Source organism: Panthera pardus, unplaced genomic scaffold (genome assembly GCF_024362965.1).
Source record: "Panthera pardus isolate Hobbes unplaced genomic scaffold, ASM2436296v1 HiC_scaffold_6, whole genome shotgun sequence".
Lineage (NCBI taxonomy): Eukaryota > Metazoa > Chordata > Mammalia > Carnivora > Felidae > Panthera > Panthera pardus.
In genome coordinates this window covers 34,294,834-34,439,012 of record NW_026526991.1, presented here as the reverse complement: position 1 = coordinate 34,439,012, position 144,179 = coordinate 34,294,834, and the positions used below count along the sequence as shown (strand labels likewise).

The 144,179-nt window shown below is 35.8% G+C and overlaps 1 protein-coding gene, 1 long non-coding RNA gene and 1 other non-coding gene across 5 annotated transcripts; all 3 read right to left on the bottom strand.

Annotated features, from left to right (window-relative positions):
* Positions 1-41,129: 41,129 nt before the first annotated feature.
* SLC6A15 (solute carrier family 6 member 15) lies at positions 41,130-80,310 on the bottom strand. Of its 3 annotated transcripts, none has more exons than XM_019434717.2 (12): positions 79,806-80,310; positions 62,536-63,003; positions 58,385-58,542; positions 57,912-58,038; positions 57,223-57,404; positions 55,743-55,853; positions 52,472-52,713; positions 52,176-52,368; positions 50,982-51,174; positions 47,316-47,475; positions 43,798-43,960; positions 41,130-42,488 (listed from the first exon to the last, which is right to left on the bottom strand). In XM_019434717.2, exons 2-12 carry the CDS (start codon positions 62,822-62,824, stop codon positions 42,117-42,119), a joined length of 2,190 nt encoding a protein of 729 aa, XP_019290262.2. In that variant the 5' UTR covers positions 62,825-63,003; positions 79,806-80,310; the 3' UTR covers positions 41,130-42,116. The 3 variants fall into 3 exon arrangements, with proteins under 3 accessions (XP_019290262.2, XP_019290263.2, XP_019290264.2); XM_019434718.2 differs by lacking the exon at positions 79,806-80,310 and adding an exon at positions 79,088-79,188; XM_019434719.2 differs by lacking the exon at positions 79,806-80,310 and adding an exon at positions 78,280-78,526.
* On the bottom strand, positions 45,055-45,215 carry LOC128775216 (U1 spliceosomal RNA). Its single transcript, XR_008419857.1, has one exon. It is a non-coding gene; the product is annotated as a U1 spliceosomal RNA (small nuclear RNA).
* An 18,482-nt stretch (positions 80,311-98,792) lies between the features above and the next one.
* Positions 98,793-109,088, bottom strand: LOC109258123 (uncharacterized). Its single transcript, XR_002076195.2, has 3 exons — positions 108,969-109,088; positions 107,479-107,533; positions 98,793-98,970 (listed from the first exon to the last, which is right to left on the bottom strand). It is a non-coding gene; the product is annotated as an uncharacterized LOC109258123 (long non-coding RNA).
* Positions 109,089-144,179: the final 35,091 nt, after the last annotated feature.

The window sequence follows — 144,179 nt, the reverse complement described above, 5'->3', positions numbered from 1 at the left end:
GTTATAAAACCATCCTGAACCCATCAATGTGACTAGCACAATGTGATGTTCTGCTTGACCGGTCTGATTTGCATGCCTTCTGGACCTAGAATTTAAGCCAAATCAGCTAAATCCTCACAAACTGAACTTGGACGTGTTTTATTTCCTAGAGAAAACTTAGGATCTAATACCTAGAGTGCAAACATTAGTCAATAAAAAGGAGATGTCCAATAGACAGATGGATGCGATCTTGCTTTAATCTGTAGGAATGACAACTCTCTACTTGTATGTATACTGGTGTCCTGGAAAATGCAAAGTGTTGACAACAATCAAAAGGTAGCCTTATATATAGAAGAATATTGGATTTTTGTTCTCAGAATCTCTAGCAGCATTGTAATTTCTATGTATGAAAACGATGAGAGTAACTCTCAAGCACTAGACTGATTACTTCTAAAAGATTATTGCTTGTACCTAAAAATAAAGGGCAATGGGATAATTTCTCATTTGACTCTAAGCACGAAATAAGAGAAGAGTCTTATTTTTATCAGTTCTTCACCATGATCTAGACACTCCAGCTCCGCAGTTGGGAACATTTGGCCTGTACTAGTAACGTACTTACCATGACATAGGACATGTTACAAGAGTTAATCTAACCTCCCTTTTTGGTACACTACTTCCCAAAAGCACTCAGACTCTCAAACACTTCATCACTTTTAAAAAACTCTTCCTTCATGCCTTTATGTTTTTATACTTTCTGCTTATTTGGTTAGACAGTTCTTTTCTGTCTCCCTGTCTTCTCAACCAAGTGAATTGATAATCACTCTTCCTCACTAAGTATAGGCCACTTCTTCCTGGAAACTTTCCCAGACCAGACCAGGTAAGTTTAGATTCCTACAGAGGGGCCTCACGAGGCATGATTATATTACTGATTATACCTATGTACCTGGCATATTTCCTTCCCCAAATTTGCACTTTCCAATGGCAGGGACTGTGTTTAATTCATAGCAGGGTGTTGAGAGCATAGTAGGAAATAATAAATACCATATTTCATAAAATCTAAAGTGTCATCAGCATAAGATGAATCATTACATTATATACCATCAAAAAGGGAAATAATAACTTTAGCGATTAGAATTATTACTTTATACTTTCTTATGGTATTTATTATATATTCCTGAAACATCTTCAGATCAAGTTTGGCTTTTCAGAATTTTTTCAACTCAGATAGATGTCTATTTTTTTCCATGCAATATCAGCCTCTATGCCACTACCAACACTGATGATGAAACATTTTTAAAAAGGGTTCTCAACAATTATTCAGAATTTTCTTTCAAGTTACTGACATGCATTCTGCATGTTTTTGTACTGATCTTAATAGATCAAGGATTCTCATGCCACCTTCAAATAGTACTTAAATGTTTACTGATGAAAATAACAAGAGTTTACAATTGTCCTATTGTATTATCAAGAAGAATAACCAAGATAGTGCATTCATTAGGCTGAAGTATGTTCAAAATGAATAAATGACTAAAATAAAATTTATATTCTACATCCATTTCTTTTTTCTGACATAGTAAAAAACTTTTTAACATACAAGAAAGTTGAAAGATTTTTACACTATGTACCCATATACCTAGTACCGGGTGATATAATTAATATTTTATTATACTTGCTTCATCACATATCTGTTCATCTGTTCATCTCTTTATCCACCAACCTGTTATTTTTGATGCACTAAAAGTGAGTAGCAAACATCAGTAGACTTCCTTTTAAGACTTCAAAATTGATGTAATTATCTAGATTTTAAGCTGTTTCTTTTGAGATAAAACTTATAAGCAACAAAATGAATAAATATTTAGTTCACTTACCTATGCAATTCAACCAATGAAATATTACTACCTATTCATTTCAACCAATGAAATATTACTATCACCCCAGAAAGCTCCCTCATGTCTCTTCACAGTAAAGCAATAGGGTGACAACTCCTCAAAGACAAATACTATTTTGCATGTTTTTCCTATTCTAGAATCTCTTACAAATGTAATCATGCAGTATTTGTTCTGTACAATTTCTCTTTTGCTCAATGTTTTTGAAATTCATCCATGTTGTTACATGTATCAATAGTTCATCCTTTTTATTGCCGAGTAACGTTCAATTTATAAATATATCACAGTTTGTTTATTTATTCTCTTATTGATGGATACCTGAAATGTTTTCAGAAAGTTTAGGCTATTATAAATTTAACTGGTTTACATATTATTGTAGGTGTTTTGTTGTTGTTGTTATCAACATGCTTTTAATTCTATTAGATAAATACCTGGGACTGGAATTTCTGGATCATGGGTAAATAATGTGTTTGGTTTTCCAATAAACACATATTTTCCAAAGCAATTGTTTCATTTTAAAGTAACTATAACATTTTAAGGGTTCCACGTTCTCCACAATCTTGCCAATAGTCAGAGTGGTCAGTCTTTTTCATTTTAACCATTCGGGTCATATGTAGTGATTTCTCTTTGTGGTTGTAGCCTGATTTTTTATGATTACTAGTGATATTGCACACTTTTTAATGTGTTTATTGCTTATTCTTATATGTTTTATTTGTGAAACATCTATTATTTTTTTGATAATTTATATTGTGTTTATATAATATTTACTTTTTATTTTTGAGTTGTTGAAGATCTTCATATTTTCTGGATACCCATCCTTTATAAGACACACATTTTGCAAATACTTTAAATATTTTTTCCATGTCTGTGTCTTTTATATGCATTTCTTTAGTGACATCTTCTAATAAACAAAAGTTTTATTTGATGGAGTCTAATTTGTCATCTTATTCTTTTACAGTATGTTTTTAATATGCTAATAAAGCTTAGCCTACTTACCCACAGTTGTGAAGAATGTATCCCTTCTCTCTCTCTCTTTTTTTTTTTTTTTTTTTGAGATTTATTGTCTGGTAAATATTTTGAGATTGTGTCTTGGACATATGAATGAATGATACATTGTAGAAGTTTTGCTTTATATTCGTCCAAAGTTTTGTTTTGTTTTTTAACCAGGGACTTGATTTGACCATTAAAATTGCAAATTCTTGTTTCCCTTTTAGTGGAAGATAGACTAAATCTCAGATCAGTTCGTTTGGTCCTTTCTGGGCTGCTTGGAGTCTTTCCCATACAGACATACTAAAGGGTCATTTGAGATACTGGCACAGTTTGCACACAGAACTTCAGTTCCTCCTTCTGACTTTGCGCTTCCTAGGATTTCACCTCTAGCTTTCCAGCAAGTTTGGGCTGATCCCTGTCCTGTTCTTCAAGATAGCAAGACAAAGGATTTTCCATTAAAGTTCTAACTGACCACAGGTATAGTCTGGGACATGTCTTCAGGTGAAAGCTATAAAAATAAAAAATTTACTCAATTCCATTCTCTTTTTTCCAAGTGTCACTTCTTTTTCAGAATCGACTTACTTTTGTCCACTCTCCAACCACAGGTAGTTGTTTTATACTGGATTTGTGGTTATTATCTGTTTGGTCCAACTGGAACTACATCATCATAGCTGACATGGAACTCATGAATTCAGTTTTTACATACATTTATATGTAATTAGCTTTTTCCACCAATAAAACACATTGTGATACAGTGTGATTTTTTAAAATAAGATTGGTAATAATTTTATTCTGTTTCCATAAACCTAATAGGAAACACTAAATTAACAGAATATGAATGAGTAGTAGAAAGATGAGTTATTTAGAAAAAAAAGAGATAATAAACACTTTTTTGTTTTATTTTCTTTGATAAGTTTTGCCAATTGTGTGAAAACTCCCAAAACAAGAATATTCTTTGTTTTTTCTTCTCTTGGAACTGGAGATATTTCATATGCCTAATAGATAACTTTATGTTACTTTAAAAATTTCTCAGTTGTATGAAAGATTGTTTAAAGCCAATGCCTTAAGACAAGATACCAATTTATCAAAATTTTTGAAATGTCTTCTTGTTTCTCTAATACTTCCTAATTTTTTCAAGTTTATTTGTTTATTTTGAGAGAGAGAGAGAGAGAGACAGAGGCAGAGAGGGGAAGAGAGAGAGGGAGAAAGAGAATCCCAAGCAGGTTCCACACTGTCAGTGCATAGCCCGATGCAGGGCTCGACTTCACGAACCATGAGATCATGACCTGAGCCAAAATCAAGAGCTGGCTACTTAACTGACTGAACCACCCAGGTGCCCCTGTTACTCTAATACTTTTGAATACTGAAGGATATCTTTAAGCCCTTCGTATACAAATGAATAACTTTTTGTAAATTTAACAGGGAAATAATAGAGTATTATAACAATAAAATCAATAAGTAATACAAAAGCCAGCTAATCTGCCATTATTAGTTACTTTTTATTGAATTACCGACACACAATATTATATTAGTTTCAGGTGTACAACACAGTGATTTGATATTTATATACATTATGAAATTATTGATCTTTTCTCTTAGCAATTTTGAAGTTTATAATATAGTATTGTGACTATAATCATTCTCCCGTTTATTGGATCTCAGAACTTACTCATTCTCTACTTGCAAGTGAGTGCTCTTTAACATCTGCCAATTACCTCACTGTTATCAATTTCATGGAGCCGGTGCCAAAACATTGGAATAAGTGTGAACCTATCAATCACATCTGTATAAATTTTACCAAAAATTGGCCAAATGTAGCTAAATAAGCATCTGAATGTTTTAACATATTATGTAATAGTTGTCTTGGATTAGTTTTTGCGGTAATCCCATCAAGCAGCCAGTATTTTTTGAGTACTCAGCTGTGCAGGCAAGAATATATACAAAGGAAGGGTTACTAAAAATTTTTAAAAGCTAAAATATGATAAATTAAAAAAAAACAGCAAGAAAGGACAACCATAAGAAACAAAATCACAAATCGCTTTTTTTTTTTTTTTAAGATTAAGACTGGCATTTGGAAAGAATTAGAAAACAGGAAAGGAAGTTATCAGCTTAAAAGTTTAAAATGTAAAAATAATGAAATACAAATAAATGAAATCCAAATAAGAACCAGCTTTGCCAGAATGAAATCAAATACCAATTACAAGGGGGAATTTGCGTATAACAAACCAACGGTCCATTGCAGGCCATGTGAATGTGAAGTCCAGTTGATACAAATACTTAATAAACAGATAACTATAGTGAAAATTGGAAAAAATAATTAAGACTAAATTGGTTAGAATATAGGTTTAAGAGATATCCACCAAATGAAATCAAGAGTAAATGGTCTATCACAAGTTGAAATAAATGGTGCTTGAAATATACCACTTCCAAAAAATACAAGCTGGAAGTTGACAGTGTAAAGATATACTCTCACTAGAGAGAGGAAAGAATACAATTTGACATTCATTTCTTTCCAAACTGCATCCTTATTATAACATATTTATTTTTCTGTCTCGTGTATATAACTTAAATAAAAAACAGACACTTGTTTGTTCTTTTTTTCTATAAGAACTTGTTTTTCACATATATTTGGCATGAAGTTATATTATACTATAATTTTTCTTAAGCTGATGATGTTAAAGAAGGCTTCATTCCCAATCCTAAGAGAATTGAATGAAATTTTCTTTCTTGAACTCGTAAAAATGAATAACCCTAACCAAATAATGAAAACAATAAAACAAAAAGTGTTCCATTTTGAAAGACCTATAGAGAGATTTGGTCTCTCTCTCTCTCTCTCTCTCTCTCTCTCTCTCTCTCTCACATACACACACACACACACACATACACACACAAATCTTGGCATTTATATGCTCCTAAAATTTCCATCTAACTACTGTCTACATTTGATTTATGGACCTGCCTTAGATTTCATTACCTAAAGTAGATAAACTATGTAATAAATGATTTAGTTTCATTCTTCAGTATGATTTTTAGATAAGAACAATATAGCAAAGAAAAACAATGCAGTAAAAATGTTCAAAAACAAAAATGAAAGTAATTGTATTTTCTCTAAATATTTATTTTCTTTCCTTCATAGTAACTGAAATATTATCACTATTATTGAAAATTAGAAAAAGTGTTGGGGTGCCTGGGTGGCGCAGTCGGTTAAGCGTCCGACTTCAGCCAGGTCACGCGTCCGACTTCAGCCAGGTCACGATCTCGCGGTCTGTGAGTTCGAGCCCCGCGTCAGGCTCTGGGCTGATGGCTCGGAGCCTGGAGCCTGTTTCCGATTCTGTGTCTCCCTCTCTCTCTGCCCCTCCCCCGTTCATGCTCTGTCTCTCTCTGTCCCAAAAATAAATAAAAAACGTTGAAAAAAAAAATAAAAAAAGAAAAAGTGTTTGCATTTAAATTAGTAACTAGACTAATTTATATTATTGCATATGCAGTAAATATACCTATCTATATCTATCTATCTATATCTATATTTATAGCTATAGCTATATCTGTATCTATATACACACATACATATAGCATCTTATGCTGCTAGAGGGTGAGTTCTGAGGTCAGACATTTTGAGTTCAAATCCTGTCTCCAAATCCTTCTGCAAATTATTTAACTTTCTTATGTCACAGCTTTTTACTTATATTGTAAGGATAATAATGTTATCTCATAGGCTTATTGTAAAGTTAGTGTGTGTAAAGGGATTACAGCAATGCTTCCTGTATTATTACTATTATAATAATTATTATAATTATTTGTATATAATACACAAGAAAATGGAATTGAAATTAAGAATTATGAACATTATAAATTATTGAGTATTTACTTATCAACTTTTTCTGATTTTCCTATCAGCATGTGATCTTTGAAACCAAGAGTGAGAAGGATAAGACATGTGGAGGAATATCAGAATCAATGGAGGGTTTTTTGGTTTTTTTTGAGATACATTTTCCTGGAAGTCATATAAAGCCTACTGTATTAAAATTCAGAGTGGAGATGAAGAAGAGAGGAGAGGTAAGTTGGGTGTGTCCCCTTGTGTCCCCAAACTTTGAGCGCCATTTTTCAACTCTATAGATTCCAAAATGACTCACTCAGACACTGCCTGACTTTAGTCATTGCAACCTTACCTTCCTGTTTCTCCACAGGTAATCCAGAAGAACAAGGTGTGGCATATTTTCTGTTATTCTCTCCTCTATAAAGGCAAAGAGAAGAGGAATTTAATAGCTTATTCCTCTCTGTGTCTTTTGCTTCATCAAAGTCTCACCTGAATTATAATATTTCAAAACCCTGTGACTCTTCATCTTTGATAATAACACTAAGCACATTTCCTTTACGTTACATTTCCTAGATCAAATGAATCACAGAAGTAGGCATTTGGGTTGCTAGCTTTAGATTTTAAAAAACAATTTTAAAAGATCAGTCAATCCGTAATGACTATTGGTATGATCTTTTGTGCTTGCTCTGAGAAAGGGAAAGCAAAACATTTTAACAGCAAAAAAGTGGAAAACTTGAAAATCTATGACTAAAGATATGATTAAGAGTGGCACATAGGCTGTCTTCTCAAAAATGTTATAAATAATATTCAAACATGATTTTCTGTTTTAAAAATAATTCACAATAAATTTGGGTTATCCTGCTTGTAAGCAACTTGTGTAACTAACTGTAACTCTATATTGAATTTTATAGCAGGTTGCCTTTTCTATGCATTTAGAAGCCTTGTTAAATGGAATCTTTAACCTTAACCAGGAATTCAGAAATTAAATTTAATATCTACTCCGTGTACTGATAGACATGACTAAACAAAAACCCCCATATTTAGATGCAATTTATGATTTTCCTAACCTGTAGCAAATATATTATTGCCTCGAACTGACCATAAATAAAGTAGTGTTGGGCTCCTCTAATGCATATAAAGATCACTAATATGTTAGTTCCATTTGGTTCTCTGTTTATTTGGTGACTGTTTGGGTTCTGTTTATATGGTTATGTATGGATCCTTCACCCATGTATTCAAGAAAATAATTTGTAAGCCTATTATGTACCTGGCAAAACAAGGAAGAACAAAGTACAGTTTCTTGTACTCTGAATCACTGAGGGGAAAGCCTAAAAATCACTGGGAAGAAAGTCTAAACTTTTTTTTTTAATTTTTTTAACATTTATTTATTTTTTGAGACAGAGAGAGACAGAGCATGAATGGGGGAGGGCAGAGAGAGAGGGAGACACAGAATCCGAAACAAGGTCCAGGCTCCGAGCCATCAGCCCAGAGCCCAGATTCGGGGCTCGAACCCATGGACCGTGAGATCGTGACCTGAGCTGAAGTCAGACGCCTAACTGACTGAGCCACCCAGGCGCCCCAAGTCTGAACTTTTAAAAAAGGCTAGAAGGCAATTCTCAAAGTAGACTTACTTGAGGGTATGGTTTAGTTAGGAACCGGGAATTTCATGTTAAGATCTAATATGAGGAGAAGCTCTCTAAGTCCAACGTTGTGAGGGAATTTTCTCCCCTGCTTTCTAAGGGTCTTTAGAAACAAGAGCATAGGAATCTCAACAGAATGAAGAGGGACAGAAGTAAATGTTTGTTTTGAATAGATTGAGGAGGTACATGGAACAAATTTTAGTGTTAATAAGGTACATTTACTGAGGAAAATCCATACATTTCATTTAGCCAGGCATTTTTTTTTTAAATTTTTTTTTAACATTTATTTATTTTTGAGACAGAGAGAGACAGAGCATGAACAGGGGAGGGGCAGAGAGAGAGGGAGACACAGAATCTGAAACAGGTTCCAGGCTCTGAGCTGTCAGCACAGAGCCCTACGCGGGGCTCGAACTCACGGACCGCGAGATCATGACCTGAGCTGAAGTCGGGCGCTTAACCGACCAAGCCACCCAGGCGCCCCTAGCCAGGCATTTAACAAATGGTTTTGAGTGCCTGTAATGTTTGTAGAACATTCCTTCAAAGCTGAGGAAAAGATACCAATCAAGTAAACACACAAATACACACACCGGCACAAGCTACAAAAGGAAAGTATAGTGGGTCATGTGAGAGTACATTAGGGGTTAATTGACTGAGGTTGGGGATTTAGGGAAGATATTCCCGAATAAACGATGACCAAGCTGAAAAACAAACCATCATCAAGAATTAACTAGTAAGGAAAGATGGAAACTGAGAGTGGGAGAAGCAGGCTCAGCCCAAGAAAAGACTTTTAGCTCCAATGAAGATAAGCTCCAATGGCCTGATCTAACACCTGCCAGAGCCTGAGTTCTAATCTACCATGTTGGGCCCAAAGTTTACGGTCATTCCCCTTCACCTTGAAAAGTGAAAGGCTGGAAGAGACTATAGAAAACTAATATCTGGGGAGAAGCCATTCCTTGCAGAATTCTATATGGAGTCTTATTTTTTCCCCACTCAAAGCTATTAATGTGAGGTAAAAAGTCCCTTTGGGGTGGTATCAATAATGCAGGTAGCATACACTATGGAAATCTGGAAAAACAAGTGGATGTCCTGGTGTATGTAAGGGTAAGTACTGCCCAATCCCAAGGTACTGCCCGGTGGTTAATGTTTAGCTGCTGAATCTCGTATACCTGCTGGCAAAAATAAAAGGGAAAGCATGAAGCCTGACAGATTTTAGGATACCAGGTGACCAAAAAGTAAAGCATAGCTTATTAAATAGCAGAAGTAGAGTGCAGTGTGAGGCAATTAAAATAAAGCAAAAGCAATGCCATGTTCAAAGTAAAGAGGCCAAGCGAGCATATAGCAGCAGCAGGAGTAACACAAGAATCTGTGATGGAAAGGGAGGGATTTTATGGATTAATTTAGCAAGCCCTTGGACTATGGCAATTAGATGCTAAAGAAATTGTGTTGAAATTTGAAAACAAGCTCCAGCCTTAACTGTAATAGATTAATGTATTAATTAATCAGTTTACAAATACTGGTTGAGTTCCCACTCTCTTCTAGGTACTATTTAGATATTAGGGATTCAATGGTGACCAAAAATAGTCCTTGCCTTCTTTCTATTAGAGAAGATCAATAGAAACAAATAAATCATTGGTATGGCAGATAAATGATAAGTGGAATGGGGAAAAACGGGAGGGGTGGGGGCCAGAAAATTCTGGGAGTGGGTAGTTAAGCATGCTCTATTGGCAATGTGGCATTTAAACAGGGGGGTTGAAAGAGGGGAGGGGAAAGGTGACAAGGATTCTTAGAGAAGCACCTTCTAAGAAGAGGAGAAGAAACAGTCAAGATCTTGACTCCAGAGCTTTTCTAGTGAGTCCAGAGATTACGTAGGTGGACAACACTAGAAAATAATCCTAATTATTTATGTAGCGTTTACTAAATGGTAGGTACTGTTCTTTGTGATTTATAGAAATATACTCTGGTGACTCACTGCAACTTCACGACAATCTCATAAGGTATGTGTGTTATCATCACCTCTATTTTATAGATGAGAAATGGAAGAAAAGAGAAGTTTAGCAGTTTGTCCAAAGTCCCACAGTAACTGGGACATTTCTGGGATGTGAATCCAAACATCCTGGGTCCATACTCATCTCCAGTCTTTCTCATATAACATCTCAACTGTTCTGTACCCTAAACACATCTTTTGATTCTGTCTTCTCTGCCTTCTTTTCCCAATTTGAAGGGCCTTTGTGATTATACTGGGCCCGCCTAGAAAATCCAGGAAAATCTCCCTATTTGAAAGTCAGCTGATTGGAAACCTTAATTCCACCTGCAACCTTATTTCCCCTTTGCCATGTAGCATCACTTCTTCATAAGTTCTTGGTGTTAGGAAATCAAAGTTTTTGTAGGGGGCATTATTCTGCCTACCACAGGCTCCAAATCTGTATTCTCACCACTAATGACTCAACACTTACAAACATGGACAGAAGGTAAATGGTTTCTGTTTGGGTCAGTCAGACTGTCTCATAGCCTGTACATAGTCCAGGATACTAGGATGATTGAAGCCAGACAAATCTGGGTATCTGAAATGCTTTGAGTCTAGTCATAAATTCAATAGGTACTGAGCTGAAATATAGGGGTGGGTTGCTACTCACAATGGGTCTGGAATTTGAACCATAATGCAATTGTTTAAAACATAATTTTATTCTTTCTATATTTCAAAAAAATGCAAATATTCTTAATTTTTTAAAAAATCTGGTAGTATGCTCATTTTCCACTTCTTTTAGTCCTATTGGCATTGGTGTAAGTCGTTTCTTGTAGCCTTTTCTCAGTCTTTTTCTCTGCATTCATTCATTTCTTTTCTACCTGAGAAGCTCCTAATGTTATTCCTGCCCATGATCTATGTTCTTCAAGAAATTTAACAGTAGAAAAATTAAGAGTCTTTATCTACAAACATCATTTCCCTCCTAAATTGAGACCATTTACCTTTTCCTAAATACATCCTATACTTTGTCTTATGTGTGACCTTTGCTCATAGTTCCCTCATCCTCTCCCCAGTTCTCCTGGTTCTACCCATCTTTCGGGGCTGCTTCTCCTCTGACCAGCTCTTACCAGCCCTTTGTTTTCCTTTATGATGCCACATACTGTATTTTGTCATAATTTGTTGTTGCTATGTGTATCCATTTTTATGTATTCCTTACCATATTTTATATGTAGCAGGATATGGACTTCCAAATAATTTTAATTCAAAATTAATGTACCTTTAAAAAATATTTTTGTTGACTCTGTACTGTGGTTTTTGTTTTTCAGATATGTAAAAATTTCTCTTTATGATTTTCTAATACCCCATTACATCCCTGAAATTAAGTTCATAGAAAAAATAATGATTTACCTGTAAACAATTTAATGCATGAGTTTTGGCATTTGTGAAATAAAAACAAAAGAATTTTATAATAAAAATAAAAATGTATAATAAAGCACTGCTTTCTTTCCCTCTGTCAGTGATATTTAGGATGGCAGGTCTACCGGAAGTGATATGAAGTGGTCAAAGAGTTGAGCCTTAGGCAGACTCATAACTACAGATGTTGACCTCTACTGTGCCTATTGTCTTAAATAGTATCATTGGAGTTATTATTATTTAGTTTATCTCCCACAGTATGAAATACTCTTGGGAAATTCCAAAACGGAATAGTGTATAATTTTCCCTTCATTTTTACAATAGTTCCATTTCCATAAAATTCAGTGTAAATTAAAATTATGCAAAAAAAAAATGCTTCGTGTTTCTATGTAACACACAAGGAAGTTCTAGTCTCAAGTAATAATAAGTAAGTTTTTCATCTGAAAATTTGACTACGTACATGTTTAAAAGGCATTATGACACAGTAAAAATCGGTTTTGTGTGACACTCTCCCCATGCCCTTCCCGGATGTCTAGCACTCTGGCGGAAGGCCTGGAAGGCCAGCAGTGCCAAATAACAGTGACAACAAGAAACCTACTCCACAAAACTTCAACTCCTGTTTGGCTCTCAGGAGTGAATATGACTTTTTGAAGACCTTATGTTAAAATTAACTTTACTTTGGGAGAGGTGCCCCAACAGCACCATCACCATCCAGAATTTGGTAAAAATATTCCTTAGTAATGGGAAGGTCTTTGAAGACTGATCCCTTCCTGTTCTCTAGGAACTAAATACTTAGACGGTAGTTTCATGGACCAGCAAGTCTATTTTGAAAGAGAAAGGGAGTATGCTTGTGGAGGGATAAAAAGAGTGTGAGACAGAACCCCAGCACAGCTTTCCAAATTGTGTTTCAGTAAAGAAGGAAAAGACATGGAGTCGAAGTGCTGACTGAATGGAGCATTCATTCATTCATTCATTCACTCATTAATAATTAAGAGGCCAGGTTTACTCTGACCTGCTATCCAAGTGGTCCAAGGTAAAAGACATTCGATCTGCCTCACCCAGGCTGACCACGGAAGCTAACTAGTCTCCTAAACCACTCTCTCACTTGTTAGCTGCACAAGTGAGGCAGGCAAGCCAGGAGATTTTACTCTGATCTCTGGCTGGCTACCCTTGAGTACATTATTTCCATAATGTATCAGAATGCATGTCCACCTAAAAAGGGCTCCTGGATATCTAACAGTGCAATTCTACTGGGGGGCAATTACCATATCTGCCTTTTTTTTAAAGTTTATTTTCATTTATTTTGAGAAAGGGAGCTTGTGTGGGAGGGGCAGAGAGAGAGGGGGAGAGAGAGAATCCAAAGCAGGCTCTGCACTGTTAGCACAGAGACCCATGAGAGCCTTGACCTCAGTATCGGTCAGATCATGACCTGAACCAAAGCCGCTTAACCGACTGAGCTACCCAGGCAACCCCCTCACCCCGTATCTGCCTCTAAGAAGACACTGCAAAATTGAGTACATTGAGACCCTGGAGGTGGGATGTAACCTCAGTCCTCTTTTCATAAGGATTGTAAACTCTTTGAAAACCAGATGATAATTTATCTTCATAATCCCATACCACCACAACCACCACAAAATCCTAACACACTGTGGCAAAGAGCAGATTCCAAATATATTTGTTTCTTATTTTATCATTTTAATTTTTTTACATTTATTTTTTAAATTGATCCTTTCCTGTCTCTTTTTGAATCGTTTATTCTCCCTTTGCCAAGAAAGGGTGCTATAGACTGTGATTTTACATCATTGTCTCTTCATAACATTCTAGGATCTTTCTCCATCCAAACTATTGATAGATTTTAAATTCATGTGTATGCAATATGTAGCTCATAATTAGTCAAACCAGCCAACACCAATTTGTGTGTGTGTGTGTGTGTGTGTGTGTGTGCGTGTGTGTGTGTGTGCATGTGCTACATTTTGAGCACAAAATAGGTACCTTAATAAATATTTGTTGAACTGGATTTAAATTCATTATAATCATTGCCTCCATGTTTTTTTTATTCTAAGTTTTTTCTTCATATTTTGTATACCTAGGATTGTTGAAAATTTGTCCCTAAATGCCTTGTACACATTGTGTACATTGCAGGATTCAGTAAAAATTCTTGAGTGAATTAATAAATGAATGGCTGAATAAATGACTACCAAATTTAGACAAGAAGCTTAGCAAAGAAACTTGCATTTAGCTCTTGTCTTGTCAATTCTGAAATGATCATTTTGATTTTAACTATTACTGTAATTTTAGAACGTGATACGATGGGGTTTTGAAGTTGAAATTTAAGCCTCTTTTTTTCTTATACATACTTGTTTTTGTAGTTGAATCAACAGAAACAATACATGCACATCTATCTTTGGATCTTTTGAACATAGTCTCCTGTGCCACAAATTGTGTAAATAAAACAACACAACTGGATGATCTAGGTCAGGAAACAACACACAGACACCAGTTTTAAATCTGGTTAGCAAATCTGTGCATCAATGTCTCATGTATGCCATGTTAGTGTGGGCAATTTTTCCAGTTACCGGGTTGCTAAAGTGAAAACATATATCTCGTTGGATCAAAAGTAAACAACTATGAAATAGTGACTTCTTGATATACCACAAGTGTATTTAAATACAAAAACATGTGATTACTTTAGCCAGCTGTGTGAATTTGCCTTGAGCAAAGCCAGACTCTTTGCAATGCCTATTCCTCACAAGAAGAACTGTGGGTATACATCTTAGGGTCAAGAAATGGGATGGCAGAAGTGGAGGACTCTGAACACGTGGGTGTTTTTGGACAAGCAAACCAATTGGACACAATCAGACTCTAAACTTTGCTTGGGAAAAAGATGAGAGCATAAATGTTGGGAATGAATGTCTAACGGATTTGTTCACCCCTGCTCACTTGAATAAAAGAGCCCTATATCAGACATCAGCGCTGGACAATGTTTTTCTATCCAGAGAAATGTAAAACAGAAATTATTCATTACATTAAAGTAATGCAGACAAGTTAAAATAATATTTTTAAACTCCCCCTACCTATGTTTTTTAGAGTCAAGCAATATTTATTACCCATCTACTCTGTGCTAGGAGGTGTTATGCTTGTTTAGTACATAACTCTGAAAAATTGCCACTATCCTTAAAGAATTTATGTTCTAATAATAAACTTAAAAACAAAGAAAAATTAAATATGTGTATGTGGGGGAGGAGAGGGAGAGAGAAGGGATAAGGAATATAAAATAAAGAAATGTAACAGGTTACTACGGTAAAGAGTGATGAAGATAGAAGTTTGAAGGGGAATGCTTCTTTTACTGGAACAGATAGAGAAGGACGGTTTGAAGTGACAGCTAAATTTATATGCATTCATTCATTTATGAAACAACGTAGCATGGAATAGGCAGTTTTCCAGAAGCTGGACAATATCTGTGATCCCTGCCATCACTATCTTCTAGTGATGGTAGAGAAGAGGGGTGAGAACCAGGAAACGACCAGTAAACATAATCAATAAGTAATATGATAGAATGTGATATGTGCTATAGAAACATCATGTAAGTAAGGGGATTCAGAAGAGCTAGTAGAAAGTTGTCTTTTGAATAGGGTGGTCGGGGAGGCTTCTTGAGGAGACAATATTTGGTCAAGTACTTGAAAGAGGTAAGAGATCTGCTGTGTTCAGGCTGAGGAAACAGCTAGTGCAAAATTTTGGGGTGGTATTGATTAGGGAAAAAATACTATGGAAGCCAGTACGACCAGATTTGGAGAAGGGCAGAGAATTGGGAGATGACTTCAGAGGTCTTTGCACTGTCTTCTTAATAATGAGGCTGTGACCATGTGTCAAATTGATTTTGCCTGCAAGTGCCTCTCTGGGAGGACAGAAGCTCCGAGAGTGGGAGGTGTCCCTGCTCAGAATAAAATTCCCCTTCCCTCTCGTGACCTCCCCAAAATTTTCACCCCAAATCCTCATCCATGCACCTCCCAACACACATATGTGCCTATGCTCACTCTTGGTAGAGAAACTCATTCATCTAAATCAGTGGTAGCTACCCTGGCTGAGACTCAGAATCGCTGGTCTTATTAACTGCACACATGTCAACTGCTCAACTGGGTGACCCAGATTCAGATCTAGGTTATGGCCCTGACCTTGCCTGGATGAAAACCTCTCTAAGGCAACTTCTCCAGGCAGTCAGGTACAGGATCCACAGTTCTGAATCCTAGGTACTCTGAGAGTGTTTTGAGCGATATGAGCATGCTCTGCAAGCGTGTTAGAAATGCAGAATCTCAGACCTCATCAGATAAACCATGGAAGCTCCATTTTAACAAAATCTTCAGGTGATTTGTATGCACATTCCATCTCAAGATACACTTCTCTAAGTAATTGCCTCAATTCTTGATTTTTTCACACTTAGTCTGTGTAGATTTGCCCAAGTACTGTAAATCCATTTCTTGGAAGTAAAGATAAACCAGTAGAATTAAAAAAAAAAAAAAATCTTCCCATAGAAACTCTTCATAGGACTTCTTATGTAAATCTGTTCTGCTTTCTCACAGTATTTTTATAATCTGGAAACAATTTGCTAAATAGTTTAGGTGAAAAAAAAAATAGTTTCTGTGGCCAGAAATCTATCATACTAATTTTGTGTAATATGATATCATAATTATATAATTATTTGTTAATTCATGGGTGAAACATTTTTTGTAAGTTTCTCTGAAGCATTCTTGAAATTGAATTTTTCTCTTCTAGCTTGGAAATATGAGTAGGCTCTTTTGCATGTTGGAAATTAGAAAATGATCAAATTAATATAGGAAAAAATTAAGGAGTATATTTCTCAGGGTCTGGCAAACAATGTAACTTCTTTGCATTTTGTTCTTTTTCTTTGTATGTAATCAGTAGACATGAGTATTGTAATTATGGGTTCAGAATTCTTCTCCACCTAAGTTTTTAGGAATAAATAGCAGCCTATAATTGAAATAAAATATTTTAAATTAAACAAATACATTGAAGAAAAGTAGGGTTTCTTCATTATATATGTATATATTCTTATGTATGTATTTCATATACATACTGTGTTAAATGAAATGACATAGTCAGCAAAAATAAACTTCAAAACATATATAATTATACCCACTAATTTCCACAGCTGTCAGAGTGATATCTAACAAATCCCAAAACCACCACCAAGGGACAAAAAAATATATCAGAGAATATCTTTCATTTTAGCTTCATGGCAAAGAGGACTTATAATTATTATTTAAATACCACATCTGAAAGTAAAAATATTGCAGAAATAGCAACCTGCAATATTGGCCAAGGTTGAAAATAAGTTGGAGCCATTCTTGGTGACTCACATTAGTTTCTTCACCGACAGCCAGTTGAAAAACTGGTGGGTCTACTTCATATCTAATTTTGAAGCTGAAGGTGTTTCTTCAAATAGAGCATAGAGTCTATGCTCTATGACATGGGAGAAATTTCAGTTGAAAAACGGACAAGGCTGATTTGTTAAATGATACCTAGCCCAATTCTGTAGGGTGTACTAAAGACTATCACTTGTTGGTAGGGTAATCTCTAATGATAAAGATAGTTAATTGAGCCACAAATCAGCAAAATAAGTAATTGATTCAGGAGAGCAAAGTACATAAATTATTTTGCAAGAGACATAAAAATTCAGTCACAAATGTTTAAAACTGGCCTGTACCTAAATGCAAACTTGACTTAAAACTTTGGTAAAATATATTGCATGTAAAAAGTATTACTTAAAAACAATTAATAATTTTTTCTGTCTTTTTTAGGGAGCTTTTATGTACAATATTTAATTTCAGCCACACTATAACTCTATGAATTTAGGAGGACTAAACTTTAGGATTTCCTTGGAAAACACATACTCTTGAACCATTTGTTAACCCGTCCTCCATCTGAATGTACACATTCCTGAAATAACTTCCTTGTCCAGCCCCTTCCACATCTTCCAAAGACTCAGTGCTATAAGGGGCATAGAAAGATAAAAAGAATGAATATTATCTGTAACTTGATCTACTGGCATAGATTCAAAAGGAATCCTTCCATTTTTAAAACTACAGAAATTGTTTACTATAGTTAAATTTAAGTGTCCTCGATTTAACTAAAACCACCAGAAAGCCTAATGTACAATCATAATACCAGAAATTAGAACAAAACGAGCAGTTTCCAATATGGTATTAAAGTAGTTTTAGTAATTCAGGCAAGAAACTTTTTACTGAATTATCTTGGTAAAAGAAAAGCATGGACTGGGGTGGCTCAGTTGGTTAAGCCCTCACTCCTGATTTCAGCTTAGGTCATGATCTCATGAGCCCTGCATCAGGCTCTCTACTGACAGTGCTGAGCTTGTTTGGGGTTCTCTCTCTCCTTCTCTCTGCCCCTGCCCTGCTCACACGCAGGCACACATACTCTCTCTCTCAAAATGAATAAATACAACTTAAAAAAAAAGAGAGAGAAAACTAGTTTGTTTTCTTCAGTTGCATGGAAATTGAAAAGATAAGAAACTAATTAATGACTACCTATTTTTAGCAATTCTAAACAATATTATCAAATCTTTCTCCAAATGAAACCTTTGCAAAACCATACATTTGATTGAGTCCCTTACAATCAGGAGGGTGTCATCTGGGGAAAAAGATTCAGGAAGGAAGTTCAGATATGTTGAAGACTATTCTTAAAGGAAAACAACTTCTTAGTAACACCGACATCTTTTGCCCTACCTTAGTAGTTCTCAAACTTGACCACACACAGGAGTTACTCATGTTATTTAATAAAAATGCAGAATTCAAAAGTTAATTTCTGGAGATTCTGATTCAGTGGAATTCTAGAAATGAAAAAATTTTAAAACTTTTCAACAGATTTGGATGGGGCTAGTCTAGATATAAGGATATAGGATCTATGTCAAAAATACAAATGTATAGGGGCGCCTGGGTGGCGCAGTCGGTTAAGCGTCCGACTTCAGCCAGGTCACAATCTCGCGGTCCGTGAGTTCGAGCCCCGCGTCAGGCTCTGGGCTGATGGCTCGGAGCCTGGAGCCTGTTTCCGATTCTGTGTCTCCCTCTCTCTCTGCCCCTCCCCGTTCATGCTCTGTCTCTCTCTGTCCCAAAAATAAATAAAAAACGTTGAAAAAAAAAATTTAAAAAAAAAAAAAAAATACAAATGTATAGGATCAATGTTATAGAGAAAACAAACCACCACCACCAAAAAAAACAACAAAATAGGTAATACATAACGGTTGCCTAAAAATCTACCATATTGTATCTGAGTGCCATTGATACTTGAAAATTCAGACAAATTATACTGTTTTTTCCCCATATAAACTATTTAACTTGCTTTAGACCATTTATTATCTCAGAGATCAACCGTATTGACCACTAAGTGCAAATGGGGGCTCGTGCCAGTGTCCTGTGGTAAAATGAATGATTTCAGGCAAGAAGAAAACCTCAAGTAAATATCTTTGAAATTATTATTTTCCACACTCCATTATGTCATATTTATTTTTACCAGTTTTTCCTATGAAATTGATTCATCTATGGTTATTTCAGGATTCTGCTTAGGAAACAAAGAAAGTGTTTGGTGTAGACATTTTAGGACTGTTTACAAAAAGCTTATTAAAATTTTTTCCAGGTTATTTTCTGGTTACTGGGAGTATGGATGATTTACTTTTATTATTTTTTGGTATTTTCCAAATTTCTATAATGTACATGAATTACTTCAATGATTAGAACAAAAATTAAATACATCAAATGGGAATTGTGAATGGTATGACCACTCTTATAATCATCAAAAATATCAATACCAGTAGATTTACTCAGGTGACATGATACTTTATTGATTCCATAGTTTGTGCATTTTTATTCTTGCTAGTTCTCTTTTATCAAGTCATAACTGTGGGCTCCTGTGCCTCAGAAGCAATGCAAAAGTTGCTTGTAGTCTGCCTACCCTACTTTTCTCTCATGCAGAAAGTTTAGTTTATTGGAAGTGTAAAGATTTAATGTTTGAGGGTAGAAAGGAAGTGAGGGAGAGAATTAACCAAAGGCTGAACAGTGGATCTGAGGAAGCAAGATTCTTTGGACCCATCAGGGTTTTCTTGCAGTATGCTAGAACTAAGAGCATTAGGTAAAGTGAAGTAATTTGCGTATCTGAGTTAGTGGAACATGATATATACTCACTACACTGTTTGCTTCACTCAATTACTGAAGTTCATTTTATGTTTACACTCTCTGACAAAATGAAAGTAAATGAAGTCAATGAAGATCATTTGCATCCAGATCCCCAGAGATATTGGTTAAAAATCATGCTGATCTTGGGATGAGCACTGAGTGTTATATGTAAGTGATGAATCACTAAATTCTATTCCTGAAATCATTATTACTCTATATGTTAACTAACTTGGATTTAATTTAAGAAAAAAATCATGCTGATCACTGAGTTCCTCTCAGACTTCTTCAATCAGAACTTCTGAGGACCAGAAATCTATAATTTAAAAATAAGCTTCCTAAGTAATTTTACTCACATTAAAGTGTGAAAATTATTATTATAAAGACATAAACTAATATTTATTAAGACCTTTGTTTTCATTAATTAACATCATATCATCACACATGTAATTTTTAATACTAGGAGCAAATCTTTCCTACTTCTGTCAGTCTAGGAGGAAATCTTCTCTGGTCCACTGTAAGATGGGAAAATGAGGATAATGCAGTGAGTATGTGTGTAACTGAGTGATCACCTTCTCCTTTCCCTTATTCTCGACCCATTGGGGAATGATTGTTGTGGACAGAAGGATAGTAAATCCTTATACTATCCCATTCACTTACATCAATTTGTTTTCCTCTAAGGGAAGTATCTCTTTTCTTTCTAAAGGAGTTTTGTAGAAGAACGTATCCACAGGTGACAGAGGCTTGCAAAGTGCATAGCAATTGTCCATAGTCATTGACTATTGACTATGTCTCATTGACCCATAGTCCTCTGTAATTGGGAGAAAGTGAATAGGCATGCGTGATAACATGTTAGCATCGACATGATAGGTGAGGTACCCTATAAAGAATATAGTATATTTAATATGAATCTGGACCATCCTGATTGCAAATTATTTCTTGTCAGGTGTGGGTTTATGATCATATAAACATTTTACATGAATTATCCACTAACAACTACACATCAGATTGTGCTAATGGAGGGGAAGAACTGATTTTAGAATGAGGTTTGACTCTACAATTATGGATGGAGTTTTCTAAGGGGAAGGAAATGAGACTATGGTAGCTTAAAAGGAAGTGTCTTTCAGGATATGGAGAAAGGAACAGTCTTTGAAATAGCAGAGCATGGCTAGGTTCTGAGAGTCAGTCCACGGTGGACTGGATTATTCTGAAAGGCCCTTGGTTAAATAGTTTATAATAGCATAGAGGTTTTCCTAACATTCATCATACAAGAAAATATATTTTTTCCTATTCTCACAGGTTCAGGCTGGGATTTGACTTTTGATTATCAACAATTGACCTTAATATCTGCATAAACTTTTGCAGATGAAGGTAAATTAACCATAGTGCAAGCAACATGTATTGATTCCTTGCTGTGTTAATGTCTTTGGAGAAAAAAAAAAAAGGAACCACCTGTTCACTAACCCTGTCTCAAATGAGGTGATGGAATTATGGTTGCCTTTTATCATGACCCATTGTTTTTACCCAAGAGAAGTAATAAAAGTGGCCAAAATGCCTCCCTACTTTGTAACCGACTGTCACCTGGTTGTAAGCAAAAACACTACGGGAAACCTAGAACTGCTTAGGGTTTTAGAAAAGGAGAAGCAAGAGAAGGAGTTGTTTTTATTAAGGCTCAGGGCTGAAACATGGCAATAGAACCTGAATGTGTTTATAAACCGTGTGTGGGGTGGTAGAAGGGTAAATAATAAAGAAACACAGTGGATCGGTTTTTGCCTCTGTGTAAATTTTCTTCTTTAGAAATTTTCTTATAGAAATAAAATTACAATTGTATGACTTGTGAGGTTTACTTTAAAATACTCCAGAAAAAAAGTTGTAGAAGGGAATAAACAAGATAAGCCAATCCTTTAAAATTATTCAATTATGGTGAATGAAATCCATGAGCATTTATTGTATCCTACATCTTCCTTGCATATACTTCATATTATATAATAAAAAATTCAATGTGTTTTCTACCATAAAATGGTACCATCTCTGGTTTTAGTCAGCTTTAAAACAATGATCCTATTAAAGTTCTTTTTTCCACATTGAACTATAGAAGAAATCATATTCACTGTGAAGTTTCATATTTTTTCTTTTATGCTTAAATTTCCTAGTTACTCCCAATTTCTCAGTAAAGTCTTATAAACCTATAGCCTTTAATAGGGAACACAAAGATAAAGCACAATAAAGTTTGACCTTTTGCATATCAATATGTCTTATAGGCAATTGTAGCAGCATTCTGGGGAGGCCAACGATCCAGAAATTTTTGACCATTATCAGCAAAAAAGTTGCAATGAGAGGTAGTCACTTTAGAAGTGGGAGAATTGAGAAGGAACACTAAAGAAATCTGCTCTCAACTAATCTATAGCCAAACATATAACTACTTTTGTTCCCAAATAATGGAGGAGAATGATCTTTGAGGAATGTCTGTGGTATGTCTGCCTGTGTCGATGTTGAGTAGTAAGTTACTGCCATTTCTATAGAAGGAATGACTTCGATTTTGACAGTATTTTATTCCACCATTTATATTAAAATGACTTTCTTTATGAAGTGATGATGCTAACATATGGTAACATGGCAAATATTTTTAAGGTTTATTTTATATTAGCCTCCATAATAGTTTCAGATTGCCCCCCCCAAAATCAAAACCTAGGAATCATTGTCTTTTTTTTTTCAATCTCCATTTAATCTATTTCCATCTCTTCATCTCCTTTCTTTAGTCATCTGTTTTTCCAATGTCTTCACTTCTATGATCATTTTCTTTCTCTAGTCCATAAAGCTTAATTATGTTGACCTATTTATCATATCACAGATACCTCTCGCTCTTTTTGATGACTAGTGTCTGCAGTGCTTGTCAAAGACTCCTTGGGGCACACAATACACATGTGCAACAGAAAGATGCATACTACATAGAATAACTTGATCTTCCATTTTGCAACAGTGAAGAATGGTGGACAATAAGCAAACATGTTCAACTCTGTACTTCTAACATTTTCCCAGATGCACTGGTTGATAGTATTATTAATAAAAGTATGTTTAAGAAAACAGAAACCACACTCATTATTTTATTAGAGGGAATTTAATATAGAGAATTGGTTGAAGAGATTTGAGAGGTTCAAAAGATATTTTCTAAAAAATATCACAAAGATAGTACATGGAGACAGCAGTTATCATTATTAACTTGGGGGAAGGGGAAGAGGCTGAAAAGATTAGAACCCAGTTAGCTTGGAGAAGAATTTATGCAGATGTCTCAGTCCTCTTAAAAAGGGAGTCGTCCATCTGGCCTGTAGGAGGGTCTCAGCAGACCCAGAACCCACACCTTGGAATAGAAAATGCTGCCTGGCTGATGCTGGTACCTCATGACCTCAGAGCCATTGCTTTGCAAAGGTGAAGCCCAGACTTATAAGGAAAGAACTCTACTAAGCTGTAACTGGTATTTCTGAGGGGATATAATGAGGCTATTTTGGGAAATGTATATATAAAAAAAAAAGCTAGAAACTTGAATGAAGTGCTGTTCCCAAACTGAGAAGCTGGCATTACAGAACACAGAATGCAAGGATCGGTTTGGAGATGAGAGAAAACAGATTAATTACCAGCGTGGTGAATTCCCTCTGCTACTCATCACCTCTGTATACTCTTACAATACACTAGAATATCATATAACAACTTTAACAATGTTATGCTGTCACCTAGAAGTACTCAGTTGTCCTTTATACAATGAAGATGTTCTCATCTACTCCTCCAAAAGTGTGACACAAAATCCAACTGGTCATAGAATCTTCCGCTAGATTTTGTAATTACTTTCTATTTCCAATCATGTTCCTACTTGTATATTCCGTTACCTAAAGACTATATTATAAAGTTAACCACACACAACAATCCTTAATAAATTCATAAAGATAGGAATAGAAATGGGACACAAAGTAATTAGCATACACAGACACAGCATACTGAAGAAGACAGGCATAGCTGCTACGATACTTGCCTTGTAATAAGTCATAAAATAATAAGTCGTACAGGCTCTACCTTGCAGCATTTGCTGATTTCTGTGGTGTAAATACTTCCAAAGGCTTATTTGAAGCTCACAAGGCTGTGTCACTAAATATGGAGTGAGGAATGATGCACATAGTCAGCTTTTGGGAGTCCATATGCACCTGCTCCACAGCACCACTGCTTTCATAGTCCTGGAAGTTGAAACCTGGCCATTTTGCACTCCTCATGTCACTCAAGCAAGAGGCAAAGAAGATAGTATACTGGCCAGGTAGGAGTCCCTAATGAACAAGGAGAAGTTGTGGCTGCTGCTATACAATGGGGGAAAGAAAACCTTCTCTGGAATCTCTGGGCTTCTCCAGGGTTACTTCTTATTGCTTCCATTCCAATCAGTAAAGGTAATTGAAAATTAGAACAAAACGAAGAAACAATCAACCAAGCAAACAAACAAACCACAAAACAAACTAATGAGGCAGGTCCACTCATGACTCAGACGCTTCAGAAACAAACATGTATATCACTATCAGGTAGAGAGTTTCAACCAGCTGAGATCCTGACATTACATAAAGGGTATGGGGAATGTGTAACAGATAAAGATCATTGCCTATTAAATTTTGTGTCCCCAAAACCTAATGGAGTTTCCGATACATTTAAGTACTTAATAAATATTTGGCAACTAAATAAAATTCACCTACCAAGTCAATTATCTAAATTGTCATTAGACCAAGTTTTCTTTTCAGAACTAAATTATCAGATACATTAATGACTTGGGGTTTGAAATTCCATTATTTGTTCCCCATAAATGTGTGCCAAGGTGTAACAGAATAGTGACTAGATTAACTTTGCCATTATGATAAAAATCTGAGTAATCCTTATTATATATTCCCTAGTTCCTCACTTTGCTTTTTCATTATAATGATATAAGGGATTCTGGAGAACTACAGACAAAACATTCACTTTCAACTGACTTTAATAGCAGGTGCAGAGAAATAACAAGCCATTAATTTGAGTATTGAGCGCAAAGAATAGCATCAATCTACCTGTGATAGATATCATTTGCTGATCCTCAGCACCGTCCTCACCCTTCAAAGATCTCCCAAAGAAAGCCAAGAGCCACATTTCCCAGACCTCTTCATCAACCGGGAGGTGGAGAAGGCGAGAAAAAGGAGTATTTACCACTGCAGATGGGTGTATGGGCATCAGTAGGCAAGTAGCAGATGAAGACTACTTTCAGCAGTCATTGGATTTTTTCCTATTACCAAATTCAGTGTTCTATACCTTTAGGATCATTAATGGAAGCCCCCAGAGGCTTCCTGGAGTCCTCCTGAAAATAACCCACACTCATACTGCAGGCAACTGAGGTCACTGGTGATGATTTCCCTGTTCTACCATTATTTTTCCATTTCCTGAAAGTTCTTTTCCTGACGCTCACATCCTCAGGGGCTTGGAAAGCCTCTAGTTATCCATTTAAATGTATTTTCTGTATCACATTAATCTAGAATGACCGCTGAATGATACTGTTCTATCCCACACTTTTTCCTTATAAACCATGTGATCAAGATGGATGAAGCACAAAGAGGCAAAAAAGAAGGCAGCAGAGATCAATATTTGTTGATTAGTCTTTGAAATTCATGCGTATTTCCTGGTACCAGGATCCTTAGAGAAGGATCAGATGAACATTTGTCAGAAAACACTGAAATAAAGTATTGTTTTAGTGGTCACTTGTAAAATCACTTTTAATGCTACCATATTGTAATTCAATGAAGCATCAGCCAGCAACTAAGGAGTGGGTGTTCTTAACCATCCTGGAATTATTATTAAATTATATAAATGTCATACTATGATGGTGGCAATCATACTGATAGCTTGCATTAGTACTTAAAATTTTTTCCAGGTAAAAAGTCCACATAATCTCTTCATAAAACATTCACCATAGAGGCATTATTCTATAATTTTGTCTGCCCTTCCAATTATTTTCAAATGAGATAAAATTATCAGTTAGCAGGGGCACCTGGGTGACTCAGTCAGTTGAGCCTCCAACTCTTGATTTCAGCTCAGGTCCTAACCTCCGGGTGGTAAAAATTGAGTCCCACATCAGGCTCTGTGCTGGGCCTGGGGCCTGCTTGAGACTCTTTTTCTTCCTCTCCCTCTGCCCCACTCCTGCTCACATGCACACAAGCTCTCTGCCTCTTAAAAAAAAATATCAGTAAATAGATATAAAACACACAAGAATATTTCCTATATGCAAGGTCCTACACTATGCATGTAGCTTGGGACATACCAAAGAGCATAATTTACATGCTCCCTATTTCACAGAAAACCTCAGAGTCATTATTAATCCCTTCATTCAATAGATCAGCCTGTAGCTGCAGGTTCTAACTCCAAAATACACCTAAAATCGACTCCTTTCCATCTACCTTACAGCCACACTGGGTAAGCTAGCATCATCTCTCACAGACTTGCCTCCTTACCACAGCTTCTATACTCCTCACTCCAGCATCAACAACCCAGTTCACACTCAGCACACACAGTATGGTTTCAAAATGGAGATTGGGGCGCCTGGGTGGCTCAGTCGGTTAAGCGTACGACTTCAACTCAGGTCACGATCTCAGGGTCCGTGAGTTCGAGCCCCGCGTCGGGTTCTGGGCTGATGGCTCAGAGCCCGGAGCCTGTTTCCGATTCTGTGACTCCCTCTCTCTCTGCCCCTCCCCCGTTCATGCTCTGTCTCTCTCTGTCTCAAAAATAAAATAAACGTTAAAAATTTTTTTTTTATATAAAAAAAATAAAATGGAGATCAGGTCATGTCAACTGCCTGTTATACAACTTTCAGGGCTTCTTCTTTCTTTTATGATGAAACCCAAATGCCTCTGTCCAGCCTAGTCTTGCACAATAAAGCTTCTGCATAATTCCCAAGCTTCATCTGGTACTCACCACACACCTTTCCTCGCCATGCTCAGCTACCCTGCCCTTCCGTCTTTACCTTCCTTCTCTGCTCTAGCATCTTGCATTTGATGTTCTCTCACCCTGGTAAACTCTTCCCTAGTGCTTTTTTTTTTTTTTTTACTTTTTATTTTGAAGAAATTTCAAATTTATATAAAAGAATCCGGATAGTATTAAGAGCTCCCATGTACCTTTTTTTTTTCTTTTTTTTTTTCAGATTAGGACACTTGCTTTCATAAGCACGGTAAAATCATTACAATCAGGAAATTACCATTGATTAAAACTGATTAGATATTCCCATCTAATTCACAAACCGCATTTGAATTTTACTGATTGTCCTAATAATATGCTATAAAGGCCTAAGATCCAATCTAGAATTTTATGATATGCTTAATGGACATGTCTCATTAACCTTTTAAAATCTGGAACAGTTCCTGGGGCTCCCTCATATTTCATGTCTTTGACAGGTCTAATGAATACAGGCCAGTTACTTTGTAGAATGTTTCATATTGATTTGTGTTCTCCTTAATACATTGTATTAGAAAGTACACCAAGGCTAATTGTATTCCTGGTGATGCTGACTTTTACTGTTTAAGATAGTCCCAGATTTCTTCACTATAGAGTTCATTACTTAATATATCTATTAAAAATAACTTCAAAGTATTTTGTTGAAAAATACTTTGAGATTCTGAAAATATTCTGTTCTTTGTTAATGTTTGCATCTATTTATGATTTTATATGAATTACTTGCATGATGGTTGCCAAATGCTGATGTTTCAATTCCAGCATTCCTTTTGCACATATTGGTTGGAATTCTACTGAAAGAACTTGCTGTCTCTTCAATTTAACATATAATTATATACTTCTGTATGTAAGCATTTTGAATTTCTGTTTTACCCAAAATGTTGACAATTGTTACTGTTGTTATTTAGATGCTCAAATTCTCCCCTAGTTGGTCACTGGAAGCCTCTTCAAAGTTGTTGCTCTATCCTTTTGACCCATTGATATCATTCTCAGAGCACTTCCTTTCTCCTAGCCCAATGAGTTTTCCTGAGCTCATCTTGCTTTTTCCCTGTCCAATCCCTGGAGTCAGCCACTTCTTCAAGAACCTCTGGTTCCTTTTAGTGGGGAATAGTATTTATAAACCAAGGTCTGGGTGCTAGTTGTGCTCATTTCAATTGGGACATCATTACCCATTGGCTGGCCAGTGGATAGAATTGGGAAATACATATGCACACACACACACACACACACACACACACACACACACCCCTAAAGCTATTTCTACACCTCCTTATCTACCATTTATTGTTAAAAGTCATTTCACACTGTTACCTACAATTCTACCCTCCCCTTTCTATGTTGGTAACTCCATTTTTAACATCTTGGAATTTTATTCCCATTATCCTCAATTTATTTGCTTATTTTCTCCACCCCCCCCCCCCCCCGCCCCGTATTGTATCTACGAATCTTTCAGCACTCTTGGCAAAAGCTCACTACCGATGGAGGGGGAAAAGGGAGGGGGAATGGGAAAGGAAGAAAGGAGGAGGAAACCTTACTATGTCTTTTAACCATTTCAGTCTCATTCTTAGGTCTTAGCTCAAATGTAACCACCCTTTACACTGGATTCTTTTCACACAGGGACACACAGGTCATAAGTAAAAATATAAAAAGATTGCCTATCTAGTTTTTATAATCTCCTATTTTTAAAAAAAAAGTGTCAAATGTTTAGTGCTTTATTCTTGCAAACTGGTTGAAGTCTCGGGCTCCTTGAGACCTGATTCTACAAATTACTAGCATTGTGATTTGGGCAACAGGTTTTAATCCTTATAAAAAGACGATCATAGTATTAAGATGGCTAACTGAAAGAGAAGTTGTGAAGAATAAATGAGATCAGAACCACAAAATTCTGCCATGAGCTTTACCTGGCATGTAATAAGCACTTAGCTAAAAAGTGTTGCCTGTTGCTGTTGAAATATATTTTGGGTAGTATTATTGATATCAAGTTCAATTCATGTTAATATTAACATTAATACTCCTCAGATTTATGTTCTTCAAGAATGTGTGTATCCCCCAAATCATACCTTAAACAACTACCATTAAACTGTCCGTACATTTTTAAAGAAACATTACAAATCTACATCAATGGAAAATATTATGTACTTGTCAGCATATTATACAAAATAATGTGAATACATTTATTTTGGTAAACTATCTATTACAAAGAGGTACTATTTATTTTCAAAGATGATTCTGGCATTCTACACACTAATACACACATACGCACAATAAATATCTAAACAATGATGGAAACTTATGTAATATTATTTAACTACTTATATTTTAATTTAAAGTGTTTTTAAAATATTTTATTAATGTCCAGAAATGTTATTGGAATATCAATATATTATGTCAATTTTCTTGATGGTTGCCTTCATTTAAGAAGACAAGATTTTTAATGATTATTTGTATTTTGTTTTTAAGAATCAATTATGTTGATCTTGTAATTTTTTAAAGGTTTATTTCAGCATAGAAATAAAAGCATTTTTCTTTAAATTTATAAGTAATAGAGATGTAAAACATAAAACTTCAAGCCTTAGAAAACAAGATTTTTTACATAAACATACACTTTCTAAAGCCCTGTCAATTTACTTGGACATAATGGGAATGAAAATATTTGAAAACCTTCTATTGATATGGAAATGTGCTACTGCCCTCTTATGGAACATACTTGAATGACAGTCAGTGATTTTACACCTCTCTTGAAATAGAGAGAAATAAAAAAATATTTTTAAAATATGATTCAATTCATTATACTCAGTTCTGTTCATTTAGTATTTTCTTTTGTTAATTTCCTGACCACAACACAACACTTTTAAAAAACTTATTTGTATATACTTTTTTCCCTTGAGCTAATCAGTATAGAATTTCTACAGATTTCCTTCTCACATGGTATCCTTTGAATTTGTATCAAAATTATAATAGTATATTTAATGGAAAATGGAAATATAATATTTGACCATTAAGTTTTGAGGGTGGCTGAAAATACTCATTTTAATGTTTAAATACTGGCTGGTTAAGATGTCTAGTTAATCCAGATGGAAAAGCTAGATAAAATAAGAAAATTATGAAAATATTAATTATCATTATATAATGTACTGTTTGATATGCATTGATCTAGGTGCATAGCATTCTACATATATTAACTCACTGTATTCTCACATCAACTTATGAGTTAGGTGCTGTTATCATCCATAACCCACAGGTGAAGAAAAGGAGGCAAGGAGATGTGAATTATTCAAGGTCACTTGGATACTAAGTAGCAGATCTGGCATTTAAACCCGGGCAACTTGATTCCCTGTGTTGAATTCCAAAACTCTCCTGGTTCTCTATGATCAAGGTATTTTTTTTTTATTTTATTGTATATAATTTATTGTCAAATTGGCTTACATGCAACACCCAGTGTTCATCCCAAGTGCCTTCCTCAATGCCCATCACCCATGGGTTTCCATCCCAAGTGCCTTCCTCTCTCCCCCATCCCCCATCAACCCTTAGTTTATTGTCTGTATTTAAGAGTCTCTTATGGTTTGCCTCTCTCCCTCTCTGTTTGTAACTATTTTTTTCCCATTCCTTTCCCCCATGTTCTTCCATTAATTTTCTCAAATTCCACATATGAGTGAAAACATATGACATCTGTCTTTGACTGACTTATTTCACTTAGCATATTACCCTCCAGTTCCATCCACATTGCTGCAAATGGCATGATTTTATTCTTTCTCATTGCCATGTAGTATTCCATTGTGTATATAAACCACAATTTCTTTATCCATTCATCAGTTGATGGACATTTAGGCTCTTTCCATAATTTGGCTATTGTTATAAGCGCTGCTATAAACACAAGGGTACAAATGCCCTTATGCATCAGCACTCCTGTATCCCTTGGGTAAATTCCTAGCAGTGCTATTTTTTTAATGTTTATTTACTTTTGAGACAGAGAGAGAGACAGAGTATGAACGGGGGAGGGTCAGAGAGAAAGGGAGACACAGAATCTGAAACAGGCTCCAGGCTCTGAGCTGTCAGCACAGAGCCCGACGCGGGGCTTGAACTCATGGACCACGAGATCATGACTGAGCCTAAGTCGGACACTCAACCGACTGAGCCACCCAGGCACCCCGGGTAGTTCTCTTTTCAATTTTTTGAGGAACCTCCACACTGTTTCCCAGAGCGGCTGCACCAGTTTGCATTCCTACCAACAGTTCAAGAGGGTTCCTATTTCTCTACCTCCTCTCCAGCATCTATAGTGTCCTGATTTGTTCACTTTAGCCCCTCTGACCCATGTGAGATGGGTCTTTGACCCATCAGAGTGGCTTTGACTTGTATTTCCATGATGATGAGTGACATTGATCATTGTTTCATGTGTCTGTTGGCCACCTGGATGTCTTCTTTGGAAAAGTGTCTATTCATGTCTTCTGCCCATTTCTTCACTGCATTATTTGTCTTTCAGGTGTGGAGTTTGATGAGTTCTTTATAGATTTTTGGGTACTAGCCCTTTGTCTGATATGTCATTTGCAAATATCTTTTCCCATTCTGTAGGTTGCCTTTTAGTTTTGTTGATTGTTTCCATTGCAGTGCAGAAGCTTTTTATCTAGATGAGGTCCCAATAGTTCATTTTTGCTTTTAATTCCCTTGCCTTTTGATACTATCAAGGTAATTTATATAAAGATCTAATATATTTATCAATGGTCCTGAAAAGAACCTAGAAATTGTCAGCTCATCTCTATATAATTTGCATAAGTTTAAAAAAATTGAATAGGTAGACTAGTTGATTCTATTTAATAAGAGTGTGGGCATTCAGATATATGTTTATTCTCTTCTGATGCTTCTTCCTCCTTCAATACCTCCTCCTCTCCTATTCCTCTTTCATTAAAAAAAAAAGTTGCATGTCTATTCTGTGCCAAGAATACATAACTCAGGAAATATAATTCTGAATAATATAAAACATCTAACCTTTGGGAATTTATAAACTAATGTGGGAAACAGAGGACTTGAATGTAATGTGATGAGTGTTGTTCCAAAGGGAAGTAGAACATATAAATAGGGCAAACAAATCCACAAAGGAAAATACCTTCTAAACTGAGAACTGAAAGATGTGTTGATTCTATCCAAAGACAAAAGGAGGAATGGGGAAGAATGGAGAACAGTCTGAATCCGTAAAACAATATGTACAAAGAAATGGGTTAGAAGGAATTTATAACATTCAAAGAAGCATAAATATAGCAATAATATATGGCTGGGATGTAAAATGTGCTAGGAAAAATATGAGCCAGAGGTAAGGCAGAAACTTATGAAGAACCAGGTCTACCATTTTAAGTAGTTTGTAATTTATCCAAAGGAAATGCAGAGCCTTAGAAGGATTTTTAAGAGAAGGATCAGATCAGGATTACACTTTTACATGCTCTTGTTATCTGCATTTTTTCCAGAAATATGAAGGAAAATAGTGAAGTCTATTCTTTTATTATTACTCATAGCAGTATCAGATTTATATTTCATCAGGGAAACTGGACATAAATGAACACAGCCTCAACCTTCTCTGTTGTCAGTTGAATTGTGTCTCGCAAAAAGATATGTTGAAGTACTAACCCTTGCTCCTGATGAATGTGACCTTATTTGGCAATAGGGTTGTTGAAGATCAAATCAAGATGAAGTCTTACTGAATCAGGATGGGCCCTAATCTAAAAGCGCTGGTGTCCTTATAAGAATAGAAGATATACAGACACATGAAGGGAGAACATCATGTGATAAAGAAAGTAGAGATTGCACTGATACATCTTCAAGTTAGGGAGCACCAAGCATTGCTCAAAAGCACCACAACTAAGAAAAAGGCATGGAGTAGATTATCCTCTAGAACTTTCAGAGTTGAAGTTTCCACAACTTCAAGAGAATACGTTTCTGTTTTTTAAGCCACCCAATGTGGTACTTTGTTTTGGCAGCCATAGAAAATGAATGCATTCTCTCTCCTAGTTCTGCCTTTATACTGACTTCATATACAGAATTTGCCAAGGGATAGTCAGTTAATTGACTTATGTGAAAAGGCCATCATTATATTTTGCAAGGCATTTTTATATAGTATTTTCCCCTCTCTGAATTTTCAATGTGGCTATCTATTTAGGTGAATGCAATTATCTAATCACTCAAAAGTTTTTATAAGTTAAGTCTAGTGTCTTCTCATTTGCCTGCCAAGACAATAGCGTATGAAGAAATATTCCCTGGCCATGTGATTCCCAAGACTTTATACGGACACAGATGAGATATTGTGCATGGATGTAGTTATAAGCCGGCAGCCTGTTAGCACAGTCTGGCCTTCAGATATGTGTTATTCCTTTAGCACATGTGAATCTTAGTTGCTTTCCTTTTTAAAAATCATTTTGAATGATTTAGACATGTAATCCAGTCCCTAACATTCCCTCCTGCTCTGTAGATTATCAAATATGTTTAACTTGAAGTGTCTGAGTTTATCACTATCCAGCATCCACCTTGCTTTCCGTAGATGTACCTGTCATCCAGCTATATTATGCCAATAGAAGGCAAGGAGGGTTGGCACTGATCTGGTTTTTAAGCCAATGCAACAAACCATTGCTATTCCCATAGGAAGGGGACCTTGGTATCTCCATTCACAAAGCTCTGATCCCTCAGACCTTATTTTTTCTTCTGACTTTTAGCTCTCATTTCTTCCCTGGGGCTCTGATTCTTGACTTTTAGGCCACATCTTTAATCTTCAGCCCTGCATTCATTGGTTGGATATTATAACTTATTCTGTATCTCTAATTTGACTATAATTTACATGTGGCATGGGCTTGGGAAATGTATTTGTAATGTAACAGAATAGAAGTATGTAATGCCTTGGCCATTTCCAAATAAAGAAGCCTAATGTGTCTTGGCATCTCAAGACTAGTATTACACATAGGAAAAATAGGAAAATTTAATATATGGTTTGATTTTTAGGGATTCTGAAAAGCCTCAAGCTTGCAAAGGATAATCTTCAGCCTTTGATGAATGCCTAAATATAATGATCATTTCATATGGGCCAGCAACTGTGCTGAATATTGTATCTCATTATCTTCTTTAATTTTCAAAATAGCTATCTGTGGTAGACACTATTATCAATCCCACTTTACAGATAAGGAAACTGAGGTGTAGATTGGCTTGGTAAGTTGTCCAGAGTTACATCATAGTAAGCGGTAGAGCTTGTAATAAGAAAAAGAAAAATCCGACTCCAGAACCATAGTGTTATTGTATATGTGTGTAGTTTGCATATAGCCTCTTGTAAACTTGGAATTCATTTCTTTAATGAAATGTTGTCCAACTTAAAAACAAAACAAAACAAAAAAAAGTGAAGCTGCTTTAGTTGAATAAAAGAGGGGAGGTAGAGTTGAGTAGAAGCCCTATCCATTGCCTCCCTAGGCACTAGGGGCTCTACGGATTAAAGGTGGAACTGATTTGGGGCACCTGGGTGGCTCAGTTGATTAAGTGTCCAACTTCGGCTCAGGTCATGATCTTGCAATTTGTGGGTTCCAGCCTTGTGTCGGGCTCTGTGCCGACAGTTCAGAGCCTGGAACCTGCTTCAGACTCTGTGCCTCCCTCTCTCTCTACCCCTCCCCCACTCGCGTTCTGTCTCTCTCTCAAAGATAAATAAAATGTTAAAAAAATAAAATAAAAATAAAGGTGGAACTGATTTAAGACTGTACTTGCTAGCAAACAGTAGGTGCCTATCAGAGTAGAGCTAAAACCTAAAATTTTTCTAGTTATTTATTCCCTGACTGATGGATAAGAGTTAAGGAAAAGAGGAGAGGAAAGAGCAGAGAACACTACCCTGGAAGTGGGCAAAGTAGGAGGAAAAAGCTGAGGGAAATTTGGTTAGCTTTGAGTTTAGGACTACCCAGCTAAACTATACAGATTGTCCGCTACCCAACGATGGTTTGACTTATGAGGGTTCAACTTTATGATGGTGCAAAACCATATGTATTCAGTAGAAACCATACTTCTCCTTTTGAGTTTTTTCCAAGCTGGCAATATGTAGTATGATACTCTCTCTTGAGATGCTGGGCAGTGGCCATGTGCCACAGCTCCCCATCAGCCATGTGATCACGAGGGTAAACTAATCGACACATGACCACTCTGTGCCCCTACAACCATGCTCTTTTTCCCGTTCAGTACAGTATTCAATAAACCACATGAGATATTCCACAGTTTATTATAAAATGGATTTTGTTAGGTGATTTTGCCCAACTGTAGGCTAATGGAAGTGTTCTGAACAGCTTAAGATGGGCTAGGCTGAGTTATGATGTTCAGTAGGTTAGATGTATTGGATGTATTTTCGACATATTTTCAACTTACAATGGGTTTATCAGGATGTAACCCCTTCAAAAGTCAGTGAATATCTGTAAATACCCATTTGAAGTGGTGTTCATAAAGACTAGGGATGCGATAGGTAAGTTCTCTATACTTAGTTGCCCAGGTCTCGATATTAGAGGTCTTACCTGGAATGTTTACACTTCACTGTTTCAAAAGTTTGGACGGTAATTTTCAGTAGCTGAGTCTCTAGCCTTTCAAATCCCTATTACCTAAAACATATTGTGCTTCTTAAAATGTGAGTAACTTGTGGGAGCTACTTTTCCAGAATTTCCATAGGTTATGCTAAGCAATGACCCTGATCTCAATTAGTTCCTATGTGCTTTTTAAGATGCGGCTGCTGTTAGGACTACATTCCTAGTATTCCCTTTGTGTGAAACCAGCTGGACAAATCTGAAACCTGGACAGCAGAAGCCTCTGAGTTAGCCCTGAGAGTTAATCAATAAAAGCAGACAAAGCTGCCATGCCTGGCTGATCAGTGAAAGGTATCACGGCATGGGAAAGGAAAGCCAAGTCCCACAGTCTGTTCATCCATCTAGTGCGCACCAGGAAGCTCTTCAGCCGGAAATATCTCCCTATTTTCTCTGAACGGACCAGAGCCAATGTCTTTCTTTAATGATATCACATCGGCAATCCTTTTTTTTTTTCCCCCTATTAAAAGACAAAGACTCATTCACAGATAAATTGCTTTCCCCTCTGATGACTGGAACAATGATGTAAAGACAGAGATTCAGAATTCATTTCAGACTATTGTCAAATAATAATCAGCATTATTTTTATTCGGAAATGGGACTGTTTAATGCCAAAAAAATTTTCTCCCTATTATAAGAACTTCCTTTATGCCCTTGACATTACCTGAAATTATTTGATTATAGTAAAGAAATACTTGTGTCTTAATCATAAACAGCTATTAAATTCCAATGAGACAAGCTACTTATGAAATTCTGGGTACTTTTTCATTTAATCATCGCAAAATCAAGACAAATTCTCTGGACTAGTGCTTGTCAACACTGTATGCATTATGAAGTTTACTTTTGTAATAAGAATACCAAAAAAAAAAAAAAATGATGCTTCTATCTGTCACTCCTATTCTAGAGGTATTTTGCTTACTCTGCCTAAAATAGAGAACCAGTTTTAAAAGCCTTATTTGAAAAACTCTGAAATGCAAAAGCTTAAAACTTTGAAAAATTCAAGTTTAGGAGACGGACCTAAAATAAAAAGAAGGTAAAAATGTGTGTGCTGTTTTGCTATTGTAATTCATCTGTAAAATTCAAGAGGAAGGCAGCTTAATCTATTGTTTGGGTTGGGATTTGTTTGAATATCAATATTTTATGAAGAGGTGGGAAAAAACCAAAAGTGAAAGAGTTTTGGATGAGAAAATGCTCTCTATTTTTAATGGATATGAGTCATAACTACAAGTTAAAAAGTGAAAATAAAATAGATAAGAAATTCCATATCATGATAAAGGGTGCATTATATCAATAATTAGATTTATTCTATTGAATCTAAGTCTCAGAATGAGTTTATCAGTGACCTCACTTGGACAAGGAAATGGAGAGAAGACATACTTATTTAGAACGGCTGGTTGGATAGTTGTTTGGTTGTCTACACTGATACTGCGTTACTTCATACGGTAACCCAGAAGAAAAGGATTGAGATGATTAAATCTCATATGATTGTTTATAAAAGGCGGAATTGAATGATTCTACCCAACATTGTATTTAAAAAGTACATAATGAAGAAACTTTTATTTGATTAGCTAAGCAGAGAGATTGGGCCATCCGGTTCCCTCTTCCTCGGAGGGGATATCTTCCTGGTTTAATTCTGCCAGATATTGACTTAACTGACCCTGAATATTCTCGCATTGATCCTTTTAATAATTATTCAAATTACAGCAAAGCTTTAAAATGAAGGGGGAGGGGAAACATAATCTTGATAAGAGAGATACTACGCTAGGGAAAATGAATATAAGCCAGGCACCTGCATCTATGAATTCTGTTGACCTGGTCAACAATGTGGGTGAGTGCCAGTGATGAGCAGATCAAATGAATGCCACCTTGCTACCATGCTTGAAAATTTTAAGCTTTACTCAATCTTTTCAGATTGGTCCTGCTTTTTTGCTTTTTATAAGCATCCCTTTAAATAACAGTAAAATTGGGGCGCCTATGTGGCTCGGTCGGTAAAGCACCTGACTTGGGCTCAGGTCATGGTATCTTGGTTTGGTTCATGAGTTTGAGTCCCACTTTGGGCTCTGCACTGACAGCACACAGATACTGCTTCAGACCTCTGTCTCCCTCTCTCTCTGCCTGTCCCCTACTTGCTCTCTCACTCTCTCTCAAAATAATAAACATTAAAAAAAAGAAAGAACAGTAAAATGATGTTTTTGCCACACTTTTAATGGATTTTTCTTAAGAAAATTGTATTTTCAGAAACATTAATGCCACTCTTCTCTAAAAACCTTTATCTTCCTTACTATGCAACTGAATATAGCCTGAAAAGGCAAATAGGGGGAAAGAAAAGCAGCAGGGATACCACCATTAATTCATCTATGAGGCATGGTTCTTTATACGTACATGGTACCTCACGTGGCACTGCCTGGGTACCACAGGGCATGTTTTTGCCCAGTCATATAAATCAGGTGTTTTGATTGTGTTATTTATTATTGGTGGTTGCGGTGGTGGTGGTGTGTGTGTGTATTCTTTTTAAACGTTTATTTATTTTTGAGACAGAGAGAGGCAGAGCATGAACAGGGGAGGGGCAGAGAGAGAGGGAGACACAGAATCCGAAACAGGCTCCAGGCTCTGAGCTGTCAGCACAGAGCCCGACGCGGGGCTCAAACTCATGGACCGTGAGATCATGACCTGAGCCGAAGTCGGACGCTTAACCGACCAAGCCACCCAGGCGCCCCTGTGTGTGTGTATTCTAGTGGGAGTGCTAGGAGTGACTGGTGTGTTAAAGCAATAGCAGAGCCCAAAGGGCACTGAATTTAGGACAAGACAATGTCCCAGGCTTTTTTCTCTTTTAAAGAAAACCTCCACATGATAGACATCCTTTAGGCAATGTTTCAGATGGGGACATATGTCCAGTAACTAGACACAATGAGCCAATTTGGGAGTCAGTCATTTGAGGCAAAACAACATATGAAACCTTTTACTTCAGTGGTAATTATAAAGGTAAAGTATGCTATACTCAGTAATGACTAGCTTATGGAAAGTTTTATCTTTAATATTTCCAAAGTTTTCTAGAGTTTTACATTTTTTTTCTTTTTATTAAAACTTTATGGCCCCCAAAATTTATAAGTAAAATTTAGGGGAAAAATCCATATAATTGATATAATCAGTATTGATTTTATTCATATTCAATCGACATAGATATAGATCATTTCTGGGGAGTGTTCAGGCAACAGTGACTGGAATAAACTCAAAAGGAGAAAGATATTTTACTTTTCAAATTATTTTTCAAATTATGAATTCCAACTTCTATCCACCTAAATTATTTTTCTCCCCAGTTATCACGGCTATAGCATCTTCATTTTTATTCTGTTTGAGTGAAGACAATTAGAATTCACATTTACTTGTCCTTCTTCTCATTTTCTTCATATCCACGGTTCCTAACCAAGAATGCACACTGGAATAAGTTTAAAAACAAAAACCAAAAAAACAGTCATTGTCCTGCATCCAATCCCGAAAGAATTCACATTCAATAGGTTGGAAATAGTGTCTTCAGTAACTGTAAGGCATAATTACAGTTAAGAAGCACTACATCTTACTCTTAAACTTTCTGGGATCACTTGCCCATTTGAAGATTCTATAATGTATCTTCCTCCTTTAAAAAATGCACATAGACATAACCACATGGAAATGCAAATATACTTTCAGAAAATTACATCCCAAGACTTTGTCGCATCAAACTATTAGACTCCCTCCTTATGATTCCAACACCTAACGGTGAGTACATCTTCTCCCCTTCTTTTTGTCCCACGTTGAACGTTCTATTAGCCTTACTGTTCCACTCCCCAGCCTCCTTTCCATTTAAAAATAGACAACCTTGACTATGTTACATCTGAGCACAATTCAGGCCAGAGCTTACAGACATAGTGAAAATAATACGAAAACAAGTAAACCTCAAATTTTAGGGCACAGAGAAGGATAACTCATACACACTACTGCTTATTGATTAAATACTGTGCTGTCCGGGAAAGCGTGGGAAAGGGGTCTCCCAGACAAACAGGAGAAAATAGGATCAAGATAAACAGTTCACGCTGATTACAGTAGTGCCTTGGCTTAGTACTAAGAACAAATTAGATGCTTGAAGAGATGCTCAAGAAAAAGTGGGCAAATGAGTAAATGAACGAACAGCTGAAGAACTGACGGAATAAAAGCAGCAGAAATGAGAGAAGACCTTGCTCTCTTTACTGTCTAGTTGCCTCATTTGCTAAGTGGGGGCATTAGAAACAGTTCAGATTCTCTTCTGTTCTACAGGATTCCTGCATTCTTCACATTACTGGGTGAATAGAAGAGAGGAGATCTATTCGCCAGTGGAAGGCAGGAATCCAAACTGTAGATAAATGGCTTATGGCAAGAGGGTGAGGAGCAAAGGGGGATGGTGCTATTTGACAATCTATAGTCACGACAAAGTAAAGGCCAGCAGGTAAAATAAGTATTTGGTACAAATTCTTTAATATTGGGGAAGCTTATAAAAACTATTGCTTCAACATAAAAATAAACAAAATTTATTACTTCAGCTTCTGAAATAATCAGGCAGATCTATGTGCTTTCACATGAAACACTGTCCAGAGTAAATTATTCACTGAAATAAGATCCAGAAAACAGAACACAGAATGCTGTTATTTACCTCTACATAGAGCATCTCCAAAAGGACACATAAGAAACTGGTAATGGTGGTGCCTTGAACAATGGAATCGGGTGACTAGGAGAACTGTTGGAAGGGAAATTTACACTGAACTGGTATCAATTTTGAGGTCTTTATAATGTGCATACATTGCCTATCTATAAATATTCCTAAGTTTTAAAGTGATACAAAATATAATATTTACGAAAATGTAAAAACAAAACCAAAGTTTTGGTCACCGGCGGAATTATATTTTAAATGCTACGACGTGGTGTGATAACATAGTCTATAGCAGACCAAAAATATTTGGCCATAAATAATAGATATGGTAATGTGCCCTACCTCTCCTATTTTGCTGTTGTATTCATTGTTATTTTATAAATGCACTAATCTAGTGGTAGGACAGCTATAAATAAAAGCCTTTTAGTGAGATGGTACTCAGTGGAGCTCTGCTTCATCGAAATTCATATATGTAACAGTTTCATTAAAAAAAAGTCACAATTAGGGGCGCCTGGGTGGCTCAGTCTGTTGAGTGTCTGACTTCGGATCAGGTCACGATCTCGCGGTCCGTGAGTTCGAGCCCTGCGTCGGGTTCTGTGCTGACAGCTCAGAGCCTGGAGCCTGTTTCAGATTCTGTGTCTCCCTCTCTCTGCCCCTTCCCCACTCATGCTCTGTCTCTGTCTGTCTCTCAAAGATGAATAAACGTTAAAAAAAATGTTTTTTTAAAGTCACAATTTCTTACATTTCAGAGACAATACTGACCCTGCAAGCGGTCAAGTGTACACATGGTTTCCTAGGAGACTACTTTTTCAAGAATTGTGAGACTGCATCAGAACACCGTTTAACCATAGCATTCTATTTCTCCCTAGTCTCTAAAGTGGTGGTAGCTGTATTAATCAATTTATTAATCCCTCTTGGAATGTGATGATTACTTATTATGAAATGCCTAAATCCTGACTGAAATGCAAGATAATCCAGTATAGGTGATACAAGAAAAATCAATGTGGAAAACAAACATCATTTTTAACTTCATTTATTTGTAGCTTAAAATGTAATGCCATACAATCTTAACAATCACTTAAAAAAGGATTTATATTTGCATAAAACAGAAGCAAAACAGAAAGATATGAAATAAAATGCCATCTTGCTTCAAGTTTTCAAATCAGTACTTAGAGTACTAATATACATATATACATTGCAAGTATATATAAATATACTATGAGTAATCTTGAAACCACAATAAATATCAAGTAGGTTTTTAGGCACACGGCATAGGAAAATGCAGAATCTGCATAATTCTTGAGAGCGCTGAGTGACTCATTCTTAGATCACTTTCACACATATATTTTACACAAAATATACAGCCATCGAGCACATGATCCCCAGTCACCTCTGAATCTAAACTGTCATCCAGCATTAGTGCCTTCTTATTCTTTGATACTATTGCTCTATACAGCTATTACATAAGAAAATATTTGCAGTCTTCTTCAGTTAATTGTCTAAGAAGGTATCAATGCTACCAAAATAAGTACAGCCTATCTACACAATATGTTCATGGAAATGTGCTTAGAGGCACCAACTTACAGAAATGTTTTTGTAATACTGGGATTTACCCTGAAGGCAAACTTATACATTTTAAATTATACCATTTTTGAATTGCCAATACTATTAAACCAGAAATCATTAAAAACTGAGGTAACACCTGTTTTTTTTTTTTTTTGAGATAGAAATGCTTGAAAAAACACCAAAAGTATTTTTAAAAATTCTGACACACATGGACCTCAGTCACTATAAGCTTTATCTGTAACTCTTTCTGCGCAAATGTAAACCAAAGAATCTGAAGGAATGCTCTATTTGAATTTACATGTACTTAGGATTAAAGATCACAGCCAAGGAACACCTGAGATCACCCTCTGATAAGTGAAGCCCAATGCTTCTCTTAGTAGAGCCCATGTTCATTCATACAAATGAACCAAATAGAACCCGCTGACATTTTCCCCCTGGCTACAAGTCGGATTCTGGCATATCCGGCATATCTGCCATTAAGTACCCTATTCCATATCGTCCATTGGGAGCAGTATCCAGAGTTGGTGATCCACTCTGTTTTCGATAAATATTTTTACCAAAATTTGGAGATGACATCTCGCTGGGTATCTTTCCATGAATGAGGCTTGCATCATCTCCCTCTAAGTTTACAGGCTCTTTCAGGACCCTTCCTCTCTTATAGGTCACAGATGCTAAACTGCCAGAGCTATTGTCTATCAGGTTGCAGCGACGAATGACGAAGACAGCTGGGACAGGGAGTATTGCCAGGACCATCAGCAAGATACAGACAACCATTCCCCAGGTTGGATAGCTCAGAAATTCTTCAGATGCCTGTTAAAGTCAAAAAACCCATTATTGGTTATCTTGCTCTAAAAGTATGTGGAAAAAAAAAAAAACACCTGTATTTATCTTGGGTTTGTAAGCAGAGTCTTCGGATGTGCTTTGACCAACAAAAGTGACATCAATCAACTTTCAAGGCTAGGCATTACAAGCCTTGCAGTTTCTGCCTCTGTTTCTTAGAATGCTGTCCTCAGTCAATAATGCTAGGAAGAAGCCAAGAATGAAAGATTACATGGACAGAGACCAACCCTCCAAGTTTAATCAACTGTATGAGTTAGCTCAGGAAAAACCTAAAGAAGAATTGCCCGGCTCAACTGCAGAACCCTGAGAAATAATAAATCAGCATTGCTGTTGGTCATTAAGTTTGGGGATAGTTACATGTTACATGTGCCACCTGTCTTTCTAAAAACTGAAAATCTAAATTTTGTGGGTTTTTTTTTCTTTTTAAAAGTTTATTTATTTATTTTGAGAGAGGGAAAGCACGAGCAGAGGAGGGGCAGAGAGAGAAGCCCAATCAGGCTCCACGCTCACCGTGGAACCCAACACGGGGCTGGATCTCACAACCGTGAGACTATGACATAAGCTGAAATCAAGAGTCAGACACTTAACCGACCAAGCCACCCAGGCACCCCTAAAAATCTATATTTTGGCCCCAAGATTTTTGTAAGAGTTAACAGACTTGTTTATGCCCCAGTCATGAATTTAATTGTTGTTATATAATTACTGACAATAGAAGAGTTAAAGGTCAGAAATATCTCTGAAAAATAAGGATTTTGGTTTTATAACAGCTAATATGTACCTTTATTATTATGTGGCTAATTTGCACCTTGAAAACAGAAATTGAAATAGTCTGCTAATATAAAGCAATTATAACAAAACTTTCCTTCAGTATTTACTTAAATTATGTGTACACGGCCACTGCATATTCTCTTATTATATAGTATCTGGGATATGATTTAATAAATTTATGTAGGAAAAAATATTCCTGGTGGTTTAGGCAATATGTTTTCTAGAGTCAAAGGCCCCATAATTATTGGTTCATCTGTGGTGACATAAATACAGTTACTTTAATGAGGACCAAATCAGTGTTTCTTATGTATTAAAAAAAAACAAAAAACAAACTACAATGTACAGCAAAATCATACATGTTTGGGGTCAAACAAAATATAAATCTCAAGATCCCTGCATAAAAACAACACCATTTATTAAACAGCAAAATATACTGTGAAGAAAGCAAAAGACAAAAACCCCTAAAATATTTTATGTATATTTTTCATAGCTTCCTTATTTTGTATTTTACCTTATCTTCAATCCATGCATTATAGCCAGGAGGACTTAATCCCATATTCACAACACTAGCTATTAGCAGTGATAATAGCATTAGAGGAGAAATATATTTCCACATATAGTAGTAATATCTGTTGGGAGCAAAGCCCAGCATATCTTTCAGGTCTTCCATAAACCTAAATAAAAAGAAAGTATTTAATTATGCCTCAGGTAATTATTTCTATGCCTTAAAAATGTGCATTATCAATAGTTTGACAGAGGTTTCATCGATGATACCCTATGACATTTTATACTGAATCAAAAAATCATATTGGAAGATTACTTACAAATTAAGAACATTTATAAAGTAAAATGGAACCAGTTAAGTACTGTGATTTTCATTTAGCAAAAGCCTTCTTAAACCAATTACTGAAAAGTCTCCTACTGGTGACTTTCTACTCTATAAACACAATATTTGCAATACATTAAAAATTCCTAGTCTCTTTTTTTACTTAGCAATAATAAATTAGTATCATTCAATATTCAGTCAGTCTTTATATAATCTAAACTTTCACTTCTTTTCATAGTCTGTTTATTTGAATTGAAAGAAGGTCCACACACTGTGACTGACTGATGTATTTCTCAAGTCCATTTTTCATCTCTAGGTTCCTCCTACTTCTCTTTTTTGTTTCTTCCAATTATTTGTTAAATCAGCTAGGCACTTTATCTCATAGTACTCCTACAGTCTGGATTTTTCTGATCACATCCCCAAGTGTTGCTTCACAACTACACTTGATCCTCCTGTTTCCTGTAAATTAGCACTTAGACCTAGTAATGATCAGGCTTATGTTGTTTTAAGTAAGGTTGTTGTGGTATCACTTACATGAAATAAAGTTCACCCTTTTAGGTAAATGATGTTACCATTGTCAAAGCATATAATCATTACATACTAGTCCATATCCCCTAGTATTTATCTAGAGATATTTACTGCCCACCCACCAGTCCTTGTAGCAATGTTTCTGCAGACTTTTTGATTTTGTAAAGATAGTTCTCTATTAGATTCTTCAAGGAGAGATCATAGTAGCTATATTCCCCAATTTCTTGTTAAGTTCACAACTGTCTGTGGTCACTACACTTGAATGTGAGTTTTGCAGGATTTAAAATCTTTGGCTTATGTTTTCTTTCCTTGAGAACTGTAAATATTTCTTAACTATATAATATTGTTACAAAAAAGTTTGTTGATTTTTCTCTTATACATAATTTTGATTGTTTTGTTTATTTGTTTGTTTTAAATGAGAAAGTGTGAACACAGTCCCCTGCTACTACAAATTATGCAGTTGAGTTTCCCACGTTTGGGGAAATCACAGCGGTCAGTGCATCCAGAGTGCGCTAAGCCTCTCCCTGGGAAAACAACCTTCATGATCATGGTATCTCCCCAGCCAGGTTAAGTATGATCGTTTTGTTTCTTTATTGTTTTTGCCTGGATAGCCCTTTTTTTTTCCCTTCTTTCTATCTTTGTGGGTTTTTTTTGTTTTTTCTTTTGTCTTGAAGTAATAGCCTAGACTACGTCCTAGTGTTGGCTATTATGGGCATTTTTCCAAGTATATCATGTGCCTTTTCAACATTCAAGTTGTCACTAATTTCAGGCAAGTTTCTTGAATTACAGAGTTTGATAAGTTCCAGCCACTGCATTTAGAGGACTTCATTGTACACATGTTGAGTCATCTTTGTATAACTCCTGTCTCTATTCCTTCCCTTTGCTCCTTTGTTATTTCTTGTTGCTTAAAAAAAATAAACATTTACTCCTTTCTGGCTTCTAATTCTTGTGGAACTAGTCACTGTGCTTATTGTTCTTGTGTTCATTTTAATTTGATCATCACTTTGGAAGTGTTTTTTTATTGTTATTATTCGCAATTATTTCCTGAGTTCTAGCACCTTGTTTTCAAATCTCCCTTTTCTCTAATTGTCATATTCTTTATTTTTAAAATATTTTGTAGCTTCTATCACTTAAAACAATTTATTTCAACTCATTTTGAAATATGGTTAGTTTTCCATCTATTTTGCTTGTGTATTTTTGTTGTCTGCAGGGATTTATTCTCCTCCTTACCTCTTTAAAAAAAAAAAAAATTTTTTTTTCCTAACATTTTACACCACAATCAAGTGAAGTGAATTTTCCTGCGTTTTCATACACTAAGATACACACTAAAAGATGGCAGAGCATTTTTTTTTCGGCATTTAAAAAAAACAGAATTTCTATCGTGAAGTTATTGTTAGCCTCATAGGCAATGCGTGCAGAGCACACTGCCTCACATACAGTAGGAATTTTGTAGACACAAGTTTAATAACTACTATTACTAGGAGTATCATTTCTCCTTCTGTTGTTAACCATTATTATTTAGGGACACTACTAAAATGAGATATTTTGTACTATGCCTATTGTAAATGACATACTGTGTAAATGGAAATCTACATTATGATCTTAATTGATCCACAGATCAGTGCAATAATAATATCAAATGCCAACCCAATGCAAGTTAGGAGTTGAGGGTAGCTTGGTAGAGATACCTAGTTTTAAAATTAAGGTCTAAATTAAAGTCCTGGCTCTATAACCAACATACTGTGTTCTCCTGTATAAATAAGGCCAATTTTCCATTTGTAATATGGATATTAGTTACTACAGGGTATTTTTATGAGGATTCAGATTTTAATGCATGTTAGACAGCTATTACTACTATCGCTATATAGTACATGACTACTAAAAGTCCCTCCCCATGCTTGCCTGGAGCTTTTGACAATAAAAAAAATATTTTCCAACCTTTGTCACAAAACTCCTTCAATACTGATAATATTCTCAACGTTGTTTGAGAGGACTCTGGTCTTCATGCAACACACTCATTCTTACTTTACATATACTTCCAATAACCTAATGATCTTAGTGCCTTAGTCCATATATGTTAACTAGAGGCAACAACTTTAAAAAATACTGTACAAAGCCTCTAGTAACCCTTTTCTTCTGCAATTACTCTAATGCCTCATTTCATGCCAAGTATATATACTTTTGGCATTAAGCAGGTATATAATTTAGAGGTAATTAGGAAGTAATTAGGAAGATAGGATTTAAAGTTAAGCAGAAATAGCTATGAATCCCAGATGTGCTTCTGTCCAGGTGTGTGATGAGTTAGTCACTTGGCGTCTCATAAGCCTGAGAAATGTGAAATGTGGACAACAATAATAACTTCAAACAACTTAAACTTGTTGGTTCTTGGACCATAGCCATTACTCATTAATCTTGGAAGTTACTATTTGATAACTAGAATTAAATCAAAGCTCCGGAATCCTAGATTATATTACTATCTACACAATTCTATCTAATCACCTAATAGGGGAATATACTGTATTCAAGGGATTGAATGAAAAAAGAGCCTGCAAAAGATCTGATGTTGTTGCAAAGAATTTTCCCCTCTAATCATTCCCCTCCTCTTCTAAATGAAATAGGTATTGATGATTGGTCTTTCCAAAATAGAGATGAAAAATGAATGCACAGATACTTACTTATCTATGCCATAAACAAAGGATACAGCAATATTCTCCAAAATGACTACAATTAGCAGAGGCAGTGTAGCAGAATAATCATCAAACATGGTAACGAAGTAATTTCCAGAACGTTGCACAAATATCAGGCCAATACAAAATGCCAGAAGACAACAGATAACTGTACAAAAGAAATAGATGAAAAAAATTAAGCTTTTATTCACAGGCATCTTTTAAATTTAATTATGAATTACCATGTTCAAACAGTTTTGTTTTCACTTTTATAACCTGTCAATCATATAAACAGGCAACACCTTTCTTGATACTATGGAATATAATACATTGGGAGTTAGTTAGCTGGAGCTACGCCCAGATTTAATAGGAATCCATGGTAAGACTCAATTCATTGCCCTGACTCTGCAGAAACTTACTTACAAGCACAAATAAAAAAGACAGAAAAACTGAGAAGATTTTAAAAGCATAAATCTCTGTAATATACTTCTCTTTATTAATAACAAAGTGACCTTTTCAGGGGCTCCTGGGTAGCTCAGTCGGTTAAGCGTCCTGCTTCAGTTCAGGTCATGATCTCAGGGTTCATGAGTTTGAGACCCGTGTCAGGCTCTGTGCTGACAGCTCAGAGCCTGGAGCCTGCTTCAGATACAGTGTCTCCCTCGCTCTCTGCTCCTCCCCCACTCATGCTCTGTCTCTCTCTGTCTCTCAAAAATAAATGTTAAAAAAAATTATATATAAAAAAATAACATAGTGACCTTTTCAGGCAGCAAATGTTCATAGGTCTTTTCTGCTTTTAATAATGTTTTATAGTTTTGGAAGCTCTGTGGAAGTCTTAAATTAATAATGAGACTAATATAGCTCATAACAAGATTGTGATAACATATATATTTTTATATTTGACTGAAATACAGTTATTTTTAAAGCATAACTGAAGAAATCCGATCAGATCTTGCCTGAGCACCAACGCAAATCTCTATCTTGATATTGCATGAATAGATAAGTTGAGAATACAATTATGACAGGGTTGGGCAATCTCATTATCCAAGTAACAGAGAAGAACCTTCGAAAAGGAGTTTCTGGAGTAGTATCTAAGAAAGAGGCAAAAACTTCTGAGCACCTACAGTTAATATAAAAACTTAGAGAGGGGTGCCTGGGTGGCTCAGTCGGTTAAGCATCAGACTCTGGATTTCGGCTCAGGTCATGATCTCACGGTTTGCAAGTTTGAGCCCCGAACTGGACTCCATGCTGGCAGTGTGGAGCCTGCTTGGGATTCTCTCTCCCTTTCTCTGTCTCTCCCCAGTTTGCTCTCTCTCTCTCTCTGTCTTAAGTAAACAATAAAAAAAAAAAAAACTTTATAAAATTTTCTAAAAAAACTTAGATTTCTGTAATCTATATAATATTCCCATATTTTCATTAGACTATTCTCTCACACACTCAGCAAAGGACCTGTCAAAAGTAAAAGATGACTATGTTGTACTTCTCAACCACCTTTTAGCAGAGGTGAGTGCAAATAATTGAGCAGGTAATGGCAGTTTGGGAGGGGAGAAAACAGACATCCTTGGGTTCAATCAGATGAGGGTTCTCTAACAATCCCAGTAAGTATGAATTAAATGAAGTCATTACCTCTATCTCTTAAGCACTATGCTAGTGGTATGAGTTACACCATATGGAAATGAGTATTATATATAAACATATAATGTAGAGAAGGAAAAGTAACATTTGTTTGGAGTCTGTCACACACTGAAATAGTTAAATGCTTGCCGTACTATTCTGTACTCAAAGTCTCTGGATGACGTAGCAGGGTTTGAACCACAGCCTGTGTCACTTTCACCCTCTCCTACCTACACCACAGTACACGGTAAATATGAAGAAAGCATATTGTAGGTCGTATAGATGGTAAAAGTTTTGCTGGAGGTGTGAGAGGAAAAGATTATAAATAATTGACTCATCTAAGTCCTACTGGACTGTCAGGGAAGACAAAAACATGCCTGGCAAAGGTGATGGAGGAACATTTCTTCAAGGCGAAATATGACTTTAACTATAGGTATGATCCCAAAGGACAGGTAATGGAGCAAGAGAGGACATTCGCTTTGCTCTGAGCAAACAGGTCCTCTAGTGGGATCACCAAATACTACCTTGTGTGCTTTCCCTCTACACTGTTGCTTTTCCCTTAATTGTGCAAGCCCTCTTACTACAGAAGGGTTTAGATACAGGGCAAAGATGACGAAAGCAGCAAAACGTTATTTAGCATGAACACCAGGCAGGATATTGATAGCCTTGAATGAAATAGAAACTTCAGAAGTAGAGACTGCCTTTTGGGAGAAGATAAGGAAGTTTCTCATTTACGTTCAGCTGAGTTGAGGGTATTTAGATATAAATATTTCACAAACTGCTGAAGTTGCTTTACATATACATACACAAACTTAGCAGAGTAGTAAGTGATAAAGATACATACTTGAGAGTTATTTACACGTAAGTCATTACTAAATCTTTCAGAGCTAAAAACTGAACTTTGAGGAGCTTGTATACTACTGCCCAGCATTCAATATCATATATGTATTCTTTTCCCAATTTGTGTTTGCATCACTTACCAACACTGCTCCTGCATTCTGGTCTGGCTGGCTTCCTTAACAGTTCTCTTTATCTCTATTTATATATGCTAACCTAAAGCTATTACTAAAGCTATCCTCTGACCCCAGAAGACCTTCCCCCTTTCCAATTTAACTTCCATCACTTTTACTGATAGTTCCATCATATATTTAGATGACCTTTGTTGCTTCCTTATTCTTACAGCATGTTAAATCACTGTTATGCTATCTATCAGTATATTACCTGGTGTAAGTCTTATCTACCCAAACTTGGTTTTAGTTATCGGTACTATTATTTTCGGAGACAAGGCTCTCCTGTATCTCTGTATCTCTTTTCTAATTTCTCTTATATCCTTTACATTCTTCAAATGCAAGGATGATGCAGTACATAACTGGTATTTTAATAACTGCTTGCAGACTGGACTTATGAATAACTATAAATATTGGTAAACTGTTTTATTATCTTTCTTACTTAGAAGTATTAACTACTAGTAGGCCATAAGGGCTATTTTATATGAGAACTGAATTTAGATTTATCAATTTCAACTATGCATTTTTTGGAAAAGGAATATCAGATCTGAACCTTTAAAAATATTTGTCTTGTTGGGGCACCTGGGTGGCTCAGTCAGTTAAGCGTCCGACTTCGGTTCAGGTCATGATCTCACAGTTTGTGAGTTCGAGTCCCACATGGAGCTTTTTGCTGACAGCTCAGCTCCTGGAGCCTGGTTCAGATTCTGTGTCTCCCCCTCTCTCTGCCCCTCCTCTGCTTGCACTCTCTCTCTCTCTCTCAAAAATAATAAACATTAAAAAAAGAATATTTGTCTTATTTACAAAGTTATGCATAAACATTCTATGACTTTATTCTAATGCTAGTAATTCATGGTAGTGACATTACTATTAATAAAGAGTGATATAATAAGTAATCATTAACAATCAATTCAACCTATGTTAAATCTATAATTTCCATAGTATATAAATACATAAATAACAAATAATAATATACATATTAATAGATAGGAAAGAATAAAAAACTTTCCTAAAATGGCCTGTATCAGTTCAATGACAAGTCAAATGCATAAAAACTCACCAGTAAGAATTTCTTTCCTCACTTTGAAAGTGTCCACAACAGGTGTGATGATCCCTTCAATGGTTCCAAACATGCTGCCAAGCCCTAGATTGACGAGCATGAGGAAGAACATCACTGACCAGAAGGGAGATGCAGGGAAATGTGTCATTGCTTCCGTAAAGGCAATAAAAGCTAAGCCAGTCCCCTGAACAGCCTGTAAAATATATATAAAATAGTGACATTAGTACCAAATAATATTAAGAGATAGCTATATATATATATATCAGTTACAAAGAGGAGGGAAACACTGAATAATGTTTGGAAATACTGGAAATAAATAGGCTGATATCGTGTTGTTGTCTCCTAAGAAACTGTGTCTCAACCAAACTTAAAGTCAATTGTGTTATCTCATAAAAACAATATACCAGAATTAAAAAAAAAAGAACGTTTAAAAGTAAGTTGGTAATTAAATCTTTCTTTACAGAACTCAAGATTTTTATATAAATGATGGCTCCTTCCATAATTTCCTGCACATGATTCTTTATGCTTAGTCTCATGTATGGTTAACTGTCTTATGGCAAAGGATTAGTAGCCAAGCTCTCTGTTATATTTTCCTTTTTGGCAATACAGGGAAAAGGCAACAACCAATACAATGATATTTATTAATGTTCACCTATATCGTGTCTATTAAAATAAACGACAGTGCCTGAAGAAAAGGACTTAATCAGGACTTGTTAAACATGAATACTAAAATGGCCAAATATTCATGTGTCAAAGCAATTATGCAATATATAAATGATAGTCAAAATTCAAATTTTGTATTAAAATATGATACCAGGAAAAGTATCAGACTAATTTCATTTTCTATGATGAAAGTTTATATTTTATTTTAAATTATTATGGCTTAATCAATGGGATTGCTTTTTAAAGTAAAGCAATCCTTCATGATTTAAGAAAGTATGTTCTTTTGATTTCTCTCTTGTTTTTTCCCACTTTATTTGTTTGTCTTCTTTCTTAAATTCCACATGTTAACTGGTAGTAAAAACTTAAACAAAAAAAGAAGAAAATATCTTCTCTGAAATTAAAAATGTCAGTTTTGAAACAGCATAATCTTCCACAGGCATTTTAAAGGTCATTTTCCTAAAAGACGTTTTCTGGATAATGCATTAATTAAATGATTGATGACTATTGTATTGCTAAATATAACCTACTAACTTTATTTAGCTCATCTTCAATTTGACAGGAATTGAGATGAAGAGCAGAAAACTCTTCTTCTTTCACTTTTTGAATGATGTCATAAACTAAATGATAATCTTCTGCAGTAACAGTTGACAGGTTGATATGATGAGGAATAATATCCTGACTAATGTTGCCCGTTCTCAAAAATTTTACGATCATTTTCGAATTTCTGGAAAACAGAAAAAACGTATTAATGAACATTTATGGGCTTGGGAGGTTATACTTTTCATATGCTTATGCCATCAAAAGCTAAAGGAAGTGAATATCCATACTCTGCGATGCATTTCTCATTTATGACATTTGCTTTGAAGCCCAGAACTGCAAACACCACCAATGTTGCCAGGACAGATGTAAAAAAATTAATGAAGGACACCAGGACAGCATCGAAGTGGCAATTGTTGTCTCTTTTGTTGTAGCTTGAAAAGGCGATGACGCCACCAAACCCCAGCCCTAAGGCAAAGAACACCTGGGTGGCAGCTTCTCTCCAGACCTTGGGCTCCAGCATCATTTCAAGCTGTTTAAAATTAAACATAACAGAAGTCAGCTGCAAAATAGTATTTAAGAATGCTCTACATGGAATCAGTTCTACTATTTAAATATATCATAATGATACTTATGATATATTTAAGGTTATTTAAACTGGGGTGATAATCTGTTCGTAAGTAGAAATAATAAATTTTTCACTTAGTAACGAAACAAGAAATATGAAGAAAGACTACACACAAACATGTAGATGGAAATTTTACTTACGTGGAGGTTTTCTACCCATAAGGGAATTTTTAAATATCTTTAAGACAAATAAATCAAAAGGACTATTTCAAATTAACTATCTTCAATCATTTCTTACTTATGCCTTTGTTTTCTTTCCAAAGTAAAATAACTTATCAATAAAATCTAATTATTTAACTAATACCCTACGTTTTGTGTTTTCTGGTGGAAGTCTAATAGTCAAAGCAGATAATAAGCAGATTATGAGCTTGGTTAGAGCTATTTGTACTTTGCATGTTCCTATATGTATTGTTGATTCATTTCAACAGTTGCCTGAAAATGGAAGAAGTGTAACTATATCATCTCTAAGACACTTTCATACCCAAAGTTTTAAAGTTCTAAACCTGTGCTGAATATATATTTCAGGTAACCCAGCTTCACTTCTTAGGCAATTATAACTGTATATAACAATCAAACCTTTCAAATGGAACAATTAATATTACCCATATCTGACACAGATGTTAATAAAGTTAAGTTTGATTTCAGTAACAATAGTGTTTAAATTGGTATTGTATCTTTTTACCATTGCAGTGAAATTGTTCTCATTGGGAGCAATGTCAAACATGGCTAAGAACATGAGTTCCAGTTTCAGATCCTGATTCTGCCATTTCATTATCTAAAAACAGTGCAATCTACCGTAAGTGGCTGCTCTCTCTGAGTTTCAGCTTCCTCAACTGCAGACAGGGTAGCAAGGCATATACCACTCTGTCACATTCCTGACCTACCACACTCTAAGTGCTCAATCATTTTGGACAACTATGGACTGTACTGGTAGGCACACTGATAAGCACTTTATATGGATTATCTCATTTAATCTTCAGAACAATTCATGAAATTTGTTGCTACTATTATCTGAATGATAGAAAGATTAAGGAATCTGCCTGAGGTTACACAGCAGTTCTGGAGCAGAGCTGAAATACGAACTCAAGTAGATTCCAAAATGCCTATTTTCTCAAATATTAGGATTTATTGTTCAATTAATTTTAGTGATTACTATTGAAATACAATGTAAATATAATATTCTCATGAAACATAATCATGATCATATGTATAATTTATGAAGACTTCACTAAAATATTCATATTGCTTATTGATTGTTGCTACATTACTATTCTATCATGAATACTGATCTAAAACACACTTAACAATCTATCTCTACTCTTCCCACTAGATGGCAGGCAATACCTGTTTACTAAAGATATTATTCAGATTACTTGTGTCCTTACTTTCTCCCTTGGGCAAACAATGTAAACTAAAAAGTAATTGACAATTTATCATTATCAGAGTAACTATCACACCCACATCTATCCACAGTCAATGGAAAATGAACTGAAGAAAGAATTAACTATATTTTAATAGTGATTCCCCAGTCCTGGTTTAAAATGTTAATAATGCTAGTTTTAAATATGGAGGCATGTAAAGGTGTCCTATCAAACTATTTACACTCTAAGATATTTATTTAAATCAAATATTCAGAATTATGTCACAAGCAATAGCCAACTTATAAAAAGTGATATTCCAGAAGTTTACACCAAAGTTTGTTGTTTTAAACTCAAAAAGCTTTATTTTTTTTAACATTACACTATAAATGTTTTTAGATATTAAATATGGCCCATTTGAAGCCGATTTAAATTATAATACAGCTGAAATCTATAAATCTTCAGTAGTTACTCACTGAGGAGCCAGGACTTTTGAATTAGTCAATAAAATCAGATATCAATGGCAGCATTTTTGTTACTAGAGAATGAATTCCAGGTTCCAGCTTGGGAACCTGATACCCAAAGAACACAGCCTCTTTTACATAGTATCAAGGCAGCTGCCAGGACTGACAAAGAATTCCAGGGAAGCTAATTTCTGCCCAAATCCCACAGCATGATGCTGGCTGCACATTCACCCTTCAGATAACTTCCAATTTCTGAGCTAATTTTGAAACGGTATTTTTGTAACTCAGTGTCTGCCAATAAAAGTGTTAGCAAACTAATAGTGAGGTATAACTTCATTACTAAAATTATGTACATCTCAAAACTTGTTTTTGTTTCCTGCCAAATCAATATATTTAATCCACAAGGATTCATTAAACAGATTCAAAGGGCCCAGCATTGGGTTCAGCTCTAACATGAATTAAAGAACATAAGTTCTGAGCCTTTTATGGAGCCTAATGAGAATTCTTCTGAAATGTATATTCAGAAAACTTCCCAAACTTGCCACTATAAGTATTATTCTAGGAAGTACAAAACCTCAAAACAAGAACACTGATTTTCTCGAGACAGGATTTACAGCACAGAAACGTCCTCAGCCCCCATTCATGGATTTTAGGTAATCTGTCAATCTTCTAGATATTAAGCAAATCATTATGTTCCTTATGTTTTTCTGGTAAGAAGATCTTATTATCGGTTTTTTCAAAGCAGTCAATTACAAAAGGTTAAAAACCACTGACTTAGAGAAGGAAGAAGAGTAAAGACGGAAAAGTCCTAAAATGTCTCAGTGTAAAAAACTGGAAGTTAATTTACTATAAAAGAGGAATTTTTGAAGTTCACATAGCAAGTCTTACTCTAGAACTAAAATGGGACATATAAAATTGGAAATAGATGGATATAATTATAGATACATAAAAGCCATGTTTTTTTCTAGGCTGGTTAACATAACAGCTATAATTTAAAAGGCTAATGTACATATGTTAGAACAATTGTCCCTTAAGTCTAACTGTGGGAACATTTTAACAATGGACATAATGCTTTTATGATCATAAGCCTTGAATAGAAATGCAGTACATACCTTAGGGGTAAACATGTGGCGGATGCCATCAATTGAACCATTTAAAAGGAGTGCTCTGATTAGGAAGCATATAAGTACCACATATGGGAAAAGAGAACTAAAATACATGATCTACAAAGAAAAAAAAAATATAGGTGAGACACACTAACATCTACAGTCCTTTCTATAGTTAAGATTGTATGTCCTCTTCTATACTTTGGCAGTCTGTTTTTACAGCATGATTAATAATACTATTAATACCTTGTATAGCCATCATATTAGAATGGCTTATTAGTCTTAATGCAATGCAACTTAAGATCCTATTTGAGATATAATGAGAAATAAGGACTCTCTTACTTACACTCCTTTAAAATAGTCCATAGTTATCGTTAACTTGATTTCTTATAGTTCACAAAACAAGCAAGATTTAAGAGAAATTAATGGCCACTGACACCCTAATAAATCCTTACTTATATTGTTTTAGGTAAAAGAAACAGCAAAAAAGTCTTTATTTTTTCATTAACCAAAATCCCATTATAAGTCTGTAAAGCTTTTGGAGTAAGGAGCGGCCCCTGTTAAGTCTCCCAAGACTGAATAATTAGCAATGCCAAGGTTGTACTTTCCGCTTCACAAGTTTTCACGTTTAAAGTTAAGCAAATGTTTAACCATAGAAAAGCAATTGTCCTAACCAGACATTTACAGCTTCCTTGACATCTCCATGTAGAAGCCTAACAGGTCTCTAAAACTTTTCAGGTCCAGAAAAGAACTTCTGAATTTTCCCCACAGATGTCCCCACCCGTCTCCGCCTCTACAAATAGCCCAACCATCCATCCAGGTGCAAAAGTCAAACACCCAGAAGTAGTCCTGCACCACTGGTAATATTCTCCTAGTTTTCAGGCTACCACTCAGGGTATCTTATTCCTGCTTAACACATTCCCAGGATTTCTAATATAGCTGCAATACAATGTGAGTTCCTCCCTCTGACCTGCAAAGCCTCACATTACAGCACCTCCCTTCCCTGCCCCATCATTCTTCCTCCAGCTGAGCCCCACACCTAGGCCCTTGCTAGCTGCCTCAGACCCCTCTCTGCAGCTTCAGGACAAAGCAGGGCTGCACCCTCACTCTGCGGCACTCATCTCCTGAGCCTCATGACTCGCTCTCCTGTTATCTATGTCTCACCTCCATCTTCGGTGAACTAAAACATGAGGGTCAAGTGAATGAATAGCAAAAGTAAAGATTGTTTAGTAGTGACACAAATTTCAGGAAAGATCTTTGATGAAATAAGGAGAGATTACGTAACTTCAGATTTCACTATCCAACACATTTTTATGGTCTTTCTTTAAACACATTTTTAAAAGCACCACTTTTTGCCAATCTGTATTTCCTAGAATGACATGGTACTTGTAGTTTGCCCAGACATTTATAGCAGAGCTTGAGGGGTGCGTGGAGGGCATGCAGGAGTGGTGATTAGCATAATCAGGAGGGGCTCTAATATACTAACTTTTCCAGAAGATTGAATGCCTTTGATCATAGCCAAGCAAACTACAACCCAGGCGGCCAGCAAGCAGACGGTCATCTTCCAGTTTAAGCCCCCACTTTCAGAAATGGAACTGGAAATATTCAGGGCTTCTCTATACCAGTAATAGGTGGTGGCAGAACTTTTTTCACATTCCGGCTCTACGACTGTAGAAAGAAAGGTAATACAGTCATTTCAGACTAGAAAGAGGAATGAGGCATTTTTTTCTCCAGTAAGCCTATAAATCAGTTCTTAACATTTCATAGAAAAGTACTACTATTCTCGAGAAGTATTTACATTCACAAGGAAAACACAATGGTGCAAAATTCACAGACATGTATCCTTGTTGAAGTTTCTTTAGTTTTTTTAACGTTTATTTATTATTGAGAGACAGAGAGACACAGAGCATGAGCGGGGGAGGGGGAGAGAGAGGGGAGACACAGAATCCGAAGCAGGCTCTAGGCTCTGAGCAAGCTGTCAGCACAGAGCCTGATGTGGGGATCAAACTCACAAACTGCGAGACCATGACCTGAGCCGAAGCTGGACGCTCAACCAACTGAGCCTCCCAGGTGCCCCTTCCACATTATTTTAAAAGGAAAAAAATCTCAAAGTCTCACACTTTTAGCAACTTTATGATCTTTATATACAAAAACAGTACATGGTACATGTCTTACAAGTGTGTGAAGCATTTTTCACCAAAGGACATTGATCCCAAGGTAGAGGTTGCTGAAAAGACTGAGAAAAATAAAACAAACTCCAGCCAATGATGACATTGTAGTAGAGAGCCACAAAAAAGCACACCTGCAAAACAAAACATTGTAATTACATCTCTCATGCCCCTTCCTTTGAACAAGATGAAATGCATACAACCCCATTCAACATTTTAAAAATCCTCATTTCATTTTTACTTGAAACACATCATCTTTTCTAAAAAGATGACTCCTATAGGTCTTAACAGGCATTATCAAGGTTGAACTGTATTAATATTTACAGCTTGGTTTGCATATTAGTGCAAACTCCAAAGATGTTTTTTAAAAACACGATTAAAGAGTTGAATAGAAATACACAAAGATTTCATATAAATGAAAACTGTCCCATTACAAACCCTGTAAAAATTATATGGCATACACCATACCAGGAAACTTACTACACAACTTGCAAATCCAATGCCACCCAGTTTAGGGCTTATGTAATTCCATACACCAATGCTTCCTCGCCGAATTCTCTGACCCACAGAAAGTTCCAGGAAAAAAAGGGGAATACCTATTACCAGAAGCAGTATTAAATACGGCAAAAGATATGCACCTACAGAAACAAGGACAAATAAAATAGATTACATTTTTAATAGTCACAGTAGACAATGCACTAATTTTGAAAATCTCATAAAAGACAATATTTGAACTTCTATATAGTATAATTCTAAAGGACTTTGAAGAAAACGAAATTTCATCATTTTAAACTTTCTAGTATTTGAAACCCAAACTTGACTGCTACAAAGGGCGTCTGATAAAAAATAATTGTGATTAAAGTAAGAATACAGTTTTTAGTTTCATCTTATTGAAAGGGCATGACTTCATTTTCCATAAAAATAATTGATTTCTTAAAATTATTTTCTCAAGTAGGTTTCACAAACTCCAAGAAATCTTATTCACACATTGCTCATCAAGTGATTTATTAAATCTTATTCAAACTCATCTAAATCATGCATTCCAAATCATATAAATTAGAGTGAACGAGATTTTCTAGTATTACAGCTGGCTTTTCTCCCTAAATAACAACAGGGGAGAAGCGGCTGCCAAGATCGAAAAAGAAAAAACAAAATAGAAAAATAATAAGAACTTCTACCTCAGACAAATGTTATTTTTTCCCATATATACTTCATTTACAAGGTACATTTCAGGAATTTTTTTGTTTTCCAAAATTCTGTGAAGGGATGGTGACATTGACTGAAAAACTAAGATATTTAATATATATTGTAAAATACATGTGCAAATATATATATATATTATCCTTGAAGTAAGGTTTTCATACTTAAAAATTATTTTATAGCAACATCTCAAATTAAGACATATGACTAGTTATTTTAAAATGTGAGTAAGTTTGACAATGTTAATATTAGATCCTATTAATTGATAAAGTTAAATGTGAAACATATTCATTCCTACATAAGAATACATATGCAAATCATTCATTAAATAACCCCTAGGATGGACTTCCTACATTCAAATTTCTTATCTGAAGTTTTGTCCAACCAGATACTGTCAAGTAAATCATGCAACTGGTGGTGTCAATGCATCAAATGCATTAATAATAAAATAAGAATCCATTTGTTGTATTTTCCCATTAAAAAAACAACCTATTTAGTGGAATTGAATAGATTTTGGAAGTTGTTCAAATTGTTCTGGTGGTTATTCTGCTGAAGAAGTAAACATTACTTTTTTTCAAATTATTTATCTTAGTATATATCTCTGAAATAATGACCACATACAAGAATTTCCGTAATATAGTGGTCCATAGAAAATCTCTACTTTCTTATGATGGATTTTCAGTCTTTCTGACTTAAGTTGATTCTACAAACGGGTATGTAATGTAAAGCATGGATTCATGAGTTTATAAAACAGAATTATCAAAAATCTAATTCTTTAAAAATTTATTTATTTAAGGTCAAGTTAATTAACATACAGTGGGGTACTGGTTTCAGGAGTAGAAGCCAGTGATTCATCACTTACATATAACACCCAGTGCTCATCCCGACAAGTGCCCTTAAAAAATGAACAATAAAAAAAAAAATCTAATTTTTAAAATTATTAGTAACATTGAGGTGCTAATGACCTGAAAATGTTTCCCAAAGGACTGAAAGAGAATTTTAATACATGCGCCTAATCCTAGAATGTGAACGCATTGACGTATGTGTGCATGACTAGAGAGGGAGAGAATGAATTAAAACTGGATTCATTGGCGATAATGCCTCAATTATGTGTGCACGACATGCTATTAGATACTTAGCTTTATCTTCTAACTGAAATTAACACTAACCTCCATGTTAAAAATAGTCATAGCTAAGATATAAATGGGCATTTGCTATTTGCCAGGCACATTTCTAAGCATGCTACATGTAGTTACTCATTTTTTCTTACAAGAATCCAATGTGGTAAGTACCTTTATTACCCTTCATTTTACAAGTGTGGGAACTAAACCAAAAGTAAGTTAACTTGGAAAAAGTCATATGGCTACTGTGGGAAAGAGCCAGGCTTCAAGGCCAAATTGACTTCAAAATGTGAGCTGGTAGCTTCTATACTACACTATTTACTAAGCTTACCCATTGTACTTTAAATTTAATATCTTCAAACAAATCAACTTATGCTGGGTTTACCACTTTTTAGTTCTATTATTCATGAAGTGCCTCCAGTGACAGATGAATGAGATTCAACTAGTCTCAGGTTATCTGACTAAACAGCCAGAAAATACAACTCAAATACCTGTAAGGCTCAATACTATACTGCATGTTGGGTACAGCCTTTTGTATTGACAGCCCTTTTGAAATGAAAAAGTCCATTGGCATTTTATATCGCTGTCCAGTATTTTTTTATTTGAAGAGAGGAAACAATGGTAGGAAGAACGTTTTGACTCCTATTACATATGACAATAAGGAGGAGGAGCCATTCTGTCTAATAACTAATCTCTAAATATGAAATCCTTTGAGTTCTCCACCAAAACAAAATTTGCATTAAATGGATGGCAACCTGACTTCAGGCAGTACAGCCTTCTTCCTCAACAGTATGGACAGTAAGGCTCATAAAGTGAAAGGCTTAAGATCAGAATTCATCTTCTTCTAGTCTTGGCAAATGGGATGACTCAGGAGAAACAAAAAGCAGGCTAGTATACAGCTACTTATAGCTGATTTGATAAATAATTCCTATGTGATGTTCATGACTGGCTAAGGAGCATACGGTTTCAGTGGAGTGATGTGTAGTGCATCACATCACTGACATCAAGAGGTATCGATTCTTACCTCTCAGGCAGATTTGTCTAACAGGCTACTATTTCCAAACCTGTTGTTTTGTGCCCGGTTGAATTAACTAAGCAAGATCTTACATATATTTTGTCATCAGAACACCTTAGCTTTTTATCTTTTAATCCAAAAAGAAATTTCACAAATTAATGGTTATATTATCTCATTTGATTTGTACAGAAAGTATAAAACCATATTTTTGTCCAGTCAACTAAACTATCACAAATTGGAATGAAATACCAAAATAATCTTTCTACATTTTGTACGATGAAATTTAGTTAATATTTAGTTTTTAACCGCATTTATTTTCACAGCTTCCATGTACGTATATAGATAATAAAGTTTCAACTCAAATGTTAGTTAACTTAATATTACTTGACTTTGGTACCCTATAGAGCTTGTGTCCTACATGAACAAGCCATTCCCTTGAATATGTTTTTTACTGATTTTTAAGACAATTTTTGCTAAGTAACCCTTATTATTATATGCACAAATACAAAAAGCTACACTATTAGGTTGATGGATTTATTTTTGTTTAAAGTTATGGATGCTGATTTCTTTTTTAATTTAAATTCAAGTTAGTTAACATACAGTGTAGTCTTGGCTTCAGGAGTAGAACCCAGCAAGGATGCTAATTTCTTTAAAGTTTTTTTTGAAACTAAACATTGTCCCCAAATACTATAGAATTAGGAATCAAATATATATGGTATCTAAGGATGAAGAATGTCTAGCAATACATTAATTATCTGGTTAAATCCCTTCCACTGGGATCTACAAAGTTTTGGTCAGCATTTGAACACTATAATTACTCTAAATTAAATACAATTTTTGTGTGGTAAAATGAAATTATTTCAAATTCAGAGTTCATAAATTGTGTAGAAAAAATTCTTTGTGACTTGTTTTACCAGTATCGTCTTATATCAGAAACTTTAGGTTTTTCTCCAAAGAGAATAACTGACAGGCATAAGGAATGCCTGTAACATTTGTTAGAAAGTCCAGTAATTTAGAGATGTTTAATAACATCCACAGAAAGAATTTGAGAATGTATTACCCTTAAGAAATCTTTCTTTGAGTATTCATAACAAGCCATCTGCGTCTATGGAAACCTAATCTGAAAACAGAGGTGAGCTCACTTCCAACAAAGGAGTCTCCCTGGCTTTACAATGGAATTCATACTTTCTGAAATAATGAGACTGCAGCAACAACAGGAGCTATTTCAAACAGTCAATTACAATTTACTTAGCAACGTATCACTGAACAACAAAACAAAACCCCCCAAAACTTACCACCTCCGTTCTTCTGACATAGGTATGGGAATCGCCACACATTTCCTAAACCCACAGAAAATCCAACTTGGGCCAGGATGTATTGTAGTTTGCTGTTCCAAGCTGGTCTTTCATCTTCAACTTCTGATTCCTCTTCAACATCTATATCTTTTTCCTCCTGAACATCAACAATTAGTTCACTCTTCTTAAAAGCATCATCAGCTGAGTCTTCATTGGAAAGAAGGTCTTTGACAGACTCAATAACTTCATCATCTAATTCTCTTTTTACCACCTTGCTATTCTTCGGCATTGGAAAATGTGGGTAGTATTATTTTTTAAAAATTCCCTTATGGTGAATTTTTAATTTTTTTTTGAAAAATGTTAATTGATATGAATAAAAGATGGAGGAGGGTATCAATTAAATCCTTTTTTCAAGGTGATAGAGTCTTAATGGATCCTGGATCTGAATGTCCAATATTCTACAGGTACCTGTAAAATTTTAAGTTGAAAAACAATAATATTTAATGAGAAAAAATATTTAAAATACTGAAAACTCTTTATTATTAGTTTGTATGATGAAAACTCTCTCTACCAAGTATAAGACATATGATTGTCCTTGGCCCTTCATAGTTTAATGTTGCCAGAAGTATAAAAATTGTAAAGTACACATGTGCTTCAGACACATTTTCTTTTAATGTTTATTTTATTTATTTTTTGAGACAGAAAGAGAGAGAAAGAGAGAGAGAGAGAAAGAGCGAGCACAAGCAGGGGAGGCACAGAGAGAAAGGGAGACACAGAACCTGAAGCAGGTTCCAGGCTCTGAGCTGTCAGTACAGAGCCTGATGTGGAGCTCAAACTCGCAAACCATGAGATCATGCCCTGAGCTGAATTCGGATGCCTAAGCAACTGAGCCACCCAGGTATCTCTGGACACATTTTCTTTTAACTAACTACTTCCTTCTTACATAAATCTACTTTGATTTCAGATATACTCCAATGTATAATGTATATGGTGTTCATTAGTACTTAAAATTTTTTGACTTTTTTTTTTAATTCTTCCTTTTCTCCTCTCTGACTAAAGTACATCCTTTACTTTATTCCTCATAGAATTACATACACAATTACATGTCATCCTTATAAATTTGTCTTATATAGAATCTCTTCTGTTCATGTATTCATCTGTTCACCCACTTGATATTAATTATAATAGGGCTACAATTAAGGGATACAAACATTCACAAATTATACAATATCTGCTTTAAAGGAGCTTATATTTGATAGAGCGAAAGGTACATTCCAAATAATTACACTACATTGCATAATTTATATGACCCAACATCATTACTATAGGAGAGATCAGAAATGTTGCATAAAAGCAGCATTATAGTTGGGCAGAAATGGAGTTGAGGACACACCAAACATAAGGAGTAGGATAGAAAGATGCAGGAAAAAAAAAAAAAAAAAAAGGAAAAAAAAATCAAAAAAAAAAAAAGATGCAGGAAGCGGTAAAAATTATTATTTGTGTAAACATTCTCTCCAATGACCCAAAAACATACTACCACCACTTTGGAATTTTCCCTTTATTTCATTTTAGGTTATATCTCATTTCCTTTTCTCTGTTCAAATATAGACCAAGTAAGTCTATAGGGTATGTCTGCAGACCGATCAGATTGTCTATTTCAAAAAGTGTTTAAACATATGAATGCTTCTTTTCAAAATTAGGTCGGAAGACTTAGAAATAATATCCCAAGAAGTCTGTCATTTGTTGCTAGAAAAAAACAATTCTTTGATGGAACTGTATTAGATTTACATTCAAAGTCAAAGAAATAGCCCATCATACTTTAATTTATAAGCTTCATGAACAAGACAGGGGGCTAGGTAACTCAATGAAAAAGAAAAAAAAAAAAAAAAAGGAATTCATTAACTTGACCATGTAACTTTTACTGGTTGCCTTTAGGTAAACAACTTTTATTGGAGGTGTTCAGTTGTTTCCCAATTAAAATATATACCCTAAGAGCAAACACTCATTTAGGATTTGGTGAAGATTAAGAGTTAGACTGTGAAGAAAGCTCTGAAAAACAGCATTCCCAAAATACTTTAAATAATAGATACATCTCTAGAATAAGTGAAAAACTTCTCATGGTAACTATCATAAAGAGACCAACAAATTTTTGATGTGGAAATAGTTTTAAGAGGTTAGAGATTATGTTTGTTTAATTTGCTTCATTTTTCCCGAGAGTTCAGTAAATATTAGTTGAGTAAATGAATAAATACAGCCAGTGAAAAATTGAAATAAGCTAATTATCCAAATAATTTTTGCTGAAGAAACAATCTGACATATAGGAAATTGTGAGACAAGAATTATGTAAAGATCTACATTTGTTGAATTACCTAAAGATAAATTGTTGGCCCAGTGATTTAACTGACACATAGATAAGAGTATTGGCTTTAATATGACAAACTAGGAGTTGTGTCCTAGTTCTTTTATTTCTTAGTTGTATAACTTCTCGTAGTTATCCCACTCAGCCCTAGTTTCCTCAATAAACTAAGGTTATCAGCTATTCTTTTCGCTTTTTCCACACAAATAAAAAGGTAAGGAATGTATCAAAGTTTAGAAATACTACTACAGTAAAAACAGCCACCATATCAGAAAAATTTAAGACAGTGTTACTCATGAACCTCTCCCAAATTAATTATCTCGGAAATTGTAGTATTTATTCTATGTATTTCCAAGTCTTTGTGGAAAAAAAAATACACAAACAAAATGAAATGAAAAATAACAATGTTGGACACTGCTGAATTTTTTAAAAATATTAAATGAATAATCATATCAACGTACAAACAATATCCTTTGGCAAAGTTTACATTTAAAAGTTTCTATCAGAGGAGCGCCTGGGTGGCTCAATTGGTTGAGCATCCAGCTTAGGCTCAGATCATGGTCTCACAGCTTGTGAGTTCGAGCCCAGAATCAGGCTCTGTGCTGACAACTCAGAGCCTGGAGCCTGCTTTGGATTCTGTGTCTCCCTCTCTTCCTGCCCCTTCCTCACTCGTGCTCTGTCTCTGTCTCTCTCTCAAAAATAAATAAACATTAAAAAAAATGTTTTTAACGTTTCTATCAGGGTACCCAGAGTTCATATTTTCCACGAAAAAAAATCGTCAAATATAAACAAAATTTAAATACAATGGTATATTATAAATGCCTAAAATATATCTAATATATGAAACCTATCTAACTATATATACAGATTATATAGTACAGTAGTCCTAGGCAACCTTTATAATATTAAACATACTAAAAAGGATGTTAAACAGGTTGTTTCACTTATTTAGAGCTCTCTTCACTAGGCCATAAGCTCTGCCTGGAGAATGGCTTTATCTTACTCATCTCACATTCTTAAGGTTTAAACTTGTCTGTGAAGTGAATGAACTCTAAGAAGTAGGACAGAATAATATTGTTATGATAACTACAAGTATTCTGCACTATTACACATTTGGTTGTTTTTTTTTGGGGGGGGGGGTTGATTTTTTACTCCAAGGACCTATACTCATTGAGTCAGAGACATTCCTTTCAGAGGCTGCATAAAACCAAATGTAAAGATATAAATTGAATTTCTGAATGGATTTGTAAAAACTCAGTATGTAAGACAACAATTTGGAAAGTAAATTAACTTCATATTTTCAAGACCTAACTTTTCTAAATTATATCATTTTTTTATGATGCTCAAAGCTTACCTGAAGATCCTAGTTAATAAAAGTAGGCCATATATATAGATTAAAAAGAGAATAAAAAGCCAGGTTGACTACTGCCAAAAGTATATTGGTCATTGCTACATCTGGGAAAAGAAGAAATGAAGCCGGAATGTCCAGGAAGGAAGTGAGGTAGAAAGTAATAAAGTATCACTACTCTACAGGTCACACAGGAAGGTCACACAGGAAGTAGGATAATCAGTTTCAAGGAACTGCACAGCTTCTGCCAAGCTAGCACCAACCATTCCTGTGACAGAATCAAGCTATCATTTACTGCACTTCACTGCACCTATGAGTTGCATTATCAGTCTATATCACTACTGGGTAAAGGCCTCCTCTCTACCCCTGAGCAACAGATATTCAAGATCCAACATCAATAAAATACTGCCCGTGGATCAAATACAACACACTGTCTGATTTTATAAATAAAATTCTATTGGAACATAGATAGCCATGCCCACACATTTACATCTTTTCCATAGGTAATTTTGTGCTGCAACAGCAGAGTCACTTTGTATGTACTGCAAAGCCTAAAATATTTCTCACTATCTTGAAAAAAATTGACAACCACTGTTCCAGAGAATAAATCTGAATTGAAGATGTGGAGTTTCCTAGACCACTCAATCTAGGCTCCATTTGAATGACATGAATTTCTTTATAAAATAGTGTGACAAGATAGAACTCTACACATTCAAAGATGAGCAATTACTAAGAATGAAAGGGTTTTATATGGAACCAGGGAGATGGAGTGGTAGTATTTGAGAGGGGAAGAAACATAAGCAAAGACAAAGGTGGAAAATATATGTCAGGAAACAGAATGCTCAAGAGTTTCAAGTAGATTACTTATTAAAAAAAAAAACAAACTCAGAGATTCAATAAATTAAAGATTAAAAAGTTCCCTTTTAAAAAAATCAAAGAAAAGATATTAAAGATGAATAGAAATAAAAAGTTAGGTGGATGAATACTAAATATAGAAATTGGAATATTCATTATAGGAATAAAAGGCATATTTGGAAAAAATAAAGGCTGCTACAAGTACATCCACAGACATCAGAATAGACTTAAGGAAACTTCTCAAAAAGAATGAAAAGAGTCAAATATTTTAAAGTAATTCAGAGAAAAAGCTAATGGAAATGGAAGTCAGATAAAGGTGATACAACAAACATAAAATTGGTGTACCCAGGAAAGAAAATAGAATTAATATAACATAAAATACTAACAGAAGTTTTGCTTATACTCATATTTTCAAATAATAATAATACAGAAGGGTCAACACTGAAAAATCTGGCATAAAGATTCCTAGGGACTTCAAGCAGAGTAGAAAGGGGAAATAAAAAGACTTCCCAGTATACTTAATAACCTCTAAAACAAAACAAAACTAAACAAAACTAAGAGGAAAAAATACTTTCTAATTTTTGTAATCAATTATTTTATATTCTAATTATAAAGGCCACAGGCAAATATTCTTATCTATAAGAGATCTGATGATCCCTATTGGGGAGGGAGAGAAACAGATTACATGATCGTGAACTTTGGCCAACCAAAAGAGAAAACAAAGTATCTCAGTAATAGAGAAGGCATGTTAAAGGATAGAAGTGAACATTAATTTAAACAAGAAATAAACTTTAAAATCTATATGAATTATGTTTAGGGGAAAATATAAATTAAAATTTAAAAAATAACTGACAAAATTGGGAATTAAATGGGAGAAGACAGAAAGAAATAAAAGTATGAGGATGTTCTCATCTTTCATATCAGGAAGCAACTCAGGGTACCTTCTAAATATGAAACCCATAGTTGAAAAAAATGATAATGCCCAACCTCTTCACATTTTCATATAATCCTCCTGATTTACTTTTAATGGGATCTTGCCGAAATTAATATTTCTTGCTGTGAAGAGACATGTATTGATGCCAAACACTTATATCTAGTTTCTAGAATCAGATTGAGTTCAAATCCTATTTCTATCACTTATGGTTCTATGAGCTTGGCTAAATTACCCTGTTACCTAATAATAAAGTGCTTGGGTACATGCCAGCACGTTGAGAGAACTCAACATACGTCTTCTTTCATTACTATGATTATCAGTCCTCTTACAGTTGTATTATGTTACAACTGGCTTGTTGCAAATTATTCTATTAAGAATAATGGTAAGTCCAGAGCCAATGCTATATGTTTAAATTGTTGTAACATCACTTTGTTGTCTAGTAACAGTTTTCTATTGCTGCATAACAAGTTACCTCAAAACTTAATAAACAAATGTTTTAGTTGCTTATGATTCTGTGTGTTTGCAATTTGAACTAGGCTTAGATGAACAGTTCTTTCATTCGTCTTGACTCAGGTCATTTCTCCACTACAGTCATCTATCAACTGAAGTGGGGAAGGATGGTCTAAGATGGCCTCAGTCACATTCTAACAGGAGGCAGTCTATAAGCCAGAGCACTTTGGTTCTCCTATATGTAGTCTCTACAAAATGCTAGCTCCAACTTGTTCACATTATAAGCTCAGAGTTCCAACTCTAGCCAAAAGAAGTAAGCCCAACCTGTGGGTGCTAGTAAAGCCTCTGTTTGTTTAGCATTTGCTAATGTTTCACTGGCCAAAGCAAAATCACACATCTAAGTCCAGATTGATTACAGAATGGATAAACACCACTTTTTGATGGCATGAGCAACAAAGTCAGATTGCAAAAGTACAAGTAGAGAGAAGAGAAAAATATTGCCACCATCTTTGAAAATAATCTACACTTGTCCAGTTAGAATTCCTCTCTTTGGATTTTGATTCTTGAGGAGAGGAACAAAGAGATCAAAAGGTTGGCATCTCACTCAATTCCAAAGGCATTACGCCCAGGCTGTAATTACTACTGTAGTCATGGATTCTGGTTCCTATTTTTAAGAACTGTTTTCATTCTTGCCCTTTTCCATCTCATTGCCAAGCACCCCATTGTTCCTTTGAGCCCCTGAGCTCCTGAGCCTTGCCAGTGTTTCTTCCTTATTTTACTTTATTTTTACCTCTTAGCCAGCATCAGTTTCTGCAACTTTCAAACAAAGAACTCTGAATAATACAACATTATAAATGTAAAACAACTGGTGTCTTTCTATTCATCACAATAAATGTTGGGGATGTTACATTACTTAAATTTGGACTTATATTTACATTTTTCTCATTCTCCTATCTTTGTATTGCTTTAATTATCTTCGTATGTAATTTTTCAGAAAAAAAGACTAAATCACTTAAAACAAGATTGAAAACATTTTTATATCAACATAATAAATGTATAACTCAGTGCTTCTCAACCCTAAGCATTTTTAATGTCTTTCTTTTTTGAGATTATTTCCTTGCCTTTCCACATAAATTTTGAAGTCAGCTGGTTAATTCTACACCCCTCCACCAAAAAACTAAAACAAAAACAAACCCCCCCCCCAAAAAAAACAAACAAAAAAACCAGCTTGCTATAATTCTGACCGGGATTGCATTGATTCTATAAACCCATTTGGGGAGCACTGACATCTTAAAACATAGAATTTTCCAATCTATGAACTTGGTATATCTCTTCATTTATTTATATCTTCTTTAATTTCTCTCTGGAAAAAGTTGATTTTAAATACAAGTTTCCTATCCTGCAACAATGCTGAAATTGAGCTGATGTTGTTTTAAGATCCCTTAGGATTTTTATATACACAATATGTTAAAGGTAAATAAAGACAGTTTGGGTCTCTCATTGTTTACCTTTAATTTCTTTTTCTTGACTTACCATACTGGCTGTGACATCCACTAAAATTTTGAACGGAAGTATTAAGAACAGACATCTTCATCTATGCCCCGATGCTAATCGGAAAGTACTCAATATTTTACTAAGTACAATGTTAGTTATGGATTTTTTTTTTCATAGATGCCTTTTGTCAGTTTAGGACAGTTTCTTTTTATTCCTAGTTCAGTGAGGGTCATTATTATTTTTTTTAATCCTGAGTCAGTATTTAATTTTGGTGCATAATTTTTTACCTGTATTAGGATAATCATATAACTTCTTAATCTATCAATATAATAACATCAATTGTTTTTGTATTTTAGACCAATTTTTCATTATGAAACAAACCCACTGGTCAAGATGTATTACCTTTTTAATATGTTACTGGAATCAGTTTGCAAATATTTTGGTAAGGATATTTTCAACTTTATTTATGGGAACATGGATCAATAATTTTTTCTCTTGGATTTTGCTTTTATGGTTTTGGTAGACTTATAAATGGAGTTTTAAAATGGCCTCTCATTTATTTTCTGAGAGAGTATATGTAGAATTAGTTTTATTTCTTCCTTACATGTTTGGCAGCACTCACCCATAAAGCCATCTGGGCCTGGAGTTTTCTTTCAGAGAATATTTTTAATTAAAAATTCGATTTATTTCATTGATATACAGCTACCGAGACTTTCTTTTTCATGTGTTATTTTTGGTGACTTGTAGTTTTCAAAGAATTTGTCCATCTCATTTAAATTGTCAAATTTGTTTGCAGAAAGTAATTCATAATATTCTGCAGTTTTTTAATAGCTGTAGGCTTTGTAGTCATATCACATTTTTAATTCCTGATATTGTTAATAGAATAGACAATATTCTCAGCATTTGTCTTAATTAGTCTTGCTAATATTTTCACTTCACTATATAATTAACTCAAAGTTTTGTGCAATTCTTACCCTATCTTTCAAGACTTTTTAGCTCCTAAACTATTGTTACAACCTCTTTGGTAACTTAATTAAACTCTAATTAACATTTCCAGTGAAAATATGCAGACTTAAAATAACAGGCAGGCACTTGCATCTTAGAGACAAGAGAGGACTCAAACAGACATGTCTGCACTGGCTAATTACTGGTACTTGCCACAAGCTTAATATTCTATTAATAAAGAACTAGAACAACAGCGAATTATCTCCCCGACTTGGGCAATTACAAATTTTACTGAATAAAATTTTCTTTAAATACGAACCAATTATGAACACCGAGTCTGACATTTATTGTGGATCCAAATGAAATTTACTTTTCTAATTCTTAATATATAGGATAAAAAGTAAAGACTATTCGAATAAAAACAAAATGTGAAACCAATTGCAACACCCAAGAAAAAAATGACACATCTTGAGACGTTTATAGTTAGGGAATAATTGTGAGAGAAAAAAAATAAGAGATTCTACAACACACAGAATTAATGATCTTCATAAGTAATACAGAAAATTTCAACAATACAGAAATCAACCTAAGCATTTCTTTTGCAAATTATATCCCCTTTACATAAAATGTTTGCACTAAGCAAAAAGATGACAAAAATCACAGAGCCAATCAAAAGAAGAGAAACAATTTTTTGCAAATGACAATACAAAATCGTAACTTAAACTTTATATATTTTGCCCCCAAAAAGGTGGACTATAACACACCAATCAGGATGGCTAAAATCGAAAACAAATTTTAAAAAGTAAAGAAACCAAAAGCTGGTAGGCATGAAAAGAGACTAGATCAATCATATGTAGCTGATAGAAACATAAAATAGGACAGCCACTCTAAAAAATAGCTGGCAGTTTCTTTTAGCACTAATAATAGAGTTATCACACTGACCAGCAATTTGCACTCTTAGACATATATCCCAGAGAAATAAAAACTTATTTTCAAGTAATAACTTGCACATAAATGTTCTTATCAACTTTATTTATAATAGCTCCAAACTGAAAACTACCTAAATGTCCATCAATGAGTGAGTGGTTAAACAAGTTGTAGTACATCCGTGTCATCCAATATCAGCAATAAAAAGGAAAGAATTATTGATACGTGCGATAACTTGGATGAACCTCAAGGAAATGACGCTGCATGGGGGAAAAGCCAATATTAAAAGGATACATATTGCATAATTATTCACTTACATAACATTTGTAAGATAACATAATTATGTAGATGAACCACAGAACAGTGGTTGCTAGCAGTTAGGGGAGAGAAGGGCCGGTGGGTGTGCTATAAAGGACAAAGGAATCTTGTGAGATGGTACAGTTTAGTGTCTTCATTGTGGTTAAGGATCACAGGAAGCTACACATTTGATAAACTGCAAAAAACCATACACATATATACACACACAGGCAGGGACCCTGACAAACTCTCTGGCTATCCTAATATCAATACGCTGGTTTTGATATTGTACTGTACATTTATACAAGATTGTAAAATGAGAGAGCCCAGGTGAAGGGTACACAAGGACCTCCTTTTGTAACTTCCTGTGACCTGGCAATTATTGCAAAATTATAAGGTAATTTCGATAAATTGAAATATATTTTTTGTTGATTTCTATGAATCAAGGACAGGGTTTAAATCTCACTTAAGTATTTTAATAAATCTCTTAAACATTTTAAAAATAGACAAAAGTTCTTCTAAACACTTAAATTACATATTGAAAACACCTCAGATTTAGACACTATATTCATTTCCTAAGAATGCTGTAATAAATTACTTCAAATTTAGTGGCTTCAAATAGCATAAATGAATTCTTCAAAGATCTGGAAATCAGAGATACAAAGTAATTTCAATAAACCAAAATCAAGGCATGGGAAGGTCCCTCCCTCAAGAGATCTAGGGAATAGTCTGTTCCTTGCCTTTTCTAGCTTCTGGAGACTGCCAGCATGCCTTAACTTATAGCCACATCCCTCCTATTACTACCTCCATCCTCACACTGTCTCCTCCTCTTCTGTGTGTATCTAATCCCCTTTGACTCTTTCATGTAAGAGGACATTGTGGTGACATGTAGCACCCATCTGTACATATCAGGATAATCTCTTCATTAGAGGATTATGTCTGCCAAGACTCTTTTTCCATATATGGTGACATTCACAAGTACCAAGAATTAGTAGGTAGACATATTTTTTAGCTGACTACAGGCGTAGAGTATTATATCACACTTATTTATATAGTTGTATTGTCCTATCATGAAAAATGAATTTGGAGGCAAATGTTTTATTCATCACCATGTTTTATTCATGACCATCATAAAATATCAAGTATGATCTTTCTTAGTTATTTCCCATAGTAGATTGTTTGCAAAAAGAATGTTTTTAGTTCCTCTCAATGCTGCGCATGTCTGCCTGCTACTCCTCCCATTAGGAAACGGAGCCTATTTCCTCTTCTCTTAATTCTGGGCTGTACCTGAACTTGAGTTTGAATTCTGGAAGTAACTGAACCTGCTTGGACCAGTAGAAGGCAGAAGTGACACTGCAAGTTCCAAGGCTAGGCCTGAAGAAGCTTGGCAGTTTGTGCTTTCACTCTTCTGGAATTCAGACACTATATATAAAAGTCCATATGCCCTGCTAGAAATCTCACATGGAAAGAGAGAGATAAAGTCTCAGTCAGCCACCAATTGTTCGGCCATTTAAGCTGAAGCCCTAGGCACAAGAACAAAGGCACGGACATTCTAGCCTCAGTCCAGCTGCCAGCACATACCAAATGGAACAGATGAAGTACTCAGCTGAGCCCAGACAACACACAAAATAATAAGAAATAATAATTCATTATTGTTTTAAGTTATTATAATACCAGAAAGGTAACAGATGCTAAAGAGGCTAAATAAATCATTGTTTCAAATCTATTGAAAAAAAAAAATGGTGTGTGTGTGGGGGGGTGCAGTTTGCGATGTAGCAACAGATAATTTAAACATTTGCCTATGGGGGAGATAAACTGAATATTCACTGAATTTAACTGGAAGTACAAATATTTAACTCTACTGAAATTTAAAATATTGTCCAAGGAACTGTTCACAAAGGGGCTAGACCCATGCAAAAGGGATGCAACTTAGAGTTTAAACCCATGCAGTCATTTTCTTTTAACCGTAAGATAAATATTAATCTTAAAAGACACATTTAGTTATTCTCATCTAAAGTTCCATGTGGTCAGCCTTATGTTTAAGGCAGTTATATATCAGAAATGAAACAGGAATTATAATAACAAAACCTGCAGACATCAAACTGATCATAAGGGAAGAGTAACAAAACACTCTATACACATAAGTTAACAACTTAGATAAAGTGGACAAATTCCTTGAAAAACACGAACCACCACAACTTACCCAATATCAAACAGATCATGTAATAGCTCTATATCTATTAAGGAACTTAAATGCATTATTTTTAAACTCTCACAAAAGCAATCTCTAGGCCTACCTGGATTCAATGGGGAACCCTATCAGACATTTAAAGAAGAATTAACACCAACTCTGCACAATCTCTTCTAGACGATAGAAGTAATGGAACACTTCAGAATTCATTTTATGAAGCTAGTGAAGCTAGTATTACTCTGATACTAAAACTATAAGCAGATAATGCCAGAAAAAAATGTTTAAATGTAAAATATAAAACTATAAAGATGTCTTAAGTAAATCATTGGAGAAATCTTTGCAATCTAGAGCTAAGCAAAGAGCTCTTAGATATGTCATCAATAGCAAAATCCATCAGAGCAAAATTTGGTAAACTGGACTTCAAAACGTAAAACTTTTACTCTGTGAAAGAACCCATTAAGAGGACAAAAAAAAAAAGCTAAAGACTGGAAGAAAAATATTTGCAGACCACATATCTGGGAGAGGGTCTGTATTTAGGACCTATAAGAAACTCATAAAACTCAACAATTAAAAAGATGGGTAAAAGACATACAGGGGCATTTCACTGAATACAATGCCTGGATGGCAAATGAGCACATGAAATGAGGTTCAACATTATTAGCCATTAGGGAAATGCTAATTAAAACTACAATGAGATGTCATTGCATACCTCTCAAAACAACTAAAATATAGGGATGACAAAATTCTGGCAAGGATACAGAGAAATTGGATCATTCATACTTTGCTGGTGAGAATAAACTAAACAAGCAACTATCATATAACCCAGAAATTGCACTCCTGGGCATTTATGCTGGAGAAATGAGAATTTATCTTCCATAAAACTTGTAAATGAGTATCCATAGCAGCTTTATTCATAATAACCCTAACCTGGAAACAACCCAGATGTCATTTAATGCGTGAATGGTTAAACAAACTTTGGTAAATCCATACCATGGAGTACTACTCAAAAATAAAAATAAACAAACTAGTGACATACACAACTTGGATGAATCTATAGACAATTATGCTGAGTGGAAAAAGCCAACTTCAAAATGTTGCATATTATATGATTCCATTTTGATAACATTCTTGAAATGCAAAATAATAAATATGAAGAACAGAGTGATGTGGTTGTAGTTATAAAGGGTAACACAGGGATCCTTACAGTGATGGAACTGTTCTGTAACTTGACTTTATCAATGTCAATATTGTGATTATGATGTTGTAAAACAGTTTTTCAAGATGTTACATTTTCAGGAAATTGGGTGAAGAGCACATAGAGCTCTCTGTATTATCTTTGAGCAACTACATGTGAATCTATAACCCTCTAAAATAAAAATTGTTTTAAAACCCTACTCAACTCACTAAAAACAATTTTCTTTGTATTTTTATGCTAATAAAACTGGCTAAATTTAATGATTCCACTAAATCTCATCTGCTGCTCTAATATAATTTTACTATTAATAATGTTGAAAGTAGAGACTTTCTTATAAATTCAGATACTAAAAAAATCACGGAGCCAAAATACTCATTGGCTTTTATACCTTACTCATTTGGCAGCATCTGATGCCTGGAAAGGCTCCACACCCAATGCCATGGGGCTTGAACTCACGACATGTTCTACCAACTGAGACAGCCATGCACCCCAACTATTGTTTTTACCTTAGAATATATTTTAATCTATACTTGGAATAAGTAATACAGTTATATGGTATCAAACGGCATAAAGTGAAAAGTATTCCCATTATTTCCCTCAGCATATCAGTTTCACCCCCATCTCCCTGTAAGTCACCAAAGACTTCCACAGGTATTGGTATATATTCAAGCTAATAGGTGTGTTCTTCCACCCACCCAACCTGTTTTTTTTTTTACACAACTGTCACTATATGTATAACTCTGCCTTTTCGTTTTTCACTTAAAAATTCTTCAAAAACTTTTGCTCTCATTACAATTGCTCGTTTTGCCTTTTGTTTGTTTTGTTTTGTCTTAATAATTATATGATAGACCATGGCATGAGTATACATTTAGGTTATTTCTGATAATCTGAATCAATGTTCAAGAAACTGACTTTGTATATCTGGCATTTGCATATCTACAGAATACGTTGTTAGAAGAGGAACTACTTGATAAGAGGATATGTGCTTCTATAATTTAGGTAAATACTGACAAGTGGCTCTTTATAAAAGTTGTCTCAACTTGTACTACAACTAGCAATGTATGAGACTGCCTGTTTCCCTCTGCCCTCTTGAAGACAGTGAGTCATTTTTTTTTATCTTTGCCAATCTGACTAGTGAAACAACTCCCAGTGTAAGCATTTCATTCAAAGATAACAATCAATGAATCTTATGTGAAAGGATACCTTAGTGCATTAATCACAAGGAAATAATGTGACCTTCAAGACTGAAAACAGTTCTCCAACAAGTGATACTGTGCATTCAAAACCACCCTGGAGCCCAGTCTCTGGGGCTTGTTATTCACAGAGAAATATAAGTAAATCACTATTGGTCAAAGTTAATATTTAAGTCGATAAATTCATTAAAAGTTTACCATATGCATCCAGAAGAGTAGTTCGGGTTTATTTTAAGTTATAAGGGAAATTGGAAATAAATATAAAGAGTCCTGCCGTGTAACTTTAAATGTTTTCATGTGTCAGACTACGCCCATGGAATTCTGTTAATGGCATCTGCTCAGAAACCATTTTAATATTACTCTGCATAGAATATATTAATATATCCAATCATGCATATGTATGTAGTAATAAAGAGTTAACACATTACCCAAAAGAAGTGGAGAAGTAAATTGAGAAGCAAAAGTTTTCAGAGCTTTTGATAATCAGCAAGGTCTCTTTCAGGTCTATCATTCTAAGTCAATGTCTTTTTAATTACCTGGGAAATAAACCCAGAGTTCAACACAATACAAATTTCTTACCTATTTATACACAAGTTTTATTTTATGACAGGACAACTGTATTTTCTAACATGCACACAGCAAAATTTGAACACTGATCCCTGGGTAAATTAATGATTATAAACATAGAGTTTAGGTTTTAGTAATTATTCTAACTTAAGTTGATAATTGACAAGTAAGGCATTTCATTTGATTATTAGTATCTCAAATAGCTATTAGCCAATTTAAAAATTCTTCTACTATTTGCTATGATTTGAATGTTTGTGTCCTCCATTCCAAATTCATATGTTGAAATTCTAACGCCAGGATGATTGTATTAGGAGATGAGGCTTTTGGGGGTAATAAAAGTAACCTCAGAGAGCTAACTAGCTCCTTCCAACATGTGAGGACACAGTGAAAGTTGCCATCTATGAACCAGAGAGCAGGCTCTCACCAGACACCAAATCTGCTGGTACCTTGAATTCTAAGCCTCCAAAACCATGAGAAATAAATTTCTGTTGTTTATAAAGCTCCCAGGGTATGGTATTTTGCTATTGGCAGCCTCAACAGACCAAGACGGTATTTCTTACTTATGTTATCATTTGGATGACATAGCACTTATTTTCTAGAAACACATAAAAATAGCTTTCTTAATGCCATTAAAATACTATCTCTTGAGTTAACATATATTGGAAGTACATAGTAATTCTGGAATCAAGAATACAACATACAATCAGAGAAAAGAAAACTTGTCAACATAAGAGACTGTCTTCCTTTCAGAATAGTGTTAATTGCTGCCTTCCTGGAAAAAAAGAACACATTACATGTTTCACTTGGATGAAAATGTCCAATGAATTCAATAATATATTTTACTCCAATAAATCAACACGGATCATTGATCATGTGGATACAAAGGGTACGCACACAAAAATAAAATATGATTCTGATGATCGAATATGCCGAATATAATGAGACACTCTTCAAGGAAAATTCATTGCATCAAGTACTTATTAAGTACTTACTACATAAGTCAAAACTAGTAGGAGGCGTCAAAGACAAAAGTAGGTCTGCATGTCAACACTGTTGTTGCGGAAAAGAAATGCGGCGGGGGAGGGGGGGTAAGAACCTCTACAAGGTTGCTTCGTCAGAGAACGATACTTCCTAAAGCAAACAGTTTGTTTCCTGTATCCCCGGAAAGCAACCAGGCATAAACAGTTTTTAAAACTGGGTGATGAGGCTCTTAAACGCAGTACACAAAGCGAACCCTCCAGTCCTCTTGGTGCTTTCGGGCAGTGAACCATACAAACGATGCAGGCTAAGAAACCCTGGGTCTACCTTTAAGACCTGGAAGGGAACGACCCGACTGGGAGCAACGAACGCAGCCTCATTTGCATAAGCACCCAAACACTGCTGACGTCACCGCGCCGGAGTGCGGACCCCGCCCCGTCTTACTCCAACCTTTCCCTGGGAAGGAAGAGGATGGAAGGAGGGAAGGGAGCGAGACGCCACGGAGCGCGAGCCTGGGGGCTTCCCTCTCCCACGCGCGGCAAACGCCGCTCCTCGGCTTAACGGAAAAGAATTCCCGTTCTTGCGGCCTCTGCGACGGGGTGGGTCCACACCTGTCCCCGGGACGTCTCGGCTCGGCGTTGCGATTCGTTCGTTTTTACGAGGCTGGTATGCCTGCATGTTTTGATCCGGAAGCCCCTCCCTGTACTCCAAACCGTCCTCTGCCCAGGCCACGCACACACGAGCCGAGCGAATGGTGTAGAAATGGTCTGGGTTTCCCGTTCCGCCCATCCTCTCCTTCACATCCCCGCACCACCATCTCACCGCCACACGCTCAAATTCCTGGATGCGCAGAAAAACACGCAGGCTGCGCTTTCTTCTGGAGCCACGTGCCCCGTGCGGCGAAAGGCCCGCTTTAGGACCCTTAATCCAGGATGCCTCAGGCTAGGGGGAACGGGGGGTCACGTGAAAACACACAGCCTCGGGGGATCGCGTTCGGCAGTGGCCAAAAGCAACGAGAAGCGAATGAGAAATGAGCCTGGCTCCTCTCCCCGCCCCGCCGCCCACCCGCACGGGGATCGGCTGCTAACTCCCCTAGAACCTCGGAAGCGCCTCGCTCCGTCCAGACCCTACCAACTTTCCTCTCGGGCTTGCCCCAGTCGGACCCCCCGCCCCCACGTCCAGCCCTCACTGGACTTGGAAGCCACTAGTTTCTCGGGGATGCTGTAGGCGATTTCCACCAAGAGAAGGAAGGATGGCGGAACGTTTCAACCCATGTGCTTCCCCTACTCGCGGCTCTCGCCTCCTCCCCCCATTGTGCACAGGTGCAAGACACAGCCTGGAGGGTCGCGCGCCGAGCCCAACTTCACCCTCAAAAGCTTTAGAGCCGCCCCCCCACCCCCACCCCCGGACCCAGCTCGAGTCCTTCCCGGGATCCATCCATCAAGTCCGCTCGCGCCCCTGTCCCCGGGCTCCGGGGTGGCTAACGGGGAGCCCCGCCCTGCCTAAAACCGTGCCCTTAGCTGTAGGAGCGTGTCATTACCGTTCCCGTGTCTCCACCCGGCGCCTCTCGCTTCTCCCACGTCCCGACAGCAGGGGCAGTGGCCAAAGGGTCGGGTCCAAGTGGCTGCGACAGAGGCCGCGAAGGAGCTGTCCAGAGAGAAGCAGCCGCTGGCCTCGGGCGGGCCCTGGGGCTGGGCTGGAGCCGGGGGGTGGGGGTGTCGCTGCCCGGCGGGCTGGCTGCGAGGGACTCGCGAGCACCGGTGTTTCGGCCAGGGAAGGAGCACGAGATGCAGGCGCGCGGGTGCGTGCGCGCGGGTGTGTGTGAGGGTGTGAGTGAGGGTGTGACGGAGGCGCCCACGTGCCCGGCCCGCCGGCGCTGCGGCCGCCGACCCGCTGCGGGGGAGAGGGGGAGGCTGCGGGCGCCGCGGGGGAAGGGAGCCAGGTCGTCCGGCTGGGCGCCGCACCTCCCCGCCCCGCCGCTCCTTGACGCAGAGGCCGCTGCGGCTGCCCAGCCGCGTCCACCCTGCGCCCCGGGATGGGCCGGCCGGGGCGGCACGGACAGAGCAAGTCCGCTCCGAAGCAAAACCGAACGGATTCCCCCCTCCTCCGCCCCCCTGCCATCCCAGCCTCCCTTAACCCATCCAACGCAAAGGACAGGCACCAGTTGCCCGCCCCGCGCCTTTGTCTCAAAGAGGATAACAATAGAAATGGTCCTGCCTCACACCCTCCAATGTTCTCTTAGAGTCACTGACGGGACTAGAAGAAGTGGGTGACCCAAAGAACCCTTTTCCCTGGCTGTGTCCCCAAGCCGGTCATTTACATCTCTTGCAAAAGAAAAGCAACCTGGGCATTTGCTTCTCCACCAAACGTTGGCCTGATAGCGCTCAGGGATTCTGGCCAGGTTAGGAAAGCTGTTTTAGGGAGCTGGTCCTCACCCTGTGTTGGTCCCTTAGCATCCGACTCTTCCTCTAGGGGGTCTCATTACGACACGAAGGCTGACTCACTTCTTGTAGCAAACAAGACGTACTCATAATTAAGCCACGTGGAGAATCTCTAAAATATACATCAATGAGCACAAAGCTTAGCTTTCTTTTGAAAATGGCTGAACCTTCCCCTAAACGGGGCATATGCTCTAGAGATTAAATTTTATGTCCTTGAAACTTTCAAAATTGAAAGAAATGCAAAATAAGCCTACAACCAATTATAGTGGAAAGGTTCAGTGACTTGATGAAGGACATTTTTTCACTTCCAAACGATTAATGTTACCATTAAAAAATACCTTTGTGCACTTTTGGGGCTTTCAACAATCCCTCAGATTTTGACGGTTTGTATCCAATTAAGATTGAATTAAATAACAAGGCCATTTCAGACAGGTTTTTCATGCAGTGAGAAATCTCCTGGAAAGAAATCACAAGACCTAAATTTCAGGTCAGAACACTGCTACTAATCCTTAGCTTTTATTGCAGCCAAGAGAGCTTTTTCTCAGTCTCTTCCAATCCCACCTTTAAAATATTTTTAAATATTAAATTAGATCTGATTCCCTGGATGCCCCTCTGCCATGGGTAAATAAATACTCTGACAGATGTCCCATTGGAAAAAAATAAAACCAATTCTAATAAACCTCTTATGGAACATCTTGTATAATTTGCTTTTTACTTCACATACTGATGACAGGCAAATATTTCTGTTGATATATATAATTTTTTTTATATTCTGAAACTGATGCACAGTAGAAATAATACCAATAACAACTGAGAAGAATTTAATAAGTAGGGCTATGTCCCCCATAATCAGGATTAGGCTTATCTGTGGGAAAGTTTTTGTATGCTTGCAAGAATGGTTTATATAAGTACAAAGAAGGCCCACTTGCCTACAAATATTCCCTCCTCACATTTTTTTTTTTCACTGACAATTGACATCTACCTCAGATACATGTGCAAAGCTACAAGTCACAAAATATTTGTGGAGTGATACCCTCAAAAATGACTAATTCTAATTCATGTCTTGAAGCCAATGAGAATAAGAGCAGGTATTAAGTTTCCCACTAAGTACCTGGAGTTTAAACTAGCTCATTTAATCTTCTCAATTAATTAATGAGGTGATTTTAGAGATTAGACAGAGGTGATACTCAAGAGAAAAAAAATTGCAAAAAGCCACACAGCTATTTCAATGACAGAATGTAGATTTTAACCAAGATCTGGTTGGCTTCAGAGTTAGTGTTTTTTAATGCTACCTTGTAAACCTTTAGTGAATGAATGAATTTTAACAGGAGGAAAATCTTGAATTAACACAAGAGCTAGGCACCTTTGAAAATAAGAAGTGGAGGGGTGCCTGGGTGGCTCAGTCGGTTAAGCATCTGACTCTTGTATTTCAGCTCAGGTCGTGATTTCACAGTTTGTGAGTTCTCACCCCTAGTCGGGCTCTGAGCTGACAGTGCGAAGCCTGCTTGGGATTCTCTCTCCTTCTCTCTCTGTCCCTCCTCTGCTCATGCTCTCCCTCTCTCTCTCAAAAAGAAATTAATTGATTAAAAAAATAAAATAAGAAGTGGAGTGAGAAGTGGAAAGATTCCAAAGGAGAACCTAGAAACTCTAGTCAAAGAGGTAAAAAGTATCTATTTCTAAATTTTAACAATAAAGACACTTCAGTGATCTAATACCCACTTGCTAATATCTTTTAGCTAACAATTATTGAATGCTTTCTTTGTCACACAGGAAGACAAATGACCACATGGTGTTTTGTGAGAGAAGAGGCAGAAGGGAAAGATTAGAAGATTTGAACCTACAAGTAAAGGGAGATTAGTCTTTTTGGCCACACTGTATTTAATATTAGCAAGTATTGATCTGAGGTTAAGTATGTACATTTGCAATGTACAGAATAATTTAAATGCCATATTTTTCTTAATTCTTATACCAACCCTAAGCAGTAGATATAGTTATTAGCCACACATTGCAAAAGAAAAAAAGACAAGACTTTGGTTGTCCATGTTTATAGTTAGAAGGCATCTGTTAGATACTGTAAATAAATACTCACCCCTATCTAGATCACTTTCTGAATTTGATATCTACTATATAAGCACCAAATCCCTCAAAATGACAATATTATATAAAACCCCCCAAAGATATGGGCACCTGGGTGGCTCAGTTGAGTAAGTATCCAACTCTTGATTTCAGCTCAGGTCATGATCTCACAGTTCACAAGATAGAGCTCCACATCTGGCTCTGAGCTGACGGCATGGAGCCTGCTTGGAATTCTGTCCCTCTTTCTCTCCCTCTCCCCTATTCAAGGGCACATACCCTCTCTCTCTCAGCCCCTCCCCTCTCCAAAAATAAACATAAAAAAAAAAAAAACCTCTTGAAGATATAGCACCAGTGCTCAGAAATACAATGCAAATATTTACCAAAAAAAAAAGATTTAAATATTACAGTACTAAAAGAAAATATTTAAATCAATTTACACTACAAGTTTATGTTAATTCATTTTCTTATTTGTTACATATGTAGTATATTGTGGAAATTATTTTTTATTCTGATAAAAATTTATTATATTATTTCCCATACTAAAAGTTATTTGATACATAGTTTCAAATATTTATGACACCAAAGTCTGCACAATCCCAAAATATCTGGTGAGTATTCTAGTCATCCTACATTTTCTTGGCTGATGAAGAGCTAAGAGGCACAAGCAAGGTTACTAGATTAACTGATCTCTCTATAGGTAGAGGATGGGGTAACTAAGTTGACAAATGTCAAAGCAATCAAATCAGTTGGTATGGTTTACAAACTCACAACAATATTGTTTCAACAATTTCAACAATCATTTGAGGAAAACAGGACAAATAAAAAGTTTTTTTTCTTTTGACTTTTATGAAAATAAATGCTTGCAATTTTTTTTCCTACATCTTTCATAACTCTATCCATCTTCTTTATATTCTCTTTCTAAATGTTAATGGCTTTGGGGCTCTGTCCTTGGTCCTTATGTCTTTTTTTTTTTTTTTTTCTTTTCTCTCCGTACTCTCCTTAGGTGATTTCATTCAATTACCTTTTTTTTTTCATGTTTTATTTAAAAAATGGTGATATTAAAAGTATTTAATTTTCTGTAACTAATAACTGTAATTGTCGCTAACCAAAGGAAATTAAGCCTAGAGAGGACCAGTATCCCAGGAAGGGAGCCAGGGTGACTGAAGTAGCAGAAAGGAAGCACTTGGGGGACTTAGGCACAGCTATATTTCCAGCAGTATGAAAATATTTCAATATTTCTTCCACTGGTACAGCTGAGTAATGTGTGATAACTGAGAAATATTCTTCGTATTGAAGTGTGTTTTGGCATATACTATTTCTGATAATAACATACTGAGTTTTCAAATCATGAACTATTTCATCCAACGAATATTTATTGGGTACTTATTATATAGCAGGCATAGTCCTAGGTGCTTGAAATATATCAATAAACAAAAGAGACAAATATCTCTACCTTCATAAAATTTATAATCTAGTGGGGTGGGGCAAGAAAAGGCAAACAATTTACAGTAAACATAATAAATAAATTATATGTTTAAAAGAGCTAAGTGCTATAAAATTTAAAAAAAGGTAACATAGGCTAAGTGGGTTAGGAGATTCAGGGGGAGGAGGGTGAGCGTCAATTTTAAACTGAGTGATCAGGGTTAAGTCTCACTGAGATCTTATTAGAGCAGTGGTTTGAAGGACTTGCATAAGTTGGCCTTGCTTATGTTCAGGCAGAAGAGTCAGTCAGTGAAAAGGCCCTAAGAGGAATTTACCTAGCATGTTTGAGGAACAGAGAGGAGACCCAGAGATAGCAAATTCTTGCCTTACTACTATTTTTTTATTTAAATCGATAAATCCACCTTTTTCATATTTAGAGTTTTTCATCTATATAAAAAATGAAGTTATTTGTGATTTATGTTCACCTTACATTTTTTTAAAAATCAAGGTTATTCTAGCATTGTAAAGCAAGACACAGAGTTTACACTCTTGGTCTCTCAAATACTCTTACATAAGACAGAAATTGTTTATTATTCATCTGGGAAATTGAGGAGAGTAGGAAGAAGATGGTAAATAGAGACACTTTATTGTTAACTGAATTTTTCTGTTGGTTTATTTCAGTTAACTCTTCCATAATTGAGTAAATTTTGGTAATTCCTTTCTTTTAAATTGTTCATTTCACCTAGTTTTTTAGTGTGTTTCAATAAATTTGTTAGTACTATTTTATTTTAAATCCTACATTATACATGCATTGTAAATACATGCACTTCTCCATAGCACTATTTTTACCTTATCTCTTTCTTTTCTATCAATCTTGCTAAACTTTTATCTCTTAGTCTTTTCAAATAATCAATTTTTGATATTGTTAGGAATGTACTTTTTGCTTTCTTGTGAATTCTTTTCTCATTGTATTTATATATTTCTTCTAGTTGTCTTCTCTAGTTTTTGGATTTGAACAACTACTATTACATTGCTTCAACATTATAATTTACTCCATATGTACAACATTAGTTACAAACTACAAATTAATTAAGTGATCTTTTTAAGTAATTTCAATTCTTACCTGCATAATTTATAAGCACATCTTTAAAATTAATTTTACTACTAATCATTTACGTGGAGACTGTAGTGAGATACCTCGATCTTTGTATTGTCAATTCTTTTGGAATTTTTGAGATGTCTTTTGTAGTCTAGTATTTGTTCATTTTTTAAAAAATACTTTATATTGAACTCAAAAGAGTATTTTATTTATTAGATTAAGCTTATTAATTATGGATTTTAAGTGTTCAAATATGTAGCATAAATGTTAATGTCCATATGATTGTATAATTCTACTCCAAATAGATTTTTAAGAAACTGTGTGTTTTGTTTATTTTTGTTTAGTTATTCTGGATCATGTTCTTATATCTGAGCCAACTAACATAGCTCTGGGAATGAGATTCATAGTTCCATAATGATCATATTGAGCAGACAAGACTTCTTCCAGTGAAAGAAGACACTATTAACAGAAAAGGGGTATGAATGAATAAAAACATTCTAAGTAGCCAAAAATATGGGCTAATAGAAGAAGCCCTATAAAGCATAGAATGAAAATAACTTCTCTAGGCAATATGGTTATTGGATTCTAGAAAGTAGGTGTTAAAAGAGGTCATTGAGAGTATGTGACTGCTGGTTGACCCATGAACTGGACCCAGGCAATCAGAGTCTCCTTACCTACAACTCTGTCCTTGGAATGTGTTCCCATAGCTGGAGACATCTCAAGAATTCAACCTTGAGAGAGTAGTGTGTTGTTGAGACCATCTGGAGCATATATGACTGAACCTCAGTAAAGCCTCTATAGAAACTTTTAAAATTCTGGTGGGCAGGGGCACCTAAGTGGCTCAATCAGTTAAGCCTCTGATTTGGCTCAGGTTGTGATCTTGCGGTTCCTGAATTTGAGCCACGCATTGGGCTCTGCAGTGGTGGTGCGGAGCCTGCTTGGGATTCTCTCTCTCTCCTTCTTTCTCTACCCCTTCCCCACTTGTGCTCGCTCTCTCGCTCTCTCTCTCTCAAAATAAGTAAATAAACTTAAAAAAATATGAAAATTATTTTAAAAAAATTCTGGTGGGCAACTTAGAGATTTACTTATCTTGTAGCAGTCTTAGGCAAGCCTCATATGTAAGCTTCCTTGTTTATTAAACTTGCCCTCCTACCAATCTGGAATAGTCTGCCTGTTTCTTGGGTCTCTCCTTGTACTCTGTGTATGGCAGCCTAGTTTCAGATTTCACCTGGGGAGCTCCTGAAGTTTCAAACCAACAATTGGTGACCTAGCCGGGGTCTGACATATGGGCCACCCCTCCTCACAGAGAGACCAATGGCTAACCCAGCATTTTCCCCACAATACCTGTTTCCCAAGCTGCAGGAAGGGTAAGTAAAGTTGCATTATAACAATCTTCTATAGAGAATTTTCCAGGCCTTCCAATGGTAACTTTGTAAAATAAAGACATGATTATGACAGTCTCTGTTGTGTGAAGAACCCCAAGAAAAACACAGGAAAAGTTACTCACTATATGGTAATGAGAGATAAAGGGAGAAGCTTGTATTTAGAAAGGAGCCACATCATTCATGGGCAACTAAGTACGGAGCAAAAACAGTTGAAATCTAAATCAAATACCGAATATTTGAGGTTCAAATATTGTAAATTTGTAACCCCTATAGCTTGAGTCCATACTACTCAGACTTCTCAGACTCAGTTTTGTCGCTGTTTTTTAGTCTCTTTCCTAATATTAGAGAGTATCAGAATCCCTTCTACCCATTGCAGGGGGTTTTGCAAAGCCCTTAAACAGAAGCAAATTCTAGAATCAATTCCAGACTACCCTCCATACGATTCCGTTCCCTTAGAACGACTCTGGTATGAACATTTTTATTAGTCTTATTTTGGTCAGCAGAGCAGAGCCGTTATAAACGTGGAAGGCATTGGGGCAGGGGAGTAAAGGTCTAGATCACTAGAGCCAGAGAATTAGAGAAACACTCACTAACAATTCAGCCTGAAGCAATGTAGCTGCTGGGGGTTTCCAAACTCACAAGGAATTCCAAGAAGCCGCAGCATCCGGCTGGGCGACCTGAGAGTGGGGATTGCCACTTCACTTCTGTTTTCCAAATTACACATGTGTTCCTCCTACTTGCAAACCCTCAGAGTCTTGAAAGAAGGAAATTCTTAGAAATGTAGTGCCCACCTTAGGGAAGTGATGATGGGGTCAAACTGAAAACAGCCAATCTACCATATAACATTTCTAACCATAAATGAGGTGTGTGTGTGCGTGTATGTGTGTGATATTTTCGGTGTTTTTTTCTGTGCCGACTTTACAAAATGAATTGGGTAGGTTTTACATTTTACTCATGTGTATATACCTTCTTGGAAGTATCTCTTCTTTAAAAGACTGAAATGAATTAGCTTGTGAAACCATCTGGGCCTCGTAATCTTTCGGAGGTAATTCATGGTTTTTTCCAAGGGCTTCTAAAAAATCTGCCTACTTAGGTTGTCTTCTTCCTTTTTCGTCATTTTGGAAAAAAATTTTTTCAGAGCCTATTCTTTATTTCAACCAAATTTCAAATCAAGAGTTGGGCATAACATTATTTTATACTTTAAAAATATGTTTCCTAGCTATGCTGGTATTAGTAACCTTGTTGTATAACTAACCACCCAAGAATTGCAGTTGCTTACAATAAGTTATTTCTTTTTTACTCATATTACTTTTGGACAACTGCAGTTAGCTCAGATTTTACTTCCCTAAAGCTTCATATAAATGAAATCATACAGTAGTAATATTTTATTATGTCTTCATTCAGAAATATACTTTTAAAATTCACCCATGTTGTGGGAGTAGTTCATTCCTTTTTATTACTCAGTAGCATTCTTTTGTATGAATATAAATATACAGTGTTTATCCATACATCTATTGATGGATACCTGGCCTACTTCCAGTCTTGGCTATTAGGAATACATTTGCTATAAATATTCTTTCACACTTGTTTTCATTGATATATATTTTCATTTCTCTTAGGTAAATTCCTAGGAGTGAAATTCCTATGCCCTACAGCAGATATATGTTTAGTCTCTTAATTATTATGAAATAGAGTGAAAATGAGACGTGCAAGAAAAATGGGATTTTTCCAGATAAGAAATTTAGGGAAACCTATTTCAGATTAAGAGAATGATATTAACAAAAGCACATAGTTGTGAGAATGAAGTTTATTCCTGAGAGGAAAATGAAATATGTGTCTGATATGGTTAAGAGATGAGATTGCAAAGGTAATTAAGTCATGTCCTGGTGATCTATTTGATCGCAGTACTAAAGATGTATGGCCTAAGGGCATAAAAAAGGGGGGAGGGAATCATGAGATTTTTGGAGAAAGAATAATCATTCATTCGTTCATTCACTCTCTCCAGTAAACATTTGCTAAGTGCTAAGTCTGTGCAAGCATCACAATGGTCTTTGCAGTGTTTTAAGAAGTGCTAAAGGTCTTCTAGAACAATGCCAGGAAAGGGAAAAACATCGCTGAGAAACACTGAAAAGAACAATTCCAAGGCATTTTGTGGTTAATAGACTTAGTTTCCCAAAGGAGAGTAAAGTCTTACTATGAGCCACAACTTGAATAATTGGAAAGTTGATATTGTGCTTCACCACAATAAAGAATTTAAAAGACAATCAAGTTAGGTCTAAGAAGCTGAAAGTGGAATATGTTTTTGAAGACATGCCTTCCAGAGAACACAGTAATTCTGTTACAATACCGAGTACTTTATCATAAAAAGTTCTAAATGTAACAGAGTTTACCTAGCCCAGGTTTTTACATGAAAAAAACAAAACAAAACAAAACAAAACTTGTGTAAACTACTCTGCAATAAATAGAGGGCAATTTTAATTCTAAGCTAGTATACCACAGTCCAATTACATTTACAAGTTCTGTCAAATAATTTCTTAGAATAGTATTGTTTGTTGTAGGAAATAAAGCCAAGAAGATCATATTTCCTTTGAAAATAACAATATTTGGGGATTAAAAATTGATTTCAGGGCTTTTAAATTAAATAATGCATAAGTATTGGTGCTGCTTTGGACTTAAGCCAAACTAATTTGCAGAACTTAAAAGTAGAGGGAGGTATAATAGCATATCTTTCAAGGAACAGCAGTGTGCAATCATATTTAATAATATGTTAGTTTAATGTTATGCCTATAAGGATCAGGGAAAATGTATAAAACATGAGTGAGTCAGATGAGACTCTATAGTCTAATAAAAATTCTTAACAGCAATTTTTCTCTTCTATTATTTTCACACACCCTTACTCTAAGTCTAATTGTCATATTTTAATCTCTTAGTTATTTTCACATACTTCTCTTATGAGGAATACTTGAAAATTACATTTCACACCCAGCAAAGTAGATTCTTACATTAAATTAAATTCTGCTTTTTTCTCAACTTTGGATTCTCTCTGTATTTGATAATGCTGGGGACCACCATTTGATGATCTCTCTCTACCTATTTGTACAGCTCTGTCAACTTCTGATTATGAAAAGAAGACTAATGGTCATAATTCAAAATAATAGCATGACAGGAGTAAATGAGAGAGGCTGGACCAATTCACTTGAAAGATAGTGCTAATTCAAGAATAAGTGAGAAGCACTGAGGAAGACAGTTATTGCCACATTAATATTGCAAAAAGCAAATCGTTCCCAAACTCGGTGGCTTAAAACTACAATCACTATCCTCATCACATATCTTTGGGGAGGTTACGTTATCTAGACTGATTTGGCAGCATTGGTTCTAAGCTTTATTCAAGGCTGCTCCACATGTCTCGCACCTACCTTAGACCATTAACTTCCAAGGCATGGTCTTCTCATGGTAGAAATGCAGAAGTGCAAAAAAGTTCCAATAGAAACTGGATTCCTCTTAAAGCCAGAATTAGAAATGGAACACCTCAAAACTTCCCACATTCTATCAGCCAAAGCAAATCACTTGGCCAAACCCATATAATGGGACAGAGAGGTGTATTTCTCCCATAAGGTTAAGGAAAGGAGTGAAGATTATGAGAAATTAATCTAATAAAACCCAAGCACTTAAGCAATCTAAAGTATTTTCTGTAGTTAAACTTCTCTCTGGTTTTGCACCCATATATTGCCCTATCTAGCTGTCCCCCAGGTAGTTCCACTTCTCTGTCCTTGGCAATTCCAATCTTGCCCAATGGTATGCCTTAAAGACCTTCCATCTGTAGGTGGAGCCTTGCCCAGCCCAGTCCTTGAGTCATTATAATGAAGAAGGCAGTTTATTAGTCATTCCATTTCTATTAAGTCTTGCTATAGAAAGTATATATCATTTTGCCTGAGTTGGGACCTATAGGCTTTCTGAGCATTGACCTCTCTTTCTCTAAAAAAATGCTTGCAGGTGTGCACTAAAACTGCGTAGGTGACTGATGTCAGTCTTCTGTGACCATCTGAACTGACCTCAGGGAGATATTGAAAACAGGAAGAACTGGAAAATCAGTTAAGTGGAGGCATGCAAGCAATGTTTTGGACAATCAGATACGATAGAAACATAACGTATTAAGATGACCTAAGGGTCTTTCACGTGTCTATGTAGAAATCAGTAAACCTTAATTGTTAAAACTGAACAAATTATACCTTGTGACATCCAAATATTTGGAGAACTGCTTGTGAGCACGTACACTTACTTCTTTTCCTTACAGCTACTGAGCTTCAGAGAAGTTCTGCAGAGCGATCTGAAAGACTGTATCTGGGCTATACTCCCTAGTAAGATAACAAATGAAGCATTTACTAGCTTACTTTGAGGTTGACTTTCTTTTTGTCAACACAGGGAAGTGAGTGGCTTTTAAACTCTGACTCTGCGTCAGTTTTCTTAACTTCCAAGAAGGAGGTAACAGTAATTCATCTTAAAGAATGCATTGTATGGTGTCAACATTTTAACACTATTAATTCCAATTCCAATCCATGATCACGGAATATCTTTTCATTTATGTATGCTTCTTTAATTTCTTTCATCAATGTTTCACAGTTTTCATTGAACAGATTGTTCTCTTCCTTGGTTAAATTGATTCCTAAATATTTTAATGCTATTGTAAATGGGATTGTTTTCTTAATTACTTTTTTGTATAGTTTGTTACTAGTTTATATAAATGCAACTGATTTTTGTATATTGATTTTGTATCCCATAACTTTACTGAATATATTTATTAATTCTAATAGTTCTTTGGTGGAACCTTTAGGGTTTTCTTCATATAAGATCATTTAAAAATAGTGACAACTTGGGGCACCTGGGTAGCTCAGTCAGTTGAGCATCCAACTCTTGATTTCAGCTCAGATCATGGGACAGAGACCAGTGTCAGGCTCTGTGTTCAGCCTGGAGCCTACTTAAGATTCTCTCTCTCTCTCTCTCTCTCTCTCTCTCTCTCTTTCTGTCTCTCCCTCTCTCTCTCCCTCTCCCTCTCTCTGTCTCTCTCTCCCTGTGTCCCTCTCCCCAGCTCACTCATGTATTCTCTCTCAAATAAAAATAAATAAATAAATAGATAGATAAAAAATAATTAAAAAAAAAAAAAGAGAGACACCTTAACTTCTTCCTTTCCTATTTGGATGCCTTTTATTTCTTTTTCTTGTCTAATTGCTTTGACCTGAACTTCCAGTACTATGTCGAGTGGAAGTAGTATGAGAGAGCATTCTTGTCTTGTTCCTCATCTTAGAGGAAAACTCATATTTTTACCATTGAATATGATGTTAACTGTTGATTTGTCATACATGCTCTTTATTATGTTGAGGTACGTTCTTTCTATACCTAATTTGTTGAGAGTTTTTTGTCATGAATGAATGTTGAATTTTGTCAAGGGCTTTTTCTGCATCTATTGAGAAGATGATGTGATATGATTTTTATCCTTTGTTCTATAGTGTATCACCTTCATTGATTTGCATTTGTTGAAACATTCTTGCATCCCAAGGATAAATCACTGTTTGTTTAAATTTTTTTTAATGTTTATTTTTGAGAGAGAGAGACAGAGACAGAGACAGAGAGAGACAGAGACAGAGTGCAAGTTGGGGAGGGGCAGAGAGAGAGGGAGACACAGAATCCGAAGCAGGCTCCAGGCTCTGAGCGGTCAGCACAGAGCCCATCCTGGGGATTGAACCCATGAACCGTGAGATCATGACCTGAGCTGAAGTCATACACTTAACCCACTGAGCCACCCAGGAGCTACAAATCACCGTGGATTATGGTACATGATCCTCTTAATGTGCTGCTGGATTCAATTTGCTAGTATTTTGTTGAGGGTTTTTGCATCTATGTTCATCAGGCAAATTGGTCTGCATAAAGCTTACAAAAACAAAAATATGCATTTCTATACACCAAAGTAGCACATACAAAACTGAAAGTCATTGAAAACTAAAGACTGCATTGTTATTACAATGACAAGGAAAGAAACCATTTTTACTAATTTAATTGCTAAATATATATTAAGAATCTAGCTTCTTATAGGCACTCTTCTAAATTCTAGGTTTCAGAGCTGGAGAAAAAAGCATTTGGACAAGAAGTGCATTTGGGGGCACCTGGGTGGCTCAGTTGGTTAAGCATCTACTTCTTGATTTCAACTCAGATCATAATCTCATGGTTGTGATACTGAGCCCCATGTTGGGTTTCCCACTGAACATGGAGTCTGCTTAACATTCTTTGTCTCCCTCTCTCTCTGCCCCTCCCCTGTTGATGCTCTCTCTCTCAAAAATAAAATTAATTAATTAACTAAATGATAAAGAAAAAGAAATGGATCTTGAATCTGGGAAAAAAAAAAGAAAAACAAATGGTAATGTCATTCCAAAAATAATTATTTGTTTTGGTTTTCAACTCAAACACACTTTGCTCTGCAGCAAGCTTTATATTATTCCACATCCAAATCTACAAAGTCAAAATGCAGATTAAAAAAAATAATGCCTACCAAAAATATCAGTCAAACCCATGCTCTTTTTTAAAACCTCATCTTTGAATATTAGGAATGTATTTAATTATTCAAATTGGTGAGAATAAAATGTTCCTCTATACTTTAATTTAGAATATTGGTGTTTCATAACACACTCAGTGCATATTTGAGATGTCTATGATATTGAATCAAAGATAAATCTTTACCTTTGAATTTTGAAAGTCAAAAGTTATCCCTAGTCACCTTAGAAATAAGTGGATAAAAGGTACAACCCATCGTGTTTTGCAGAAAGATATATATACTGTTTAGGTAAAATATAAATGTAACAATAAACTTTATTCCCTGTTCTGTGGTAAAGGTTGAGTACATTTTCCCATCCTCTCTGAGGACACTACTGTACTCCAGGGTATTAAATCAGGAAAGTAGGTCCATGTACACAAAAATACAGTCAGAGAACAAAGAGCCTATATGTAGTAAGTATTACACTTCATTCTCAAAAGAATGGTCATTTCATGGCATAATAAGGAAGTAACTTGCACTTGGTAAATAACTGGGTACATTTAATAGTTGCTTAGTTTGTGATTTGAAAAATATTGGCTCATAAAATTAAAAAGAATAATTTGCTGCAGCATCAAAAGTAGCATTTTTATTTTGTACTTTGCCTTTCTAAAAAATGATTGATGTGAATATACTGCCTTTAAAGTGGGTACTGCAAGAATATGCCAAACTCACTACATTTAATTAGTAAAAATGTATTATTTTATAATACTATTAGTTAAAAGGAAAAGGAAAGTGTACCTTTAGCCTATCACACCTTTAAAAACAATAGTTCTAGGGGCACCTGGGTGGCTCAGTCGGTTGAGCTACTGACTTCGGCTCAGGTCATGATCTCACGGTTTGTGAGTTTGAGCCCCACGTAGGGCTCTATGCTGACAGCTCAGGGCCTGGAGCCTGCTTCGGATTCTGTGTCTCCCTCTCTCTCTGCCCCTCCCGCTTGTGCTCTGTCTCTCTCTCTCTCTCTCAGAAATAAATAAACATTTAAAAAATTTAAAAAAAAACAATAGTTCTGGCAGAAATTTTTTTTCTGTTTCATGGCAACATTTATTCAAATTAGAGACTGAATGAAAAGCGAGCTAAATAAATAGATTTTATGAAGCATTTTGCCATTAAAAAATTTACTCAAAAATTAAAAAAAAATTCATTTTGTAGTTAAAAATTGATTAGAAAGATCACTGATTTACATAAAGACTGGCTCATTATCATACCAGCTGCTGAAAAATTTGTGAAACAAGTTTCATGTTGCCAAGCAGAGCTGCAGGCTGTCTTAGATGTAAAAATATCTGCAGGCATGAAAGATGTTCTATGCAATTAGAGTGGAAGGTACAGATCCAAATTTTGGAGCATTTCTCTTGTGGGTGATTTCCATTCCCAGTGAAGATGGAAAGTTATAAGGAAAGCTTACCTGACAAATGTGTACGTCTGGCAACTAAATTGACCTATTCTCAGATGAAAGTATTATTGTAGATAAGGGATCACAGAAACTTAATATAAAAATCATATGAGCTTAATGAATTGGCTTGCCACCAGATGTAAATGTGCATTAAACACTTTTCATAATAAGCTGGAATCAATGGGCATTTCGGATTTTATTTCAAAGTCTGTATATCCTTTATTCCTGAAAGAGTTAAGGGTTTGGAAACATCGCCATGTGGCTCCACTTGAATTATTTTCCACTAGATAGTAAAATAGTCAAAGATTAACATATCTTTATCTATAAAACTTCTCAGATTATTTTGCTTTCAAATGGTAACACACATACATACATTCACACACATACACATACCAACCACACCAGAATGTTGCTAAAATAGCTTTATGATTTGCATAATGTTATTATCCATTCTGTGAAGGCTACTAAGGTGACTTTTCAGAAGAAAAAAGTGATGGAATTATCCAATGAACTCAGATTTTGAAAGAGCAGATGCTTCACAAGTATTTTTAAACAGAATTATTTTGTTACATGAAGTTCTACAAAAACTTGTTATTAATCATTTTGTCCCGTGCCCTAAATATCTCCAATCTATAATGTATAGTTACAAATGTTGTCATTTTTTTAACACGAAAAATTCTGGTTTTAATCACATTGAAATTTAAATAGGAATGTAAAGGAATATGTAAGCTGAGCTTCTATAGGTAAAGTGTTGTTATCCCAATAATCCAAGCAAGAGTTTTGCTTCTCTATTGGTTAGACATTATGTCAAATGTACTTTCTGCATAATTGTCTACATCCTTAAAATTCTTGGATTAGTCACCTTCACTAATATGATGGGCTTTAGATCAAAATGACGAAAAAGAAAAAATAGATTAACTTAATTTTCATCTTATAAATTCAAATTATACTTTGTGTTGAATATTTTTTTTACTTTAGAACAATGTGTATTTTCCCAGATCCAGGTTAAAATGCATATTGCCCTACATAGAGGGTAAAAACAGGGTATGCATTTTCAATTTGTTGTCAGAATTGAAAGCAATATTATATCATTCATCTTGTTATGTGGCTTAAATTATAAGTTTTTGGACATTTCTGTCTGTTTTGTACTAAAGAATAATGTAACCTTATTTATTTAATTTTTAAAAAATGTTTATTTATTTTGAATTTGAGAGAGTACCAACGGGACAGGGCAGAGAGAGAGGGAGAGAGAGAGAATACCAAGCAGGCTCCACACTGTCAGTGTAGAGCCTGATGCGGGGCTTGATCTCATGAACTATGAGATCTCAACCTGAGTGGAAATCAAGACTCAGACACTTAACCGACTGAGCCACCCAGGTGCCCCAAGAATAAAAAAACTTTAAAATCAGTAGAGACCAATAAATTATATTTATTGCACTAATTTTCATATCTTTATGAAAAGAACTATATCCAAGCATGCTGTGTTAACTGCTACCAGGAACTTCTCATGAACATAAATATACATCTCTTTCATGGGGCAAATTTGGACTTAAACTAATATTTTACTCTTTTTTTTTCCATGTTTCTTTTTCACTGGTAGGTCTCCTTATTGATTGCATATTTACATGAAGAATACAAAGAATATTAAATTCTGTCACCATAAGAATATTACAATTGATGAAAAGATTAAGTGAATTAACCTTTGTAATCACAATACTTTATAAAATAATGAGTATCTATTGCCATAAAACATATCCTTAGATCTCACATGTTTTTTTAAAAAAAAAAATTTAATGTTTTTATTTATTTTTGAGACAGAGAGAGACAGAGCATGAGCAGGGAGGGGCAGAGAGAGAGGGAGACACAGAATCTGAAGCAGGCTCCAGGCTCTGAGCTGTCAGCACAGAGCCCGACGCCGGGCTTGAACTCACAGACTGTGAGATCATGACCTGAGCTGAAGTCGGACGCTTAACCTAGCCACCCAGGCGCCCCAATAGTTTTGTTTTTGTTTTTGTTTTTAATGACAGAAGACTTGATAAGCCAGGGAACTACACAAAAGTTGACATTTTTATTAAGCTTTCTCAAATCTTCATTTAAGAAAACTAATCCAAGAATATTTACTGAGTACTTAGTACAATTAAGGCAGAGTTATACTTAAAATTTGTGTCATATCCTCAAGCAACTCACCATCCACATGTGAGATAATACAAATATACTTGAAAGGAACAGTAAGTGCAAAATTTTGAGGGAGTATTTTAGCATTACATGAGCCTTTTAAGACTTTCACGTCTAGCTGAGTTTATATAAGAACAAATTAAACAAATTAAACAAATGAAATCAAATTAAAATATGGATAAACCTTCAAAATATTTCCAGAAACTGGCTTCTTCTGTCTTCTATCCTTCCATCTCCCTGGTGTGAACCACCTTCTGTCTCTCGTCTATGCTACTCAAATAGCCTCCTACCTGGTTGACTTAATCTTGCTCTATCCCTCTACACTTCATTTCTAATAGTAGCTGAAATAGTACTTTGAAATATAAGTCATAACCTGTCCCTCTCATTCTTAAAAATCTGCAATTTCATTCAGAGTACAGTCAAATGCCACAAAATGTCCTACAAGGTTCTCCATGATCTGCTCTCCATCCCTGAACACACTGCACGAGCTTATGTGCAATTCTTGTTCATCCCCTTTGCTCACTCAGCTCCTACCATGTTGGCTTCCTTCGTGCTCTCGAATACACTAAACATGTTCCACCCTTAGGAGGGACTTAGCAATGGTTGTTCCCTCTGCTTGGAACACTTCACACCAAATATCTGCAAGTCAATGTCCTCATCTCCAACTCTGTTCAAGTATCCTTGATCATTCTGTTTTAAATTGCATCCTGCCCTTCAGCACTCTCAATTCTCCCTAATTATTCTTTTTCCATAGCATTTATTGTGTTCTAGTGAACTATAATTATTTGTTATATTTATTGTTTTTTTTTCTTTACGCTCATAAGGTTAAGATTCTTTGTATTTCCAGCTGATGTATCTCAAGCCCATAGAGCAATGCAGGATTCATAGTGGGAACTTCATAAAAATGTGTAGGGTAAATAATCAAATGACTATGTAAACAAATAGGAAATACAAGAGTTTTTTTTTTTTTCCCCTGAAAAGGTCAATTTTTACTAAAATGGAAGTTACCTATATTGTGTTTGGATTTTGTTTATTTTTTAAAAATATTCTTTCATTTCCAATTATAAACTTTTGCTAGAAAGGCTAAAACACTTGCACCAATGCATGTAGAAAGGGTAAGAAATCATAGAAAAAGTATCAATGAACTTCTCTTCACTATTATTGATCAAATTCAGAAGTTCAAAGTTAAAGTCTAATTATTTTGCTATTTACTATTCAAAAAGAAATATCTCTTGTGATGCTATATTAGATAAATTATTAGTTTGATTTTCTGACAGGTAGATCAAAGCTTGGGCTTTGGGCCACTTTCAGAGAGGAGACACCTTATGTAAGTTTATGGAATGAAGAAACTGAATAGCTTCTTCTTTTTGATGAAAACAGACTTCTGATACCTGTTCTGTTCCTATTCCCCTTTCACTGGTGCTGGCACTTCCATTTTTTTCCCATCAGGACGTACATCATGGGTATATGCTTAAGGATATAAACCGAATTATATGAAACACATCCTTATGTTAACTAAAACTCTACTCCTTTCTCTTCTACCAACACCCCCCCCCCAAACCCATATTGGAATACTAGTATAGTAAATAACTTTGTAGCTAATCTCATTTATTTTCATAAAAATATTTATAAATTCACAAACATTCGTTCTTTGCCTACCTGTGAATACAAGGGAGGGATATAGAATAGATGCCAAAGCAGCAGTAAAAAATCACTACTTGGTCAAATTCTGAGCATGTCTTTCAGAAGAACAAAAGTAGGTGTTGTGTTCAACTGCTGCATACTGGCAGCTGACTAGAACTTTGATTAATTGTTTGATTGATGCATTTATTCAGTAGTTACTGATTTTCATGACTCAATATATTGTTTAACAGAGTGCAAATATAAGACAAGACATGGTCCTTGTTTTATTTAATTTTTTTTTTTTTTTTTTTTTTTTTTTTTTTTTTAGAGAACACGAGCCGAGGGGTAGGGGAGCAGGAGGGACAGAGAGGGGAACAGAAGATCCAAAGAAGGCTCTGAGCTGACAGCAGGGAGTCTGATGCGGGGCTCGAACCCACAAACCTTCAGATCATGACCCGAGCCAAAGTAGGACACTCAAACGACTGAGCCACCCAGGTGCCTCAACATGGTCCTTGTTTTAAAAGAGAAAAAAAAAATCATTAACTATTAAGAGAAGGGGGGGACATAAAAAGCAAAATTAGAGTATAACATACTAATTTTCAACATGTAAGCAAAAATTCCATAGAAGAAATAGAATGAAAATTTCTCCCCGCTGGAAACAAGGAGCCAATGTTCACTAAAGTTTAGCTCCATGGGTACCATATTCTGAGCATTTTATTATTTTGATTTTGTGATAACTTCTTTGCCTTAAATTTACATAAGAATATGCACTTGTAAATCAAACCTTCCATGCCGATATCAATATGGCATTTCTGGAATGCACACCTAAGTATGTCTGTGTGCTTAGAACCCTCCAATTCCTCCTCCTCCTACCAGTGACTACAGGCCTGTCCTAACTCAAACCTCAGCCTTTATGTCTCTTATTCCTCTATCACACTTTGCTTTTCTAAGATCAACCAGCTCACTTTTCCAAGGACTGTGCTCCTTTTCGGTTCAACAATATGGAAAACCTTATAGCTCCCTCCAAAACAAACCATGCTTTTTCGAATCTTTGCTTATGCTGTTTTTCTTACCTAGAATAAAATCACAACTTTTTTCCCTTAGTAAACTCTGTTTATCTTTTAAAACTTACTTATGTCCGTATTTTACGAAGCCTTCTCTGAGGCCACAGTCACGCATTTCTACTTGCACCCCTGGAATTGCATTTAAGTTTTTCTTTTACATTCATCATAATGTAATTTAAATGCTTTTTTTTTTTTTTTTGAGAGAGAGAGAGAGAGAGAGAGTTCAGGCATGAACACACTAGTGGGGAGGTGAGAGGGAGAGGATGGGAAGGGGGCTCTTTGCTGGATTCTGAGCCGGCACTCAACAGTGAAATCATGACCTGAGCCAAAATCAAGATTTGGGCCCTTAAACGACTGAACCACCCAGGCACCCCTCATCACAACACATTTTAAATGTTTGATGATTTCCCTGTGTCTGGAGCACCTTGAGAACAAAAGGCATAACATTCATTTATATTTCCATTATCTCTCACAATACTGGCATACACTACCTGATCAATAAATACTAAGTAATTAAAATAAGTATAACTTGGCCATTTCATAAGTTGTTGTTGGTGCCAATAGAAATGTTTTTAAAGCATCTATGTTTATCATTTACCTCTCAATAAGAGCTAGTTTACCAGAATCTCCTGACTTAAACAAATTCATGATTTTATGTTAGATTCATAGGAAAAAAACCACATTAGTACATTAAGGTTACTCTTTAATTTTTTTTAAATTTATTTTTATTTTTACATTTTTTTTAGTGTTTATTTATTTTTGAGAGAGAGTCAGAGCACAAGAGGGGGAGGGGCAGAGAGAGAGGGAGACACAGAATCCAAAGCTGGCTCCAGGCTCTGAGCTGTGCACAGAGCCCAAAGTAGGGCTTGAACCCAGGAATTGTGAGATCATGGCCTAAGCTGAAGTTGTATGCCCAATCAACTGAGCCACCTGGGAGCCCCAAGTTTATGTTTTATTTCTGAGAAAAAGAGAGAGAGAGACAGACAGACAGGGAACAAGTGGGGTAGGGGCAGAGAGAGAGGAGGCAGAGAGCCCCAAGCAGGCTTTGGCTCAAAGAACTGTGAGATCATGACTTGAGCTGGAATCAAGAGTTGCCTGCTTAACTGACTGAGCCACCCAGGCACCCCTAAGTTTACTCTTTAAAACAGGAATTATACCTTAGAGAATGTGATCTCCGTGTAACTAACTACTTTTCAAGCTTACAACTTTGAAATATGTTATACACAATTAACTCTCTTCTATTATATCTTCATCTGGAATCACTTTTCAAAACTATCAACATTTATCTAACTTTCATTCACAACTCCCAAGTCAGGAAAGTATGTATCTTTGTTTCCAAGTGAAGTAATTGCTAGGTACCCCATGAAATAGTCTCATGTGATGGAGTACCCAAGCTGGCAAAGAAAATGTGTTACTTTAAAAGGTGTATATTAGGGGCGCCTGGGTGGCTCAGTCAGTTAAGCGCCCAACTTTGGCTCAAGTCAGGATCTCAGGATTCCAGAGTTTGAGCCCTGCCTTGGGCTCTGTGCTAAGAGCTCAGAGCCTGGAACCTGTTTCAGATTCTGTCTCTCTCTCTCTCTCTCTCTGCCCCTTCCCAACTCACACCCTGTCTCTCTCTCTGTCTCTCAAAAATAAATGAACATTAAAAAATTTAAAAAATAAAATAAAAGGTACATATTAACTTTCTATTTGTAAGAAAGATTGACACCTGAATTGCCTAGATTGTTATTATTTCAGGTGGGAAAGGAAATATAAAAAAACCCAGTGATATTACAACAAAAGTTGATTCTACTGCTCTTTGTGTATTGACTTATTTCAGTGCATCATATTTCTCTAATCTCACTGACTTAACACATTGGCCCATTGGTCCGGGTTTACAGATCTTTACCTCTTGAGAAATGATCCCATATTTGTTGCCTGACAATATGTGAACCATTACTATTAAAGTAATTCATCTGCTACTGAGAATTAGTTTTATAGTCATCAGATCATACCAGCGAAATAGTATGATTAAATTAGAATGTTGATTTCTAGGTCAGAGGTTTCTTTAGTTATTGTAGTGATTTGTCTGGGGGTAGGGAGATAAGTTGAAAGGAAGAATTCCTTACTGCCCTCATATTTTAAAAAATCGGGGGCAAAATCTTAATATTCCTAAATTACAGATTAATTTTAATACAAATAATAAAGTTAGTTTATAATACAAAGAAAGTGACACACAAAATCTATAGCTGGATGACAATATCCACTAGACGAGTCTGACAGGGGTGTAGGTCTAGTATTAACTTTAAGAGACAATTTATCTTACACTGGTTCAGTTTGGAAACTACAAAGTCGGTAGCAATTATGACTTCAACTACTTTTGAAGACATGTATGAATCTACAATCAAGGTATAGCAAACATCAGCACATCTTTTTACCCTTAAACATGGTCACATTGGTGTTTGGAATTGAAAGCAATGTTTTGTGATTTTGGACGTGTGGCTGGGAAAAGAAAACAGAAGACTGTGTTAAAAAGCCAGTTTCACTGATCAACATATTAGTACTAAACAACGTCTGGACTCCGTGATTTTGTGTCCTTTCCTGTGTTAATATCACGATCTCCAAAATCTGTATTTGCGTCTGTAATTGTCATCATCCACCACCCAATTTCAAAAGCAATCTCTGCATATTCTGTGTTCCTCACTTTGTATTCTAAACCCAGATGCTATACTAATTTTACAATCCCATTTCCCAATAATATTATTGCCTAAAACTGGACACTGAATATGATTTTATATACAGATATTTATAGATAGAATTAAAAAAAAAGAGGCTAGCGACATAGAGATGTTATTTATCTGGGCAATACAATAGTAAAAGATGGACATTATAAATCCAGCTTTGTTACCAGCCCTTAAGTCAGTATTGAAAAATGTGCAGGTCTTCCCATATACCCAACATAATTCTCCATAAACATTTCTGCACATACATAGATGTCACTCTGGTAGGGGTATGTGTTGTCTATTAGAAATTAAAGCCTGTAAATGATGTTTGATGGAAGCAAATTAGGTAATTGATAATTAACCAGGAGCAGAGGGAGGGATAAAAATTGCTACAAATTTGTTGCCAAGTTCAATACCTCTGAAAAGGATGGATTTGTTAACACTACTACCTAGTGCTTTTTGCCACAATTATTTGTAGCCAAGCTTTCCAAGCATAGTTAAATAGCCCACTGTTGGCACTTTAATCCAGTGTTGTATTTTCTCAGCAGCCAAATGTGTTGGGTCTATACACAGATGCTGGCAGTAACCAGAGGCATTGGAAACAGTGAATGCATAATATCCTTCCTGATATAACCTCATAAGATCGTCAAATATGGTTATAATTTTCACTCTAGAAATTAGGCCATTCTTTAATAACTTAAGTTAAAAGTCCATTGCTAAGGAGATTAGTGCTAATAGAATACTTTGTATAATCAAAAAACACAAATGATCAAATGATCATGTATAAAACCACATGAAATCATTTTATCTCTACAGTGATTTTCATGTTTATACCATTTATAGTATATATTACATTAAAAGTGATTGACCACATGAAGAAATAAAAAATACTATTGCAGTAAAATTAATATAGGTTTAAAATGGAGCAATTAATGTGTTTGTCATATTGTGCTGGTACTTTTTTAAAATTTTATAAATGCATTTTCTTTTTTATTTTAGTTAAGTTATAACCCAAGCCATCAAATATGGTACACATTTCTTTTAAAATACAAATCATGCTTCCAGGAAAATTTGTACAAGCTCAAAAATTTCAGTTAAATGTTAGAAAAGATAAAGAAAACCATAGTTGGGTAAAATGAACTTAACTGTATTCCTATTACATGGCACTTATGTGAAACAAAATTAAGATTTTTAAATGAATGGAATAGTCAAATATTCTTATGGTGTGGTGTACTTTCTTCTAAGACATGCCTCCTTTTTTAAGCTTAGTGTATACTTAATATTGCACAGCAATCACTTATGTAATAGAAATACCTTTCTTTATTTACCTGTTAAGCTCATATTTATTCATTCCCTTCTATATGCCCTACATTGAATTTTTTTAAGGAATGAAGTACATAGTGTGTGTCTTATGTTTTGTTTGTAGTTAGCATCAATTCCTTTGAGAAAAATGCTCATTTCTTATACCACGAAATTCTGATAAAGTGGCCCATTGAGGAGCCCTACCTCTCCCATTACAATGGTGAGCATGTGATCCAGGCCAATAACAACAACAACAACAAAAAAATGATTTCATTTCTCTAGCTAATTGGTGTTCTTTTTAGGGTTTGATATAAGTGCTGAGAGAGCGAGAGAGAGAGATGCTCTCTCTCTCTCTCTCTCTCTAGGAAAGTAAGCTTCATAGATGTAAGCCCAAAGGTGCTAGTAGCTGAGAGAGGTTGCCTGGGAATGAAGTCTACACAGAGGTAAGCTTAGACAAGATGTGCAAAAAGCAACTGCAGCCACTTGAGAATGATCAGAAGAATCAAAGAATTAGTCAAATTGGAACATGATCTTGAGCAATAAATAGGATACTAATACGTATAGATGAGTGGGAATATTTCAGGCCTGAAGGAAAGCACAGACACGTGTGAAGAAGTAATTAAGTTCCTTCCTTGTTTCCTTCTCTCTTTGCTGTCTGCCTTCCTGCCTTCCTTCTTTCCTTCTCTGTCTTTTTTCTTCCTTCCCTTTCTCCACTGCCCTATACATTCCCCCCCCTTTCTTCCTCCCTTAAGTATTTTGGGGATAACCATAAACCATAATGGATATTGAGAACAAAATTGGAGAATAAAATTGAGAATAAACTTGGAGTCCCTAACCTCTAGGATTGTAGGGTCCAAATGCAATACTTCTGTATTTCTTTGATGGAAGTGAAAATGATTTACACAAATCCCCCCCTTTTTTTTTCTGTCCCATCTAACATTCAGGTAATAGAACAATTCTAGAAATAGAAATATATATGTTTTTAAAAGAACACATTTTGTGGAAAGTGGTTTTAAGTCCTTGAGCTATGTCAAGAAACCACAATTTATAAATTATCTATTTAGAATAAGATAATTTAGATAAGCAGAAGATAAATGAATTGTTTTTTACATAAAATGTCTAGATTTCTTTGAAAGTATAATATAATTAATAAATGCTAAGTTCTTCTGACTCTACTGCTATGCCACATGACATGCATCTTGAAAATAACATTTTCAGAAACTTATTTAAAAACTGTGATACTGATGATTTTTAATATGACTTAACTAATTACCAGATGAAACTTGTGAGTAGAAAGTCAAGTAGAAAGGTATTTGTTTCCAAAAAGTGGATAATTTGATGAAAAAAAGAGAGGAATAATAAATAAAAAAATTTTAAATTACACACACAGACACACACACACAGACATACACACACAGTGGAAATGTTTCCACACTGTTAAAAGATCAATCTCACCTTAATGTGACAAAAATTTAACTTCAATTAATTTTAACAATTCTGAGAAATTAAATTAATAGCCAAACTAGAGAGAGAGCCCAAATGTCCATTAGCTGATTAATGAATAAAGAAGATGTGGCATATATATATATATATATATATATATATATATATATATATATATTATGGATTATTACTTAACCATCAAAAAGAATGAAACATTGCCATTCGCAACGATGTGGATGGAACTAGAATGTATTATGCTAAGCAAAATAAGTCAGTCAGAGAAAGGAAAATACCATATGATTTCACTCACACATGAAATTTAAGAAACAAAATGGTAAACATATGAAAAGGGGGGGGGGAGAGGAGAGAGGGAAGCAAGCCACAAGAGACTCTTAACAATAGAGAAAAAAATGAGGGTTGATGGAAGGAGGTGGGTGGGAGATGGGCTAGATGGGTACTAAGAAGTGTACTTGTGATGAGCACTGGGTGTTGCATGTAAGTGAGGAGTCACTGACTTCTCCTGAAGCTAATACTTGCACTAAAATTTAAATAAATAAAAAAATAAACAATAAAAACAGATAAATAGATCGATGATAGATAGATCTTCAAAATAGTGGAATCTTCTTTTTTTTTATATTCCCATCTATGAAATTGCTTGCATTTTATGGCCAGAAAATACTGACAGATAATCAAAAATGTTAATTTCATTACTCTTTATGATAAAATGGAGAATGGAATTAAGATTTAGATATTCAAAGTTATTTCTATTCAATATGCTTTGGTTTATTGTTTTCCCAATTTGACCTTGGTCTATAGCTAAAAGTATTTTTTCTATTATAAACTGTATTCTTAAAATATGCATTTCACAAATTTGCCTCTTAAAATAGAAAATAAATTTCCACGTAAATTACTCTACTTACTTATATTACCTAAAAATAAGGACAGTAAAGTGAAAACTTTGCAATTAACTATTTCATTTAATATGAAATTTACACAATATTATTTTAACAGATGTTTGCTTCACCATTTACACTGTTTAAGCACACAATAACCAATTTTGTCAGGTTTGAACTGAAGTGTTTTTAATAAAAATTTAAGATAAAAATGATGTTTGACTATAGTAGAAATACGCATTATTCTATTATTTAATGAAGTGCCCATAATTATACATATATAGGTAGTTCATAAATTATAAACATAATTTTTCCAAAACTTTACTTATGCAAAGAAAAACAATGGTGACTTTCCTAAACAACTCCACAAATATTTCATCCACAAATCAGATGTCCTAGAACACATGAATACTGTATTACTCTCTGTGTGTAAGGCTACTCAGAGAACATAAGATTAAAAATTGAAACTGTAATGGGGCACCTGGGTGGCTCCACTGGTTAAACCTCTGACTCTTGATTTTGGTTCAGGTCATGATCTCACAGTTCCTGAGACTGAGCCCCGCGTTGGGCTCTGTGCTGACAGCATGGAACCTGCTGGGGATTTTCTCTCCCTCTCTCTCTCTCTACCCCTCCCGTGCTTGCACACACACTCTCTCTGTCTCTCAAAATAAATAAACATTTTATAAATGAAAATTTAAGAACAATGTAGTTGAACAAAATGCAATAGGAATTACTGATGAGAAAGAAATTGAAAGGAGCATTTTATTTGGTTTTTCAAACATTTCTCTGGGTAAATACATACTATTAAAGCAAGGATATGTTTTTACAACAATATTACAGTATTGGACATTGTGGTAACCTCTAATTATCCATAACTTTCTTTCCAAAATGTTAGCCCAGTGGTTTGTAAGACTGATCTCAGCTCTAGTTCTGTGATCTGATTAGTCTAAGCACTTGTCCTCAATGCTGCCAGCACATTAGAATGAACAGGAAGGGTTCTTAAAACTGCTGATGCTACAGGCTCACTTCTATGGCCTCCGATTAGTAGCTTTTGCTTCTCAGGTCTCTATTGTGTAGCCGTAAATGAGAATCACTGGTCTAAGTTAATCACAATACTATTAATCTACCCAGTGAGTGTTTTGGGAATCAGGATTGGTTCAGATCTGGATATGATTTGTAGGTTCTTGTTAGACCGTGGCCCTTTGTCTCTCTGGGCAAGTCAGAGACCAGATGGCCATTACAGATGAAAGCTGTAATGCACTGTCTGTGGGTGAGGCTTAGTGACTACAGATAAACTGCATAAGACATAGAAAGATGGGTGAAGGTACATTTTTAGAAAATACATCTGATATTCACATTTTAGATCCCAATGTCATGGTTTATTAGAGCCAAATTTGGTAGTTTTGTAAGTTAAGGAAATGAGAACATCAGAGTGAGCTGGAGAGGGATATAACTTGGTAGGCCCACCCTCAGGACTTCCCACAAGCTGGAAGGACTGTAGTATTGCCACAACATGACCAGACACGACCAGGAAAACTAGAAGACATCACTAATTACATATCCCAGCTGATATCTCTCCTCAGTACGGGCGTTCTTCCTTGGTGAGCTGACTTACCTGACAGAGATGTGATGTGAAAGGTATGCTTACGCAGGACACGACCTTTTCCATCCTAGGAAGAGTTAGAAGAGTAAGGTGGAGTTTAAGACAATACCTTAGTTACACGGAAGACTAAGTAGAGGAGGCCTAATTTATGATGAGCCCTAATATTAAAATATACATTTTAAGATTTCTTCCCAGGTGCCTGGATAGCTCAGTGGGTTAAACATCTGACTCTCAGTTTCAGTGCAGGTCATGTTTTCAGTTCGTGAGTTCCAGCCCTGCATCGGGCTCTGTGCTGATGGTACGGAGCCTGTTTGGGATTCTCTCTCTCTCTGCCCCTCCCACGTCATATTCTCTCTCTCTCTCTCTCTCTCACCTCCCCCTCTCTCTCTCAGGGGGAAAAAAAAGAAGAAGAAGAGAAAGAAGAGATTTCTTCCCCATGTCCTATGATTAGAGTTCTTCCAGGTCAGCTTGTGACTGTTCTCAGGGATTTTTGAGGTGCCCCAAACCTGGTCTCCCAACTTTCAATGTTTGTCAAGCTGTTGGTTTTAACAGCTATCATAGTTGGGAAGCTGTTGGTTTTTCAATGCTACCGTGGAGTTGGGAAAGGGAAAGATAAAATGCTGCAAAGCTCGCTGTTTTTCATCAAGATTCTGTAATTTCTCTTGAGTAAATACTCCTCAGATTACTGCAAGCCTTTAATTAATCATTGAAAATGTGATTTTTAATAATTACCTATAGTTTTCTCATTGCTCTTATGGAGAAATAGATTTCCATTGTCTTTACTGCACCACTCCAGAAATACTGTGTTCCACCCATTTTGAAGGACTTTTATCTACTTTATCTCCAGTGGGAATTTGATATAAACATAGATGCTATCTCCTTACTCTAGATAGTTAGAGCCTTTCCTGTGGTTTTAATTAAATCAAGACTTAAAATCTTTGTGTAGCTTCTGGGGTCAATTATAAAGAATATTTCAGTGATTATGGCATTAAATGTGATAGACTAGATATAATTTTATATTGCACTGACAGATGATGAATTTCTTTTTTTTTAATATTTTCGGAGAAGAAGGAATTGAGATAAGTGGGGAATACTATTTGTCAGAACACATATATAAATCAAGAATTCTAAATGAGAGAAGGCTGAAGTCTAGAGCTAACAAATTAAATAGAACCCCATATGATGTCATCAGAGCATTTCTTCCTGGAACTTATTAAGATGAATATGAAAATTTGTGGGAGGAGAGAGCTACTCGGCACTAACCATCTAGAACGAATAGAACGAATAATCAGAACCTACTGATTAACAAAAATGACATAAAGAAATCATATGGCAGTAGTAATGTAAAGGCAAGGAAGGAAGTTATAATCAGAAAGGAATAAAAGCTTTCCCCAGGAGAATCCTGAGACGTGGACTAAAATAAATGATAATATCCTATATATTAACCAAAGTAATTAATACCAGTTTCTGCAACAGATCACCCCCAAAGTTTAGATACTTACCACAAGGTTTGTTTCTCATTCACATCATATCCAGTGTGGCTCAGGTGGCTCTTCTACAAGAACTTTGCTCTAACTAAAGTCTGAACAATCCAGACTGTTTCCGTTTTGCAACTCCACCTTCTCAAATTGTTTCCAGTGACACAGAGTAGAAAAAAGATGAAGTGAAGACACCCATGCACTCTTGGCTGCCTTAACATAAAGTGACCCATATCTTTTTTTTTTTCCCCTCACGGTAAATTGGTGGCAAGTTATCCCATTTACCCTTTACATGTGAGTTTTCTGAAATATAGGGGGACACTTGGATATTCGATGAACACTGACAATCTCTACCAGACTTTTACAATCTAAAAACTGAACACTCAACAGTGCAACTAACTCTTCTATTGTCTTGCTGGTCTAATTTGATGTTTCCACCTTTCACCTTGTCATTTCTATTAGTTAGGGTCAGTTTCTGCTGACTTTCTCTTCTTAGTTGTTAATTGCTGAAACTTAAAAAAAAGTATCTACTTAATGCAGCTTGATTTTTTCTATATAAATGATTGAAATGATTGTAATTATATATCTGCTCCTACTCTATAAGAAAAGTTATAGGAAATTAGATATCACTTTAAGGTAGGGAAGAAAGTAAAATAACATTTTGAGCATTTGATCATGTCTCTTATAATCTTTTTTATGCTACTGTCAATTGTTATTTGACCAAATCTACATTTTACACATGCAGTACAATCTTCTTTACCCTCCTAAATCTAAAGGATGATTTATACATTATACATTTGCTGAGACTCGTTTGTTCAGAGAATTTTTTTCTGTATATAATACTGTAGTAACAAGTTATTTCAGTAGACATTAACTCTTTAAGCTGAACAGATTCTAGACACTAATGACTCGCAGTTTCTAACTGCAGTAGGAAAGGTTATTTGATTTGAGCTTAATTTGTCATTGATACAAATCTGGATTGTAAGACTTAAAGGGGCAGGGACGGTGCCTCTTTTTACATTAAAAACTTCTTTTTAGATTATAGTAAAAACACGTAACATGATATCTACTCTCTTAGAAAATGTGAGTACACAACAGAGTATTGTTAACTCTGCACAACAATGTTGTACAGCAGATCTCTGGAACTTATATCTTACATAACTAAAAGTTTATACCCTTTGAACAACAATGACCTACTCCAGCCCTTGGCCACTATTACATTCTTGTTTTTTTTTTTTTTTTTTTTTAATGAGTTTGACTATTCTAGAAACCTCACACAAATGGAATCACGCAAGATTTGTCCTTCTGTGACTGGATTATTTCACGCAACATGATATTCTACAGGTTCCTTCATGTTGTCGCATATGTAATAATTTTCTTCTTTATCAGGGATCGGGCCTCTTTCCATTACTGTTATGTCTAACATAGTGCCTGCCATGTAAAATTCATTCTGTAAATACTTGTTGAACAAGTTAATTAATTCTAGATTAAATATGAATACCATAATCAGATCTATTAATTCTATGAGTCATTGTTCACTTTTTTATCTCATTAATTAGCTAAAGGTACGTATTTTCCTTTTTCTAGCTCCAAGTTTCCTTTGTCTTTTCTCCGAATCCGGCTGACACTTTCTATCTGTGTCTATAACGTCACGGTGGTGAACCACAAATATTTGGTGTGATAGAGCAGGAGCAGTAGTTCACATACACACCCCATTTACTCTCTGTAGGCACTGAACTTGATGTACATGAACTCATTCCTCCAGATGAAGATTGTTCTTAATATGCCCATTTCACAGGCAATATATCTAAGGTACGGAGACACTAGTAATGTGCTCAAGGTCACATAGCTAGTAAACAGCATGACTAGGATGTTAATCTCGCCTATCAGACTCCAGAAAGTGTATTCTAACACAGAGGTCTAGCCACTGTAATGTTATGCTGCCTCACTCCTACGCTGTGACTAAAACCATGATTTACTTTCAGTCAACATAATTCTCACGGGTGTCATAAGGGAATTTTCTTGGAGAGATACCTATAAAGAACTGATGTTTACATTTCAATTTGTTTTCTTTAAAAGTTAATGCCTCTATTTTAAAAGTTACGTTTTCTCTCTACGAAATTTGGAATCAGGCTCAGATTTAAAGCTTTAGATTTGCCTCATTTCAGCTATGCCCTTTTCAGTAGTTACTTATTTTTACCCCTTTTAGCACAATTTTTTTTTAACCTGTGACATAGCTAACTTGTAGGCTTTCTATGAGGTTAAATAAGACAAACAAACAAAAATGCCTTAAGTTTTAGCAGTGTGTGAAATGCAGCCGCCTTTCAATAAATATAAGTCATAATAACAGTTCTTTAGGACTTCATCAACAAGTTTGGTTTTACAGTACTAGGTAGGAAAGTGGTTTTCAGCAGAACATAATATCCATTCCCATAAGGATTATAACATAATTATTATTTTTGCAATGTTTGTGCCAAATATTCTCCCATATTTAGTTAAGGTTTGTGGTTCAATATCCTGAGTAGCCTTCTATAAAAACTCATGGTTAAATAAATGGGTAGCATAGAAAGGTTACATAATGCTTTATTATTAAGTTGCAATGATACGCTTTTATTTCAAGGCAGGTGGATAAAAAGGCCTCTAAGTAAGCTTGTCTTTAAATATACGATATTTACATGAACACATAGTATTAAGTATCACATGAACACATATACTGAGATCATTGCATTGATTCTTTAAAAGTACATATGCATCAACAGTGCACTTCTAGTTTTATTTCCATTGGTAACCTTGTTTAATGTCAGATTTCTTCACATCTTTAAGAAAAAGGACATTAAAACCCCTTAATTCCATTTTATACTAAAAAAAAATGTCAACCAAAAAGCTGTCTCCTACAGGAAATAATAGCATGTTTAACTTGTAAATGCCACAGGATTTATTTTAGAATTGTAGACTAATGTTCAGTTATGAATGTACACTTTGAGGATTAGCCTGTGGGTACAGGAAACAACATGTTCAAGAGATCTCCTGTTCAGAACAGTAAAATACCTAGAGCATTATGAGGCTTAATTGAATAAAATTTCACCATAGACACACATTTATGAGCTTACAACTCTTGACAAGTTAAAACTTCATCAAGAATTCAACATCAAATAGAAATTAATTTCTACCAGCAACGTTGCGTGAAACCCTAAGCTAGACAGGACGATTTTACTGACACCTACGTTCTTTGTCCAAGTTGCAGTTGCCCCAAAGCTAACTTAAAAATGAGTCTCTGTTTTCTTCATTCTTTTTTAAAGGAGGTATCATAAATAACTGACACCACATTCTCAGGAGATTGTTTTCCAAAGGGCAAGATTTTTAAATTCTATCTTCCTAGAACAGAATCAGGATAGTAAAACATCCACATAGGTAGTTCCAAAATACTCTTAGTTCTTCATCAATTAATAGTAAGGAATGTAAGAATAAATATATTAGCTATATTAAAAATATTTTTTTATTTAGACAAATTTAGTCCTTATTCAAAATCTCCTCGAACAAAACATGGCTTATAGGTTAAACAATCATTAAACGTCAGTTGTGTATTGATTGGTCTAGTATGTAAAGTGCATATTACTTTCTTATTAATTAAAAATCCCAAATGTCCATCATCTGATGAATGGATAAAGAATATGTGGTTTACATATACAATGGAATACTACTTGGCAATGAGAAAGAATGAAATCTTGCCATTTGCAACAAAATGGATGGAACTGGAGGGTATTATGCTAAGTGAAATAAGTCAGAGAAAGATAGCATATGTTTTCAATCATATGTGGAATTTGAGAAACTTAACAGAAGATCATGGGGGAAGGGAAGGGGAAAAAATAGTTTCAGAGAGGGAGGCAAAGCGTAAATGACTCTTAAATACAGAGAACAAACTGAGAGTTGATGGGTGGGAGGAGAGGGGAAAATAGGTGATGGGCTTTGAGAAGGGCACCTGTTGGGATGAGCACTGGGTGTTGTATGTAAGCAGTGAATCATGGGAACCTACTCCAAAGCCAAATACACTATATACACTGTATGTTAGCTAACTTGGCAATAAATTATATTTCAAACAAATAAATAAACAAACATTAAAAAAATATTATTCAGCCATAAGAAACAAGGAAATCCTGCCATTCGTAACAACATGGATGAAACTTGAAGGCATTATGTTAAGTGAAATAAGTCAGGCAGAGATAGCAAAATACTGTATGATCTCAGTTGGAGAAAGGGGGGTCAAGATACAAACTCCCAGTTAAAGGACAAACAAATACTAGGAATATAATGTACAATATGGTGACTATAGCTAACATTGCTAAGTGATATACATGAAAGTTTAAGAGAGTAAATCCTCTCTCATTATAAGAAAAATTTTTTTTCTTTTTTTGCTTTCTCTATATGAGATGATGAATGCTAACTAAACTTATTACTGAAATTATTTCACAATATATATAAGCCAAACCATCATGCTGTACATCTTAAATTTATATGGTGTTGCATGTCAATTATTTCTCAATAGAACTGGAAAAAAGAAATAAGGATAGTACAGACTAGGGCAGAGCCTATTGAGTTTATGAGTTATAGAGAGTGATTTCATAGTTTGAGGTTTTAAAGACTAAGGTATTTTACTCAATCATATAATTGCTTCTAAACAATATAATATCTACCTTAAGATGGATTATTATGAACTAAAACTACTCATGTCACTATAGTTTTAATAAGTGCATTCTGTGTCACCCAGACTATCCATGAGGGGCAGGTGATGTTAAATACATGCAGTTGTTTGTATGAGAGAGTTTTTCTCCCTCTTGCTCTGTTTTGAATGTGTATTCAGCTTGATATGATACTGAGAGAATAGAGTTATTGTGACTTCACCTGTCTTACTTGTCAAATGATTTAAAGCAGACAGCAGGTCAACAGCACTTAAAATTCCAATTGAATAATGAACGGCTGAAGGAATTTTCTGATTAGGATGGAAAGAAATGAGTATACTCATGGAAAAGGCAGGCTGTGAAAATGTTCTTTATCTTCCTCATACCTTTTTTTCTTTCTTTCCCCTATAGAACCTATTAAAAAATACGACTTTTGCTCTGTTTCTCTGTTTTTTAGGAAGAACTGTTTTTAGAATAAAAATAAGTCACTTATTAAGTCACTAAATCTCTCAGCCCCTCAGTTTTCTTACCTGTAAAATAAGGTGGTAGGATTAGAACATGTGACCCACAAACTGGAGTGTGTGTGAGCCAACATGGGGAGCTTGTTAAAATGAAGATTCCCAAGACCTGCCTCAAAAATTCTCTTTCACTAGGACTGGGTAAGTCTCTGAATTTGCTTTTGTTAATAACCCCCTAGAGATTTTTGAAGCCTGTAATCTGAAGACCCCACTGTGAGATCCTGAAAATATGACAAATTCTCTCCAAGGCTCCTCCCACTTCTCACAAATCCCCAAGACATTGTTTCATAGAGATTCCATAAAAAAGAATGAGAACTGATTTTCTGGCTTGCACAGGTAGACTAAATAATTTTCACCTATTATTAAAGTGTTCCAATTAATCCACTCAGCTTTTTAACACTTTTTTGAAGGACTTTCTTCAAGTCAACAGAATATTGCAAGCTAAATATATCTTTGCACAGTGATTATATTGTAGTTTGTGAAGGATTTCGTTGAATATTACAAAACTATACAGGAGTGCTATTATGCTATCCAAGCAAGCAGTCTTTTTGAAAGTGCGTTACTCTCTTAATAGTGTCTGGGTTATAAAAGAAATAAAATTAATGTGTAGCTTGTCCTTTTCATTTTGAATTTCAGTTTGTATTGGAACATCAAGGGGAATCCAAATTACAATGTTTTAGAGCTAAAGTATACTCTGGAGATTATTGCAAACATTTCTGTTCCTTTAAAGTGCTATCAGTCCTATCATACCAACAATCACAATGTATTCATGTTTATATTCTCATTGTACAGTGCCTGCTCATTGTGGACACTCAAAAAAGTCCACTAGTGAATAAATAAATGGAATAGAATGAATGAATTCCATCCTTGAAGTACTTAAGGAGAAGCTAAGTAAGGGATCTGATATCCCTCATTTGGCAAGTGGCAGTTTTAGGTTTAGAGTCCACTCTAACATCCCGAATCCTAAGTGAGGCCTTTAAATGTTGGTGCGTTGCTTCTGTGGATGAAGAGTTCTTAAGTCTTCAAAAAGATGTGTTGAAACCTGCTTCTCTTCTTCAACTCATTTCCACCTCCCACCTTTGGTAACATAGACTGAAATACCCAGGGCGGTGACGTTTTACATAAAACATCTTTCTCCTCATAGCCTGCATAATTGAAAACCCAGACAATTCCAGATTATAGTAGGTCTTTCTGTTTACCAGCTAATGTAACTCTATCATGTGACAATAATATAAATTCAGTTTGTAAATCATAGCTAGTAGCTTCTGAAATCGTGTGATTCTTAAGATTCCTTTTTATTTCTGGGATTTGTATTATGAAATGAGGCTTCGTGTTTTACATCACACTAGCTCAAATTTGCAGGATTCAAAGCTGCACAAAACGTAACCATGCAGTATCATCATTTTAATTCTGGCAGTTTCAAAGCAAATGGGCTAAGTCTTTCTTGGCTGTCTCTTGTCACTCTACTGGTTTTCTACAAGGCCTTATTTTGATAGCAACATTTTTTTTAATGTTTATTTATTTTTTGAGAGAGAACAGAGCACAAGTGGGGGAGGGTCAGAGAGACTGGGAGACAGAATCCAAAGCAGCCTCCAGCTCCGGGCTGTCAGCACAGAGCCCTATGCAGAACTCGAACCCATGAACCATGAGATCATTACCAGAGCCAAAATTGGATGCTTAACCGGCCACCCAGGCGCCCCTAATAGTAACATTTGTAACTGGAGTGGATAGTTGGTTAATTTAGTTATTTGCCTCTGAGGAAAAGGGAATACTGTAGTCCATTTTGTCATGGTGTATCAGGGATGGGATTTTTCATGTGATATGCTATAGATAGGTGACACTCACATGTGAGGTAAAAAGTCAAGAACCAATTTAAAAAGTGATTTTATTTCTTTAACAATGGTAGAGCTGTTTATTTGTTTGTTTAAAAGAAGAAACTGAAATTCAACATATACAACAGGAGACAAGATTTAGGGGATTCTTACTGTTTCAGTTATCTACTGGTGTGTAAAAAGCCATCCCAAAATATAATGACTTAATATAATAACCGTTTTGTTCTCGCTCAGATTCTGTGGGTTACTTGGGGACCAGACGTGAACTTTCCCTACTGATTCTTCTTAGAGTCTTCACATAGCTATAGTCAAATGGTGGCTGTGACTAGATGTCTGGCTTGTCATTGGTTCTCCATGTGTCCTCTCACCCTCAACAGACCTACCTAAACTTTGTTGTGGGGATCAGTGCTCTAAGAGAAGGAAGGGGAAGTTGCAAGACAAGTTGTTTAAATTCTAGGGTTCACAAGTCCTAGAGCATCTCTCCTCTCATATATTGTTGGCAACTTTGGAATTGTTTCATGCTATCTTTGGAAACTAGCCACCTCACTCTGTGTTCTTCCAGCTAAATGTATCGATACACTCAGATTATTGATGTTCTGGAGACAGTTGTTGAATGTTCTCCAAAATTATTTTTTTGATTTTGAAACAGGCTATTGCAACTCTTTCTGGCCCACTTCTGTGGTGAAACTACACTATCCAGTATTAACCTGTGTATTTTCCCAACAACAACAACAACAATAACAACAACAACAATGGAGAATAGCTTTTATTGGTTGCATGGAGAATGTAAAGAAGAAAAGCTAGGAATCCCATTACCATACACATAAAAAACTCCAACCCATGCTAATTTTGTTTGATCCCACAGTGGAAGATTCTTGTGGGTAAAGGCACTCTTCCTCTTTGAATTTATATACTTTATAGAGATGTGATATGAAAAAAAAAATGCTTACCCAATTCTTTCATCCTAGAAAGAGTTAGAGGAATAGAATAGAGATTAAGACATCATCTATCCTAGATAGATGGAAGAATAATTAGAGCATTCCTAATTTGTGGTGGGAACTTATACATTTCTTCCCCATCTCCAAGCAGTCCTTTTTAATTTTATCAAACCTACTTTAAATGGTCCTCCTTCATCAGAGCTATACCATAAGAAACTACATTTCTTTCCCTCTCTGTCCGTCCATCCATCCATCCATCCATCCATCCATCCATCCATCCACCTATTTCATAGGTTTGCTTCTGTCTGAGACTAATTTGGAGATATTGGATGTATTTTGTATTTACTCAACTCTTGCTTCATAATAGGGAGATTAAGTTTAATATATCAGAAAAATCATCTGGTGAGGTTTAGTTTACAAAATTGCCTGATTTAAAACACATTTCGAAGCAAATCATGTTCTTTATCTAATACCTAATCATTAGCATTAAGTTTTCTTCCAAAGATATCTTCCAAAGATAACAAATATTGTAGAGGAAAAAAATTCTCAAGGCATAGGCTGACAGCTGCTTTACTTAAAAAAAAAAATCTTAACTACCAAGAATACATAATCCAAAAATTACTTTAAAAATGTGGTGTCAGTCCACATACACCTGAATGTAATCCTCTCCTTGAACCATGGAAGAGAAGAAAATAGCATGCTTGTATGTCTACAGTAGAAAAGTAAAAAGCTACCAATGTGCTCTGAAATCTTGGTGCTGTGATAGAACTGCACCACATGAGCAGGAAAAACGGCTGGAGCATGACCTCAGGAAACCCTGGATTTTTTGACGTCCTTCCTTATAACCTGTACATCGAACGAGTGGGTGTTATGAAATGTAATCAGAAAGCAGATTTGCTTTTGCTTCTGTGGGAGCATTCTTTCTTGCTTCTAGGTAAAAATGTGGGCAGTCTCATGATTTTACACCTTGCTCTTAGGTAATTACAATTTCCTTGGCTTCTTTAAATCACAGAAGAACATCAATTCAATATTTAGAACATCTGGCCCTATGTCTAAGTCAAAGCTGTTGGTTTCATTCAAGGATGTAGCCAATCTTCTTGCCTTCGGCTTCTAAGTCTCTTTTTATTACAGCTGATTCCCCAGAATTGAAATAGGAGGAAGCAGGAAAGTGAGGGGAGAAAGCCAGGTGTTATTTTACCCTGGTTTCATTCTTTATGGGCATACCCGGTATTTAAAGCTGACAATATCCTTTTTAGCTGTGTTTGCACATTCTTCAGAGTCTCCCTTGTTTTTATGCGTTCCTTCCATCTGTTTAATGCTTCTCTCTCTCCCTCCCTCTCTGTCTCTCTGTCTCTCTCTCTCTCGTGACTTCTTGCTTACTCTTGCAACCCCTGAGAATATAGTGATATTTGCTAGCCATTACTAAGGTTCTTTTGCTCCTCTAAAACTATCTTACTGACCAAGCCCTGAGATTATTTCCACACCAAATCTCTTTTACACGTGGTCCATGTGGCCCTCAAGAAACACATACACATTTTTGTTCCTATAAGTAGTGTGAGGGAAAGTACGTTCTAACTAGGTGGCAAAATCCTTTTACTCTTGCCTTTGGAGCAGCTGCCGAGCCCATTTCTGCCATTTAGGTCTACGTCAGGAGAGGCTGGAAGGCTTTCCTAACTTTAGGGGACAAGTAAGATTTCTCAGATCCATTGAAGCCTCTCTGTCTTGACTTGAGAGAAAGGGGACCCCAAACTAACTCCTGATTCTAGTCAAGATCTAGTTCCTCAGTCCTTTTATGTCTATTTGCCCAAAGGGTTAGGGGCTTCAAAATTCATATAACCTTGGTTTTTGGTTACAGCCCCTTTGAAATTCTTCAGCACATTTGCCTTACTTCGGCATCTGAGAAGCAGAATAGTGTAATAGTTAAATAGTTAAATAGTTAAAGATTCTGGAACTCGATTCTTCAGCTTCAAATTCCAACTTATTTAACCTGGCTAGCTTCAGTTTCCTCTTCTATAAAATAGGCTTACCTGGCTGATATTAATAATGACTACTTGCTAAGTTCATTGCGATGATTAAGTAAGTTAATAGGATAGGACACTGAAAAGAATGGCCCGGAAATCAAGACAAGATGAATATTATTTTATCAACCTGTTAATGGTCTCTTTATCCCTGGAAATGTCAATTAAAAGCTGGCAAATGCAATACATTGGAGAATTTACCTCTACACGAGGTGGGAAAGTGGGACTCTAAGACTATTCCAACTTTGAGACTAAAATTCAATTAGTCAGGAGACTGACCAGGGATTCAATACTGGCCAGAAATTTAATACTGCTCATGAGTAACTTGTGAGGACTTCAGTATGTCCTTTAGTAACTTGTATGTTTGCTTCTCTCGTTTATACATAGGATTAAAAATTTTTCCCGTTTCAGAACATGAAACTTCTTTGTCAAAGGAAATTTATTCCTTTAAAAAATACTTATTGGGGCGCCTGGGTGGCTCAGTCGGTTGAGCGTCCGACTTCGGCTCAGGTCATGATCTCACAGTCTGTGAGTTCAAGCCCCGCGTCAGGCTCTGTGCTGACCGCTCAGAGCCTGGAGCCTGTTTCAGATTCTGTGTCTCCCTCTCTCTCTGACCCTCCCCCATTCATGCTCTGTCTCTCTCTGTCTCAAAAATAAATAAACGGTAAAAAAAAAAAAAAAAAAAAAAAAAAAAACTTAAAAAAATAAAAAAAATACTTATTAAGCATATTCCAGGTTTTCTAAGTACTGAAGATACGGCAGTGAACAAAAACTGAAAACAAACAAACAAACAAAAAACAAACATCCCTGCCATCATGGAGCTTGTATTCTATTAGTAGGACCCAAAAACTTAACTATGTGTGATGTCTTATAGTTGCCCCCCTGCCAATAGAACCACAAGGAGACTTGAACCAGGAAGAGGAGGGATGGTCTGGGTGTCCTCACCTCCTTGTGACAGAAGTAATCCCGTGTTTAGGGCATAATAAAATGAGTTCCGATCATCCCCATGCGGTCAGTGATGGGGAGGCTGTGAATAGTATTCAGCAAAGGAAAGAAGGAGGCTTTTGCCAGGAACATGCAGAATTTTGGATTCCCATTCTTTTGCTGGATGGTGATGATATTGAGGCTAGCAAGAGGAGGTCTTACGCGGAGTATGCAAATATTCCGACCTCCCTTTTGGTCTCCCTGTGGAGTCTAGAGACTGAGAAGGGGCAGCCCTACCTAGAGCTCCTTATCCTATGTTCCCGTGTGATTCTTACAGCAAGAAATCTCTGAGTCGCTGTGGTGTCTTGCAGATGGTGGCATAAGGAAAAGGAAAAAGAATAATCAGTTTAATAAGATTATATGTGTTTGGAAATTCTTTCCAACTAGAAGGAAACATTGTTTCTGTGACCTATAAAAGAACCTAGAAATACAAGTGACATTTAAAAAATCTTATATTTATCGGAATGTCGCACACTAAGAAAGACTGACAGCAACAAATGTGGATGAGAATGTAGATCAAACTGAATGCTCACCAGGGGAGTCCTGGGTAGCTCAAGTGGTTAAGCGTCTGACTCTTGATTTCCACTCAGGTCCTGATCTCACAGTTTGTGAGTTTGAGTCCTGCATTGGGCTCTGCGCTGACAGTGTGGAACTTGTTTGGGATTCTCTCTTTCTCCCTCTCTCTGCCCCTCCCCCACTCATGCTGTCTCTGTCTCTCTCTCAAAATAAATAAATAAATTTAAGAAACCCCTGAGTGTTCATATATTCTTGGTGAAAGTGGAAAGTGGTACAATCACATAACAAACGGTCTGGCTATATTTATAAAATTAAGTCCACAACCTCCCCTGTGGCACAGAATTTACTCACGAGAAATGAAAGCATATGTTCAAACACACAAACATATACAAGAATGTTCATAGCAAATTATTCAGAACAGCTCAAAACTAGACACAGCCCAGATGTCCACCAATAGGAGAATAAATAAACTGTGCCTTACTCACATGGTGGAATACTACTCAATAATAAAAAGGAAGGCAACAGCATAGAGAAATCTCAAACACAGAGTGCTAAGTGAAAGAAATGTTATATACATACTGTATGATCTATATGAAGTTCTAGAATAGAAAAATCTAATCTATAAAAAAAATTAAGACGAAATTGTTTCTGGGATGGTGGGAGCAAGAATGGATGGAGAAGGAGTATGAAGGAAATTTCTGGGGTTTCAGTAACCTGTATCTTGATAGGAATTTGGAGTTGCACAAGTGTATGTATCTGAACTTACTGAATGGTACACTTAAGGTATTTGCATTTCATTGTATGTAAAATTTAGCTCAAAAGAAAAAATTCTGTAAAACAGTAAATTCTGGTTAATGTTATACATGCTTAAACATTTAGGGAAATGTACTGATATCTGCAAGTTATTTGGAAAACCATAAAATAAAATGGTTTGATAAATGGATAGATAATTATGTTATCTAGCAAATATAGTAAAGAGTTTATATTAGAATCTAGGTGGTTGGTACATGTTTATATACTATAACCTTAATTTCTTTAAGCTACATAAGTTTCAAGATAAAGGTTTAGGGGAAAAAAGTCTAGTTTGAGGTGGGAATAGGATATTTTATTATCATGCCTCATGTATTATAAAATTTCAAACATCATATTTCATAGTTTTCTCATGTACCTCTCACTGAGATGGTAAAGATGATAAGATATGCATTTATTCGCTCAATAAGTTATTTATTCAGCAATTCATTATCAGTCCTCAATAGGACAGGCAAAAGGTAGTCTGTTCCTGCCCATAGAGTCTTTCTTTTTGTAATTTATTTCTGACATTTTATCCAAATATGTAGTTTGTCCTTTTTATCTTTTTGTTAAAAAATAATTGACTCACAACATTGTATTAATACAATAGTGATTTAATATATGCATTACGAAAAAATCCTTAAAAAATATTTAGGGACACCTGGGTGGCTCAGTCAGTTAAGTGTCTGACTTTGGCTCAGGTCATGATCTCACAGTTCGTGGGTTCAAGCCCTGAATCAGGCTCTGTGCTGACAGCTCAGAAGCCTGGAACCTGCTTCGCATTCTGTGTCTCCCTCTCTCTCTGCCCGTCCCCTGCTCATGCTTTGTCTCTGTCTGTCTCTCAAAAATGAATAAACATTAAAAACATTTTTTAAACAAAAAAAATTTATATACATTATGAAATGGTCACCACAATAAGTCTACCTACCTACCATCTGTTGCCACACCAAGTTGTTAGAATATTGACTATATTCCCTATGCTGTACCTTACAGTCCTGTCTCTTATTTATTTATTTTATAACTGGAAGATGTACCTCTTAATACCTTTCACCTGCTTCGTCCATCTCCCACCCACTTCCCCTCTGGTAACCATCAGTTTGTTTTCTGCTTCTGCTTTGTTTTATTTGTTTGTTTGGTTTGGATTTTAGATTCCACATATAAATGAAATCGTAGTATTTGTCTTTCACCGTCTGGCTTATTTCACTTAGCATGACACGCTCTAGGTCCATCCATGTTGTCACAAATGGTATGATTTCATTCTATTTTATGGCTCCGTAATATTCCTTTTTATCTATATACACCACGCCTTCTTTATCTGTTCATCTGTTTAGGTTGCTTCTGTATCTTGGCTACTAGAAATAATGCTGTAATGAACATAGGGGTGCATATCTCTTTTTGAATTAGTGTATTTGGTTTTTTGGATAAACACCTAGAAGTAGAGCTGAATCATATGGTAGTTCTTCTAACAGAAGAAGAATAAATCTTATTTTTTAATCAGTCTGTTAATAATATAGCATTTTCCTTTAAAATCCCCAATCCTGCTTAGATATGTTACTTGTATTTGATTTGAAAATTTTAAATAAAGAATAATGAATTATTATGAAAACCAGCTCTAGCAATAGATCTTATGGTGCTTTCTATATTTAACCAATAGCTAGCAAATTATCTCCAATTAATATTCTTCATGTCTTTCATGTAAAGTACAGCCATAAAATATTAGTTTTGGAAGTGAATTAATCCAAAGTAAAACCAGTTGAATAAGTAACTTTAAAAAAATTCTCCCTTTCTCTCTCTCTTTTTTTCTGAAACATAAGCCAGCAACATCACAAGGTTTTTTCTTAATACCTACATAATGTAAATTACATCTGGCATGTCTCCTTACTAAAACCACAGTGCCCAGACATAACTAAAGTAAATAGCTTTAAGCAAGTTAATTTATAATCTCATCCAGTGAGTGTATATGCAGCTGTCAAAAAACATTATTCTTCTAGTTACTGACTTTAAATACAAATCCTATTATCTCTATTATCGAAAAGCTAGAAGCAGACTTTGGGCCAGTTAAACCTTGTGTCCAGTCCTCAATCTTCTTTCTGTTCTTTCCTTCTGTGAATCTACTTACCTGACCCTTTCCCTCAGCAATAGTTTTATTTTTCCTATAAAATACTGAATATTTTCTTTAAACATTCCCAGCTCCAAATTTTTAAGAAGTCATGCAACTTTCCTACTTTAATCATAGCTCTACTATTTCTCATCATCCACGTGCTAAATATAATCCATTCTTCTCTTAATCTAGTGTATTAAGCCACTGAATTTTGTTAGTTTTCCCCTCAAAAATTTCTCATCTCTTTCTTTCTCTTTATTCTCATTGTCAGCCTACTTCAATATACTTAATTAAACTATGGCAATAGCTTTTATTTTTAAATGTATTTATTAATTTCTGAGAAAGAGAGAAAGAGAGAGAGAATAGGGGAGGGGCAGAGAGAGAGGGAAAGAGAGGATCCCAAGCAGGCTCTGTGCCATCAGCACAGAACCAAACATGGGGCTTGAACTCAAGAACCATGAGATCGTGACCTGAGCTGAGATCAAGAGTCCTGCACTTAACCAACTGAACCACCCAAGCACGCCACAACAGCTTTTAAAAGTAGAAAGTAGAATTTATTGTTGCTTTTTCTCCAATTATTAAAAAAAAGTCACAAAATAAAAAATTAAAAAAAAATAAATTTAAAGCATAATTTTTGGTGTCGCTATGAGCTAGGTAAAAGAACTATCCACATTTTGTTTATACGCTTCTGGTTGTTTATCACATGTTTTTCAAAAACATGTTTTAATTATGCATATTACTTTTTCAAAAACATACCCAAATTCATGCATTTAATCCCCACATTTGCATATTTATTTCATTATTAATTTCTTCTTGTTATAAACAACACTAATATGAGCATCTCTGTATATACGTTTTTGTGAATCTCTGATTATTTCCTACAGATAAATGCCAAGAGGTGGAAATAGTGAGTTAGATAGTATAAATTATCAAAACTTTAAAAATAATCTTTCCAAATGTTTTTTTTTCTAAACCTACTTGCAGCAATGTATGAGTATCTGTTTTGTTACATTTCCAAAAAATCAGCAGTATCATTTAAAAATTATCAGTTTTAGGGGCGCCTGGGTGGCTCAGTTGGTTAAACGTCCGACTTCGGCTCAGGTCATGGTCTCGCAGTCGGTGAGTTCGAGCCCCGCGTCGGGCTTTGTGCTGACTGCCTGGAGCCTGTAGATTCTGTGTCTCCCTCTCTCTCTGACCCTCTCCCGTTCATGCTCTGTCTCCCTCTGTCTCAAAAATAAATAAACGTTAAAAAAAATTATTTAAAAATTATCAGTTTTATAGCTTACAATGGTATCTCAATTCTCAGCCCTATTTGGTAACAGATAAAGTTAATTTCTTTGTAAGAAAAAAATCTTTTTTTCTTGTCTTCACCCTATTTTCTTATTGGAGCCTTTATCTTTTTCTTATTCATTTTGCCATAATTTTATAATGTGATTTTGTCTCCATTTTCTCCCAATTCCAAATACCCCTCACTCTTGCATACCTCCATGCCAGAGAAATATAACGAATACACCATTTGCTTGTCCAAATTGTAAACGGTTCTTCAATCCCTTACAGAATCAAGACTGACATTCAATGTTTTTAATTTGTCTGTCTACCTAAGCCTATCAATAACTATCATCATCCTCAACACCAGTGATGTGTCCATCTGTACCAAGGGTGTGTGCAAAGATATCCTTCCCTGATGGTTTCTCTATCTCTTATCATCTGAAGCCTATCACTCCGGACTCCCACCCTGCACAAATCTTATCTATTTACCCCAGCTCACACCTATCTTTCCTGGCAGAGTTTCTATTTACTTTTCCAATATTTTACCTACATGCTCCTGCCAGAAATCTGGGAGCCTTTGCTGACACTTTCCTCTTTACCTCACATACTTGATCTATAACCAAGTACAGTTGACCCTTGAACAACATGGGTTTGAACTGTGGGGGTCCACTTATATGCAGATTTTTTTAACAATACAGTACTGCCAATGTAGTTTCTCTTTTTTTTAATGATTTTCTTAACTTTTCTTTCTCTGTAGCTTAATTTATTATGAGTATAGTGTACAATACATATAACATACAAAACATATGTCAAGCAACTGTTTCTCAGTAAGGCTTCCAGTCAACAGTAGGCTATTAGTAATTACGTTTTGGGGAAGTCAAAAGTGATATGCAGATTTCTCACTTAGGGGGGGCGGTGTGGGAGGGTTGGTCGTCAGTGCTCCTAACCCCTGCACAGTTCAAGAGTCAGCCGAACTCTTAATTTCCTTCATAAATACAGTTTAAATTCTCTTGCTTATCGGAACCAACACTGCCACCATCCCAGGCCACGACTTAACCCTGCACTACCTAGAGTATGAAGAGCCCCTCCACTACCTATCATTCATCGCTTTTTAGTACGCCTGTGGGCATTTCTGAAAGGCAAAATCGATCACTGTTCTTACCCTGGCTTAAAACTCTATCAATAGATTTTTATCGCACTTGGGATAGAATCCAAGCCTGCTCTGTGTAGAGCAGGATCTGGTTGCTCTTCATCATCACCTTTCACTACTTCCCCTCCGGGCAACCTTGGTCACTGTCTTCTCAAATACAATACAGCTTCCTTCTCATCAGCACTTTCCTATATCCTTTATTCCTCCCTGTTACTTCCTTCCTTGTACCCACATCCTATTCCTCCTGCAGTTACCAACTTAAATGTTAACTTCCTCAGGGCACAGCTCTCAACTGTGTAGACAAAGTTAAGTTACTTTCTTACTGAGTTTTACAGCAGGATGCTTTTCCTCTGCAGTGCTTATGATCATTTTAATCACTGCCGCAGTCTTGCAGTTTAATATTTGTTGCCTTTCACAAGGGCAAGGACCGTGTCTGGATTTTTCAGCATTCTATGCCAAGTATTGGGCAGAATGCCTTGCAAAAACAAGAAACTCAATAATATTTGTGGCCTGGAAAAAAAAAAAGGAAAACCTGATTTATTCAATGGACACAGTACTTACTTGTTATTCCCCAAATTATCCTTGTGGTTAATTTTTATTTCCCCAAGTATAGTTCATATTTTTCAAGTCAAAGACCAGGTTCTATACTTCTCTACAATCCCCATAACAGAGAACAGTTTTGCAAAACAGCAGATGTTAAATATATAGCAGTTGAGATAAATGTGTGGTTGAATAGTCACAACACTGACCTCTTCAAAAGAAATTGAAGGACAGGTAGTCAAAACAAAATTTGGTACTGAGGGAAAATAGAAGAAAGGGGATAAAAACATCACTACTGGTCAACTGGAGGTTGATTGATAATCAAATTATGAGTATTGATGATGTTCTCAGTTTTCTAGTTGCTTATGAGGAAATCTGTTAATGCAGAAAAATCAATTTGCTTGAATGCAATTCAAATAAGAGTTTGAATTAATTCAAAACTTGCCATTTTCTCTTACATAATGATAACCATTATTAGCTGTTTCTTATTGTCCCATCAAATGATTCTTTTAAGGAGCAGCTGAATCAGGTAAAGAGGCATCGGAGAGTAGGTAATAAGGTCAAGGAAAACCCAAAATCAAATTGTAAAACAAAAATACAGTTAAGTCTGAATTATTTAGCAGCAACCTAATCCAGTTAGAACATAGGACAGATCTGATACCTTCTCACTGCCATAATTAAGCATAGGCAGGAGTCCAGGGCGTTACCTTCGTTTAGAACAGAAAGGCCAGGGGCCAGCCTCAATCCTCAGATCCCGGGTGGAACCTAAAATCAGCATCAGTTAGCCACTGCCAAATTATTCACTATCTCTGGGTGTGTATTTTCCCCAGGTTGTACCATGTCTCAGGTTGGAACTTGCCCTTTCTTCCTGCCATCCACATCTACCTCAAAGAGTTTCTTTGTAATATGTGGATACAGTGCGAACCCTTCTTTTGAAACAGTGTAGTCATATGAACCCTTGACCCCAGTTGCTGAGTTCCTTGCAGGGTGTCAGAATGCAAATTTGAGTCCAGGGGCCAAAGAGAACTGATTTGCTCTTCAGAACTGAAGAAGAATTAAACACTGTAGGAGGGAACTTGAGGAGTAAAAGAGAATGGCCAAGCTGGCAGTTGGGAGGGTAGAGTATGCAGGTGTTTCGGTGGCGGGGGAGGGGAGGGGTTTGGAAGACTGCCACCTGCTTCAGCAATGATTCCTCCCAAACCTCTAGTTGAGTGTACCAAAGCCCATAAAACATGTCATCTAATGGGCTGATTGTGCAAACTATGGAAGGGCCTGAGAGTCACATCTGAGAGAAAACAGGGAAGCCAAAAGAGACAGAGTCCCTGGCAGAGAAGAAGAGAGTGTGTAAGCCTCCACAGTTTACGCTTAGTTTCCGTGGCTGCACAGGGGTCAGTGTCTAAAACTGACACTCCTCACTGAAATCTGTGTTTCTTTTCCTTTGAGAAAAAGTAAGACAATTTCTTAAGGGAAGCTTGGTGAAACTCAGTGACATTACAGGTAACTTAGTTAAAATAACAAAGGAACTGAATAAAGAAGCAAGTTAAAATCATGTAAGTTAATTTTAAGGGAAAACAATCCTATGAAAAAGTCAGTGTTTCATTGAAATATTATGCAAATTATAAAAATATAAATTATAATCCTATTTCTTTTGTTAAAGGTTTGATCTTGAACCAAGTTACTCTACAATCCTGTTCAGACTGTTTTATTTATAACACGTGATTGATAATATTTGCAGCATTGTGACAGGGCTAGGTGATCTCCTGAGACCATTCTCTCTCTCAGAATGATGATGCTTATCTGCATAACTGAATTGAATCTTTAAATGTATATTTTGTTTCCATTACTAGGAATTCAATTAGCTAAAACAAGCCATACTGATTACTAAAACGAATATCATTAAATAGTTCAATTTTCTTAATTTTAGGAAAGAACTCATGAAAAATGGTATCTGGGAGGGCAAGGGAAAATAAAAGCATGTTTTCCAAGAGTTCTGAATTATAATATTATTTCCCATAAATAGATGATTATTTATTCTATCCTTATTTAAAATAGCTTTGCTATATTTTGAAATAAATCAACTCTGTCTAGCAGCAAATACATGTGCACTTTTATCTGTTCAATAATATTTCAAATTATGCTTTTAAGCAATATTTTTCTTTCAAAACTTAGATAATGTTGTTAATTTCCGGTTTTCTGTTTGTTTTTGTTTTTTGTTTTTGTTTTTGTTTTTTCATTTTGATCTGATCCTATTTTTCTCTGAATGGAGCTACCTCTGTTACAGTCCTAAAACAGCCAGTACTTAACAATAATACATGTGTATGTGAAAAATGTATTCTTTAAAAATATATTTACATGTAAGTGTTTCAAACCCATGTGTTATTGGGTATTTTTATTTACAGAAAAGGAAATGGAGAGAGGTTAAGTGAAGTTCAATATCATATCGCTGTCAGTGGGAGAGTAGAAATTCAAATCCTGATTTCTAACTTAAGTTCATCTTCTTCTGACTTTACCAAAAAATGGAGAACACAGACGTGATGCAGATATACATAAATGGCACCACAAAATCATTTTTTGTCCCCAAATATTTAGAGGTTTCAGATGATTTATATTTTCATAGTATTATTAATTCATATCTGCAACAGCATGTGAAAACCAAGTAACAACTCCGTGGGTTAGATTAGGTAATGTGCTCCATCACTCTCTCTTTAATTAGCTGAATAATTGCTTCAGCTTTTCAATTCTTTGTCCATAGAGACCTGAGATTCAACTTTCATTGCATGAAAATCACGTTCAGATTTTTCAAAGGTAATTTGTTCAATTTTGTTCACCAAAATGATTGACAGCTGTTCAGAAAGAACAAAATCCAGACAAAGCCAAGCACTGAGAATCACTGATCCATGAAATAATTTTTTTTTTTTTTTTACTCTGGGAAACACCTACCTAGATTTATAATTATTAATATTTTATGTTATTTTGTATATTCATATACTTATATCAAATGCTATCAACTTGCTTATATTTTTATTTTTATATATCTACTTCTGAATCATAATTAGTAAGTGTTTTTGAAAGACATACAGGATCACCAAGACTGAAACATATTTAGTCAAAGTAAAATCAGAAGGAAGGCAGCATGCACAATGGACTATGCAGAGATACAGAAATTAGAAATTCAAATGCAATATAAACTTGACCATACCCTTTTTTATACATGACCTTGTCTTTTATGTTTTTTATATATTCTTATTGTCTTTGAAATGAGGTTCAGCTTAATCATAAAGGCAATTAATTGATTCTATAATAACAAGAGAGGAAATAATTTTATTTAACTGGATTCGGCTCCATATTTGAAAGGTCGTATAATCACATAGCATATAAAATCCTAACACTTAGAGGCAAACTGCCTTTGAATGGTTTAAGCTGTTTCAAACCATCATGTGTTTGTGTGTGTAACATGTGACGTACAATAGCCAGTTTTGCCATCTGTAGTGTTGCCCTTAGCAACAGAAAAGCATGTGACAGTGCTTATGTGACTCTGCTGGCCTGCAACAGTGTGTAGAAGGATTTAAGCAAAATGAAACAGACTGAAATATTGATCCAGACAACTGGAGTTTTCAAGTGTTAGTGCAATGATAATGCAGACTGTTAAGAGAAGTAAGGAGCAAAGAAAACAAGCAGGGAAAACTGAAGTGAGAGACTTTGGCAACAAAAAGGGATACGTAATTGTAAAGTTAAATTTAAATTATGTACCTGTAGGGCAATGTGATCATTTTATTCCTTTGTCCCCATCGTTTTATAACTTATACTCAGCAAATAAGGCCAACCTGTATTCTGCTGCTTGATTTGAAATAGGGTAGTTCTAAAATCACAAACACCTTCCTCTGTTACCACCATAGTTAAGTATAAGACTGAGGATTCCATTAACAACAACTATGTTCATTTAAAGAAATCTAGGGAAATACATTTTCAGGGGAGATTCTTTTTCTAGAGTTCATAGAACATCTTAAATTGAATAAAATTATGAAATTGCATATAAAAAGATATGTTATATGTATTGTATAATCATGCCAAATGCAAAACCATAAGATGTTTTCAAATGTAATCTTCTAAAAATTTTTTTTGAAACAACAAAACTATGAAAGGGAAGATTTTACAGTGCACATGATAAACTCAATTTTACTCTATTAAGACACTCTGGTTGGGGCGCCTGGGTGACTCAGGCAGTTAAACGTCCGACTTCTGCTCAGATCATGACCTCACGGTTCGTGAGTTTGAGCCCCGCATCGGGCTCTGTGCTATCAGTTCAGAGCCTGGAGCCAGCTTCAGATTCTGTGTCTCCTTCTCTGTCTCTCACCCCACTCACGCTTTTTTCCTCTCTGTCTCTCAAAAAATGAATAAATGTTTAAAAAAATTTAAAAAGAGACACTCTGGTTATATATCTTTAATCAGAAAGAAAAAAATGCAGACATAATGACGTAAGGACCAATGTTAGATACATATCATGTAGACATATAGGCTTCTGTGCTCTGTAATCCTTCCATGTAAGTTTCAATACATTTAATATTCTACCTTAAAGAGAATGGCATTGTGAAGAGAACTATTGTGAAAAGAACAAATCTCAAAAGGAAAAATACCCTCACTTTTACTCTCTTATGTTTACTGTTAAAAAGAGGACAGGAAATACCTGAACTTTACACTTAGCAAATAGTTCAATGGATGGGAAAACCAACAAATACTGAGCACGTGTGATATTTACATTTCTTTATATGATCTCATTGCAAAAGCAGTATGAAGTACGTGGTGTTATACCCATTTTATAGACGAGAAACTTGAGACTTTAATAGCTTAAGTGACTGTCCCAAGGCTATTACTTAAGAATCAAGTCTATATTTTCACCCAAGCCTTATACCACACCCTTGCTTGCCACTAAGCCACTTAGAAGGAAGTCTGTGTGTACTCACATTCAACATCATAAGGTTTTGTACAGATACAAGAGGTGGGCAGTATATTTTAACTCTGAGCTTCCAAAAAGTCAAGCCAGTAACATAAATACGTCATCAGTTATAATTCTCTAATTTTTCAAGAAATATTTATTCAGTACCTACTCTATGTGTACAGACATGCTACTAGGTACTAGATATACAATGGAGGGAAAGCAGACCGAGTTGTTCCCTTCTATACTAATCAGGGCTCTCCAGAGAAACGGAGTCAATAGATCTATCTATCTATCTATCTATCTAATATATTATCTATCTATCTACCTATGTATCTATGTATGTATCTATCTATCCATCTGTCTATCTGCTGAGATGTCCCATAATCTGTGCTTTGCATGCTGGGAACCCGGGAAGGTGGGTGATAGAGATAGTCTGAATCTAAAGACCTGAGAACCAGGAGCACTGGGGCAGGAGAATACCATGTCTAAGCTCAACAGTCAGAGACAGCAAATTCAACCTTCCTCCACCTTTTTGTTCTAATCAGGCCCTCAAGAGATTTCAGGATGCCCATCCACATAAGCAGGTGTGTGGGGGGGGCTGGATATTGGAGGGCATCTGCTTTTTTAGTTCACCAATTCAAATGCTAATCTCTTCCAGACACACCGTCACAGATACACCCATACATAGCATTTAACCAGGTATCTAGCATCCTGTGGCCCAGACAAAATGACAAATTAAATCAGCCATCACACCTTTCAAGCTTTGCCGCATGGAATCATGGCCTCATGGAATTACCATGCCCTGCCTTCTTAGTCCTCGCTGAAATGATGAAATAAAACATTAATCCAGTGTTTTATTTCTATCTCCTCAGTAAGAATACAATTGCTCTAATTCACCACCCAAAACTCTGACCCCATAATTATAATTCAGTGAACGATTACAGTAATCACACCTAAATACATCATTATAATCTATGGAAGGAACCATTTTGGTTTTATAAAGTAGGGAGAAGGGGGTGGGGAAGAGAATGCCAGACAGCTGTAGGAATGAGAAAGAGGTATGAAAACAGAGATGGATTGGAAACAACACTTAAGAAGTTTGGCTACAAATGGGAAGAACAATGAAGTGAGACAATAGCTGGAAATTAAAGTAGAGACAAGGCAAGCATTTTAGATGTTTTTGTTTAATTTTGCTTTGTTGTGACTTTTGAGGTGGGAGAAACTTGAACATGCTTACTTACATGTTGATGAAAGTGGGGCAGACTGCTAATGGGCCCTCAAAAGTTATTCTCTCCTTCCGCAGAAATAGAATTTTATAGAACTTCCCTACGACCCAGCAATTGCACTACTGGGTATTTATCTCAGGATACAGGAGTGCTGATTTGAAGGGGCACATGCACCCCAATGTTTAGAGCAGCACTATCAACAATAGCCAAATTATGAAAAGAGTCCAAATGTTCATCAACTGATGAATGGATAAGAGGTGATACATGCAATGGAATACTAGTTGGCGATGAAAAAGAATGAAATTTTGCTATTTGCAACAATGTGGATGGAACTAGAGCGTATTATGCTAAGCGAAATAAGTCAGTCAGAGAAAGACAGATATCACATGATTTCACTCCTATGTGGAATTTAAGAAACAAAACAGATGAACACCAGAGAAGGGAAGCAAAAATAAGATAAAAACATAGAGGGAGACAAATTATAAGAGATACTTAATTTTTTTTTTTTTTTACTGTTTATTCATTTTTGAGAGAGAGAGAGAGAGGGAGGGAGAAAGCATATTGGGGGAGGGGCATAGAGAGAGAGGGAGACACAGAATCTGAAGTAGGCTCCAGGCTCTGTGCTGCAGGTACACAGCCCGATGTGGGTCTTGAACTCACAAACCGTGAGATCACCACCTGAGCCGACATCAGACACTTAACTGACTGAGCCACACAAGTGCCCCCATTAGCGACTCTTAAATACAGAGAACAAACAGGGTTGCTGGTGGAGTGTTGGGTAGGGGGATGGGCTAAATGGGTGATGGACATTAAGGAGGGCACTTGTTGGGGTGAGCACTGGGTGTTATATGTTAAGTGATGAATCACTAAATTCTATTCCTGAAATCATTTTTACACTGTATATTACCTAACTTGGATTTAAATTAAAAAATATAATTAATATATGTATATATATTTTACAAAATAAAAACAATTAAAAAAAAAGAAGTAGAATTTGGCTGGGCACATGGTGACTCAGCTGAAGATTACATTCCTCCCCTTGCCTTGCAAGTGTGTGGCCATGTGACCAAGCTCTAGCCAATGGTATATGAGTGGAAGGGATTTTTGCAACCTCTGCAAGCCTTCCTTAAAATGGAATTTTGTGCTCTCCACTTCTGACCTTCCCCACTACCGACAGGGGGCAACATGGAAGATGTGGTGACTTAATTCAACCATGTGGGACAGCATCAGCATGAAGGGAAGCCAGGTCTGTGAATGGATCAGAAACACTCTGCACTCCATCTGCAGACAAATTAGGGAAGAGAGAAATAAGCATTTATCTTATTGTGCCCCTTTGTGCTGGAGCCTCCTTTCACTAGATGCACAGCCTACACTTTAAGTAGGACTGAAAGGATTAAGTAAAGAGAGAGAAGTTAGAGGGACCACAGTAAAAAGAAGTAGACGAGATTCATAAGAAGTTACAAGAATTAAGAATTTAGAATTAAGAATGACACTGTATATTACCATATGAGTGTTTTGGTACTCATAACACATAACAAATATATACCTTTCTGGGCTCTGGGACTTGAAAGAAGTTTTGGGGGAGATCTTCATGTCTTCATATATTAACAAACATTGAAAAAATACACATGTTGCATTTGGTACAACTGCTTATCGATCATTTCTCAGTGCCTATATATGAACTAATGTCAAAACCCTATTTAATAAATATTACTCTGTGAGGTTCCAAATTAATAAGGGTATAGATCTTTGATAATCTGGCTTGATATGACATATGTTTGGAATATTTAGAGACACAGATGATTGCCTCTTTTTCTTATAAACAAGCTTTTAATAAGAATTAGCAAAATATTAGAGTGCCTGGGTGGTTCAATCGTTTAAGCCCAAATCTTTCTGTAAAAAATATTTATTTATTTATGAGAGAGTGAGAGAGAAAGAGAGAGAGAGCAGAGAAGTGTCTGACTTAATTTCAGCTCAGGTCGTGATCTCATGGGTTCATGAGATTGAGCCCCACATAGGACTCCTTGCTGACAGCAGCTCAGATTCTTGGGATTCTCTCTCTCCCTGTCTGTTCCTCCCTCCTCCCTCCCTCCCCCCCTCTCTCTCAAGATAAATAAATAAACATTACAAAAAAAAAGAATTAGCACAATGTTTAAGGTTTTATCCTTAATAAAAAATTAAAATAATTGAATTCTTATTTGAATACCAATTCAAATACCTATCTTCTTAAATCAAAGAGCTATCCAACTCAAATTTTATCTAATATACTATCAAGAAGTAGTTTAAAGAATATACTAATGGCATACCAACTTATAAAGGATTGCTTATTCTATCTCGTGCTTGTGATTATAGCGAATTCTGATTAAATAGAATCCTGACTCAAGACCAAGTCCTAAATCTAATTGTCTGCTTGCTTGACATGTTGCCCCAGGCAGCAGCCTCTAATTTGTTCGTTAAAAATGTCATAATCAGAAGCTCCTTTTTTAAACAAACTTCTCCAACTTGCAAAGTTGCATAAATTTGAATATTCTGTCTATCACAAAAGGATGTCACCTCTGCCTGTCCCAGGTTAACAGCATTAGCATTCGCTAGTATGGTACTTCTATGGCGCTGGAAACAAAGGAATGAGGATATAACCTTCCATAAGCTTTCATTTACCCTGTTCAAGAGAAGATAAGCTTTTGTATACTTGACAGTTTGCTACAGTGTTTCTCAAATTTTAGTTGGTTACATATGAGTTCCATGACCCGTGTCTGGCTGGTTCCAGGCAACATTCAGCACATAGAAGAAGCAGGCTTACTCTATAGCCAGATTGCTTGTTCAAATCCCAGATCTTTTCTCTTCCTAATTACAAGTCATTGTGCAAGTTAACTTCATGGCTCCCTCCCTGCCTCAGTTTCCACATCTGTGGATAGGGAACCTACTAGAAAAATCTGTGATGAAAGTTAAACAAGATAATTTATAGAATTATAGTTGAAGAATATTCAAGAAATAGAGTGGTAAAAATATACAAAATTTTTTCCATATATACTGTCATTATTCATTCTACATATTTGTTTTTTCCTTAGGAATAAATATTAGCTCACTCATGCTACACTGTGGTTACCAAACTTTGTAATTTAAGAAGCAGTGTTAAAAATACCTTTGAACACATGAAATACTCCCCTAAAATCTTAGGAACAGGTTTTAAAACATGTAGAAAGCTGAAAGGTCACATACAAAATAATATTTCTACGGGGTACCTGGGTGTCTCAGTCAGTTAAATGCTCTACTTAGACTCAGGTCATGATCTCATGTTTCATGAATTCAAGACATGCATCAGGCTCTCTGTTGTCAGTGCAAAGCCCACTTTGGATCCTCTGTCTCCCTCTCTCTCTGCCTCGCCCTTTCAAAAAATTGTTTCTATACTAAGCTTTAGCACTATCATACCTTTGTCATAATTTAAGCTTTTAAAATAATAATTCTAGGGGTGCCTGGGTGGCTCAGTCCGTTGGGCGGCTCAGGTCACGATCTCGTCGTCCGTGGGTTCAAGCCCTACTTCTGGCTCCATGCTGACAGCTCAGAGCCTGGAGCCTGCTTTGGATTCTGTGTCTCCTTCTCTCTCTGCTCCTCTCCCATTCTCACTCTGTCTCTGTCTTTCAAAAATGAATAAATGTTTAAAAAATAAAAATAAATAATAATAATAATTCTAGGGGCACCTGGGTGGCTCAGTCGGTTGAACATACGACTTTGGCTCAAGTCATGATCTCACAGTTCATGAGCTCTAGCCCCGTGTCAGGCTCTGTGCTGACAGCTCAGAGCCTGGAGCCTGTTTTGGATTCTGTGTCTCCCTTCTTCTTTGCCCCTCCCCTGCTCACACTCTGTCTCTTTCTCTCTCTCAGAAATAAATAAACATTGAAAATAATTTAAGATAATAATTCTAATAAATGTATGTAACACGTAGAATTGCATAAAACTGGGATTTTAGCTCAGTGTTCAATTACATCCATTGAGATTACTTATTGCTGTTTTGGGTGTGAAACAGTGCTTATGTGTGCAATTTTTTCTTCTCATTTTTTCCAAACAAACCAGCTAAGACTTATGTAGAAGTGAGGAAAAAAATTGCAGGCACTAACGTTGGTCTCTATCTGAATTTGGCAAAGTTTAATCCATTTGAAATCCACAGGTTCTAAAATTGCTGAAAACCCGTAGCTATTTTGCCCACCTCGTTTACTCGTTCTGAAAACTGGGTTTGTGCACAGACAGATGACTTAAGGCTCAGAAAAAATATTTTGGAGTTTATTCTGTCACATATCTTTTAACGCCATACTGCATTTTTGCTCTCTGGGGTAATAAAAGCTTCATTTGGGGTTTCAGCCTGGGAAGTTCCACAGGTAGGGATGGCAAGAAGTTATTGTGGGCTTACAGAAGAAGAGATAGGAAATAATTCTCAAGGCCTTTTCAGTATTGATAGGAATCCTTAAAGAATGTGTTGTGTATGACATCATGCTCTTTTTCCTCTACTGAGATCAACGTGCCAAGAGAAACATAGCAAAAAACAAAAAACAAACAAACAAAAAAAGATAAAATGATGCAAAAGTACATGGACAGAGAAAAATGTAGTAGATAATTTGTGGGTGTTTTTTTTTCTGGTTGAGAAAAAATGCAAGCCCCCCTTTTCTCTCTAAACAAACAAACAAACAAACAAACAAACAAACTGTGGTGCTTTTAAAAACCATGAGACTTCTGATCAACAGTTTCTAGCACTAATCCAGACCCTGAAGTTCTAATGTTTGGTAGAGTAAAACAGAGTAAGTTTAACCTTTTCCAAGTTTTTTAAAAGGCTGCCATGTTTCTTTAGGACTTGGATGTTAAGAATAATTTTATAGTTGACTTTTATTTTAATTTCTTGATCTTGGACTTTCCAACTTCCAGAACTGTGAGAAATAAATTTCTATTGTTTATAAGCCATCCAGTTTATGGTATTTTGTTGTAGCAGCTCAAATGGACTAAGAAATTGGATTAGGGCTCCACTCTTATGATCTCATTTAATCTTAGTTACTTCTCTAAAGGCCTTCTCTCCAAATGTAGTCACTAGGGATTAATGCTTAAATATATGAATGTTGTGAGGGGACATAATTCAGTCTGTAACAATGGCTAATATATATTAAATTTCTTTAACATTTTAGTTTTCCTTTTCTTTCAGGTTGAATAAATGGAAATATTGTTGGTTTTAATCCCTCTACTATTAGTAAATTGCCCTTAACTATGAACTAATTTTTTATAAAGGACTCTATGTGCTTCTGTTATTTGGTGAATTTTTGATATCTATCTATCTATTCATTCATTCATTCATTCATTCCATTCTCTTTCCCCAATCCTATTTCTTTTTCTTTTTTTAAGTTTATTTATTTATTTTTGAGAGAGAGAGCACGAGCTGGGGAGGGGTAGAGATGGAGAGAGAGAATCAAGAGCAGACTCCGTGCTGTCAGTATGGAGCCTGATGTGGGGCTTGAACTCACGAACCATGAAATCATGACCTGAGCCGACCCCAAGAGTTGCACCCTTAACCAACTGAGCCACCCAGGCACACCCCCCCCCCCTTCCCCAAATCCTATTTCCATCCATGTTGTTTGCAGTTGTTCATCCTTGAAAAAAAAAGCTTGTTATTTGTGAGCATCTAAATGCAGTTTACGTAAGTGGTATTGTGTTATATACCTCATTCTACTTCTTAATTTTTTAAGTTCAACATTGTATTTTTAAGTTCCACCCCTGATTCTCAATGGCATTGTTCTGCCTCCTAGGAACTACTTGGAAAACTGTGGCAACACTGTCATAATTGAGAGAACCATAGTGGTTTTTAGTAGGTAGGGTTCAAGGATGACAGATGCCATTATAATTTGAGGACAACCCACACAAAAAGGGTCCTATACTACTTTTGAATGTCCCATGTTTATAATTATCTGAACCAGAAAATAACTGAGTTTTTATATAAGCTTGAGATATTCTATGTAGTTTTTTTTTTAATTTTTTTTTAACGTTTATTTATTTTTGAGACAGAGAGACAGAGTATGAACGGGGGAGGGTCAGAGAGAAAGGGAGACACAGAATCTGAAACAGGCTCCAGGCTCTGAGCTATCAGCACAAAGCCCGAGGCGGGGCTCGAACTCACTGGCTGCGAGATCATGACCTGAGCCGAAGTCGGACCTGAACCAACTGAGCCACTCAGGTGCCCCTATGTACTTTTAATATAAACTGATTATTATTATTATTTTTTTTTTAGGAATGCTACTGCCACATAAATCAAAGGATATCTGTAATTGTGTTGATTAGAATTTACCAAGATTTGGTCACCATTTTGTAAAATTCTCTCTCATGTCAGTGCTGTCCATGGTATTTGAGTTACCAATGCAACAAGCCTATCAGTATGTGTTTGTATCTATCACATTCACAGTAATTGCAAGCATCTGACTGCTTTGTTATGTCTTCTCTTGTGGTCATGCATAAACATTTTCATATTGAAATACGTATTATTTTTTCATAATAACTTTCCTGTCATTTCTTCTTTATTTTGTAATTAGGGAATAACATAATTTTCAAATAGTGTAGATGGATTTTCTTTCTTTCTTTCTTAGGTATCATGAACATTTTGTTACAAAAAGCGATATTGGGTCTGATAGGACTGCGAATCATTTATTTAATGCATTATTTCAAACTGTTACATAGTACTCTAAGGTGTGCATCCACCACGTTTGCTTATCAGCTCTCAAGTGATGGACACTAAGCTTGTCTCCCAACTCTCCAGAGACCCAATCCATGCTGAGATGAACATCTTGCTAATGTCCCCTTGTGCAGGCATGTGGGGGAAAAAAAAATATATATATATCATATTATTCTGGTCAAGACTATGTAATTCTAATTTTCATATCATCCTTTATGCCCCCTTTTTAAAAACAATTTTACATTTTCTTTGTAGAGCTTTTATGCATTCTGAATTATTTTATTTGAATCATAATTTGTAGTTATTTTTGTTATAAAGGGTATCTTTATTAGATTTTCTAATTCATTATTATTGGTGAAGCTGACAGTGCCCATTTTGCACCTAGAAAATTACCTCAACTATCTTATTCTAAAAGTATTGTCATCGGTTCTATTATTAAAAAAAATTTTTTTAACGTTTATTCATTTTTGAGAGACAAAGAGAGACAGAGTGTGGGCAGGGGAGGGGCAGAGAGAGAGGGAGACCCAGAATCCGAAGCAGGCTCCAGGCTCTGAGCTGTTAGCACAGAGCCTGATGCAGGGCTCAAACTCACAGGCCACAAGATCATGACCTGAGCTGAAGTCTGATGCTTAACTGACTGAGCCACCCAGACACCCCTGTTCTATTATTTTTTTAAGCAGGTGATCTATCTTCTGCAAATTATGAAAGTTTATCCCAACCCTTTCAATTGTTGCGTTTCTGTTTGGCACCCAATAAACACTTTACATTTTAGATATTTTACTCCGTTGAGTTTCTTCTCCTTTTGTTTCTCTGGGGCTATTTTCTGATGTTGGCACTTCTAGTTTTACCTTCCGTATTTCTCAGGTTTTTTCTCATATGATATTCTTCCCTGCTCCTTCTCCAGTTCCTCAATCTGAATTTTCCAATCCTCTGCTTCATTCTTCAGCAGCATGTATCTTGTTTTTTCCTCCATTGATTCTGTTTATTTCAAAGACTGTATTTTTTATACTTAATGTAATGTATCTTAACTTGGAATTTTAGGCGGATATTTTGTTCTAGTCTCAAGGTGTCCTTATCTTTTTTTTTTTTTTTTTTTGTCTCCTTAAGTTTACTACCAAGCTTATTTTAAATTCTCAATTTGTCTGTTCTGATAATACTTTCTCAGATGACAAATATTATTCAGCTTTTGTCTTATTTTTGCTTGTTTGTTTTCCTTCATATTGTAGTAACTGTTCTTTTTTGGTTTCTGGTTATTTTTGTCTGTGAGGTCATATTATTCAAGAAGGCATCAGTTACTCTGTTTGGTAACAAATATGGGAAAGGGCCAAAAGCCAGGCCCTGGTCTGTGTCCACCCTGGTGAGTTTAATGAGATTAAAGTACATGACACCAAAAGTAGAATCCAAAGAACAACTGTTGTCCATTCCTAATTCCTGATATTCCATACAGCAAATCTTTTATACTTCCTGATTTATCACCTTGGACAATCTCCTGTCTACGTCATTGCTTCCCATTTCAATGTAAAAGGGAAAATACTGATTATTTAAAGGAAATTTGCACATAGAAAAGAGCAGAACTAGTAATCAAAATGAGAAACCCAATCAGTGTGAAAAAAATAGAATCAAGAAGTAATAGTTCAAGAAGGAATTAGTGAGCTGGAATGCCAGATTGAGTAATTATTTCAGAGGTAGCAAGAAACAATAATGAAAAAATTTTGAAATTAGTTTTAAAAGCCCTGAAATACATGGAGGATATAAATAGAAATGTATGGGATATAGAATGGATAAATCACTTAGCTTATGAGCAGGCCAGCCAAGCACATCTAAACAAATATCAGAGTATACTTTAATTCACATGAAATTATAAAACTGCATTTCTTTGTAAAAAAAAAAAAATGAACAAGAAAAAAAGAAAATTCCAAAGGTCAATGATAAATATAAAATGAAAGTCAAGAGGTCAAAAAAATGGATACTTTTTAAGCTAGAAAATTTAAGTTTAAAGAATGGCATATCAAATGCCACTTCATTTGGGTGAGATTCAAAGAACTGTTTCAGAGAGCATTTCTTTCCTTGCAAAAGATGTTCAGCAAAGAAAAGATAGAATTTTAGTGATATTTAAAGTGTGGTTAACTACCTATATGAGGCTACATTAAATTTTAAAAGAAATGCATGAGTTTTCACAAATAATTCCATGAGACAACAAGATGCTAAATTTACTTGTACTGCCACTGAACTTTACTGTAAGTTGGTTTGAAATTTTTAATTGCTTTTGAGTAGACAATTTAAACCATAAAGAACTGGCATGTTGCCATGGTAGCGTTTCTTCCCCAGCTGAAGAAGTTACAGAGAAGAAAAGATATAGGACAGAAAGTGTTTACACTGAAAACAACTGCATTTTGTAAATGCTTTTGTAAATGTCATATACTAAAGGAGATCTGTGAATCCTGGTTTCAAGTTACTAAAGACAGACTGATTCATCTTTGGGAAGGTATACCAAGTTGTGTTGTGAGACATGGGCCATTCAAGTTCAAAAATATTCTCTTCCCTGCATATTGGTAGTTCAATAAAAAAAAAAAAAAATGGTGGCCATGATAAACTTTTTGCTACTGGTTTCATCTGTGTTCCTTGAAATAGAGATATATCCAATTGAAGAACTCTCTCAGAAGGCAATTCAGAAGGATCAGCTCTATGATCAAGAATTATATGTTGGTTATTCATTCTGTACCCTGATTAATGCCCAAAATTTTGGAAATGCAATTGAAGCAAGATATAACTAAAAGGAAGGAGGGAATAAGGGTGAAAGTTGCAGGAAGAAATAAAGTGAAGTTAGTCAATAATCCAGAGGCAGGAAAAATGAAAGAAAGACATAAAAATAAGAAGGAAAGAAGTTTAAAAAATGGCGTATCAAATGCCAGTAGGAAGTACAAAATAAAAAAGGAAGGAAAGAAGGAAGGAAGGGTGGGAGGGAGGGAAGGAGAGAAGAAGGAGGGAAGAAGGAGGGAAGGAAAGGAAAAAGAACATTGGGAAGTATCAAAATCCCTCTAATAAAAGAATGAATATAGCATTTGCAAGACAGTGGCTGAATGGAAATGTGTAGGCTACCTTCACAGCATCCATTGGTTTCCACAACACAAGACAACCATGACTTTTGTCATGGGGGAATTCACACTTTGCAGTTTTACTGAATTTTGTTTGGATAAGGTTAACTGGATGCCCAGTTTGAAGGGTAGAGTCTGATTGGCTTAAGTTAGTAATATATTCCATTCTCCACTGAACGAAGTGATTAATTCCAGGATGGGCAGATGATCCAATCTGAGCCAGTACTTACACATACTTTGAAGTTTCTAAAAAAGAAAAGCTCTTTTAACCTCCTAAAGTGCAATATGAAGACATGAGGTCTTTCTGCAGCCATCTTGGGACTACCAGGAAAAGGTTGAAGCTAACAGAAGCCACCAGTGGAAGCTGGGGATAAAGATAACCTCAGAGGAGATTGAACCAAGACATGGATTAAGTGATATTTCAACGTTGAACCAAAGCACACTAGAAGACAGAACTATGCAGAGACTTTTCACTTGCAGGGGCAATTACATTCTTGATTTTCCCTAAGCCCTTTTGAACTGGATTTTCCAGTTTTTGCTTTTGGGACAGAATTCTGATAAAATTTCCTGTAATTCCAAAGTATTTCCTTTCCTTCAAGCCAAATGGAGATAACTGAAGTAAATGAAACACAAAACACTTGTTATATCCTTGGGTTCAGAATCCATGAAAATCTCTGGAACATGCATTTATGACCTCCCTTGTGCAAGGCACTAGAAAGGATATAAAAATGAAAAAGACAAAGCCTGTGACATTCAGAGCACAAAAATGAACATGGGACTAGAATAGGTAACACATCATTAGCAATGAGGTAGAGATTTTATTTTTATCATTTACAAATAAGAATAAATTTAATTTAAGAATTAAATTCAGGCACTGAATTTAAGTACTTGCCTCAGGATGTGCACTAAAACTACAGTGGGTGGCTGATGTCAGTCTTCTGTGACTGTCTCAGGTGACTTCAAGGAAGTATCAAAAACAGGAAGAACTGGAAAACCAGTAGAGCAGAGGCACGCAGGAAATAATTTTGAACACGCAGAAATGATAGATACATAATGTATAAAGAGAGCCTAAAGGTCTTTCTCCTATGTGGAAATCAGTAAACCTTAATTTTTACATCCAAATTATACCTTACAACTTACAAGTATTTAGAGAACTGCTGCAAGAATGTTTACCTCTCTTCCAATTTTGTATATATAATCCCCTGTTGCTAACAAGCTTTGGAGCAGTTCTTCAGAGCAGTCTGATAGACTGACTTCTGGGCTATAATCTTCAATATGACAATTAATAAAGCATTTACTAACTTGCTTTGAGGTTGACTTTCTTTCAGTCTGCAAAGAGGTGACAGAGCTGATGAGGGATGGAGCTGTGAAGCAAGGCACTTTGACGTACAATTGCCGGCCAGTCAATTGTAGTCAATATTATGTACTGTCTATATTAAATTCATAATCCACAATTCCATCTGTTTATTGATACGTCTATCACTAGTAATAACAGCGTAACCTTTGTTATAAAGAATTTGACTGGTTTTTGTCTCTGGTTCCTAAGAGGGGAACTAAATCCCGGGGATTTCCTCTGTGATAGGACTTCTTTGTGATGCATAGTGAGCCCTGATAGTTATACCAATGAGGTGACTCCTAATGGGCCTCTAGTTAGTTTTTGCTAACAAGATGATTTAAGATAGGGCACTAAAGAAAAACCAACCATGTGATTAAAGGCTTGAAGCTTGAGCCACATAATAGCCAAAGTCCTTGACCTCTAGGAATGAGAGGGAGGCTGCAGACCAAGTTCAACCAGGCGGCCAATTATGTAATCAATTGTGCCTCTGTAATGAAACTGCAATACAAAATCTGGGCACCGGGTGCTTGGGTGGCTCAGTCTGTTGGGTGTCAGACTTTGGTTCAGGTTGTGACCTCACCGTTTGTGAGTTCCAGCCCCACATCTGGCTC

Coding starts and splice junctions, on each gene's coding strand:
- SLC6A15 (XM_019434717.2), bottom strand. CDS start 62,824: ATGCCGAAGAATAGCAAGGTGGTAAAAAGAGAATTAGATGATGAAGTT. Junction 55,854..57,222: donor GCATTCAATCTTCTGGAAAA/GTTAGTATATTA, acceptor TTTTCTTTGTAG/ATCATGTATTTTAGTTCTCT. Junction 52,714..55,742: donor GCCACATGTTTACCCCTAAG/GTATGTACTGCA, acceptor AATTTTAAACAG/CTTGAAATGATGCTGGAGCC.